The sequence below is a fragment of the Erigeron canadensis genome, chromosome 5 (genome assembly GCF_010389155.1).
Source record: "Erigeron canadensis isolate Cc75 chromosome 5, C_canadensis_v1, whole genome shotgun sequence".
In the NCBI taxonomy this organism is placed as follows: Eukaryota; Viridiplantae; Streptophyta; class Magnoliopsida; order Asterales; family Asteraceae; genus Erigeron; species Erigeron canadensis.
The window spans coordinates 2,192,031-2,336,209 of NC_057765.1; the positions used below are offsets into that span (position 1 = coordinate 2,192,031).

The following is a 144,179-nucleotide window of genomic DNA, read 5'->3' on the forward strand; positions in this document are numbered from 1 at the left end:
TCGATTTGAATCCGGGGATGGCAAACCCGGACTCACCCTCTCTCCTAAATCACCACTGTAGCACTGTCGCCCGTGTCACATCATGTCAGTCAACCTGCGAGACCGGGTTCGAGATTTCATTTTTGAAACCGGTATTTGAAATACCGGATTCGGGTGACTTTTTTGAACTCGGTATTTCAAATACCGGTTTACCTTGTTTCACAAAAAAAATTTTGCCAAAACTTATTTGACAAAACACCCATCAAATACGTCCGTTTCGAAAAAAATTTCGGTAGAAGAGAGCTAATTGTCCCAAAACTATTAGCGAGATGGTACATCATCAAGCCTCCCAGCCTAGCGTTGCATCGTAAGTAATGGAGCGTTAGGCTTTGGAGCACTATTTGATTCTAAAAATTACTAAAGGAGTAACATGTTTACTTACCCAAAGGCTCCAAAGAGGAGCCCAATGAAGGGTTTGTTTTACCGCAAGCTTTAGGAAGGTGGTACACTATCAAGCTTCCCAGCCTAGTGCTCCATTGTGAGCAATGGAGCATTAGGTTATACATTATACCAATCCGCAAGATGATATGGCAGTAGACAAAGTATATCATATGGCCGGAACGGGCTTGGCCCGTATCCAGAGCTAGGCTGGTGTTACCACTATTGTGGTAGTCTTTTTTTTATTTTATTTTATTTGTTTCGTTAAGCGTAAGGCGTGAGTACTTTTGTTTAGCACCAATATACGTAGCACTTAAATGTTAGTTTTTAGTCCCTTAGCATGAACATGTGGGGATCTTCACTTAGCACCAATGTGCATAGTTTTTAAAGATTAGCTTTTAGTCCCTTAGCCGGAGCATGTGGGGACTTGAGCTTAGTAAAAATGTGAATCCTTTTTAAATGTTAGCTTTTTGTCCCTTGGCCGGAATGTATCAGGACGTTAGCTTGACACCAAATGTTTGTATATAGATCAAGAGTATGCTTTTAGAGGGAGCTTTTGTCCCACCGCTGCTAAAAATCTCATAGGTTATAATATCTTCTCAACTATGGCCTCTAATGTGGGGATACACCGGTTAGTGATTTGATATTCAATAGGCAAGGTAGCTTGTGGAGAAAACCATAAGTGTAAGGGTGTATCTTACAAATTTCTACGAGACACTCCATAATTTCGATAGATATATGACATCATAAGACTTAGAAGCATGTTTTTAGGATATGGTAGTGTGAGTCTGAGATAGTAGGAATGTCCGAAGAAGAAGATGGTTGGCATAATAACTGGCTGGAAATTCGGGAATATTCAAGATGGTTGGCATAATAATGTAGCGATGATGATTAGTTGTTAATTATTTATTTGTATTTGTGTATCGAATAATTTTTTTATGTGTTTCATGTGTTTTTTTAATTTTTTAATTTGTATGTTTTGGATAATATTTTAATGGTTAGTATTTTATTTTACTATTTATAGAAATTTTATTATTTTTTAAATAATATGGAAATCATAAAAAATTAAAACAAAAATAAAATCAATCATTGGAAGTGTCACATGGCACAAGTCGCCCCCTAATTAAAAACCCACCAATTTTCACCTTTTTGAGGGGCAACTCTTTTTACCCTCATGTCACATGGCACAAGTCGCCCTCTCCTCCCCTTCTTCCCACTTCTCTTAGTCTAAGTAAAACCCAATACCGTTTTACGTTTTGAGTTCCGATACCATATATAACAGTTTATGGGGGAGGTTGTACGGACCAACCACTTTCCCATATGATCTAGTAAAAGTAATATTGTTATGCTTTTGAACAAAATGATATGATACAATGAGTTCCAAACAATCAATCACTAAAATATTTCTACAATCTAGCTCCCATAATGGGAAAAGAAAATTACAATTTGATTGTACAACCAAAAGTGCAAAATAAAGAAAAGTAGGACGAAAGAATGGCGTGCAATAGACAAACTATTTCTACAGAAGCCTTTTTTCATGTAGCAGCCTCTTTAACAAAAGCAACTTCACTCGAGGCTGGTGCTACAAGCAGGTGTTTATTTTCCTCCACATGACCAAATTCCATAAATTCTTGAGTATCCGAGCTTGACACAGAGGCACTGCCATCTTCTGAAAATCAATCAAAACAATAAGGGAAAAGGTATATGCACTCAAAGTGAGTCATGGTAAGAGAGAAACCAACACTTCTATGGTCGATGGAAGCTATTTGTCAGCCTTCAGATCGACATATGTTAGAAGAATTTCAGAGCAAAAAACTAAACCAATGTTAACTCTTCTGAGAAGTACTAAATACTTATTAGGACATGTTAGGTTAGACACAAATATACCCATAATAATGAATTTAAATAAGAGTGTGGAAAAGAACAAGCACGGAAAAAACGAACATACCACAATTGTGATACTCTGGGAGCTGTTTAACGGTAGTTACTTGAAGGCTTTCAGGGAGTAGACAACTGCAAACAGCACCTGGAAGAAGAAAAAAGCAGAAAAGCAGATGGTCACAAGGCTTTCAGGACAGTACTAAATACGTAATTAGCACCTCATAAGGCAGAAGTACAAGTTGAATAAAAACAAGCTAGGTGGCATTTGGCCAATGGCAGATTGAATAACAGGTCAAAACAGGTCAAGCGGATTGGGTTGATCTGGAACACTTTTTGTACAACTCATATTTTCAATATCAATCATTAGTGTGATAAATATGACTACAGAACTTGTATTGAATCAACAATAATCCGAATACTCAGAACGTTTAATGCAATAAATATACGTCTGGGGCGTCTTTCGACCCTCTGATTGATATGCCCCATTTCCTTTATAACTTTAATTTTGTTTTACCCGTTTGACCCATTAGAAATCAAACAAAACAGGGTTTTTGAGACATGGGTCTCGGTAACCACCTCTTAAAAAGTATAAAGAATAATTTACATAAAATGAATAGAAATTGTACACACCTAGTCTGGCGAGTCGATTAACCCACCCTGGAATCTTTTTGCCCGTTAATCTTTGGGAAATATCATCTGTAAAATGGTTACAGTTCTTGGAAATGAGGTGATAGGTGTCCCCGTGATACTCTGAAGCAACCGTCTCAATAAATTCTCTAAACTCAGTGGGTGATTGGCTTACATGCCCTAATGGGATGGAACATCTGTACACAAATCCAGGGCAACTCTTGGGTTCAACTTCAAACACGCCACTAATTGGAAAGTCATGTGCTCCAAACCCATATTCCATACCATACACTGTCCCAAAATCAGCCGGTTACACTTTTTAATAACTAAATAGCAAGAAGCCAAGAATATTCAAAAATTTAGGTTCATTTTCTGTAGTATAAACTATAAAGCCATAAACAGTAATTCTTTTTTAGGAGCACATTTCATGGTGGTTGCATAGAGAACGATGCTTTTCCTTCTACGCATGTATTCTGAAGTTCAAAGACAGTCATGAGGATTAGAACTTACTCTGAGGTGGCAAAATGAGGGTAAAAACTGGCTTTTAGTGCAGGTCAAAACAGTTTGGGTCAGGACAACCTGGAAACTTTTATAAAATTGTTAAATCTATTAATGTGCAGTGCATGATTAATATAATATAATGTGTTACAGCTATATCTAACCGTAAACTGATATTGGAAACTTCGATGCAGAATATGCCTCGAAAGACTTTCAACAATCTAACCAGATCGACCAAGACCCGTTTCCTTCTTAGTAAGATACTTTAGCTTCATACTTGATTTTTAGAGATTAGAGATAGAACATGACCCACAACCACCCATATATAGGCAAATGGGACAAAAGTTGACATTCTAACCTTACTGGTTACTCATACATGGTGGTTCTAGCTTTCTAAGCCTCAAATAATGCTTATATATTGGATTGGAGCTAGGTGCACCTAACACGAATGGTCTTCCTAACTTGTAAGTTGTCAGCAAAAAGGGATACTAGGAATGACCCTACTACATAGTTTTTAGTTTTGCTTTTGGGGTCGCTTAGTATGCCATGGTTGGGGATATGTTGGTGATGTTGGATCATACTGCACCGATGCTCTATAAAAGTAATATCTACCCTAAAAGTCTTAACTTGTAAAGAGAAGAAGATACAAGTATATGGTAAATTGGTAATAATTATCTCCTACAAGTATGGTAGAACGCAAAATGGAACAAGATATATAAATCCAAAAAAAATTCACATAAATAAGCACTAATCATTAGTTTTCAAAGTAACCCAACTCTTAGGACATAAACCAACTAATTCATCGGGGTAAGCTTTACCCAAAAAAATAAATATAGGACATAAAGCAACTCTAGGACTTTGTTGAAAACATGTAGCATCCACAATCTTTAGCAGTGATAAGTGATTACCAATGAACGGATGAACCTCGTCAAGAAGATAACCTTATACAACTTTAGGACCCATATTGACCCAAATAAATGATATTAAACACCTAAGAAATACGAATACAATCAGATCAAATATCGCTTATACTAAGATCCCAAACAATCTTCAATCTCCTACAAACCCTAGAAAACATGCAATGATGATCATCAATGAACCTCGTCAAGAACACATCTTCTAGAACTCAAAAAAGCTTCAAACCATTTGATCTAACGAGAAGCCATTAGAGGTTTAAATTATTCTACGAAACCCATGTCACCAAGTTTCAAACAAAGAAACCTGGATCGGTGAACTGACTGAACTCCTATGTGAGGGAGGGATCATTGTACTCCTTGCTGTCGTAGGTTAATTCCTTTTGTAAACCTTTTTATGATCACCAATACACCAAACAAAAAACTGAAAAAGAATTCTTCTAACACTCTGAAACCACTGTTCAGAAATCTCATAAAACATCTATTCAAAATATGAACACCTGTTTAAGATCCAAACTGTTCTGCAAATTATAACCCATACAAAACCAAAGCAAGCTCAAGAGTCAAGTCAATATACTTGTAGGATTTCAAACATAAAATACTCCACGAAACATTAAATCACAATCACCAAATTCAACATCAGGAACACGTCGGTTAGAGCTTAATAACTCGGATTAACCTTTAAAACATTAGGAAGTAGATTAGAACTAAACTCGAACTTATTCTACAAGATATATGTCCTCGAAACGTTTTAGAATTTGAAGAAATACCATGAAACATCTAACTCATAATCACCAACATACATTACAAAAATACATCTTCTACAGCTCAATGAATTCCTATTTAAAAGCCCCATAAAAAACATTCAACTTCATAGAAAAAACCCATTAAAATTTTCAATCTTGAAAGCACATTATACCAAATGTATAGCACTATAGCATATAAAAGCCAAATCATTACACTTACACAAATAGGAATTTTTAACACCCAATGAAAAATTCAATTATGATCTGGCAAAAAGGTCTGGATAAACGGAGAAACCCTGACCGTGTGGTCTTTGAACCCATCTGACCTTTCCCTAAGGACCCCCAGACAGGCAGACAATGCCCAGCTACCATTAGCTAACACCACTCTATGGGAACAGATCCAAAACTAGGACCATTTCTAGCACATCCTCCATAGTGAACCCACAAAACAGTTACACCGACCGAAAATACCACTAAGGCTGAATCCCCATGATAGTCATGATAAATCACCAAGAAACTTAACAAACAACACTAATATACTATACTCTAAACATCATGAAACCCAATTCAAAAACCTCACAGAACATCAAACTATGCAAAACCCATATCTTTAATATCATAATAAATACAATTAAGAAAAAATCAAACTTGAAATATGTAAAACTATAAGAAATATATATATATAATATATAGATCAGAGGTGAGGTTGTTACTAACCTTGAATACCAGAATGAAATATACCAAAGCCCAACCAAATACTATATGAATTAACAGGAGTAAGATCATATACATTTAACATAACTTGTGTATCCATATTATTATTATTATTGCAACAACTATTCCTTTCTGGGCTTGTTGTATCTGATGATGTACTCTCTATTCCCATGTTCTAGAAAAATATATATATATATACCAAAATTGTATCTTTTTGTATCTAAAAACTTAAAGTTCGGATCTTTTTCAAAAGTAATAGTACCCTTTTATAAAAGATTTGAGATTTTGATATTCTGGGATCAAAATCTTTTTCTTGGCAAAAAGGGTGAATTGATTACTGAGAGTGTTTGAATGAGATGTAAGAAAAAGGGCAAAATGGGAAAAGGGCTTTTAATATTTTTAACTTTTGTATCAGAAAGTTTTGATTTTTAGATCATGGAATCAATTATAGGGAAGGAATAAAAATAACAATAACTATGTGTTTGTGAGGGACCTATGACATGAGTACACGATAGAATGATCTTGATCATTTCAATATTGTTATTTATTATTTAATTAATAAAATAAAGGATTGACTATTATGTTCCTAACTATAGTTATGCCCCGGGCGTTGCCCCGGGATGTAATAACCAGTGTTTTCTAAGTTGGTGATACATATACAATGACACGTATATTACAAAAGCATAGCCCATATCTAAAAAAACAAAATGTCGAAACAAATATTGCATATTAACGATTAGATGGACGGACTTGTGAATTGTTAAAAAACATAACATCATGCACGTTACTGAATAAACGTTTTGTTTTATGAATCGTACTTAATTTCTTTCTTTATGGTATGTAAAGGGTATTATCGTGCATAATAATTTTTTTTTTAATTAATAAACTGAGTAAACAAAGTAATAAAGCCTCAACTCATGAGTTATGTCAAGGTCTTTAAAAAACACGTGTAAGTTGTTGGTACTGAGTAATGGCCACATTTTAAATCATAATAATTAAAAGTTCAAATAAACCAAAACCAGCTCCACCCAAATACTGTGGGTTATTTTTTCATGTACACCAAAATATATGTATATCCAAAGTATTTTCTATCTAAAAAATTGGCAGGATTCAGAACTTATATTTGAAGCAAAATTTGAAAGTTAATAATTTTTATTTAATATGGGGAAACACGTGTTGGTTTTAAACGGTGGATCACACTTTGACACCACACATCTAACACCTATCACCTACCTGATCAAATGAGTAACAATTTACAAAATCTCATTTTATATTCTCAGTGCACTGTACTCTCATTTTATAGTTTATTTGTTTGGAAACCTCTCCTTCTCTCCTCACAAACAATTATATCATCCATACTTTTGCAACAATATCATTATATCATTATGTCAATCTTTTTTTTGCTATCTAGTCCAAAAAAAGAAGAAGGTGGTATACCGTTTTGGATTTTTTTGACGGTAAACCAGATTGGCGATGTTTATTCTGTTATTGTTTTTTATTAGCGATGCATCCAATTGTGGGGATATTATTTTTACCGGCACCGCCGTCATTTTGCAGCCGCCACCGTCATCGGTCTAAAAAAAAGTAGTGTGAAAAAGCATCACGGATTGATAATGCGTTTTTAGTTGATGCCGACAACCTTTGTTCCTCATGCAGAGGTTGTTCCGGTGGATGTCGCAGGTGTTCGCCGGAGATGGTAATGAAAACGGTATATATGTTAAAAGTATGTATAATGTTGTTGTACTTTATGCATATTTCTTTGTACATTACCGAGTTTCTACAGTGGCGGTTTGAGTTGAACAGAAGCGAGTTGCTACAGTAGCACTATCATGATGTTGACGATTGTTCAAGCGGAAATTAAAAAAGGTACATGCTTGTTGTTCTTGAGGATGTCAACAGCAGTGTTATTTGAGGAGGTGGCTGATGAAGAATTGGGGTGTAGGGGATGAAAGAAAAAGAAGATAATAGAGTTGAAGAGAGCGAGTAGAGATCAAAGAAGGGAGAAAAGTCGGTTGGAAGATAAAGGGACAAAAATGTCATTTCAACCTACCCAACTAAGCCAGTTAGAAGCCAAATGAGCCAGTGGAGCCATTACTGTAGTAGTTCACTTTAGGATCGTTATATATATAATGATCTAGTCGCCTGATGACACCATGATACTCCATCATCTTTATGACCTTTGATTTTAATTTGGGAAGTGATATTTACAACATAATTTATCCATGGAAAATTATTTATCCTCTTAACAAATTAGCTTAAAAATTTTCCTAATAGCTTCAGATGGTGACATGTGGATACCAGTAATTCTCTTTCATAATCTCACCCTTTTTTCCACATGTCCTCGTCTAAAAGTTAGGAAGATTTTTAGGCTAATATATTAAAAGGATTAATCATTTCCCTTTATCCATCTACAACAAATGTATAAATTATAATGCACAGACTACAACTGAATGATGCGAATATTGTTGTAGATATCTAATTTTTGTTGTAGCAATATCATTTCCCTTTTAATTTAAAGGTTAAGATCGTTTAACTTTATTGGTAAAGTTGTCAATATTACCTTGTTGCAGATAGATGTATATTTATTTAGGGAAAAGGGAATATAAGGTTGTCTGGCACCTAAGCTTAGGTGTGGAAACCCTCACATACTAATATTTTATTATTTCTTCTTTAATGAATAAATGCATGGGCCCCATGATTTTTATGGATTAAAAAAACAATCTGTCCACACCTAAGCTTAGATACCCGACAACCTTATATTCTCATCCCCCATTTATTTATGGTAGTTTTAGAATTTGGTGTAGATTTGATGTAATATTGTAGATCCATTTCAAATAAGATCTTAGGTTTGATCCGGTTTAACATCAAACTGATTCTTTTTCTGTATAAAAAAAATAATGTATAAGACATGCAAATCTTTTTATTGACACTTTTTTTTCCAAAAGAAAAGGGTGATCGTCCCATTTGATCAAAAATCTTCTCTTTTGGTTTGATATCTACATATTTTTTAAGGGAAGTGATATATTTACAACAAATTTTATTTATCTACAATAATGAATGTTTTACACAGTTATACACTATGCAGTAAAATATGTATTTTTGTTGTAAATGGCTAAAATATGTTGAAGATATATCATTTCCCATATTTTAACTACCACTTTTTTTTAACAATAAATTCTAAATTACTACTAATTATTTACATCAAATAAATATCATTGTTAACTTTGAATCTTGATCTTCTCCCCAAAAGGTCAAAGTCTCTACCACGGTACCACCCCACCTAAGGGTGATAGCAACCGTGTCTCCCACCACTCACTTCCAACCAATCACGTTGTGCCACCTCAAATCCACCACTCACCACTCACTCATTTTTTGTTGGCAATGTCACCCCTCACTATAACTTTATTTTTATTTAAAATATATTAAGACACTTTAATATATAATGTACTAAAATAAAGCGAGTCGCCACCCTCAAAATTTGAGCCGTTGGATATCTGGAGTTATGTTCCACGCAATTGTCAAAATGAGTGTTCCCACCACTCAAAACCGGTCACGAGTGAGTGGTTACGTATCGGCAGCGTGCAAGTGAGTCGTCCCACCACTCACTACCAGCGTGCAAATGAGTCGTCCCACCACTCACTACCGTAACCACTCCTGAATATGGCTAACTATCACTTTTATATGAAACATTAAGACCAAATGGGCGATGAGATCACCCCATTTACCCAATTTAGTCGCTTAAATTGTTCATTCACACAACTAAAATTTATTAAGATTTTGATATATTAATTAGTTGTTTGAAAATTTACATTATACCTTTCTAACTTATTGTTGAAAAACTTAAAAGATACCATCTTATATGGTTTATTTTCATCTACATTTTGATATAAATTTTTCGCAATCCAAGACCAAACCATTTTTCGCAATCCAAGACCAAAAATGTTTGTTATATTTCAGTCTCCCATTGCGTACGCAATATTTTGAGAATCCACCAGAGTCAAATTTATACTTTTTCTTTTGTTGATTATATAGACTAATAGTTGGGAGATTTAAATGCACAGAATCAACATTAGCAATGTTAGCAATTGGTACATGTAGCACATTTACAAAATTTACCCCGTTTCATTATGAATGGTATTATGACCAGGATTGCAATAAGCATAATATGCAAGGTATTTTACATGAGAAAATTGAGTATGAGGTTGCATCCAACTTGGATGAAAAACCTCTCACATACCAATATTTTAATATTTTGAATAAATGTTTGGTCATGATTTTTATGGTTTAAAAAAAGGTATGTAAAAGATTTTTCACCCAACTTAAATACCTAACAGCCTCATATTCTCATCCTCATTTTACATATTATGTGGGTCTATGTACGGGTATGTTAAGAATTCAGCATTATTGGGAAATCCACTGAAGTTGTTTATATCTGAAATCATTCAAAAACAACTACTCGTAGTTGTGAAGCAATGAAGGAGGTTCCTTCAGTAGTATGGAAAACTTGGAGATCAAATTGTGAAGTTTAGGAATGACGAGTATTTGAAGCACACAGCTATGTTAGTTATGAGGCAAAAGGGATGATTTGTGTAAAATCCTGGATGTATACATACTTCTGCACACAGCTTGTCAGCACAACAATGTTAAAGGATTTTTCTCCACTCAACCTATATGTTGACATTGTCACTAACCATCATGCCCGATGTTTTAGGCTAAACGACCAACAAACTGACAAAGTACTTGTACCGTTAATATTCATCTTACTTTAAAGTATACTAATCGCTCTAATACATACAGTTTGGTTCTGCAGCAAAGGGCGGGTTTGTAACGTATTACCCAAGGGTTTTTTTTTGTTTACCCAAGCTTCTGCACATCAAATACTATGCTAAATTTCTTAGTGGCAAATGCTACATTGCAATCTGAACCAGTAAGACGTCCACGGACCTTAAGAGATCTGGGTAATAACAATCAACGACATCCACTTAAGGGGGGTTATGGCTACTATTTCACCCTTGGGTATCCAGGAAAGCACTCATTCTATCGACTACTATTGTCAACATATCATTGACAAAAACAGCATGTTTGGAGTCGAAACCAAGAGGAGGAGACAAGGTCGATTGCCGATCTAAGTTAATTATACTCGTGCGTATCTACTTCCAATACCTGCAGATGCATTCCCTAAACAGTACTGACAAGTCCTATAAACACATGCAGAGGCTCAACTCGAAAAAGTAAATACATACATAAAAACTTGCATAGAAGCTCAATTGAAAGCTCAAAGCAAAGCATTTCTTGAGAGTTAGCATATGTATACATATATGTAAGAAGCTATTCAGTTAAAGTTCTATTTCAAAAAATAAGCTTTTGCGCACACTAAGTCACTATAACTAGATTTGATGAGCCAATTGTTGACCTAAAACTAGATTAAAATGTAACAAACATACAAAGTGTACGTAACAAGAAAACTAGATTTAACAATTAGAAACAAAGTACATACTAAATGTAGCAGAAATGCCGCAATTCTAGAGGTCTCGGGTTCAAATCCAGTCATCCTCCTTTACTTGAAAAAAAGGAAAAAAAAAACTAACTACTAACAACTAACAAAATCGCGACAAAGTCACAAAGCGAAACCTTTCAAGTATTCAGGATCGCGTTTCGAACGATCCTGAAACTTTTTAAACCACCGATCCAAAATATCCATTGGAACAACCAGCTTAGAACCATCAACACCACAAAAAGACTGCATAAAATTAAACAAATTCTCTCCAACTTTCATCGCCATCCGTTGGATCTTTTTCTCCGCCGACACATCTAGCGACGGAAGCGCCGCTAAATCCTCAACAGAAACCCCGATTTTCGCCGAAAGCGGCGGGGCGTCAGGTGACGTGAGCAGACCGCCGCCGCCGCCGTCAACGGCGGCGGCGTCAGGCCATTGAAGTGATAAGACGGCGGACGGTCGAGTTAGGGTTACGGCGCCGACAAAAACGAATGGCGAGCCAGGTGATTGGATGTATACAGCTAAGGCTTTATCTGGTGGAAGTGTGAAATTATTTAAAAGGAATATACAAACTTCTCCGATTGAATCGTATGCTTCACCTGCAATAATTATTTATTATATATATATAGTTTATATATCTATACATATATATATCTAATCAACAAAAAAAAAAAAAAAATCGTAAGCGTACCAACAAAGGTGTTCATGTCGAGAAGCCAGTGGAAAGTATCGATTTGAGTGAATGTAGAGATATCGATCGGAAAGCTCCGATTTGGGAATACAACACCGAACATTTTATTTTTTTTCTTGATTTGTTTTGTTTTTTTATGAAAGTAATGGATCAATGAAATAGAATATACTATTTGTTAAATATGGAGTATTTATTTATAGAAGTTTATAAGGTGTTTTTGGGTTTGACTTCAAAGTAAGTTTGTGTATGTTGGAGAAAAATCTAGAACACTCCTGGTTTCAAACAAAGATTCTAATTCATATTTATAGAAGTTTTGTTAATAAAGGTTTTTAAGATTGTACGATGATAAGGAGAACGGTCCAGTCAACAAATTGCATCGGTTTTTTCCATCGATTAGCAAATAATGGCAAGGAGCATCGACAAGACAAATCGGCTCCATTAGGCCGATCAACACGAACATTGAGTGAGAATACTTATTTAGAATTGTGTGTAATTATATTATATATATTAAAATACTAAAGTGTGAACATTGATAAGTTGGCTCCAAATCAGCATTACACCACTTATTTTGGCCAAGTTTAGCAAATTTTGACATTGTCAGTTGACAAGTTATGAGTGAATTAGACGAATGCTAGCGCGATACAGCGTGATGGTGATAACGACAAAAGTGTGGCGGCAGCGGCAGTGGTGGTGGGGATGTGCGACGGTAACGGTGGTGGTGGCGTGGTTGCGAAAGTAAATTAATTGATGTAAGTGAGGTTAATATGGTTCTTTAAGGGTAGAAGGATCTATCTTGTAATTTATTTCATTAAGGTTATTATAGGTAAATAGATGAAGATGTTTATTTTGGTGAATAAAGAAGATGAGTAATATGGACATTTCAAAATCTTAATTATTTAAAGGGGAGAGGTAGTTTTTGCTTTATAGAATAGTATAGATATTTTTTGTTAAAATTTAACAAATCGACACTACACCTTTGCCCTTATTAAAATACTAACATGTATATCTATCATTAACAAACCCACTCAGTATTTGTAAGTTACATTCCTTTTAACATTATCTTAATCATTAATATGTATTCAATTAATAAATTGATTGATACATGAGAAAGCTCGAGACAGAATTTAATCGGGAGAATGTTTTTAGAAATGGAGACGACATTTTTCTTATAATAAATTTCTTCTGAAATTAGAGTTGGAATATGAAAAGTTATTATGTCACTGAAACCAAATTTGTCATTTAAAAAAAAAACTAACAAAAACATCTATAATTAATTTTGATCTAACATTTATTAGTAACATCCATAAAAAAATTGGTCCAAAGGATGTACATTGTTCATCATCACAACTTCACAAGAACCCGAAAAAATGTAACTAGTACGTTTTAGCTGTTTTAGTTATATTTATAAATGAAATAAAAAGTTGTGATGGGTACATGTGCTTCTGACTTTTGGAGATGAACTTGAAGAACTTATAATCTTACTTGTCATTGTTGCGAGAATTGTGGATTGTAAAAATCAACGTACGTAGTGTAGTTGATGTTAATCTAAAGGTTGTATGAGCGAAGAATCTAAAGGTTGTATGAGCGAAGAATTTGCGAGAAAATATGAGGATTTGTAAGTAAAGAATTAGAGATGGTGTCCTGATCGAAAAGCATTGAGATGGCAAATGACTTGAAACTGCAACAAAATTTCACCTTTTTAAAATGGTAAGTAACCAATTTGCTTGATATGATTGTAAAAACTTGTAATTTCATTTAGTTGCACAAGTCTATATAAGAACAAAAATTAAAAAACAAAAAAAGTGAAACTTGTCTAATGTTTAAGTCATCTGCACAGCAATCGACAGGCAAAATAAGGATTATGTATATGCAAGTTATATAACCACACTTCAAATATATATAAAGTTGGTATATGTATAGCTTCACCATGGCTTTCTTGAGTCTTGATCATGTCTAATGACAAACTTCTTAAATACAAAAACTCCTGGTTTAGATGCGACTAACACATGGCATATAAAGTCTTGGCTGTTGAAGGCAATAAAAACATTCAAAAAACACCATAAGTACATTCTAGTTCGTCCACATTCGATAACTATTCAATGAAGACGTATGTCAATCTACCTAAAGGAATTCATTCATACATCTATCTGGTCATTCTAGAGACATCGCATGAAAATTCAAATAATCCAACTTGCCCAAACAAGACCAACCATTACTTGTTCACAACTGAATGATGTCCAGAAATATCATAACAAGGCAACTTGGTCTCAAAAAAATGTTCAGGAGAAAGCTTTTTGTGATAAATGCAGCAACCCAAAACTAAAACTTAAAGGAACAAAAAAGACACTTGGGGAAACTCAAATGCTCATTTTCGTAACTTTTTCCTCTCGTAATATTTTTGCTATAAATACACCATACAAGAGACCTTACAAAGTAAGACAAGTAGAGCTTTGTAAATGAAGGGTACGAAAAAAAATTCATTAATTTAGATAGATATGAAAAGCCCAGACTATAAGTTACGAGTACAAATAAATTACGTTGCTCCAGATGCTTTCCTTCTTTCCTTATCAGTCTGCAACAACTCCTGCACACTCCTTCAAATAGACCGACGGTAGGACATAATTTAAATTCACCTGAAACACATTTACAAAAGGTCCATCAGTTATAACTTCCAGAAACACGTCAATTTTTTTATTTTGAACAAGGAAACCCATCAACTGTATCGGTAGCAACTTCAAGCCGCTTGATTAAATGTGGGCTAACATAGAGTCGACGCTTGAAGTCTTATGACATAACTAAAAAGCATACAGGCTGGGTAAAGTTTTATAGTGTATGACAAACAGGTCCAAAGTCTGTCATTGTGCCATCAAATGCTTAAAACCTCCCCTCGCTTTACTGTTTTGATTACTTTAACGAAATAGTTTTTATAGTATCGTTCAATACGTCATTTATATATACAGAAAAAAAAAAAAGGAACTGACAAGTCGATCAAACTTAAACAGCCCAGTTGACCCATTTTAGAAGAATACTAGTTATGACCCAAACCTGTTGAGACCAGTTACCCAGCCGCCAATGTTGCCGCCTCTAGTCAATTGGTTAATATAGTATTTCTTACAATGGCTTTGTTTGTGTTTCAAGATTCATCACTGTCAGGACTGGGACGTCTTCGACTGAATGGGAGCAGATTAGATGCGTCAGAACCCATATCACCATCAGAAGACTCATTGTCAACACCTCTAGACACCTCGCTATAATTCTCACCCCACAACCGTGTCCTTATTTCCCTCCCAACAGTCATATGGGGTCGGTCTCGAGAAGTTTCAGACCAACTCCTGCTTCTTGACCTAGTCCCAGGTCGAAAAACCCTAATGAGGAAAAAAAATGTCAACAAACCACCTTCATCAAGCGAAAAATTACTGGTATTGTCTTCATCCCGTTCTTCTCCCATAGACGATTGAAGGGTACTTAACAAATCTCCAAGATCCCTTTGTCTTTCCATCCTCCTCCAATCCCGTTGCCTCTCGGGATCTGCTTCTGATGGTCTCACGAGCGGGTGAACCAATCTTGCGTGTTTCCTTAAATCAGTATATGTCCCAAAGAAATCACACGTTTCACTAGCACAGCTCCGTGTTTTTGTGTTCATAAATACACGGGCAGCATCCACAACCACCCAGCCATTCACCTCCCCACGGCATAAAGGACATAACAACTTTGCCTTCAACTTATCTTCATTTAATGTTGTCAAACTTGCTTCTGGAATCAAAGCAGGCAACAACACACCAGCTTCATTCAAAGGGATTGATGGTTGACCGTCAGTCGAAGTGGCTGACTGTTGGCCCTCATCAGTCAATGCGGCTGATGGCTGACCTTCAGAAAATGATTTACGAAATTGGTCAAAACAATTTGAGTGACGGTAGCTTGTGTCACACATATAAGGACGGCAACCCTTATTGTGAGAAGAACATAGAAGAAGAATTGCATTGTGAGGATGTTCCATACACACTGGACACCTAGCATCTTCCCATTCTTTTTGATTTTCTTCACTCTCTAATGGGTTTTTAATTGATGATCGTTTCGGGTGACTGGAGCTGCATCGATATGGAGAAGCCCGGGATTTACCGGCAGACAATGAACGTTCTCGTCTATCTTTTGGCATTGTTATCTCTAGATATTTTAACAGAAACACTTATTAATAATAATCAAAATCAGATAATCAATTCATTAAAAACTAAGTGCCTGTCACCTATGTATATTAGAAGAAAAAAAAACAACAAAAACAAGAGAATCTCTTAGAGGTAGCAAGTTCAACCATTTTGACTTATAATAAACCATCAAAATTAACAAATTATGATATTATAGCCCTTTTAAGTTTTAAGTTTATAACAAGAAGACAAGTATAATGATTACCAAAACTAATCACTCTTCCATGTAAATTTAAGCGTGAGACACTTTATAAAAATAAAAAGTGAGTAACTATTTATTTTAGATTGGGGCAATCACCAATGAGACCCCTTGATAGTTTAGTAGCAGCATGGTTATAGACTATCGTTGAATGGAGGGATATCAGGTCAATTGACTTTTTGGGGCTTGTTTGTGTTCTATGTGCATAATGATCATGAGATTTTGTTTGTGTTCTATGTGTAGACATAACAACAATTATTATAGCAATTTTAGGAAGGAAAAGGGTGCAGATTTGTCCATGTCAGTTGCTATTCCAGGTCTTAACTTACTTTTCTTATGTCTAATGTACTACTGAAATTCACAAAATGCTATTTAACACCAAATACTTAATTGATAACTCCCAAGACATAGTATTCAACAACGCGTACAAATTCTTAAAAGTCAAGCAACCTCATAGATATGCAAAACAAAGGCCATACATTCATACTCATATGAGGCCATCGCCAATGCTACTATTGTTGATTTATTCAATCAATTCATTTCCCAAAAACAACCGTGAGACAACAGATAAAAATGAAAAAAAAAAAATTTGTTTTTTAACATAAAATCAACTTCCAGTATGCGACAAGATCTTCATTAAAAGCCCTAACTGGTCCAGAAGTATAAGCTCAAGTACCAGTTCGTTAAACAAATAGTAAGTAACAAAACCCCAGAAGAACAAACTAAATTAGCAAATTTACTCCATAACAAAACAATTAGTATGATGTCATTCTAATCTCAAATAGTACAACCCCAAAGCTAAGTATTTACATCAGATTGGAAACTCCCATATGGATCTTGACTAGTGTAAAACCCCTCAAATTATTTGGAGTAAAATAACAAATGACTTCCCATCACAGGGTAACCTATAGTTGGAGTCGAATTCTTTGTGCCACAACATTGCAAACGACACCTACATTCATACTCCATAAACAAAATATGGTCTGTACTCGCCTCTTATGTGCATGAGTATGAATTATGAAATTCTGTTTGGGTTTTGTGCCGACCTAATAATTAGTTTCCACCATGACCACAATCAAGTTGGAAGCTATTATGTCGGTGCAATACTTGGAAATTGTATACGTATGGTAGTTTCCATATCTTACCTGATTCCACCTTTCTTGTACATGCTGTGCTACTAAAAAGTCACTAGGAACATGATACCATGAACATGTATAACAGCAAACTGATGAACTATGCAACTTACCATGGTGTATTATTGTTATAAATCCTAGCATGGCTGTCAGAATCATGATGATGAATACAACTAATGCTTGAGATCAGACAATTAGTTCATTGCCAACAGCATTAAGTTATGTAGTATTTTTTTTACAAAGATGAAGTGTGAGCCTGAGATCGTCCAGGTGTCTATGTTGGGGTCCAACGCAAGCAAGTCAGCGATAATCGGCTTAGAAAGCATACTACATCTATATACTCTCAAACTAACTGCAATCTCGTATCAATATCAATATCAGTAACTTTTATCTAGTTTGGTAGTGGATTATGCAAATCGAATAATTTACGCAACCACGTAATTCAATGCACTGTTTATGTTTTCATTCAAGTTTGCATATATTTCTTATATTTCGGGTACGTCTAAACTTCAAATCCCCAAAAAAACAGCTCCTATAAACTCCCAAATCACAATAATACAAAACATCAATCACACTGATATTCTAAAATTCTTCAAATGCCACTATACTTAAATTCTTCAATCAATTCAATTTCACAACCACCAAAAAATTTATAAAAAAAATTATTTAAGCCAATGATGGCCAGCCTAGCTGGTCAAAGGCACTCCCAGTTTTACCCAAAGTCTTGAGTTCGATCCTCAAGATGGCAAGCCTTGGAGTTTTTCCCTCTGAATACTTGTAACGCCCCATGGTTACTCGTTTCCTAGGCTACGTACAAGGCTTCACCTTTATACGGCGAGGTTTCCCTGATTTCGTATCCCGGCTAAATGTTCAAAAAAAAAAAAAATATTCAAAAAAAAATTAAAAAGCAAAAAAATTTAGTTTATTTACAATATAAATCCAATTCAAATTCAACAAAAATATCATAAAAAACCTTTTTTTAGTCCAAATTCTTAACCTAAAACACTACAAACCCTAAAAAATTTCATATTAAAACATAAAAACACATACCCATAAAAAGTCTAAACATAAATAAAAAATGAAAATAATCAAACATCATAAACAACTTCAAAACCCCACAAATTTAACAGATCTGGGTACTAATCAAACATCAAATATCACAAATATATAAATATATATTATATATATAATATAAGTATATATAATTCAAATTAATTTACCTGAGGTTTTTGATGGCTTTTGGGTGAAGATGAGCTGATCTTCGATGAACCCAGAAAGAAGGTTGTAGCGATTGTGACAGCTAAACTGGAGTCGCTGCAGGATGAAATTCCATTTTTTTTTTTATATACGGAATTTATATTTATATTTATACAGTTTTTTTCGTTTATATATATGGACAGGAGGGATGGATGTGCTGACGTGGCGAATTACTGTTCGGTGGTGGAGCCATTTATTTGTATTTTTAAATCGAAGTTTTCGTTTTTAAGTCGGCGTTGTATCGTTTGCGATGATATAAGGGCGCCCATGATATAATGTAGAAATTTTCGTTTCTTTGGATGGATACAAGAGTGTGCGTTTACGAAATTATAGGTGTTTTTTAGAAAATCTTTTGAGGAATATGAAAAATAAAACATGTTTAAATATAAGTTTTATATAATTTATAATATTCATTTGAATTTAAAAACTTGGTTTTTAATAGTTTATATTTTCACAATATGCATCTAAGTATGTTTTTCAGAAAAAAAAATTCTTTAGATAAGAATCATGTGAATTATTTTAAAACAAGTATCTTGGTTTTTCACTTGGGGTTAATATGAACAAATGTAACCATTGGCAACCTAAGATTGATGTTTTCAACAAACGACTCTCCTTGTGAAAATGCAGATCACTATCGATTGGTGGGAGACTAACTCTAATTCAATCTGTTCTTTCTAGTTTCCCCTTATATTACTTTTCTTTATTCCGGGCACCAGAAAAAATCATTGATCAACTTGAGCGAATTTGGAGGCGGTTCTTTTGGGGTGAACACGATGAACGCAAAAAAACAAGCTGGATTGCATTGCGAGAAGTGTTGAAACCGAAGGAGAAAGGTGGGTTAGGAATTGGTTCCCTTAAAGCCGCGAATATGGCCATGCTTGCTAAATGGCGGTCACATTTTAGGCTTGAACCGAATCGAATCTGGCGAACTGTGGTGGCATCAATACACGGGGACCAAGTTTCCTCGTTGGTAATTCCTATAAAATCCAAAATTGGGGGCTATGGGAAAATGTTTATAAATTGAAGTTTGATTTCACTAAGAATGGGGTTGAAATTCATTTGGCAACTTGATGAATCTTCAAGTAGCACTACCATATCAAAACTTTGGTGGAATAATTGGGTACCAAAGAAAGTAAATATCATGAATTGGAGGGTCGGGCTTGATCGTATTCCAACTTTTCTTCAACTTAGCAAACGTGGTGTTGTTCCAACGTCAACACTTTGCATTTTCTGTCAACAAGCTGATGAAGCGATCATTTGTTCACGGGCTACCCTATAGCTATGGAAGTATGGTGTAAAGTGGGCGTGTGGTGTAAGTTAAGCCCAGTTTTTGCGTTTCAGGTTAGTGACTTACATGGCTTTCATACTTATTTAACCGGAAATAAATCGAGGAAGAAAATTATCAATGCCATCTTCCAAATCACTATTTGGTGCATATAGAGGAAACGAAATGAGGTGGTACATGAGCACAAGACTTTTTCTTCAGTTGTCATTTTTGAAGAAGTTAGATCTATTTCATTTTTATGGATATCCAAAAGGGCGACAAAGGTGGTGACAGATTGGCATAAATGGTGTAATTTTTCATTTTTGATGTAAACTATTGTAATTGTATTCCAACTTTGTACTCAATATTACTAGCATCTTGCTAGAGTTTGAAATGAAATCCCATTTTGCTGTTCAAAAAAAAAAAATTATCAATAAACTAAAATAGAATGTTTGCTTTTATTGTTCGACATGTAGCACAATATAAAAAGCGACACGTGTATTTTTAGTAATATATTAATTACAAAGCCTATATAAATAAAGAATTCAATAAATCTCTAAATTTACAAATTCCACATTCTAATCTAGCAATAAACTAAAACAGAATTGACATACTCTTGAAACGACACGTGATGTAATCCTTGATCGACACATGTCATTTTAATTAATTTATTTTATAAATTAGCTTTTTTAATTGTATATAGATTCAATTTTCCTATTAGACTTAGAATTAAACTCTAATCTTGGCTTATAAATACAAAACACATTATAACCTTATTTGATTGATCGTTTTCTCATTAAATACAATTTTTTTTTCTTTCTCAATTTTTCAACTCCTATCACTTATATTATTTGTCGTCACTCACTATGCTTATAAGTTCCGATTTTAATATGATTGTAAAACTTAAGGTGAATCCAACATTCCAACTAAGCATATATTATATTTATCATTATTGTTTATTACTTGTATAATTTAGTTTCGATTATTGGTTTACTTTAACCATAATTTATTTCATACTCACGAATCATGTATGTGGGCATATTCAAATTTATTTATAATACAATCTATATAGCTAGCGTACATCGTACGGGTATTAGGACTAGTACATCATTTATAATTTATAATATAACTAAAAGAGGGGGTTGGGATGCACTTGACACCCATAATCCCACTCCTTTAGCTTAATCATTTATCTTTATTAATCCTTTAATTTTTTAATATTAATCTAAATTAATTTACACTTTTTGTTAGTCCATCACCAATTTACACTTTAATCGCAATCTAAAAAAATTAATTTACACTTTTTGTTTTTCTATCACCAATTTACACTTTAACCCCAATCTAAAAAAATTAATTTACACTTTTTGTTTTTCTATCACCAATTTACAATTAAACCCAATTTAAAAATAATTAACTTACACTTTTTGATTTTCCATCACCAATTTACACTATAACCAAATTTAAAAATAATTAATTATACTTTTTGGTTTTCCATCACTAATTTACACTTAAAAATAATTAATTTACACTTTTTGGTTTACTCATCACCAATTTACAATTTCACCCAAACTTAAAAATAATTAATTTACACTTTTCGGTTTTATTGGTAATCTATAATATAACTCACGTACGGCAACAAAAAAAGAAGCTACGATCAACTACAAAATGGTTTTTCTTTTTATATACTTTTGAAACGACCCAAACACAAAATGACAAATTTTTTAAAAATAAATAGGCATGACCTTTTCGTAAAATTCACAACCAATGCTTTTATTAGGCATCAAAACCTGTTAAAACACTTTTTAAAAAAAAATCAATACAAAACTAGTCGGATGCTTTTGAAACTAGAAGTAATTAACAACGTCACCATATTTTAACCAAATGATTAACAAACCAAAATTTAACAACTAGACCAAAGATTGACACACTTTAACAAATTGAATCAAGAGCTTGGCTTGGGAATTCTAATACCCAAATGTTATCACGTATTCAAACTACCTTTCTCGCACAAAAACTTCTCCCAAAGCATAGATAAACTTCCAAATACTTCAAGCTAGTTACTTTCTCTTCTGTTTTTACGTTAAGTCACATGCACCTATAAAAAAAGGTAAACAACTAAAACGGGTTAGCCACAAAGCTTAGTGAATAAATATGCATACATTCATAATCTAGCTGTCTTACTTAACTATTAGTATAAAAAAGACTATGACATAATCTCTCATGTCATCTCTTTATACTAACTTCATCTCATCGTACTTTTATATGCGCATATAATCTTAACTTTCTGATAGAGGCTCACCCTCTATTAGTCTCATTATTTAAACTTTCTAATAGAGGTCACCCCCTATTAGTTTCATGTAAGTTTTCTAATAGAGGTTCACCCCCTATTAGTCTCATTAATTAAGCTTTCTAATAATAGAGGTTCACCCCCTATTAGTCTTGTCATCCTTATACTTTCTACTTTTTAATAGGGGCTTACACCCTACTAGTCTCATTGTCATATTTAGGGTCATAGAGAATGATCCTAAATAAATCGGTTCTCCTTATCATCATAACGAATAGGTAACTTTTTTATTTACATTTTTATAAAAATATTTAAATAAGGTTATCTTTTCTTTCCATCAAATTTTTTTAAAATTAAATATTATCTACTATCCTTGAAAATCTATCATGTTTATAAAATATATACCATTTAATTATTATTATTATTATAATTATTATTATTATTATTATTATTATTATTACCTCCAAAAAAGTTACTCTTATCGTAGGAGACTTGCTTGTTATTTTTTTTATTTATATTTTGTAAGTGTTCATGAATTTAGTTTATCTCTCTATATAACTAAGAGGAGATAAATTTTTTATTAGTTGACAATTATGAGAGAATGTATTTTTCATTATGTGTCATACTTACATTAATTTCTTAATTTAAAATATTCCTTTAAAAATTATTCTTTATCTTAATCATCATTAACTAATAATAAAAAATAAATAAAAAGTAAAAAAAGAAAAATATAAATGACCGGCTTGTGGATATGTAGTATGATTTTAATAATTTAATTTATATCTAACATATATATCTCTTAATCACTTAATGAGTTATCATTTTTTTTATTTAAATTGATATATTTATGTTGTCATGTATATGATATTAATCATCAATTTTAATCATAATCCTAATTATTAGTAATTTTTCTATTTTCTATATAAGTACAAAGATGTTTATATACATTTTACTATGTTTTTTTTTTTAATTAATTCAACAATAAATTTTTTTTTTTACAATGAGATTGTTTATTATATTATATTTACTTTTTGAAAGTATTTATTATATTATATTTAATGAGTATACATTATACATCTTTTTAAATGATTTATAAATATTTATACTTATTAGCCATGCTTTAATATATTTGACGTATATCATATATTTATAAAATATCTCACAGATTTTAATATTATCATAAATTATGAATATTAATGTAACTATCTGTTATTGTATTTTTTATTTATGTAGTAAGTCAGTCCCGCACAACGTGTAGGTTTAATCTAGTTCTTTAATATAATGTTCTAGACATCATATAATATATATTTATTATTATTAAAATAAATTATAAGTATAAACAACTATGAATCGACGCAACACAAACGGGTATTAATACTAGTATTGGGTATATACAAGTTATAAGGTTATGTGTCATGTGAATTGTATATTTTATCTTTAAGTTTCATACATTGTATCTCAAAAATAAATAAACAAACCCTAGTCTTTTTGTTTCCATTATCAACATGGATGGTTTATCCAATATTGTTTCCTTCATACTTTTAAAAGTGTTTTAAATTCCCTAACAATTATTTTCTTTAAAACGTAATTTGTTATAAAAAAAGAAATAAAACTTGTCTCACTTAAAAAATAAGAAAACTAATTAAAAACCAACGTGATACTCATTTACGAGTTATCTTGTTTTACATTTAAAAGAGTTAATATTTTCACAAAATTGTTTGTTGCTATGCCGGACAATCATAAATGTGGTTAATTCATTGTTCTAACTTAGATATCTTCAAGACTTCAACTATTCACATGTAACTCGGTCTTTAAATTGTCATCTTAAATTTCAAACTAAACATTTTATCTCCAATCATTCATAGAAATTTTAACCATTTACACTAAAAGTATATATTATATATTGTGCAGTATGTATTGTCGTGGGTTACTAAATATTGTTACTAAATATTGTGCAGGTTATGGTATGACTTTTGCGGGACTTTGATCGACATCTTTCCCATAGTGCCTTACCTAAGGTGGTATGTGTTGGTTTGGTCGGGAGAGGTAGGCCCAACATAGGTGACTCGAGGTCACAAAAGGCTCTATCCTTACAGGAGAAGACGTAGGTCGACGGAGGTTGAAGGACAGAATTCCGAATGATACGAAGGAGTTTTTCGGGTGGAGGAGGCGGACGAGGAGTGTAAGGCATATGGGAATAAGCTTTTGTAGACTTTTTACTTAGACTTTAGTTCTTAGTAACCTCCGTAGTGGTTTTGGCCTGAGTAGAGGGAGGTCAAAATCGAGGGGGGAGGTTACTCTTGGCTGCCCCAAAATGATTTGCCTGCTGGAGGACATGACCGATGATAGTTTATCAGAGGACTAGGACTAGTTTAGGGGTTTGGGAGCTTGGGAGAGGACTTAGGATTAGTCTAGCTAGGCGGCTAAGTTAGTGTGTTTCATAGGTTGCGTCCCACCCGTTATTTTCCTTGGATTCATCGGGCACTAGGAATTCTTAGTTAATTCCTTATATGTAGGTAAATTTGGACTTTATTCTAAAACACTTTTAATTTTGTCTACGTTCTGTATGGTTGTTATTATATGTGTTTGTTTGAACCTGGGCTTTTGGTTATCTAGTTCGCTTGTTGCTTCTTTTCCTTTTTCTCTTGTTGTTGGGTGTACTCAACAGACAGTTTCTAGAGGACTAGGTGTATAGGTTACTTTTGTCGATTTGTGAGCGTTTTGTGAGTAGACTAGGATTAGTTGGGCTTGGCTGCCTAAAGTTCTTTGCTTCGTAGATTGTTTAGAAATAGTCTAATCCCCTTAGTTTTTTAGTCAATTCATATGTATAGGTTTGGTTTGATTACGTTACTCTTGTTTAAGCTCCTTGCTGAAGACTTTGTGTATTATGTTCCTATATTTTATGCGGTTATTTGTGTACTATGGTTGCTAGAGTTTATGTACCGTGCAAATGTTTTATTAGGCCGTGAGCGGATCCAGCTGACAGGTATATTGTCTTATCATATTCTCGACAGACAGGTATAATCTCTTTACCCTATTACGGCTTTTACATCTTTTTGGCCGGAAGTCCTTATGGAAACAGTCTCTCTACCTTTAGGTAGAGGTAAGACTGTCTACAGCTCACTTCCTCGTACCTCAGGGATTAGGTACAATTGTTCTTGTTGTTGTCACATTTCTCCATGTTTGAGAATTTTGGTCCTGTCTGAATTTTTTAATCACTCCTTGTGGTCGACCGGTCGTCATTTGCAGCACACCTATACACAGACTTTCAAACCTTTCTCCTGGAGACTTTTCTCATATAAAACCACCTAAAAATGGTTAGAAAAACAAACCCAACTTCGCTTTCTTTCATTTATTTACTCTTTTTTCTTCAACAAATTTCGTAGTAAAAAAAGAACCCATTTGAAATCTTTACTTTTTACAAAAACCCTTTTCAAAATTTTTGATTTTTATAAAAACCCATTTGAATAGTTTGATATTTACACCTACCCATTATCATGTCAATAAACCTGAAATCACCAGTTTTTGCAGGCAATCCAATAACATCAAAAACCCCAAAATCAACAGACCTATTTTCACCAACACAAGCCTTTGAAGCCTTAAAGAATCTATCTTTAGGCCAAAATTTAATTTCTTTAACTTTCAAGATCTTACCTTTTAGAAAAGGGAAGCCTTTAGCTGGATCAAGTGGTGATTTGGTGAAGAAATGGCATCTGGGTTGGTTAAATTTTGATGATTTGAAAGATGTTTTGGATGGTTCAGAGGTTAGTCTGAGTGAAGATTTGTTTGTTTATTTGGGTCATGAAAATGAGAGTGTTGTGTATTGGGGAATTGATGTGAGTTTAGGGGGAGAAAGTTTGGTTGAGAAATTTGGTGTAAGGCAGCTTTGTTTTGTGCAATTGACTACTTTGATGGTGGCTACTGACTGGGCTGATGATAATGCTATGGGCCAACTTGCTATTGCTGGCCATGTAAGTTTTGTTTTTTATTGAGAAATCTCACTTCTATTATATGATCATTTGCAAATTTTGTTCCAATGATTTTATACTGCTTCTTTACCGGATAAACGTTTTTTGAGCTGACGGAATGTTATAAAAACAGTGCGCGTAGCTAGGCCATATTGGTGTTTCTTGTAGATATTGGAACACAATATAAAAGTGTGTTGCATACACTAGTATTTTACTAAGTTTTGGGTACGGGTGCATAGATTGAAACAAAACTTAGTACTACAGTCGACTCGGTTTGTGTATAGTTAGTGAATTGAAGTTATACATATTTGACAATATATGCATTGTGAATTTGTCATATTTCGCCATAAATTGCCATGTAAAAGTTTCACTATACACGGTTAAACTATGATCAGGCCGTAATTATCTACATCCACGACTATTCCACGTTTGGCTAATTAATAACATTAGCACTAGTATTAAAATTTAAAGATGATATATAACATAGAACTTTTATTCCATATTTCATATCGTAAGAACATTTATTTACATGTAAGTAATACAACATTATGTATCAAATTAATTTGTACGTAGGTAGATTGCCCAAATACACACAGATCAAACAAAATCAAATATGATATGTATGTTTAGCCCTCAATCATAGACATTGTTTTGTTAGTTACGTACTTCAAACTTTTTATGCCTCGACTGAATGAAATCAGCGGCTTCAGCATCTATATTCTCTTCGTCTAGTGGGAACCCATAATTGTGCCTGCGGTCATAATAGTTGGTTACACTAGTGTTTCCTTGTGGTTGTTTACGGATATTCCTGAACTCGTCGTGACCAACTGATAGAGGAGAAAATATATTTGAGAGAAAAGAGAGAAATATTATCAAATAAAATATATTTGAGAGAAAAGAGAGAAGTATTATCAAATCAAGTCTGCCCATTTCTCCTTATGATTACGTATATATACATACCATGAAACCTAACCTATTATTACACATTACTACCCTTGATTTAACTAAAATGCCACTTATTACACCAAACACATTATAACATGTACCAAATGCCTCCCCTTCAAAGATTTTTGTCCTCAAAAATGCAGAGAAGCTTGAAACCATTGTCAGCCCAATTAGGTGGAAGAGGTCTGGACGCCATAAAGCAAACTCATTACAGTCCTTTAGCCTGATTTCTCCAACGAAAATTTTCAACAAATACATGTCAACGTCTGTTGGGTAAGTGGTTGCACCCAGAACATCAAGATTCTTGTCCCAAAAGGTCAAACCTTCATGAGTATACTTATTTGCTAGTAAAGAAGAAGCTCGGGTAAATTCAAGATCTGCCAACTCAAACCTCATTATCTTTTGACCCATCCAAAATTGTGGCAGTTGTGATTCTTGCGTAACACATAGGCATGGATGTAAACAACTCCCCTGCCATCATCTGCTCCCCCATGGACTGAACTGAATATCACAGTATTGCCAATGAGTAAGCCGTCCCAATGGTTCCCCAACAGACTATGCAATAGACAAAGCTGACCATCTCCACTTTCTCGAGTTGAATACTTTCCATTCATGCTGATTGACATCACACAAGCTAGCTTCCTAAATCTGTTCCCCATTACTCTCTCTATAACACGATTTTTGACCCCCACAATGGACCTTTCATGTGTTGTATTAATATCACACTTTCTGGATGCTTCCTTTTCTAGACTATCATTTTTTTTAAGTATCCATTGTAAGAGATGAGGTGTACAACAAGGACTCCATAGCTTCAGCTGCCATGTGGGTGTCCAAACTAACACCGAACAAGTTCTGATGGCTTTGTAGACTATTGTTGTCAATGGGTTTTTTTATCAGTAACAAGCTCTAAAGACACGATGCTAAAATTGTACATAATTGTCTTCATAGTGAGTTTATCAGTTATAGCATATGTATGAGTATAATAATCACATGTCTCCATGGCTGGTGTGAATACATGAGACTTGTCACCAGCGGTACCAATTGTGATCTGCCATATGTAACTGAGCCCCTTCACAATTTCCTCCCATTTAATAGATTTTGTGTGTTTCAAATCCTCTTTCTGCATTTTCTGTATGCTGTCCCCCAATACTTTCTTGACTAGAACATTGGCAGTATGTGATCCTTCCACATCTGCACCTTGCATCCCTTGTATTTCACCAAATGGAGCTGTTATGTATAAGTATTCTCGAACGATCGACATTCCGAGTAATAACACCTCCTTTAGGTTGATCTTCCATGTCACCTTTACAAATGTGTAAATTCCCCCAATGGTCTAAGCTGGTTATTAAGAAAGCCGTTCCAATGAATAAACCTCTCCAATGGACTAAGATGAAAGTCGTCTCGTCTTCAAGGACAAAAGAAACCTCAACAAATCTAAAACAAAGTGTGATGAGTCTATTTAACTCACCCTTTTCAACAATAGCACACATGTTAAATTTGTTTTCTTGATTTCTAGCCACAAAACTGCATTTTCCATCATTCACTACCATAATTGTTAATACCGGCTTTGTCGAGCTAATCTCAATCTTAAGTGTCTTCACAAAAGAAATTCATGCCATTTTTCAACAATGTGATAGTTCTTACATTAGTAGCACTATGTAACCATCCCGGTTTCCAGCCAAAAAATTCCATAACCATTTCCCTACGTTATACTCCTTCCTTGAAAAATTTTTGCCCCCAAAAATCACATACACAAAACTTAATATCCCCAAAAGATCCAATTTCTATAATCTCACCACAACTAATTATGACAAGCAAATCTTGACTTTCAACTCCAATTTCATTCTTAAAATGCCTAGAAACAAAACCACTACTAGCATTCATTTCAACAGGCACATTGTAATTCACCATACTAGTAATATCTTCTTTATAATCATTAATCTCTTGAATCACAACTTTCTGCTCAGATTTCACACTTGGAAGTCTTACAAATATAGATATCACTAAATTGAGCCTCAATTTCATCCCTAATTGGCTCAGGCATTTCATCAAACACCTTATATGCACTATCTATATTTTCGGAAATATCTAGTGAATCTTTGACATCATCCTTCTGTTCACTTTTTTCTAAATCTTTATCATCAATTACTTTATCTATAATTGTTTCTTGAATCATCCCATTCCTAAAAAACTCATTATCCTTCATCAACTCATCAAGAGTAATTGTAGTATTAAACTCCAAATCTTTTTTGTAAAATCAAGATGTAGGATCAAATGGTGAAAAAGAACCTTGTAAATCATTAGCATCTACTTTCAAAGCAAGAGAAATCACATCTTCAACCTTATTGCAACTATATTGATGCCAATTCTCAAAGATATCCCCAATTTTTTGTTCGAAACCCCAAATAAAGAGATAGATACCATAGAACTCACTAAATTCCTTAGAAATCTGAACTTGTTTGAACCACTTTTGAAATGTGTTACAGTAAACAGAAACGGTACCTCTTTGTCTCATCGACATTATTACTATAGTCATCGTTCTTGAATCTGCCGTTGTTCTTGAATTGTGTGCTGCTGCTACTGTAGAATTCTGTTTTATGCCCTAATCGTCACTCAATTCCACACCAACAATCACTGATGATCGGAAAGTGTTGATTTTTTTATGATAGTTCACCGGAAACAAAAGTTTACCGGAGATGGTCATCGGAAATACAAATTCGCGAATAAGAAAAACGAATCAACATCCAGTTGCTATTGATTTTAGGGAGAGAGTGAATCAATAAGCTGCCGGAATCTTGATCGGAATCCTAATCGGAGTCGGAATCGCCGGAGGATCGGTGGCTCTAGATACCAAATGATAGAGGAGAAAATATATATGAGAGAAAAGAGAGAAATATTATCAAATCAAGTCTGCCCATTTCTCCTTATGATTACGTATATATACATACCATGAAACCTAACCTATTATTAAACATTAATACCCTTGATTTAACTAAAATGCCACTTATTACACCAAACACATTATAACATGTATCACCAACAGAGTAGATATCATGATAAGGCGGCACGTTTAGTACACTACAAGAAAACTCACAATTAGAGGCACGTTTAGTGACATACCTTTTTTTGTCGCTAATTTGTGAGTATGAAAGCACATTGCATATATTGGGCTGCATTGTATAAAAGTTAAGTAAGGTGCATTTCTATAGCTTTCACCCATATATATATGCGCGCGCGCGCACACACACACACAAACACAAGTTATAATTTCCTTGTTGATTAGATGGTCATATACTCATATACATATATATATTCAAGCTCATTACAAAATCCCGTGTCAGTTAGATTATATTAATATGCACATACATATATACATACAAACTTAGATACATGACGACACTTTTTGAGTTATGATATCTGTTTCCGCTAAACATAAGTTGAAGTAATGGCAGCGATTTTGAATGAAATATAAATCTTGTATATGCCATTAAAGCTACAGTGAGTGATTATGGACAGTTTTATAAGCTGGTCTTTAGATGTCCTAACTTGAACTTGAAATAATTAGTTAGGTGTTTAGAAAACACGAAATATGGTTTTGACTTTTGATTTTCTGATAAGTTAGGCAACAAGTAGAGTAAGAAAATTGATTATCAAGTTACATAGTTATCTTGCTACTATCTCTGTCCAAAACTGGTGTTTAGATTTGTGTTTCTTTAATATGATTACCGGTATTAATGATCTGGAGACATATTTATACTAAACTTATAGGCACGATATGGCATTTACTTGTGTTTTGGCCGTGAAATCCTAATAATCACTTTAGTGGAGTTGATTTTTTGGAATAGTTTGGTTATCTAATGAATTGATAGATAAGGTAATGATTTGGTACCAACTTTGCTTCTTTGCATTTTTGCAAGACTAATGGTTTATGAAGTATTTGATATGGTTATAAAGATTCCTAGTTATGTGTATTCAAATAAACAATCCTTTTGGTTTTGGGGTCTTTTTTTGTATGTAAAATAAAACTCACAAGATCTAGTAAGAGCTTTAACAACATTGTTAGATATAGGTAATCGTTGAACCACAATAATACCGTTCTGCACCTAAATATATATGTTACGACTAATTTCTTTGTATTTCATGTAACATATGAAATTTGATCTTACTATGTTTTGGGGATGTGATTAGGCAAGATCATTACTAGAATGGCATTCTACATCAAGGTTTTGTGGATCTTGTGGTGAAAAGTTAATTCCAATTGAAGCTGGCAGAAGAAAGCAATGTATAAGTGAATCTTGCAAAAAGAGGATCTACCCACGAGTTGATCCGGTATCGTAAATCATCATTACTCCCTATTGGCTTTCGGGTGTGTTTTGGCCTAGGTCTTTTACATGATTGAGTATCTAAAGTGACCATTTTATGTACAACAGGTTGTGATTATGTTGGTTATAGATAAAGAAAACGACCGTGCACTTCTTAGCAAGCAGTCAAAATTTGTGCCTAGAATGTGGAGTTGCCTTTCTGGTTTTCTGGAGGTACGCGTTCTATACTAACTCATTATTAGTATTATATCTAAAAAACTTAAGTTTGTACTTCTCAAGAACATCTTGAAAGACTATTTTGATAGAATTCGTAAATTTTATTTCTTTCCCTTTCTCTTTTTCTTATTTTGTTGAGTTGATGGAATGTCTTTTCGTTTTTAAGTAGTTAATAAAATTGTTTGATTTATGGACACCCTTAACCATTCCAAATGAGCCTGAAATTAAGAGGAGACATCTGAATGTTGTTTACCAAATTATACAAAGTGTGTTGAAATGGAGCTAAATGAATTTTCTGAATACAAGTATTTCTGGAATTTAACCTTGTGAGCGTCTTATTGTGAACACATACAACCTTAATTCTCTTTACCTTCCTTAGCCTGGAGAAAGCTTGGAAGAGGCGGTAAGGAGAGAAACATGGGAGGAGACCGGCATTGAAGTTGGTGAAGTAGTTTATCATAGTTCTCAACCATGGCCAGGTTAGGCTGAGTATTTTTATAGTTTATCTCATAGTTAAAATTGCCATTTGAAAGGACCGTACTTCATACTCATTTCTATTTTAGGCTATGACATTTGAGATGACCACAAACAAGGGACTAGTCTTTATTTCTATTTGAGTTTCTGTTCTGAAAGTATAGTTTCTTATCTGTCGTTTATGAGAACAAAATAATAATAACGGGTAGTGGTTTAAATAGATACTGAAAGAAAATGTCGCATCCTATTTGTGCCTAAAAGGCTATTACCCAACTGTTATACTTTGATAAATTATCATGCTTTTTGGGTTTGTTTGCAGTTGGACCTAGTAGCATGCCATGCCAACTAATGATAGGGTTCCTGGCATATGCCTCGTCGCTTGAAATAAATGTGGACAAGAAAGAATTAGAAGGTAATCTTTTAATGTCGAATCACTTTTATTTTCATGCATATCAAGACTCTTAATAGTTGTTAAACTTTTGCAAGTTCTATGGTATATCTTTTGTAGTGGTGAAAGCTTGAAACATATATTTGAATGTACTAATTTTAATATCTGGAAAGCTGAATAGATTTAAGTGTAATGATGATAGTGGATAAATAGGTACGTAGATTTACTGAAATAGTGAAATGATGACAAGGGCTAGTATTTAAAACAACATTGAACTGTTCCGACCCCAGAAATGTTGCAGTTTCCATAGAAATTCCTGAAACGAACTGCTCTTGCTTTCATATTCTTATAATTTGGTCTCAAATGTTCTCATTCTTGTAACTACAATGCTGTTCTGGATTTTTACAAAGAATTTGCAGCAAAGGTGACAAGATGAGCATGTTGACTAACTGTTCTATTTGGCTTTGGGTCAAACTGACATGTTGCAATGGGTCGGGTCGAGTTGGTCTGAAATGATCTTTTTGTTTAAGTCCTTTAATATTCATTTGACTAATAGTTATTTATATATTCATTTTATTTATAATAAAAGTGACCATCAAAAATTTTCAACCTGTTCGATTCATTTGACAAGTTTTCTTTTTAGAATGCTTGGTCAGTGGATTAAATTTTAGATTGTTTGTTGGTCAGGATAGTTGTATTCAGGATAGCAGGCTTGAATGTTCTGTTTGTATGATGCTTGTTCATGGCCAAGTGCTTGAGTTTATTGTACATATTTTGAATATTCAATACAATTCACATTTTTAATTAAAAAAAACATCTACCAAAATTCCAAATCAGCCCCAACATAGGTTACATGATTATTTTGTGAAATGTGAATGATCTTTTGTAATTTTAATTTTCACAGATGCCGAATGGCACAGTAGAGAAGACGTGAAGAAGGCTTTGACTTTCACTGAATATGAAAAAGCACAGAAAACAGCTGCATGGAAAGTTGACCAGATCTGCAAAGGGGTTGAAAAAGGCCAAAATGTGGCTGCAGATTTTAGTGTGGAAAGTGGGGAGCTTGTACCTCTGTTTGTTCCTGGACCTTTTGCAATTGCTCATCATCTTATATCATCATGGGCTCACCAGGTCGGTTTTCATTTCATCTACTTAGTGATCAACATTTAAAGAATGATTAGAGGTGACAAATTCGTAGGTTGGGACATAGGGTAATTGTAACATTCTGGACTTTTATCTAACGGTTGACTTGAATCGTTAAGTCAACACTATGTGTCCGTTAAGTCTCTAGGAGATTTAATGGTTATGTATGATTAATGTGCTTTATGTGTAAGATTTTAAGACCTTAATTATAGATGTTCTAATGAGTTTAAAGGTATATTTTAATGCCTTTAGAGGTGCTTAAAGTGTTTAATGTGTTGTAAGGATTCCCTATAGGTGTTTTGAGCTAAATATGAGTCGTTTGGAAGCTTAGGGACTAGTTTTGACATAGGGTTAAACTCAAAAACGGGTTAAGGGTCTTGTAACCTATCATTAGACTCATAATACATAGATTATACTCTTCCTTTGAAGCCCTAGTCGTCCCCTTGGTTCCATAGCATTCTATTATTCAATTTCATCGTCGTTTGGGTGATTCGAGAGTGTTTTGATCAAGTTTAGCATCCCCTTTTGCTATCTCCAGGTAATTGATGATTAAACACATTGATTTCATGCCTAATAAGTCCTTTCAACCCATTGATTTCTGGTTTTAGGGTTTGGGTTGGATTCAATTACGTTTATAATCGATTTAGGTTTTTTTCTAGTGTTAAATCGGTTGTATGATGTTGGTAAATGATTCATGGATCAATTGTTGTTTTAAATGAGTCATTATGGTCTTATTTTAAGTGTATTTGATGTTCATAAAACCTGGAGATGTGTTAAAATCGTTTGGGAGTCGTTAAAAGTTGAAATCTCAAATCTGGGTAGTCTGGTCCGCGATATTGCCGATATCCACCAAGGTACCATCGTGACCACTGTATGGTCTTTTTTTTGGGAACACGATACCTTCGATATACACCATGATATTCACCACGATATCGCACATCAGAGTGTTTCAAAGTGCGTTTAAGTGTCTAGTTGACTTATATTTCAATCATTATTGTACCATAGGTTGTCGGGAACACTTCTCAAGCACGGTATACTCGTTTGTGATTGTTGAGTACTCCATTGAGGTAAGATACACTACTTTGACACGCTGAGGGTTCAACAAAAACATGGTTTTCATATAATAACTTCCCAAATGTTATCTTGATTGCTTATGGGTATTCGGGGTTACATGGGAGGTGATATGGGCTATGTAAATGACTATTGAGGCCTGAAATGCAGTCCCTATGATATGAAATGTAATGATATGTTATGAAATGTTATGCAATGATGTGGGACGTAACGATATGCTATGAAAGGTGATTATATGTTGATAATATGTGAAATGTACATGAATGTATGGCTTGTTCATCTAGCTCACTAGACTGATTAAGTTGCCATGACACGTGCACGTTTAAGGGCCCAAACGTTAAGATGTATATGTGTGAATGTTTAGGTAATATGAACACCTAAACAATATGAGATGTGAAATCGAGCTCGTAATTTAGATGAAAGTGTTAAGCTTAACCAGTACTTGGCCTTGCCCGACGGTTGCGTAGATGTGGTTGCTCGGGTGGCTCCTTGCAACATGGTCATAGATGTGAAGAGTAATATGGGAGGTCTGACCCACCCCATTTGTCTTGAACATACGGATTACTCCGGGATTGGCTTGCCATTCCTTAACGACATTGATGTACAACCGTAAGTTTGTCCATCTAGTCGGGTGTGACTTATGTCACCCTTACAAAGCTGTATATGTTATATCATATGAGATGTGAGACTTATGTCACAAATTCAAAGATGTTAGATGTTATATGTGAAGATGCAAATGATGACTAGGCGCATTTAGGATGCCCCATCCTATATGTAGATGTTTAATGCGATGATATGTTATGTGAGATGTAATGTATGATGTGATTTGTGCCTTATCGATTCAAATGGCTTTTCTATAAAGTTTTAAATGGACAAATGCTTTAAAAACTATGTGTTATCTTACTTAGCTAATTCGTTAGCTAACACTTGTTTCTTGAGAATGTGTTGCTCCCTCAGGTTTAGCAACCTTGAGCTAGATGATGATTAAAGTGCGAGGCATGGGTAGATTGCATTTGAGAATGACTATAGTTTACCCATAATGGCTGCTTATTTTAGACATTTGTTTTATGTTAAGATGTTTATGTCTTGAATTGATATTGTGATCGGTTGTTTAATGTTGGGCAACCGATGAGTTTCCAATTGAACTTATTTTGATGATATGGCCAGTAACACCAAATAATAAATGAACCAAACAGATTCTTTTGGTTTGGTCTTTTAGCGCGTTTGGTTCACAGAATGTTTTGGGAAGGAATGGAATCTTTCAAAGGAATTGGAATTTGAAAGAATGGAATTTGACGGAATGCTTTTGATTTTTTGAAAATTCAAGTGATGGAAGGAATGAAATTCCTTCCTCCATCCCCAAGGAATGGAGATTCCATAACATGATGGAATGTTTACATTCCTATGGAATGAGATTCCCTCTTCTTTGTGCAACCAAACGCACAAGGGAATGGAATTCAATTCCAATTCCATCAAATTCTATCAGATTCCGTGAACCAAACGCGAAAGTTTACTTCCGCTTTCTTTGACGCCGTTAGGCGAAAATTTTTGGAAATCCGTATTTTTAAACGACGGGTGTTACAGTAATTGATCAAAACAGGCTAGGTTAGCCACTTGGACCACAAACTTGTGCTCTTTTTTTTTTCTTCTCTCTATTTATGTTTTCTATAAGTAATAAATAAGTCGGACTTTTATTGATTATAAAATAACATGTATGAGACATTTTTACTGTAATAACAAAGTGATATTGGTCACTTCAATCCATTTGACCTATTAATCCCGTTTCCTTTCTATGTGAACCTCTTTACCTAATGCATTTGACTTGTTTCATATAGAAGACCCGAATGAATTTTTGAATCAAAATCGTCACCTGTAAGGGAGATAAGCAGTTTATTTTTTCCTTCTCACAGGTTTGACTTGATTCTTCAGACTACTTCATGGTGACTTGGACAGTTGGACCCATAATCTGCTGGAACTCACGCTGGTCTCAATGATTTTCAAATCTTAAGTTGACATTATACTCAATGTAGATGGTTTGTAACAGGATTATCACACTATATATATACACGTATAAACTTCAAGTTAAAAAATGTATATGAACATTTTGCATATATGGTATGTGTTGTGCTTTTGGTTCACATTATATAATAAATTTCTCGTTTTAAAAATTGCTAATGGCGATTGTATCCTTATCAAAATATCTGTTTTACCTCTGTTAGAACCTAGAAGTCAAGACAGCTGCTTTTCCATGGACAGGTATGTTATACTAACAGTCTTGTAAGTGTGCAACCTTTAGTTATATGCTGGACCGTTTATGAACAAGTGTTACCTAGATAAAAAGGTGTTGGGATATGAATAGTTTTGTTTAAACCCTTGGGAATATATGAACTAGTAGTTGACTAGTTGTCCTAGCGGGTCTTGTGAGTATGTAAGACGGTAAGTTTTCATGTATATTGTAACAAGAAGCTAGACTTATAATAAGGTTATTTTCTAGTTCATGCTATCCAATATCGGTCATGGCTATTATCTATCTATACTACTATATAAAAATTATAACCCCATGTTAAAAGTTTACAAAAATAAGACATACGAATTGACCAAAATACCCTTAATAATTAAATCACCTTTGAGAAAGAACATATAGATAGATTTTTGGTATGATTGATTGCTTTTTCATCAACCTTTAATATTAAATTACTCCATTAGTTCATTTTATTATAAAATATCTCTACTCCCTAATAAAACAAATCCCCCTTTTATTAAATATTTCTGTCTTTGAAATACCTTATTTGCCTTAGACTTTTTTGTTTTTTTTTGTTTTTACGTAACTACCCAAAATCCCTAATAAAGCAGACCGTCTTCCTCACTACTGTCGCCGCATTGCGCGGGTACCATGCTCGTCTCTACTAACCCCTTTAAATCAAATACCATTACCTACACCAATAGATGCTGCAACCACCGTCATCGCCGGCTTGCCGCTGCATTGCGCGAGTACCATGCTCGTTATGTTTACAATAATCTACTTCTACTATATCTAAATAAAGGAGAGTTTCACGTTGCTTTTGCTACAACTAATATCATATATACAAATACAAATTATATTATATTATTATATATAACAATTAAAGAAGAGTCAGCTATAGTAATCTTTTTATTTTTTTAGTTTTGGCAACTAAACTTTTGTTTTTCTAACATTTGCCACTAATTTGCCACCGATCTATATATTAAGTTTTTGAGTTTTTAGGTTTTTGCGATTAAACTTTGGGTTTCACCTTTTACCCTTTGAATCTTTAGACTAAGGACATGCTTGGTTTATTCTAAGTAATGATAATGGGAATACTATGAAAATTATCAAGGAATGGAATGGTTATTATCATTATCTTTAATGGTGCTTGTTCATATATATATATGGTAGGGAACAAGTTTTAAAATCAAAAAAACGAATCAATCCAACTGAAAAAGTCAATTTTCTCATTATCTAAGAATTCAAAATTCAAACTTTGATCATTTTTTTTTTCTATATTACAAGATGCTCAAACATATTGGTCCCCTTAGCAATATATCAGTAAACTGTTCTAGCAGTGAACTCATTTTGTCTCCAAACTAATATACTAAAACTTAATTTGCCGATGCCACTATTAATAAATCCATACATACAGTGTTGTGAAACTCGGCTAATAAAGCCGAGTCGGATCGTCGGCCGACTAACGATACGAGTTTGCCATACTCGATCTGAAATCAGTCAGGGTTCCAGACTCGGGTCAACTTGGTCAAGACTCAGCTGTATCGGATCGGGTTAGCAAAAGTCAGACTTTTTTTCTTTCTTTTTTATAAAGCTTTTATAAATTATGTTATTGTTTCTAGACAATTCTGTTAAATTTGAAAAATCATGTTATGTTTGAGTTTGAAGTTTTACATATATTTTTAATTTTTTCTTACATATAATTTCAAAAAGTATTATTTTATACATAAAAACTCACTATTCACTGATCCGACTTTAAAAAAATCCTGTCTCCCCCCCCCCCCCCTCACGCGCGTGCAAATCCTATCCCGATTCCTGAGTTTCACAACCTTGCATACTCATCTATATTACATAATAAAGAAAATAGAGTCCCTGTTGAAAGTTACACAAGGAAAAATATCTAAAATACCCTTCCCACAAATATTGCAACCATTAATACAAACTCATGTTGCAGCCATTCACACACAAACCCTTATTGCAGCTACCAATCGTTTTATCCATTCTTTCTTTTGCACGTGTTTCCTGTCAATTGTATCCGCTGCAACGTACGGGTACCATACTAGTATGCTTAAAAGGTAAAACAAGATAGCTTGTGGCCCCACTTACACAATATGCCTTCAATTTGTCAGGGGACAAATCGATCAAGCATTTTGATTGGCATATGGAAGCCACGACGATGAGGTATTTATATCACATTATGCTTGTTTTAGTATTTTGGTAAGCATATTGATGCCATAGTAGTTTTCACATTATGTAGTTTCCTTCTCATCGCCTTCAATTGCTCATTGTTTACTTGTGTGTTTGGATGGATTATTAAAGCATTTCATTTTTATTTGATAATTCTTTTTGTAAAGTTTGAAAAAAAAAGGTAATGGAGGGAACCCTAGCCCCGGTACCACAATTGGATACCCATCGACTCACAGTCATATGATGTCAGTACAATACCTTCATCCTAATCCCCACATGATCCGGGCACCCCGAATAATCGAACCCGTGTTAAGAGTTAAAGGTACAAACATGCCATCATTTACGTAAAAGTCAAACACACTAACCATCTATTGTTAAGAGTTGAAATCAAAGGTCACCCACACTCTCTAGCGGTCTAGCCTTTGTTCAGGGGATTGAAAGCCATGGTAAATGCAATATCTGCGATGACGAATTGCAGTATTACATGATTTTAATATGCTTGGAGTGCGATCAGTTTGCGATTCATTATGATTGTGTTGGTTCGTTAGTTGATTAAATAATGGATCTTGTTCATTGGCGTATAAAAGTATTCATGACAATTATTTAGATGATTATTAAAGTGCTACCGAAGATATTGCAAGGTTAAACATAAGTATGTAATTTTTAAATTTGTAAGACATAATTTTATTTATTTTTTTCATCTAAAATCTGTTTTGTTACGCACTCTTATTATATATTGTTTGATTTTTTATATTAATTTGATAAATTTTGCATACTTGTATTGTATCAATATTAATATCTTTTATCGATTAGTTTCATACTAGATTTTAAACCCGTGTCCAATACTAGAAACGAGACTTACGATATTATTAATTATTTGATTATTTGTTTTTCATTAATTAAATAAAATCATGTAAAAAACTTATTAACATCAGCGTGAGTCAATTTGATGAAATCGAGCGACGTGATTGGTTAATAAGTCATTAGTTTGACTGTCTTTTAATATATATTAAAATAAAATTAAAATAGTACAATTACTATTAAAATCTTAATATATTTACTTTAAATTTAACTCATTTTTAATTTTATATATATATATGTATGTATGATAGAATATTTAGTATTGGATATATATTAGTTATTATTTTATTGGATATACATTAGCTATTATTATTACTGTATTTATTTATTATATTAAATTATCAGGTAAAAAGTGTAAATTTGTGATGAAAAACAAAAAAGTATAAATTAGAGTCAAAACCAAAACAAAAGTCGACATTAAAAAATCGAGAGATGTGATTGGTAGATAAATTATTAGAGCAACTGTGTTTGGTATAATAAAAGATAATTATGTTTATGCTAATGAATTAGCAATGTATTGTATTGACTTTGAATTGGCAGTTATTATTACTATACCATTAATAGAAATAATAGTGATGGTAATGAAGAGCGCCACCGCCACGTGACACTGTTTCATTAGACTATCTATACTCCACGTTATTATTCGGATTTGTCATATTGAATCTCGTTTTTAGTGTTTCTATTTTTCGTTTTTCTTGGTTTCTTGTCTAACATTTTTTGCTTTTATGTTCTCTTCAATTGATTCATCTTATATCCCGCATCACTATTTGGATGTTGCTATATTAGATCCCGTTTGGGGTTTCACTTTTTGTTTTTTCTTGGTTTTTTTATATTAGCCCACCTATTATCTGTGTTCTTATTCGGATTTTGGCATTTCGAATCCCGTTTTGGTTTTTTATTTTTCGTTTCTCTTGGTTTCTGCCTAAGTTTTTTTGCTTTTATGTTCCCTTCTATTGATTCATCATATATCCTACATCACTATTTAGATTTTGTTATATTGGATCCCATTTGGGGTTTTCACCTTTTTTTTTTGTTTTTTTTATATTAGTCCACCTATACTCCGTGTTATTACTCGGATTTTATCATATCAAATCTCTGTTTTAGTTTTTTATTTTCGTTTCTCTTGGTTTGCTGCCTAAGTTTTTTTGCTTTTATGTTCTTTTCTATTAATTCATCATATATCCTACATCACTATTTGGATTTTGCTATATTGGACCCCGTTTGGGGTTTTCACCTTTTGTTTTTTCTTATTTTTTTTATATTAGCCCACCTATACTCCTGTTATTACTTGGATTTTGCCATATCAAATTCTGTTTTAGTTTTTTTTTTCTTTCCATTTTTCTTGGTTTCTTGCCCAAGTTTTTTTTGCTATTATGTTACCTTCAATTGATTCATCTTATATCCCGCATCACTATTTGGATTTTGCTATATTGCATCCCGTTTGGGGTTTTATTTTTTGTTTTTTTCTTGGTTTTTTCTATATATTTTTTTAATCTTCTATTGTTCTTTCGTTTCTATATATGTATTCGATATTACACACTTTTTGATGTGATTTTCTTAGATTAATTCGCAAAAACATTTTCTTTTTCCTTCATATTATTTCTTGATTTTCTCACACTTTTTTTTCTTTTGGGTTTTTAACTATATTTAATATAAATAGACTACCATAATGAACCCGAATCAACACAATAATTGAAGCTCCACAAAACAGGATCCAAACCTCTCTAGTTGAAATGTATTGCTCCTTCCAATAGGTGTGGTCTAAGTTTGATGTAAACCTCTTATTTATACTACCCAAACCATCCCTTTTAAAACAAAAGGCTGAAAATACCAAAATATTTATGATGTTTATTAAACATCTTATAATAAGAAGATTTACAATATTTATGAAACTGTTAAAATAATCACATTAACCCATTTTACATCAACTACTTTTATATTAATAACATAAAACATTTATTTATTCAATTTTTCAAATTAAATATTCTACATGCGTTCAAACATAGTGACAAAAAAAAAAAAGTTCGTAACCCCAAATTAAAATGCCCCATTCCTTTACGCTACAAAAATACAAATGGTGCAAACATGAAATTTAATTAATTAAAACCTAAATCAATTTCACTTTCAAATAAACGCCACATTTTCCATTCAAAATATATACATACATTATACATACATACATTTTTCTCTCTGTTTGTGAAATCTAAAAAAAAAAAGTGAAAAGAAAGGAAAAGAAATGGAAGAAGAAGAAGAATTACTGAAGCGATTTACTGACTGTGTTTATTTCTTAGCTTCTCCCCTCACTTGCAAGAAGGTGATTTTCTTTAATATATATTTACAGATTATTTTAATTCATTTTTTAATTAATTAAAATGTAAAAGATAAATATATGAATTTTGGTATATTTTAAGTATATGTTTGTTATACAGATGTTGTGCCTAGGGTTATATATATATGTGTGTGTGTGTGTATATATATACATATAATGAATTTTATTTGTTTTTTTTTTGTATATATATATATATATATACGTACAATGTATATACGTATAATGAATGTTATTTGTTGTATTTTTTTCTTTTATGTGTATTTTTGGGATATATGCTTTGTATCTATATGTATCTTGTTTTTAACGATACTGTTACTCGATTTACGTCGGTCATGTCGGCCGTGGGACATATCGGGAAGGGGCACGATAATGAGTGGCTATCGATTTTATTTGTACAAGTGTTAAGTCGTGGCAGAAGAGAGTGTGCGAAGTAGCATAATCTGATTGGTAGTGTTGAATGTTGAAATGCTGACGGTATATAAATATTGTTTATATGATTGTACTCGCGAATAGAGTCGTAATGTAGGTGTTTATGGAATGTATGTTGTGTAAGAAAGGGAATCGAGGGTTTTTGGTGCCATGGGTATCAAGAAGAATGAAAAAAAGGGGGGGGGGGGGCTCACGACGCTAAGGGAGGGTCGCATGCGTTAGACCGGAAGGGTGAGGGGAGTGGGGTCGTGCTTTGTAATGGGTTTATGAGTGAAGATAGTGTCATAAGTGGGATCCAAAGTTGACGTGATGAGTGTGTGGCCATTCCATGAGATTTAGTACGTTTGAGTGAGGAGTGTGTGATGCTGTCATGGCAGTGCAGAGGTTGTCCGTACGTTTACTTCAACAGAAAAGGATGTGGTGGCATAACGTGATTGATAGTGTTGATAATTAAAATGTGGGGGTGTAGATGCTATACATAATAGTATAGATAGATAGCTAGAAGTGCAGGAGAGTATTTATATAATCTGCTTGTTGCCATTGATTTTCATCTAACTTTCAGTATTGATGTGTTTTTCTTTTTGAAATGATTTATAGTATTTTCTTATTTTATTCTAGTTCATCACCTGCAAGAAGGTTGTATCACTATTTTTTTTTCCGGATTCTGTATTAGTTTATTTTTTGCGTTTTAAGTTCCACTTTGATGCTGTATGTTATTGGCGTTTCTTTATTACCTAACCGTATTAAGTAATTGACGAACTTGAGTTCTATATATATGTTCTGATACAGTAGTAATTGTTGCATTATGTTATTCATCTTTGTATACATTCAATTAGATGGTATGCTATGAAGATCTGATTGGTTTCTTCTCTGCCTTGTGTAATTTTTCAATTTTTATTTGTATCCTTTCTTTTTGGCTTTTTTTGATTTAGCATCTGATGAATTCTTTTGTGGAACCTTATTGTATACTGTGTTTCGTTTTTAGGGAATTCTATGTGAATACCGGCACAGCGAGATCGCACGGCTGAACCCTAGAGATTGCTGGTTTTGGTTGGGAGGGTGCTGTTTTCATCCTGAATGTGCTTTTAGACATCCTGTAAGTTCATGCTGCTTTTGATCCTACCGTATCTAGCTTCTTTTATGATGCCGTATCATGAAGTTTAATTAATTACAAGAAAAAAAATACTTCAGTTACAGTGCAGTTTGGAGGAACTGGTGTGTTGATAGCCTATGCAAATTTGATTCTTGCACCACTTAGTATGTGCATCTATGTGATATATACTGTACACAAGTAGAAGTTTCCTGTTATGAGAAGATAATGACAAGAAAATGGGTCTTTAGTGAATTATGGAAGGTTTTCAAAGTCTATTTGCTCTCATGTACTGTTAGGCTAAGTCAACTATTTGTTATATGAATGTCTTCTTCACTGTGGTTATTATTAGTTTTTTTGCATGCAAACACTAACATGTAAGAGTAGAGCTGCTTGCAAACTAAATTGACTGAGGAATGGCACAAGGCCACATCCTTGATGCTTTAGAAGGAACAAGCAATACAGTTAGGTAGCTATTGCCTAAGATGAGTAGCCTTCCACTGTACAAAGAGTATCGTTTCGTTCGAGTTTTGATTTTTCATCGAAATTTGTAAAGGATTACGTTCTGACTCAATCTATAATTACTGCGGGAGAATCCCCAATACATGGGTTTGTCAATTAATGAATTGGATTGAGAGGTTGTAGTAAAACACTAAGCTCATTAAAATGGATGCTGTTAGTTGGAGAAATGGCAACACCGATCAATCACTTGACAAGTGGTTAGGTACTTCTTTCACTGCATACACTCTTAACCTTCCATGTATTTGGATGGTTTATTGGTATTTCTTTCTACCTCTTGTACTCTTACTTTCTCTTGTTTTGTACTATCTGTAATCTGTCCAGTGATAAGAAAATTACCATAATCTAGATTGTAGTTTGATTATTTGCACACTGTGTTTTAGACTATATGCTTGTGATCAATCCCTCGACTTTTACTATTGTAGTATCAAAATGTGCAGATTCTAGTAGTTCATATATATGTTGTAGTTACTAAGTTCCTGTTGTTGATGCATAAAACAAAATGTGCAGATAGTAATTAAGAATAATGGCTTGTCCAACTAGTCATTATTGATTGTTGATGAGTTCACGAAATACCAACAGAAGTAAGCTTTTCCGTTTCTTTGTGATCAACGTAAATTAAGACTGCATTCTCCAATACAGTTTAAAATGGTGATTCACCATATAAAGAGGGTATTCTAAATAGGATTCTGATTATTTAACAAGATTCATGTTGCATTTTCATGGATCATTTTGACTGTAAGATTCGAGTACCGAGCCATACCATTTTAAAAATTGTACAGTGGATATTACAGTAGATAAGGTTTATAGGCCTCAGCTGAGTAACATGCAAAGAAGAATAGTTCTAATAAATTATTACTAGTATATATGACAGACTGACACAGTGTCACTCCTCAAAGTCGATAAATCTATGTGTTTTGTACCTAACTTGCTAAATATGAAATCTATCTAGCCTGGTCTATGCTACCACTGAAGTAGGTATGATTTATTGATAAATTATATTGTTAGTGGTAAAGAGCCTTGGAGTGGGCGATAGATGGAGCCACATGGCCAAAGTAATATATAAAGAGCTGAAGCTCTAATACTAATCTTCTTAACCAAACAGATATTTAGGTTTGGACTTTGGAGTTGCTTGTTTTCATATGCATATGGAGGCGGTTGTCGGTCTAACAGTTGGCTAGTGCCAGCTTGCAGTATCATATGATATATATATTTATCTTATCAATGGTCCGCTTCTACTCAAAGCCTCTTCCAAGATATTGCCTCATGTTGGTTTATACATCTATTGATAACTAGTAGAAGTTCTCTGTTTCCTTGCTTACACTTACTGAAATTATTTTCTACGACTTTTGTAGCCACTAGAAGGACTCAAAGAAGCCTATCATGAATCTTTTAAATCCAATAAGGGTCTTGCTTTACCTGTGGAAAAGACAAAAGTTCCTTGTTACTTTTATTCAAAGGGGTTTTGTAGTAAAGGCGAACAATGCTCATTTCTGCATGGACTTCCTGATGGTTTGAAACTGGCTAAAGCTTGGTCCACAGTAAACAATGCAGATCCCCCTGATCAGAAGCTATCTGCCAGAAGTAACATAGGATCAACACCTGTAGAGAATCATCCCAATCTATCTGAAACTGCACAAGTTGCACAAACTCAACAGTTAAGTTCTGGTGCACAAGTTGCACAAACTCAACAATTAAGTTCTGGATCAGCTGAGATAATTGGATCTTTAGAAGAAAATGTTGTTAGCTCAGACTCATTGGTTCCTCCGGAAGACATTGTCCTTAGTGAGTCTGATTTTTGTAATAGTCAGGACTCAGATCAGCAAGCAGATGCTTATGTAGAAGAGGAAGGGTGGTTGGAAGCTTCACCAGGTTTTGATGTTCTTGTTGAGGGTAAACCAGAAAGGTTAGTTTATGAAGAAGATCAGGGTGGCTATTTTTCTGTCCATTATGACGAACGCAAAGAGCTCGACGCTCTTTATGCAGACCCTATTGAGTATAATTCACCTATAGAAAAGAGAGATGACCCACTTAAAGAAGAGAGGTATGATCCACTTGAAGTAAAGAAGTTTGATCAACCCAAAGAGAAGAGGTATGATCCACTTAAAGAAAAGAGGTATGCTGTATTTGATCGTTTGAAGGAAAAAATTTCTGGGCAATCAAGGGGGCACATCTTTTATCGACTTTCTTTCCAGAAAAGAAATGCACACATGGAACCAATTTTTAATAACCGAAGAAGAGGTTCTGATCTTCGCGATCATCTGAAGAGACACGAGGTTGTTGACTTTAAGAGGTATGGCTTTGATCAGAAAATTAGGAGATACCCTCAAAGGCATTTGTCGCGCTGTGAGATTGACTTTGACCAGAGAATTAGGAGATATTCTCACAGGCATGTATTTCGTGGTGAGAATAACTTTGACCATAGAGGTAGATTATGGAAGACTGTTCCTGTGAATGCATACTGGCAACCTTTCAAGAAGCCCAGATTCCTCTATTCAGAAGTAGCAAGGTCAAGAAAGCCAGCTCTGCAACCAAGGAGATCTAGGGAGGAATCTGCTATTTTTACAGGGCCCAAGACCCTTGACCAAATCAAAGAAGAAAAGATGAAAGCAGTGCACAAAAGAGATTTAGGGTCATCTACCCGAACTGGATCAGATGGCTTTCAGGGTCCTAGACCTCTGAGTGAGATTCTCAAGGACAAAAGGAAGCTCGGTTAGCAGATTAACTAGAAAATATGTTTGTTGAAGTTTCATTTGAGAATACCGTTGCTGAAGTAAAATTTTACCATATGCGCAATTAATCAGACTAAGTGTGGATGAGCTCGTCTTGCTGTACAGTGCTGGTCATTAGTTTTTAAATCTTAGGTTCTAGTTGTTGTGATGAGAAAACCAAGGTCTCCTAGAAGTTTCATTTTTTTTGTTGTTAAAACACCATTTTGCTCCTGCAAAAGGTTTTACATACTCTGATCTAGGCTGTTGGCTTTTTGTGTCGAGGCTTTCACCCTCATGGTGAATTGATGTGACTTGCGAGTTGAGTTCTATATGTTAGCATTACATCCAGTTTACCCCTTCCAAATTTGGTTTTATGGATTAAATCACAGTCCCTAAAAATGTTGTCATGTTGATTGGAAAATTTGAAATTGATGTTTAGTTGAATCTATTACGTGTAATGTGTATATCATCTTTATGATCATAGCTGATTCATAGCTTAATCTAGAATTTCACACCAAAAACGCAAGGAAATTCAAGAAATGAAGCTGTATTGATCATATGATAGATTAACTGAGAGAATTACGGATAATTGAATTCGCCAAGCCAAGTTATCCAGATATCATCAAGTGCAAACATTTCCCATTCATGTATGACAAATGCACCCTTACTTATACCAAATTCATGAGGCAGTAAATGAGGTCAGCACCACTAATTTTTGGTTAACCAGAAACTGTTTTGGTTCAGTTTTGTATATATAATTGTGTTCTATATGATTTCATGAAAGTTTGTTAGTATGATAGATTGATAGAAATGGTAATTTGTTTAAATATTGTGATTTAGTAGGTCGTGTGCTTAAATTATACACTATGGGAGATGCTTAACTAAGTTGACCTGTTTCTTAATTAAGCTAAATGCTCTGATTTTACCGTTGGACCTGTTTCTTGATTCCCCCCCTCCCTTCTGTGGTGCATCATCTGTTTTATCTAAATCAAAATGATAATTGCATATCGAAATGAAAACGCTTAAAGAACATCTAGGCTTTCATACTTGACTCGTACTTTGTCTTCATTTCTTCCTGGTCTGGTGTGTTTCATTGCACCTAGTAACAAATTTATCTCTCTCTATATTCTCCAACATAAATTAGATATCTGTATGTTCCTATGTTTGATGTGGACCATTAGCTGTACTCTGGTCCAACATAGGGATTTGTTGGATGCCTAACTTGGTCAAATCTTTAATATGTTGAATTCTTGGTCTTGGTCTTTTATTTGACTTGATCATTCCTAACTTGGAAATCTTCAATACTGACTTGTATTTTAACTTAATTAACTAATATTTTAGAGTATTAACTGCTAAAACTTAAGAAAGTAGGATTAGGACAATAATGTAATTTGATACCCCTAATAGATGTCATCTTATGACTGTATTCTCTTTACACCTTATTTGTCACCTTCTATTCCCTCTATTATATATAACCAAAGTCATCCCAAACCACCACCAGAGAGATAGATACAGCCACCCAGGTTTGACTTCGTTCGAGCACATTGATCATAAATAGTTAACTACATATATGGCTGGATTACCAAGGTCAGATATCTCGTTTAGACGATCAGGTTCATCAGGACTTGTTTGGGAAGATAAGTTGTTATCAGGGGAGCTTAAGCCAAGAAATGAAGTAGGAAGAGAAAAAAACGAGCCACAAAGATCAGCCCCCAAACCATATCGAACCACAGATGTTGCGCCTGCTATTGACCCTCCATCACCTAAGGTATCCGGCTGTTGTGCCATATTTGGCAAAGCCACCACCACTCAGAAGCCGAAAAGAAGAGGCCACGGCAAGTCATGATTACCCAAAAATTTTATTAATTGCATTCTTTCGGGTCAAGTTTCTGTTCTTTTGATCCTTGTGAAAGAGTCTTTGGGTGGTTACACCAGTTGTAGGCAATTAGTTTGGCTGAAAGTTGACAACACAACTTTTTTTCACCTTCATTTTGTGTGACAAAGATTGTGTAACTAGTTTCACCCAAACTAATAGCTTTGTTGACTACACAACATCGATACATACATATATGTTGTATTTTTTTTATGTTAGTTATCTATATAAATATATGATTTAGGGGAAGTTTTGTGTTCATGAGAGTTGTTTCTGTTTTGTAGGATTAGAATTTCTTTGTTATAGTTGTGTATATTACCATTTGTGGATGTCAAAACATTTCATGTTTCATTGATGTACTAAAGAGGGGATTTTCCCTGTTCATGTTACATGGTCTAACCGAGATATCTCTATGACCGATTTTGACCCTAGTTAACCCCAAGATGTTTACCTAAATTTTTTTAAAACTTGAGACCTCTCTAGAGAAAGATTTTAGAAAGAGAACATCAAACCACAAGGCGACTTTGATGGTAGGTAATGCATTTCATATATTGTATTAGTAATACTAATGTATCTTTTTATTTTTATTTCTTCTTTAGTTTTTGGTAGTCTTTTTCATGTGGGGTTTACTTAGGTATGTTTTCATGACAATTTGACATGTCATTGTTTCATAAACTATTGTCAAAAAAGATGGTTTGTTTTATATGGGTTAATAATTCAGTTACTTATCGTTTTGGCAACAACCATGTCATTTTTTATTCGTTAAAGGCGTTCATCCATGGTACTAAGTTTATAGCCTATTATTGTGCATTAAAGATGTACAACATACTAGAATTAAATCATTTCAGTGCGACTATTTTGATTGCAAAATATTTCTATACATATTGAACAGGAAAATGAAAATCCAACGGGGGTGGATTATTTCGATTGTTGTAATGTTAAAACAAACATACTGTATCATTTCTGGCCAAAGCAATTAATGGATTATTGATTGTTAAATTGAAAATGGTTATGGTTTTCTATGCGATCACTAGGTAATGACCAGTTTTAGAAAGATCTCAATTCATTTTGCAGAAACGAATACATATATTAAAGTTAATCATTTTCCGATTAATTTTACCTTGTTTGCCATTTCCAAATGTAAAAAGTGATTAAAGTTGCCGTTCCAAAAAAAAAAAGAAAAAAAAAGTGATTAAAGTTAAATTGGGCCGAAAAGTCGAAGTGTCGAACGTGTTTCATGAAAACATTTAAGCGGTGCCTTATTTGTGTTGAAGCCCATTTTGTATAGTTAATATTGGGCTTGGGCCGTCGGCATACACATCCACCGAAATATCATTTTACTTGGAACTTGGAAGTATGAAACTAAAACAATAACTAAATTCCTAAATCTCAAAATGGTAAATCTCAAAATGGTAAACCCTACAACTTCAAACCCTAAACCCTAAAGCGTACCGTGTACCCGCTCTAGGGTTTAGGGTTTGAAGGTCGATAGGCTAACCCTCGGGCTTCAAACCCTAAACCTTAGAGTGGGAACCCTCATTCGTTTTAGGTTTTTAGGGTTTAACATTTAAGGTTTAGATTTTTCATGGTTTTTTAGAAAGTAGCTTCCCCCTTGGATTAGAAATTAAGGTTTAGGGTTTAGCATTTAGGGTTTTACAATGCGTCCTCATCTTTTTTGAACTTTATAAGTAACTTACCCATGTGTAGGTTGTACTTACCCATGGGCAGGTTGTACTTACGTATGGACAGGTTATACAACTCACTACTTCTAGGTCTTTCCTACACATGTGTAGGTTGTACTTACACATGTGTAGGTTGTACTTACACATGTGTAGGATGAACGTGATGAAAAAAAAAACGAAATTTAAAAAGTCGTCAAAAGTATATCGAATCGCATCTCTAATGAAAGAGGACGAAATTTCAAGACTACCCATGCTTTTTTTTCCATCTAACGATGTATGGTTTGTGAGATAAAAGTTTTTTAATGATTTAGATATTTTTTGATTTAATAAGAGGAGAGAGAAAGAGAGTGTTGGACAACTTTTTTAATAATGACAAACATGCCCTTCCTAATCTTGATGAATGAAGGGATGAGATTGGTTCTCGCGTTCTTTTTTTTAATGGTTCTCAAAATAACTCACCCCTATATATATATATATATATAATATAGGGTCGTGAAGCGTATATATGTTAGTTAAATTCATGACATTGTGACACAAACAGACGGTAGGCATATTTAATAGTGAGAGATATTAAGTGTTTTAATTAATCAAAGGTATTTATCAGGTGTGATGAACACCATACGGTTATATTCTAAAGCCTCTGGTATGTGGTTGCAGGTTGAGATGATCGATCAAAGAGTAATGATCGTTTGTTAGAAGAAAATTTAGTTGAAGCAGCTGATCATCATTCCCCTCCAATAGATATCGCTTATATATCGTATAGAAAGAGGATTCTTAATGGTGACTTATGTCACTTCTCATCAGTTTTTGTCGGTGCAGAAATTGTAAAAATGATTTCAAACTGAGATATAACCATACCAACAATATATACCCCATCACTTCCCATCCTTTTTTTTTTTATAATTATTTATTTATTATTATTATTATTATTTTTTTATCATTATCGATCTAAACCATATATTTATCAAATAAAAAATATACTACCTATTTTTGCCATTTTGTATAAGAATATATACTACCTATTTTTGCCATTTGGGAACGATTGTCGTATGTGTTCATATGTTTATTGAGGAATCAAGTCTGGTGTGTATATATGATATAGTATTAACAATCTTGTATTTTAGATGCCTAAAATCATATAAGTCACCAACACGCAATTTTTTCCTCCATTTTAACATCAAGTAATTGACATGTGTTCAAAGGATAAACATCGCAATTATGTAACTAAATTAATATATGTATAACTTGGGACACTAAAAAGCATATACACAATGCATGTTTGGAATGTATAGAATTTGAGTCAACCTCAAATAACATATTGACAAATTAATTACAAGCGCTACAAAACAAAATGTATTAATTGCAATTAATATCATAAGATAAAGGAATGATCCAAGAAATCCAACAATTCCCATCATACATCTCTTTCCAAAAACATCACAACCCCACTCTTTATATAGTGGGGACGATCAAACTAACAATAACCAAAACTTATCTATCCTTTTGGGGTGGGGATGTGGTAGATAAGTAAACTAGCCATGATTTTGAGGAGGGTGGTGCCAAAATTCACTAAACATAATGGACCATGGTCTAATATAAGCTTGGTGAGATCCGGGCCGGTGCAGGCCATGGTTTGGTTTGGGGTGGAGGCAAGATGAAGGGGTGCTTAATTCATCTATACTACTCTATCTTATTGAAAAGTTAGAAAAATGAGAAATGTGAGACGACTATCTTACATTTAACGAATTAATATACATCATTAATTTCTTATTTTTTTAAAATATATCTCCACTACCCCTATATCACTTACTGTTATATTAATTACTACCACGATTTGCTGCCTCCACCACTTGTCGCACCATCACCATTGGTCGCTACCACTACCACATCACTGCCGCATTACACGAGGACCCTTCTATCTTCTAAAATACTTGACACGGTCACCACCATCATTAGTCCTTGTCATCATCACTTGTGGCGACACCACCTGACCGTCGTCGCGAGCACACCGCTGCATTACACGAGTACCGTGTTATAAACAATAATAACCATGCAAAAGAGGGTGGGGTAAGGTAAAGTAACAACTGTACTTAATTTCGTTTTCTTCGAAGGATGAGAAGTGAGAAGTGAGATGTAAACAATCATACATAATTTCATCTTTCTACTCTTATATATTTTCCCAAACAATTAAAATGACATTCTCTATTAATCCTCCAACTAAAATAAATCCAACACACAAACAGTCAACGATGACGATTTATAAATATTTAAAAACGTAATTAATAAGTAATATTAGACCATTTGAGTAGCTATCATCTATTATATACTATACAAGGACCATGGTTTAGTTTACTAGTTAGAGGAGAGGAGGGTGGGGTGATGATCACTAGCCATCCATAGCTTGAAAAGGGTTGATGCCATCTAGTACTAGGATGGGGTGGGTCAGTGGGTGTGTGACTAAACATGGACTTATTTGGAGGGCGGCTAGGTGGTACCAAAGTGTACGTACCTAATCTACTATGGACCATGGTCTATCAATAGCTAGCTTAGGGTGGATGATGTGCATTTGGTATGGCGGTGCATGTAGCAAACCATGGTTTGATTTAGAGGCAGGTTGGTGCGGAAGTCCAAGATATATAAAGTATGGACCATGGTCTAACAAAAGCTTTTGTCACATGTACTATGGAATAGCCAAAAGATAGGAAAAATTAATATATGTGACACAACCAAGGACACATAGTCTAAAAGCCATTGTGTGATGTACAAAGCGTACGTGTAAGTTACACTTATCATACTGATTATCTAGTTTTTTCTTTTGGGGAAAAAAAATACATAAATTGTTATGGATCAAATTCAGTAGTTTAGTTTTGGAAATTCATATGAAACTAAATGTCTGAATCACGAGCCCATTGAAGTCTTTTGAGAAATTAGAGCAAAATCTTTTTTTTTTTTTTTTTAACAGCAATGTTTGAATAGACATGTTTACATTTACTTACCAATCAAATGCGAAGGCTTATCTCAGACCAGGATAATCGATTGCATGTTTTAACCGGGATGTTATATACAACGTTGAGTAGGTATAAAAAAAATAAATTACCAAAGGCCCTATACATCTTAAGGCTATATCTAATACTAAGGATGCCCTTATAGGTATCATTTAACTGTCATATCATATTCTTACAAATTTTTTGGAATCCTTATAATTTCTTGAAATCCTAAAATTTTACCTCCAACCATACAAACATCCTTACATACACCAAAAAGTCACATACACCAAATAATATTTATTTTTGGACAAGTTAAGGTCATCCCCTTAAATAATGACATACACCAAAAGATATCCATGAACAATTAAGGACACCTAAGGGCATTTCATTGGATATAGTCTAAAATGACATTAGGTCTTTATAGGGATTTGAACTACCGCCTCCGGTATAAAGCTTGGTCACTCAACGAGCTATAATGATGTAATTGTCTTAAGAAGCGTTTGAGATCATGTCTTTAAAATGAAATTTTCATTTAAAACTTATAAAATGCATGTTCTTACCTGCTTTTTAAAACTCCGTTTCTTATTATGCAAGCGCAAATAATCACAATTTTAGGCAAAAACTTATTTTGATTATCTGTATTTTGTTACCTCAGTAATCAAATACTTTTTTTCAAAATGCAATTCAGAACAGCCGTTGCACCTATAGTGCAAAATTAAACTATACATTTGTCTTCTGTTTGTAATACTTATGAAAAAGTCCTACTAAAATTGCACAAACCTACACCTTCCAGTTTTGTTGGGTGTTTAGAACTCTAAATCAATTCAATACATTGCTTTCTACATTCAACGAATATATAATAACCATACTATTGATTCGTGTATTTAGATGATTTATGCATAGTCATCCACTCAATGATGATAAGTAATGACAATTTTTTTTTGTTGTACTCATTCTCTTTCTTTAAATTCTAGTAATGAGTAGTTATGACTTTATCAATGATATTACGTAATGAGTCAAGATGATATTTCTGATTCTAATATATATATATATATGTTAATAAAAAATATGAATGCTTTTGAGGGATTTAGAGAAATTATGACAAAAATGAAATCTATCCAAAATTTATAACTTAAAAGAGAGTGTGGGGGTCCTTAATGTTGATTGCCATCAACCAACAACACTGAATGGGAACAAACATCCATGGACAAAAATAACAATCACAATAATTTAGACCAGTTTTTGTTTCATAAATTTTATAGCAAACAATGTTTAATAAATAGACAAATATGTCGATCATATGTTTACTACTTTACTAGGATTACAAGCAATGCGCGCTGAATCAAATGTTTAACATCTTTTTTTTTTTGGAAATACAAATTATGGGTTTGATTTTTATTTATAAGCTCGGATGTCATTTCTTGCCTTATATAGAAAATAATCTCTCTATTTTAAATAAGAATAATAGCAGTGGTTAAAGTTATAATTTCTTTTAAAAAAACCTCGTATAGCGATAAATGAATTTATAAGGTACGTATATTGAATATCTTGCTAAATTTAAATGATGTACTTAAAATAAGGTGAAAAATGTTAAGTACTTTAATTGAAAATTTTGTATATATAGAAAGAAAAATGTTAAACATAACCCTAAGGGCTGCATTAACGTGCATAAAAAATTTATACATTTTTATATCAAAAGCTCACCCCTGAATTTTATCGTAAGTGTAAAATTATTTAATTCACTTTAACTACAGGCCTAAGAGTTACGTTTATTATACTATAGAGTATATAACTATATAAAACATACATAGTTATAGACGGTTAAAAGTTGTTGCAGATTTATTATTTCTCATAGAAAAGACATATACAAAGATACTGATGTATATTATTTGGAACAGCCCAAAAGATAGTTTCTATTTTTATAAAAAAAAACACAGTTTCTATGATTATAAAATGTATTTAAAAATTAAATACTTTATTCTCCTTTAATAAAACTTTGTAATATATATTTTCTTTTTAAAAGGTGTGGATCATTTGCTCGCAACAGGGGATCTAGCTTTACGTTGTTTTAAAGCCCACTCACCCTCAATACCTAGTAGGAGGGGAAACCCCCAAGTAAACCACCCGAAGGCACAACATTTAATTGGAGTAAAACTCTGACCCTTCTGCAGGACTCAAACTTACTTCACTGGAGGACTTTATCTGTGAAAATCCTTTAAACGTATTTCTCATATCTCGAAACCTTCAACATGTAAAGCTGGTGTTCAATTACTGAGCTATAATGTAAAACTTTGTAATATATATTTAAATCTGTGAATGGACACTTCCATTATTTAATTTACTCGATCATTATAAAATATACATTTAAAAACATCCTTCTCTCAACCATCAATAATAATCTCCATTTTTTGGTCCCAAGAGAAAACACCTTCCAATCTGCATTGTGTTCACAAAAAATGACAACTCATAAAAGAGGTGTTATGTATGTATACAAACTTGACACCGGAAACCACCCATCAACACCACTTCCTACCACCACCACAAAAAAGAAATCCATTTCCCGGACATTAGGAGCACTACTAAAGAGATCCAAAACATACAAAGAAAGCAACGACCTTCATCACATATACGAAGAAAAAGAAGATACTAAAGAAATAGTTCAAATTTCATCAAGAAAATCTCTTCCTACAATCGATGGTGGTACGAGGTTTGTTATTTATGTCGAAAAGAAAAAAAAAAGGTTAATTAGATATTAATTTGTGCTAGTTGGTAACATTTGTCTCAATAACATTATAATGATACGTAATATGGGTTTTGTTAATGAAAGTCGATACTTTCATTAAAATTAATTTTGATAAATTTTAACGTTATTACCATTTTACTATATATTCCTCATGTATATTTCACTATAATTAAGCATTTGGTGATCATTTGTTTAAAACTAATTTAATTACATATATTTTTTTGAATTTTGTCAAAAGTAGGAAATTGGGTTATGAGTTTAAAGAAGGGAGGAAAACGGTATCGGGAAACGAAGAAAGGAGGAAACCGGTGTTATCGGGAGTTGAGGTGATGGGAGGGCGGAGATCGGCGGAGAATAGGGCGGAGATGGTAATGATAAATATAGGGGAGGTGGCTTCATTGCTTCAAGTGAGGGTGTTGGTGACGGATATGCCGGCATTCATGCAAGTTCATGCATTCCGATGTGCTAGACAAACTTTTGATAGTTTGGAGAAGTTTAGCCCCAAACAAATTGCTTTAAACTTGAAAAAGGTATCTATTCTTATGTTATTATTCATTTTCTACTTTTAAAGTATATATTTGCACAAGTCGTCACTCGTCATAACAATATAATTATGATTTATAAAAGTTGAATCAAATGATTTGTAAACAATGAATTAAAAGTTGTATCTCATTTATTGATTGTGCTCTATAAGATATTTCTTCTTGTAAAAAATTGAGGGTAATACTATCACACATCTAAATTAGGTGAAATATGTTCTTATATCCAATTTTTTTAATATAGTTTATCTATAAAAATAAAAGTCACATATTGATATAAACAAATATCATTACAAATAAAATTATAATTATCCACAATTTATTCACTCTTAAAAATTATGTTGAGTAAAAAATATGTAAAAATTTATCCACATACATTAAAAAATATGTGAAAATTTATGATTATGATATTTTAAAAATTCACATTTATTATGGAGTTTGGTGTAAGCAGAGATCGGATGATTAACACATAGTAAAACGTTGTATGTATAAATAGTCATTGGGAAAATGACAGATAAAGCATGCACCTATCTTAGGTAGAGCAGAAGGGATTATGTGAAATTCATGGGAGGTTATATAAAATTCAAGGGAGGGGGGCTATGTATATTTATCAAATTCAAAGGTTTAATTTGTAACTTTTTTTAAAGTGACAGTATCTAGCTTAGGTAAAGTCTACAGTACAGATCATTTTCCCATATTCATTACCTATAAAATAAATTTCGATTATCATGTAGAACTTTTTAGCAATCATAATCCATATTTTTAAAGACAGTGAATATCAAGTTTATTTATATTTTATGACAAACAGACAATAAGTTATGTCATTAAATTATTTTTTTTTACAAATAATTAAAGGTTTAAAGGTTATAAGTTGGAAAAATATTCTATTTATCAATTTAAATAAGAATGATTTGAAGATATAGCTATATATGTATAGGTGTTAGGTAAAATAAAACAACTATTAAAGTAAAACAACTAAAACAATAGGTTTTCCTTAAGTGATAATCACCGTGCATTATGAAAATCATCGTACATCAATTGCTTTGTGAATCTCCGTGCATCAATTTAACCATGATCTAAGGGTTAAGATCTTCTCTTATTTGTTTTACTTTAATAATTGTTTTATAATACCTAACCCTTGTATGTATATGTATATGTATTTTTATTCAACGGTATAATTTAAAAAATATGTAAAAATGTACGATCTCCTTTTATGTTTTATAGATTTATGTGTAACGGGTTTTAAGTTCAAGTCATGGTGACTTAGTGGCCCTTCAAAGTGTCCGAAGTAGTAGTTGCATGTGCATCAGATTTGTTTAGGGATTAGGATTCCATTTTATATAATTGTGGTACCTTACAACTTGTAACTATAGGGATAATTAGTGTTATATCCTAAATAATTCTGTAGGTATCCATTATGAGTTAAGGTCTCTTTGATTTTAAACTATTAAACGATTGAATTGATAAAATAATTAATTGATAAACAATGTTTATTTTTATCTTTATTTTTACTCTCTTATAAAGGAAATCGTTTTTTTTTTTTATATATTTTATTTTAGGTAATTCTACCTTTGAATTAGCATAATTACTTTTGACTTTGTATGTTTTGCCCTTAATTAATTATAATTTACACTCTAAAAATCTTTATTTTGACAATTAACACTTTAAGCCCTATTTTCTAAAAATTTTCACTATCACAATTAAATCATCCTATACCACTTGACACCGCCACCACTACTAATAGTACCATTACCAACACCACTAGACCGTCTCGATCCACCGCCGCGCTCTATGCATTAAATCAATACACTTGATATATTAAGTCAAAAAAATATCATATCCCAAACATTTTTTATTACTTAATTAATGAATTACGTATTTTCATTTATTCCCTTAAGTTTTAAACAAGTAGGACTTAAATATAGAGAAATTCTACTTATAGAAAGATAATTGCAACTACATTTGATCGAAAGTGAACGTATACTTTATATTGAATAAAACAAAATCTTGACTCCTAAATCAAGATATTATGGAAATGATATAGTGAAAATGCAGTAAAGTATTATAACTGACAGTTGAAAAGGTATTATTAGATTGAGATATATTTGTATATGTAATATTGTAGTGTGTATTAATCAAAAACTTTAAAAGCTATAGATGGTTTCTTATTTGTATAGACTATTTTTTATTAATCTGTAGAAGTATACTGAATACTACGTATATTTTAAAAATATTTCTCACATGATATGCACTATTATTTAATTTCATCAAATGAAGTTGATCTGGATATTAATTGCTAGGTGTATAACAAAGAATTATTGGTTAGGCTACCAATCTAATCATGTGCCGTATGATTGAAAACTAGCTTTTTGAAGTTTGACCAATCCAGGTGGTCTAAATTAGATTTCCAAATTAACAGCTATTAAAGTTATACAAGTAAAGATATAAGAATATAATAATGATATAAAACAGACAAGTACTATACATACCTTATAAAATAATGTACTCCTTCCGTCCCAATTTAAATGTCACGTTGACAAACTTTGACCATAAATAACTTTGTTTGTACTATATAGTAGCTGATGAAGCTTATATGAACGAAAAGTACATTAAAAACTCAATCCATTCATATATCTTATATCAAGTGTTACATGACACAAACAAAGTTATTTACGGTCAAAGTTAGTCAACGTGACATTTAAATTGGGAAGGAGGGAGTAGTTTATATAAAGGGATGAGAATATAAGGCTGTTAGGTACCTAAGTTTAGATGTCGGACACTCACATATTAATTTTTTAGACCATAAAAATCATGGGGGCTCAGACATTTATTCATTAAACAATAAATAATAAAATATTAGTATGTGAGGGGTTCCACACCTAAGCTTAGGTGTCGGACAACCTTATATTCCCTTTTCCCTATATAAAGTATGGTTTTCCATATCAAATCGTACCAAACCAGTACCGGATTAAGCCGAAGAACCAAATTAGGTTATCTCCAATGCTAAGGATGTCCTTAGGCGTCTTTGAGCTGCCACATCATATCCTTGGAAATACTTATATATCCTTACAAATCCTTCAAATCTTATAATTTTATCTTCAATCATACAAACATCCTTGCATATCATTTTACCTCTACTAAAAACAAAAATATATTAGGTAAGGATAAGTAAGGGCATGCCCTTAGGTAAGGGCATCCATAAAAAAATCATTAGTTTTAGACAAGCTTCAACGACAAAGGATATCCAAGGCACCCCATTGGAGACAGTCTTATAACAACAACATTACTCCTTGATTTCATTGATTTGTGTGATGTGGAAAATGTAAATTGTCAACAAATAGATCGATAATTGTATATTATCTAAAAACAGTCCTTAGTCACGATCATACATAACATAGAAATTACATTTAGAAAGGATGGACAATTAGCTAGACCAACGTAACTATCATTATAAAATGATTGTATAAAAACGAGTGAGTTCTAATAAGTGTTTACTTGCTAAATCGAATCCATGTCCAAGGCCCTATTGATATTCTTATATATCTTGAAACAAAAACCATATATATTCTACAACTTGTTATTCTGATGTGTACTGATAAATACATGATTATTGGTCCATTGGTCTTACCTTTAATGATGAGATCGAATTTTATAATTGTAAACATAATAATTATGTAGTCTCAACTAAATTGATGAAGTATAAATTTTGTTGTTAATAAATTATGTATATCGTTCTCTTTGGCAGGATTTTGATAAGGTGTATGGGCCGGCCTGGCATTGCATTGTGGGCTCAAGTTTTGGGTCATTTGTGACCCATGCAACCGGTTGTTTTCTTTATTTCTCCATGGAAAAGTTATATATTTTAGTGTTCAAGACAAAAGTTCAAAAAAATGTGAATCATTCACACTGATTTTAAGAAATGGATGAAAGTAAGACCTGGATATGAAATATAAATACAACACCAGCAACTGTAGGTTTTCTTATTATTACTTTTTTATATATTTTTTTGTAATTTGTCTAGATTTGTTGATAGCTTTTATTCTTTTACGATTTGTAAATAGAAATTGTTATGTCGTTTTGCATGGGTTTCGTGAGCAACAAAGATAGAAAGGGGTCTATAACTCGAGAATCCTTTTTTTTTTTCTCAAGTATTGACTTGATTAAAAAATTACAATGCGATGGATTTGTATATAAGAGGGCTGCCAACGACTTAGTCACTTTCAAAGCAACGAGCTCTTCAATTGTGACGTCGTTGGCACACCTTCTTCACTTGGCTTCGTCGTCTTCGGTGAGAGACACGATGGAGGCGGGGTACTATGGTGGATGTGGAATTAAAGCCAATCTCAGTAAAGTAAACTTTTATCACGCATGACGCAAATGATATGAAATATGTATATATCCCACACGCATGCTAGAATGAATATATGTGATTGTGTTCTTAAAAGTGTTTTTACTTTGAACTATGATTTTCTTTTGTTGTTGTGAAACACTATGAAAAATTAAGATAATCATTACTAATAATCTTTATCTATTTATAACCAGTGCCAACTTAACCTTTTTTGTGGCTCTAAGCGGGATCAAATATTGGGGGCCTTTTGTTACCGTTTCTAGTAAAAGTTATATTCATTTATACTGTTCGGAATTAACAGAAAGTAAATTAAAAAAACTTATAAAAGTGTTCCCATATGTAAAAGTTCATCCATTAAATCATACATGAAAAGCAGGAAGGCTAAAATTAAAATAAATTTCACATTTTAAGGCATAATATTATTCCTATGATAATTATTCCCTCGTATATTTTTAGTAAAGAAAAAATATCCGAGTTATTTTATGTGCTTGTGTGTTGGACAAATAGATTACAGCGAGCAACTAATACAAAATTGAGACTCCTTTATCTATTTTTTAAGCCCAAAACTTAGTTTGTGTAAAAAGAATTCCAACCCAATAGAAGAAGTTTTGGGGGCCTTGACTTACGGGGGCGCAATGGCCTAGACCAACATACCTATAGAGCCGGCTCTGTTTATAACTAAGTTGAGATATTTTAGATCCTATGTGACTATCTTTTATGCTTAACTTATATTTTAGTTTGTGTTACTTTATAGTACTTTAAGAATTTGTTTTTATAATATATGGACGATTTTCTTTTAATGCTTATATTAACACTTCATTTGTCACGTCAATCATTTCTACATGATATTCATATATGGACATTTGTTTTTATCAATTTAAAATAACAAATCAAAAAATCAAAAACAAAGTTAGAATTCTTGACCTCTAGTTTCTAATACTATGAAACAAAATTAGAGTCATAACATGTGCCGTTAAGTGAGTCGACTCATTTTCACCCTTTTGACTCGACTCGTGAACTATGACAGTATGAGTGTCTCCGTTTTGCGTTTTGTTTCTTTCTTTTCATATGTAACAAACGCACGCATCCTTGTATAATTGGACTTTGAGTAAAAGAAGTTTATCATTATGTCAAAGGTGACATAATGGTATGGAAGTTAATAATTCGGACGAGTTATGTCAACTTGTCAAGTTATTGAGTAAAATAAAGTGAATCAACCAAATGACCAATAAACAAATGAACTTATGCAATTCACACTGTAATATAGAACATACGTATGAAAATGCGAATTGGGTTGCGTTGATTGTGCCATTAATCTATCTTAGATACGGGGAAAGTCAACAATGATAGAAGGTCAAAGCCAAACTTATGAGAAAATAAGCTGAAAGTATACAATGTCACTTGTTAAAATCTATTTTAATAGTTTTAGCAATGTTAGGGTGAAGTGAGTAGACCAAATTCCCAAACCTCCAACTATCCAAACCATTTTTCATGTCATTTATTACTTCTTAATCCTCCTAAATTTATTTTTAAATAATTAAATTAAATATTACTTTCATTTATTAAAATTTTAATATAATAATCATAATATTGTTAAATAACAATATATATATAATATAAGTAAAGATGATAATAATATAAAAATATATTACATGTAGGTACCTTCTGTATAAACATGTTTAAATTGAAAAATGTGAACTAACACAGATAAAAAGAGAAATTTATGGTGCAGCTTCTTCCAATCTTCCTTCTCGCTACTCTTTGTTCTTCTCCAACAAGAACTTTTCTTTTTATTTTATTTTATTTAAGTTTTGGTCTTGTCTAAATAATTGTGTCAGGCTGTCAGCTATCATTTTTTCACAGCCCACGTCCACCCCACACGCTCCAACGTCTCTTTTTTGTCTAGCCAGTCGTTGGTTCAAAGCCAGCCCAAGTTGCCCAACCCCAACCCGTTGGGATGGCGACGGTGTTCCTCAATAGGTTGAACCAGCCAACCCGTTACCACTCATCTCCCTTTTAAAATGCTTAATTAAAGACTGTTTTAATAATAAATATCCAAAAATTATGCTAACACGAAACTGGTTAAAATCAAATACTATTGTTGTAATTCATTCAGTTTCAGTTTACGATAGAATTGTGTTGTGCAATTGTCTAGACTCTAGAGCCGTCAAGTAACAAAGGCCCCGAAATATTTAAGCAATATTCACTTTGGACTTAAAAACCGAGAATAAGACAGATGCATTAGCCGTTACATGCCATGATGCTTACACTTTTTTCAATCTTTCAAACTGTTTTTACATTACAAGTCTAACAGCTTCCATATGTGATTATGACAGAAATTTCAAAGAGTCTCTCTATTCTTTAAACACTCGATTATTATTCCACATCTGATATAGTTTTACCTTTAAGTGTTGAACTTTCAATCAATTTTCTCTTTTCTCTTTTAAGTTTCGAACTTTCAATCAATTTTATTTTTTTTTATCTAAATGAATATAAGCTCATAATCTACTTAAATTAAAATTTGGATAACAGCTTGGGCTTAGAAAACAAAAAATACCAAAATACCTTTCTAAATAATGAGTATATTTTTATCTTTCGAAACAAATATTTTTTATCTTTATATCCTATAACTTTATATTCATACATTTCATTACTTACCTGTTATCAGATAGGTCAATACGTTTAATATAAAAATTTCAACTATAACAAAACAATAAAAAAAAGGTGAAAAGAGACATTTTTATACTATAACTCTTTATATAACAAAAGGTTTGATCATCATTCTATACAAAAGTTAGAGGGCATTTAGGTAGAAAATGAAAGCAATCTTTATTTAAGTAAAGGTTTTGTTTACATCTATCCATACACCGTCAAAATATTGAGACTTAAAATCCGTAAAAAACATTTTCTTTCTTTCTCTTTTTTACATATTAAAACACTTCAAAATAGTGTTGTTTGTAATGAAAAAACCACATTGAAATTCATGAATAATGAGTGTTGTTATCCAATAAAAAACATTCTTCCGAGTTAAACTAAAAAATAATCTAATTAAAAATAGGGTTTAAACTAGATTAAAAAAAAGCAACAAATCTGGTGTGTGCCAAACTGCAAAATCTTTCTATATGTTTCCACCAGCCCTTGTTACACAGATCCCCTCCAACTCCAAAACCCCTTTTCCTAATTTCATCCCATCAACATTTTTCAGCTTAACCATTTTTAGTTATATATAAATATATAAAAATATTTTTATCAATTATTTTTAATATTTTTCCTAAAACCCATCTGGGTTTTGATCAGCAAGACATCCCAGATGATGGGTTTTATTCAAAATTCAATCTTTATTGTTTTTAATATTTGAATATATGATGTGGGTTTGTTGAGAATTTGGATGTTTAGACTTTTAGTTGTGGGTTTTGTTAAATTTATGATTTTTTAAAGTGGGATTTTAAAGTTGGAGTAGTTAGGTTAAAATCTTGGATTAATTCTTTATATTTTCTTCAAAGATTTTAAGTTTTTTATTAGACTAGTTATTGCTGTTGATACTGCTCCATTGGCTTTAACATTTTATATCTGAGAATATAAAATCTTAGTCAAGATTTCTTATAAAGCTTTTTTGGAGTAGTGAAGTTTATATAAATTTAGTATATCTATATATAAAAAAAGAAAAGAGAAAAATGTCTGGTGGAACACCAACTGCTGGTGGGCTAATGAGGCAGAGGCATAGTCAAGGGTATGCTTCAAGTGGTGATGATCTTGAAGACGATGCTTGTTCTAGAATTCGGTCTCAATCGCCTGTTTTTCCGACAACGAGAACATGGGTTGAGGTTTTGGAGAATGTACTTTGGATTGCTTCTGCAGTTTTGATAATATATTTGGGAGATTGGCATTCTAACTTGATATATATCTTGTTTCATGATGGTAGGATTAGAAGGTACGGTTTCGTTTGAATTGCTGTTCTAGATTGTGTTTTTATGTGAAAATATAATGCTTTATGATAATGATGTTGTTGATACATTTTATATGTAGCAATATCATATCTGTGTGTAAAATAATTTGTAGCCTACTTTAGGTCATTAGAATTGCCCTGTTGATGCATCAGACTATTAAAACAAACGGATATTGTTCCTTTTTGAAAGTGAGTCAGGAATAGTAAATTGATAACTATTTAAATAGGGATCATGAGTTATGATTTAGTGCGATTGATTGACTATTGAAGTAGGGTTGGATTGAAGATTGTTGGAAAAGATGTTAACCTCTCGAAATCACACCAAACCTTGCTACATTTGTGTTTTCATTTAATTTTAATAAGCAGCAGGCTGGATCCTATCATGATTCATAATGACACATGAGAACGTCGAGTATCTCAGAGGGTTTGCATTTTGACATGTTTTGAGCTAATTCAGAACAATTTGGTTAACTTGAACAAGTATACCTGTAATGTTTGATGGTCTGACAAATAGATAGAAAATAGTTTATATAGTGCTTCCCTGGAAAGAGTTCTTTTGGACAAAGCATACCTTTGTTGGAAACCATGGATCCGTTCATGTTAATAGTAAGGATATTTTATGGAATGATGTAGCTTTTGTTTTCGTTTCTCTAGTATTTGCATCTAAAAAGTATTATTTGGGATGGCTTTAGCATCCTTATCATGAGTGATACCATTTGCTTTCAAAACCTTATTGAGAACCAGTCAACCAGGCATGTCTGCATTTTTCAGTGTAGTAAGTCCGAGGTATAGAATGTGTTTCTTTAAGCTTTATTTGACATAGTGTTCTTTGTTTTGTGCAGAACACCGTTGTATCTTGGGTTATTTGGCGTGAGCTTAAATGTTGCTTATTTTGTGTATATAAGTATGTTAGTATGGGGTGTCAGAAAGTCAAGTGAGAGGTGGGAAATATCAAGTACAGATGCCCTCCCGTGTGTTACCATGTTGGGGCTCGTCTCTTTTTGTTTGTAAGACAAACTTCTATAATTCTCTTTCCTTGTTTAACAGGGTGTTATTGGATATGCTTTTTAAACTGATTATTACGGTGTTCATGGAAATATTGTCATTATTGTGATTTTCTGTTTAGTTAGGTTTAAACAATAAAATTTGGATTATTAAGTAAGGGGTTGGAGTTAGATACTGATTATTAAGATGATGTAGAGTTACCCAACTATCCCTAACTTTTGGCACACGGGTTTCTACCTATATAAGGACAATGTTTTAATTTGGTTAGTCATATATGAACTTTTGCTTGAAAACTTATTTGTCAACTATATGTAAACGTACCTAGCTACCTCGTAACGTTAAGCACATGAATATCTGACCCTCATTATTCAAGTGACAGTAAATAAGTAAAGGAGTTGCTGTCTGCAAACTTCGATTCGACGATTCATAATAATCGCTTTGAAACTAGTGAGAAAATTGAAATTATAATATTATATACTGATCATCTACTTTAAAACATAGAGTTACTGTTAAAGAGTGTTATGGAGATACTATAATTTATATAACTATCCCAAACTGTAAAAGTGTTAATTGCTAATTCCTTCTTCATGCTGCATTAATAACTCAAAAAAAGCACATCTGAATCCCCTAGATTTGCAATTTTCTTCACTTAGTAATTTATTTACATTTGCGTTCATCATATGTTACTTATTCCTTTGCAGGTTCTGTTTTGCATTGTGGCCAATTTGGAGTTTCTTGACCCTCCCTCTAGTGGTAATTGAACGTGATCACTCATTTTATTAGAGGTGGCAAGTTTAACTCATTTACTTATGAATGGGTCATTTCGGGTTATATATTATCCCTGAGAAACTAACAAGTCAAAACCATCAAAAAAGAAAGATCTTAAAACAAAGGGTTAAATAGGCCAGTAGGGCCAAATTTTGCACAAAGTTTTGCTCAAAGTGTATATTACTGCATAGAACCTAAAAATTACATTATTGCTGAGTATTAACTATCGAATTTATATAAGTTTTTAATCATAAATATCACACCCATTATTTATAGAAAATTTGAGTTTTCTGGACAGTTTCGTGTCAACCTGACGCTTTCCAAAAATCACCTTTTTTGACTAGTTATGTGACCCGTTTGGCATTCCTGTTTTGTCCCTCTTATTGAGTTATATCTAAAGTATATCTTTACTGCAAAATGTCTTTTGATGGGGACTTTGTTATCTCTGTTGTTTGCAGTTCACATTGTTCATGGCTTGTATGGTAATATTGCCATACATGGTTCTCGGGACGTTTAAGCAGCAACCATCAGATATGTTCCGTATTGACTGATATCCTTGTTCATATTCGCATTGATTGAAGCATTTACACCCCAGATTGGAGGTTTGTCTCTCTGGCAATCATGCTCGCAATTTATAAACGATACTAACAACAGAACTGGCAGATATTTCTTGTATGAATCGGCCTCTTTCGTTTCCTTGTTTTTTATTTCACTGTCTTAATGAACACATCAGTTTGTGAAATTAGAAGAATCTCAGGTCAGATTATATTAGAACAGATAGAAAGGAAACAGTTTTTATAGTGATTGATTGATAGTTCGAATGAGTTAGTCAATTACTGTCTTGTGTTGTGTGTGTGTTTTTCTCTCTCTCTCTCTCTCTCTCTCTCTCTTTTTTTTTTTTTTCTTTTTTCTTTTTTTTTTAATTTGGTTTATGTCACTTTCTTTTATGGTGATATATGATTTATATACATTGTCTTTGTTCTTTATCTGAAAGCTTATGTAGATATGTACTTATGTATATTCTCTCTGTTTTAGGTGAAATGATGTATAGCTTTAGGTATGACCATATAAGTATGAGGGTGTTTGGATATATCATGTATGTTCGTTTAATGATATTAGTTATTGTGGCTTCAAATATCAGCTAAAGTTTGAGTTTTTTTACACTTACCCATAATAGTAACTTTTCATGTAGTTTTCACCTCTTGATCTTGTTATTATGGTCTGAAAAAACAAAAAAGTAAGATTTAGAATCGGTTTCGTCAAACACCTGTAAAGGAACACTAACTTATAGGCTCAATAGTGGATAAGTTATAGTTATTACTCAAAAGAGTATAAGTTGCACCTGCTGATATCATGGTCAAGAGTTTCCATCTTTCCAGGTTTGTACCAATTTCAGAGCCTTTAACGGCACTAGGTTTGAACTTGGCCCGTTGAGCTAAGATAAGTTTGTATATCTTTTAAGTAGAAAAATTCTTATAAAATTACAATAGTATGTCTTTCATAATAGCTATTTGCTAATAGAAAATTTCTTATAAAATTAGAATAGTGTTATTGCCTTTCTGCTTGCCAAACTGTCAAGCCGGGACTGTAGTTGGTGGCAGCTTGATGCAGTAGTGTCATCTGATGTAGGCTTTCAAAGAACAGTGAAACCACAGTTTGTGGGTGTTTTTTGGTGTTGGTAATTGGTATGGCCTGGGTGTCAATATAGGAAGTTTTATTTTGTATGAATAAATATTTAGTTATGAAATGAAATCATTGCTTTTTCTTCCCTTGTTTTTCACATTAATCTTATTTCAGTTATTATTTCAAACGCATTTTATTGATTTAGTTTTTCCAGTTATATATGATAATATGAAAAATACATTATGGACAAAGAATGAAGAACTACAAAAACCACAACCAATGTTGAGTTTGCAGTTTTACCATTACTGAAGTTATCTAACCAACGTCAACTTTTATCCTTGAACTTCATTTCACACATATAGCTAGACACTATACAATTATCTACAAACTCGCCCAATACGCGCACGGCGCACTTGCAAATAATATCAAAGCTAATATTGAGAATATATCAAACCTCATTTCTCAACAGTTTCTTTGTTTTAGTGTGGTACTATGGTGAAGCCACTGTTATTAGATCTTAATTGGTTTAATATGTGCATATATATGGTGATAATATACTATATATTAACCTATTTGTAGGTGTTTTATTTGGATATAGGATGGGGGCAGTATAATGTCATACATACTATATATCTATACCTATCTCTATACACGTAGTTGTTGGGTGGATAGAAAACATAGACACACACATGATCTTCGTGAGCCAACAACATTGAGATGAGCTACCTGCAACAAGCCAACAACATTGAGATGAACTACCTGCAACAAGCCAACAACATTGAGACACACCTTTGTCATGACACACACAGACACATATGCATACATATGAATATATGTGTATATATATACTGTAAATGGAAAACACTCTCCATCCAAACCTTTCACTTTCGTATACCTTAGTTCCATCATATATATCAGTCATATATATTAGTTGTAATATACTATATTGAAAACTAAAATTTATGTGAAAACTGACCAAAAGATCTCAATTTAACACAACGTGTTTTAATTGTGTTTTCTAAAAACACAATGTGTTTTCTAAAAACTAGAAAACTACCACCATCCGCTCATTTTATATTGCACACACACATATTACCTATATCTTAACATTATGTTTTGTGGGTTAATTTGTTACGAAAACGGAGGTTGCTGAACCTGTCAGGGCAACAACAACCTCTTTTAGGGGTTCTGCTTCAGCAGCTCCAACTGCGGCAACGTCTGCAGAAATGAAGGCTTTGACTCCGGTCATTGCCATGGTTTCCTCCGTGTGCGAGGAACCCTGTTAGGCCGGCGACAACTCCTCCGGCAATAATAATAATAATCCTTTTATTTATTTTTTTTAATATGTATTGAAAACTGAAATAACTATGATGATCACCGTTTTTCTCAGCGGCCTACGGCCTACTCTAGGCCGCTGAGAAGAACGGTGATCATCATAGTTATTTCAGTTTTTAATACATATAAAAAAAATAAAATAAAAGGATTATTATTATTAAGGATTAATTAAGGATTAATTAAGTTGGGCTATATATATAAAGAGGGAAGAACGGCCATTCATGGGAAGCATAAATAATTAACATGGCACAATCTACTCTCATCCTTTCTACTATGATGATCACCGTTCTTCTCAGCGGCCCATTCCCTTCATCTTCATCCACGGTAAGATACACCACCGCCATGTTGATGCTGAAGGCCAACAACCGGACCTCTTTCAGGGGTTCTGCTTCAACAGCTCCAACTGCGGCAACGTCTGCAAAAGTGAAGGCTTTGACTCTTGTCATTGCCATGGTTTCCGTCGGCTTTGCTACTGTGAGGAACCATACGTGTTAATTAGATGACGACGACTCCTCCAGGCAGGCTAGCTTGAAGTAGTATACGAGTATATCATTTGAAGTACTGTATGTATTATACTAGCAAGCAAGGGTCGTTGTGTTAATTGGACAAGATATTCAATGATATAGTAGACACAATACATACAATACATTGGACTAAACATGTCCATTAATTTAGTGGATATCTGTTCCACCTCTATATATATTAGCTAGCTAATGGTCTGTTTAATTGTATATATAGATGATGTTATGTTATAATCATTTAATTTTTATTTTTTTTCAGTTATTTGTTTCAAACATTTGTTTTAAATTTTTGGTTTCCAGTTATATATGAATACATTTTAGACAAAAAATGAAGAACTACAAAAACCACAACCATTTAATGTTGCCTTTGCAGTTTTACCATTACTGAATGGGAGGTGATCCCTACACATCAATTATTGTTCATACATAACATTTATATTGAACTAGACTATTTTAACCTTATTTTTAATTTTAATATTTTACCCTCTCATTTTACCTTTAAGATTATGTCTTTCAAAATAAAACCCTATAGGTTATTTTCCACCCCACATGTTTCTCATTCCCGACAAATCTATTTGCAGGATCGGTTAATATTACAGAGAGTTAGAGACACATGTAATCTTTGTGATTCAATGACCTTTATTTTTATATTTTACCTATTTTGTGTAGTATAATATTTACTTATTTCCACACATGATGAATAATATGTTATGTTCCACGGTGAATAAATAAATTGTTTACCTACTTTATTGGTTATTAGCCAAGTTTTGTTTTTTTTTTCTTTTCGAACTTAAATAGACGAGAATTTGTTTTAGATTATTTAATTACTTTGGTTTTTTTGGGATAAGTTTGAGATTGAGTTTTCAAATTGTAATATGTTCGGTGTAATTTGGAATAAGTTTTTAGCTCTTCCCGACTTATAGCATCAATGAGATGGACAACATTATGTCAAGAATATGGGTTGGTGGTTTCTGAATATTGTATTGTACGTAGCTATATATATCTGTTTTATAAAAATAGGCAAGTAAAAAACTAAAAATTATGGATGGGAGAATTGAATAGACAATTAGATCACCTCTCTTATTTTATTGTAGCTATATAGGCGAGCCAGTCTTGTTAGTTGTTACGGTAAGGTGGTTTCAAGCTTTATAAGTGGGTTTTGGTGTTAAAGTAGAATGAGGGGAAAACAAAAGGGTCAAACATAAAAATTAAACATAAGGGTAAAACAGTCTTATTCAACATAAATGTTGCGCATGGACAATAATTGTTGTGGAGAGATCATCTCCCTTACTGAATTGTAAACTATCTATTATCAAACGTTGACCTTTTATCTTGTTGACTTTGAATCCTAAACAACATAATTGTCTTTTAGAATTTTTAATTGTTTCAAAATGCTAATTAAAATAGAGAATTACTCTTTTCTTATTAAAAGTGGTCGAAGTGAAATAGTGAATGATGATTCACTGACCACCACGTCATGTACCATCGGATTTCGCCATGTCACACCGCATACTAGCGTTAGGATCGATTTTGACATCCGTTTGAGTTTTAATCGTTTGAGTTTTATTTCCCGGGTTTATTCTTGGTTTTCTTCGCACATTTTTCTCTTTTGATTTCTGCAATAGGAGAACAAACGTACGCAATAGGATTCCTCAGCTTCAGAACATAAGGGACAAAGTGTAGATGGGATTATTGGCGAAGCCTTGATTTTTTTCTTGGAGTCGCTAAACAGTTTTCATGATACTAATAAGTGTAAAGTTAAACTACAAAAGTCAATTACTCTAGTTTGGGGTTGCCAATTACCTTAAAACTGATTAAATACTTAGAAATAATACTAAAAATATAAAGTTTTATAGAAATTGTGGGGTTGTCATAGCCACCCGTGGCTAACACATAGCTCCTCCACTGGATGAGATATCAATCATATCCCATCTCTCTTTTTCAATAGATTAACACGGGTGGGAAGACGATCCAAAAGAACTCTCAATACGTGAATATTGATCTTCTTAGGGGGTGTTTGGTAGGAAGGAATCATAGAGAATGAAAATAATAAGAAAGAGAATGAGTATTTGGAAAGAGAATGAATTCTGTTGTTTGGTACCCACAGAGAATGAATATATATATATAAAAAATAAAATTTTAAATAATAATACATTTATTACATATAACATCTTTAAAAAAAAAAAATTTTTTTTTCCATTCTCACCCATTCTAATTGATTCCCTCTTCTTCTTTCTCATTCTCTTTCTTCGTCGTAAACAAACAAGGGAAGTCTTTCCCATTCCCTTTCTCCTCTTTCCATTCCATCATACCAAACACCCCTTAGGAACCAAGGGGTTCCCTCTTGTAACTCCTGACAGTGACGCAACAATGCCATGCCGTATTTCACTGAGAAACAAAGATCCTTTGAAACTCCATCTGGTCAGCGAATCCACAAGGTAGTTTCTTCGGCTCCCTCTCGAATACTTCTTTTGTAGAGTACTAAAGCCTTATTTATTCCAAGGCTCCCATTTTCGTTTTTTGCAACCAGAATTTTATCTTTGGATTTGATTTATACCAGAATAATCACACTTTCATTGATTAATTTCAATGATACAAGTCATGTTGAAATGCTCGGCAAGAAGCCACTGTCAACTACGAAAAATTGCTAAAAAAATAGCTAAAACTTGCTAAAATAAACTGAAAATCCCACTAGTCTACGAGCGTTGCAAAAGCTGGATAATTAACAGGAACTTTCATGAGAAAGGCTACTTTCGCGAATAAGGGCTTTTGCGACGTATCAGAGCGTTGCAATAAACATGCCTTCATTATAAATTAATTTGGAATTACAGTTTACTGAATCTATGACTTATAAGACATGGACTAACCAAACTGGGGAGGGGGGGGGGGGGGGGGGGGGGGGTTGTGGATGAAATATAGAAGCAATTACTCGAACTCAAATACCCAAGACCAAAAGGACACTGATGTGTAAATAAAATACTGACTGACTGTTTTCTACCCAACTAGTTCAAACAAAACCGCATTTCAAATGTTACTACATATTAATCTTAAATAGCTAATACCAATCAAGTATGTGGAAAAACTGGATTTGTATAACTGAATTCATTTTCATACAACGAAGCAAAATATCTGAACCAAACTAGATATCATCATTACAACAATACGGAAAAACGCTAATCACTTTGTGACCTTGAAACCCTGCAGCAATCATATATACGAGTAAGATACTATCCACACACCACATATGCGAATAAAGTAGACTTGCATAATTGACTTCATTTGATAAACAATGGAACGAAAAATCTGAACGAAACTCGATTTTGTCGTTACAAAAATATGGAATAACGTTAATCACCCACAATAGCACTTCCATTAAAGCCAATTATTTGAATGAGGTGGAATTTTGGGACCATTTACTTACAAATAGGTTATAATTTTGAGCTAGGTTAAGGGGATGAAATATATAAACTTAAATAAGAGGAAACTAAAATTAAAATAGATTCAAACACGTTAAAAACACCCCAAGCGCAAATTTAAATTCTAACATCTCCCTAACCCCTTTATCCAGAAACTGTTTCGGCTCAACTCAATTTGACTCTGAAATAAACTACTAGAATTGAATTAATACCTAACCTACCCACTCTGCCACCTCTATACAAAATCTAGATTAGAGGTAAGATACAAAACGATGGAAGGATGCATACCTTAACCTTCTTCAGTAAATCCTTTGCCTTCTGATCATTTTTGAAGTGATCACGTACAGGCTGCAAGACAGACAAGTCATGTTCAGACTAATAAATACATGCTCTATACGCAATTGATATTTTCGTTAGAACAGGTTTTGTGACTTCGAGTACAAAAGCCCAGATGTATACTAACAGGGAAAAAAATAATGCCCACAAAGTTTAGTATCCTTGCAAGATATTTCATGCACACAGATCTTATAAAACAAAATGAAAATATATACCTGCAAAATCCTATTCAAGGCTTTAGATAGAGCAGGTTTTAGATCACCAGGATGCAACTCCCCTTTCTCATAATCAACAATTAGTTCTTCGTAGGTGGTAAATACCCTGATTTTTAAAAAAAAATATATAACACAAAAACGAGTATCAGCAGGCTTGCCATAAGTCAAGAAGGCAAGAACCCTTAGCCATCAATCAAATTGCAAGTTAATGTTTCAAAAACTCACTTGTCACCTCCGTTTTTCTCTTGCCTTTCAACCTTAAACTCATTAAACCATGGAAATACAATGTACTTGAGGTACTCAAGACATGGATTCCCTTCAACAACACTCGGTGGGCAGTATGCTTTCTTTATTTTTAAATTAACTTCAACCTGAGGCATTCATCAGCACAAACAGTTAATACTATATGATTGAACAAGTCACAAGCACAATCTTTTACTGTGTGATTAACCATAACTTTATACTTTTCCAGTAAAAAGGTAATACAAACGTGGGACGAAGCCTTACTTCTTGAGGGTAAAGGTGGCAAATTGGAAATTTCAACCCACTTGCATAATGAATGGGTCGAACTTGGGTGGCGTTAACGAGAAAAAGATGGATTCAAATAAATGTAAATATAGCTTTTAATATCATATATAACACACTAATCAATTGTAAAAACCAACAAGATGAATAAAAAGGTAAATGTAGGTTGACCTAACCCATTTTAGGATATTACCCAACCCAGCCATATCGCCAAACAAAATCGTACCTCCTCATCCTCCATAAATATTGCCGAAGAAGAATCAGACTTTGACATCTTCTCCTGTCCTTGCAATAGTCCAGGGAGCATGTCTGCAAAGCAAGAGCAGAGTTTAAAAATCACAATAATACAAAAAGAATAACTAGTCAAATATATAGAATCTTACGATGAGACAAAATGATAGGTTTGTTTTTCCGTTTAATGTCATCGCAGTACTCCCTTGCAAGAACGTTAACTTTCCGCTGATCCATCCCTAGCTGACAAATATCAGCCTAATCCAACAAAAATATATGGTATATAATCAATGACTCATCAAATCTACAAAAGTTCATGTATCGTTGAGAAAAAGATATAATAATAACCTTAAGAAAAAATATATCTGCACATTGCATGCATGGGTAAAATATCTGGGCAGCAGTCAAGTCATCTTGCTCATTCCGGCCCATAATTTGACAGCACCTAAAACATCCATAACGCAATTTTATGAATCTTCATGATGATACCATAACATGTTAAACAAAATAATCCCCGTACCTTGTTATCCTAGGAAGCTTGTTTCTTCGGGCAATATCCATAACAAGAGGCCAGTACTCATGTGCTCTTGAATTAATTTCCTCGGAAGACCAAAGAAACTCAACATTCTCTAAGTTCATCCCTGCGGCTTTCCAGATCTCAATCAAGTATTCTCCAACAGTTTTTATTTTTTTCAAATCACCACCCATTTTGTTGTTTAATTGAGCAAACCAATCTGCTATCCAAATTTTGACTTTGCAGCCAGCAGAAGTCATTTTATTAACATTGATGGTCTTCATAACTCCCTGTTCGATAATTAACACAAATCACAACACATAAGCAACTTTTTTTTGAACGGCATTCTAATCTACATCTATTCCTAAATTACACGCATGTCTGAGATGAAACCTAGGACTCTCGAAAAATCCCCAATCAATCCACCCCCACAAATGTGAAAAGTGAGACTCGAACCCAGGTGGATCCTCCCAAGATCAAAGACCTTACCAATGGGCCACCAACCCCAATGGCTAAAACACATAAGCAACTTACTAACACCTTGTAATAAATCAACTAATTACGTCAACTTATCTAGCAAGAAACAAGCACAAGTCCCTTCCTTTTTTTCCAAAACTACTTAAAAAAGAAGACAATGAACCACCTACAACTATGGCGAAAACACGTATAATTACATAATCTAAGTGCATTGTAGAAATACGAAAGCAAAAAAAAACCTGAGCAATATGCATTCGGCCAGAAGGTTCGAATCCATCGTAACAGATGGGCTGAGGCTTCTTAGCAAGAAGGTTCATGAGTTCTTCTTCTTGAATGCATTCTTCCCCAATACTCCTCACTATCTGAAACTTTTCTTCTACACTCATCATCCTGAAACAATTCAATCTCAATTTCTATATATACACTATCATATTTAACCATACATAAAGTAAAGTAATTTAAGCACCCAATGCCGTCTTCCACGGGTTTTGGGTCCCAGTATCTCGACGGTGTATGGGAAGGTAAAGTAACCATACATACATATATACAATAGTACAAATATACATAATTATAAATCCATCAAAAAAAAAGAAAGGGTTGTTTGGGTTTTTGATTATATGCTTATTTGCCTGATACAGAAAGAATAATAGTTTTGAAATTCCAAAAAATAGCTTACTGTGTAGTAGTCGTAGTGGTAGCAGAATTGGATGATGATGATGATGAATCTTCAGTGATGGTAAGTGATTCAAGTTCTTCTTCCAGTGACATCTTCAGCGGCAGGTCCGTGACGCATACACAGTCACACAGCCAAGATTTAGGTTAGTGATTTTTGAATTATAATAATGCTAGTTGAATGTTTCTGTCTTCTATCTATGTTTATGTCGAGGTCTTGTTTCACGATACAGCGGCCAGCGGCGGGTGTGGTTGACTGTGTGAGGGTTATGTTCAATAAATAAAGATAATAATAGATAAATATAGGTTAATTATTTTTTTTTAAAAATGATTATAGGTTAACCGGATAAAAATCAAATTTTGTTTTGAAAGTAAGGATCAATTAGGAACCGGTTACGTATCGTTAGGTTAATCGGTTTTTGTGCACCTCTGAGTGATTGGAATTTGTTAGGCCCATTTTCATTGAGTTATGATTTAAGCCCATTTAAAGTGAGCAATGTCATTCATGAGATCCATTTTGATTGGAAAGTTTTCTTGAAAATTTAACAATTTTTATATGTTCGAAAAGGATTTCAAATATGATAAATTATTTGTATTTTTCTAACTTTGGAGATACAAATCATCATATCTTTTTTTTACATCAATTAATTTTACATTCACCGCTATGTTGATGCCGCCATTGTTATCGTTGCCACACCACCAACCCACCATCGTCCCGTCTTATCGCAGAGACATATGTTTAGTTTATTGGTTCCATAGCTAAAAAGGGATATTGAATTGGTAGATATGAGATGTTGACTTTGGTAGGAAGTAGTAATGGACAAAAACAATATTTTACATATATAAAGTTTAAGTAATATAATAAATTTCGGACACTTTTTTATAAGTATAAATATGATCCCGTTTTGATTTTACAGAATAAAGATTCTAATATGATGTTAGAGCCAAGAAAAGTTACAATCGATTTTACAACATTGAAGGTTCAAAGCACAATGTCTAAAAATAACTACAACTTTTCTTACTTGCATTAATCTCATTGAGAGACAAGATTTTGATGTCACAAGTTTTATATTTAAAAAAGAGATATTGGACTCTTTATTCCTTTTACTCTACTTTCAAACATTTTATAATACATCTTTTTTACCTCTAAATCTCTAATAGTTCTTGCCTTAAGGTTTGGGTTTCTTTTTTCATTTATGGTAAATTTCTTACTTCAAATTTAGACAAAAAATATACTTTCTATAACAAGTCACAAACATACACGTACTAAATATATGAACTCCATGCATGGTTTCTTAAACCCGTAACCCCTCAAATTCACATCATTTTTTTTTGTGTGTGGTTAAAAGGCTTCACATATTCTAAATTCCAAATTCAATAATTCCAACAATGTCATCTACACTGTCATCCGAGCCTGAAGAACCATACATAAAGTAAAGTAATTTAAGAACTCAATGTTGTCTTCTACGGATTTTGGGTCTCTATACGTCGACAGTGTATTTGGAGTAAAGTAACCATACATACATATATACAGATATACATAATAATAAATCCATATAGAGCAAATCCTTTGTATTTCACTCCATCAAAAAAGGGTACGTTGTTTGGGTTTTTGACTATATGCTTATTTGCTTGATACAGAAAGAATAATAGCTTTGAAATTCCAAAAAATAACAATAATTGATACATTTTAGTAAGATGTATATAATATATATATATATATATATATATATATTATTTGGATATATTAACTTACTGTGTAGTAGTCATAGTGGTAGTAGAATTCGATGATGATGATGATTCTTCAGTGATGGTAAGTGATTCAAGTTCTTCGACGATGATGATTCTCTGACCTAAATCTTGGATGTGTGACTGTGTATGTGTGATGTGTCACAGGCCTGCCGCTGAAGATGTCAAAGGAAGAAGAACTTGAATCACTTACCATCACTAAAGAATCATCATCATCGAATTATGCCACCATTACGACTACTACCACACAGTAAGTTAATATATCCGAAGATTATAATATATATACATATATTAACTTACTGTGTAGTAGTAGTCATAATGGTAGCAGAATTCGATGATGATGATTCTTCAGTGTTAGCCGTAGTGGTTAGTCCAATTATGCCCTCATGGCCTCATCGCGTTAAGTTATATCATTTGACTAACTCGTAGAAATAACATTGTCTCGCCACTTCAAAAAAATACATAAAACGAGAAATCGTGGTATCTAAAAGCTTCATCTCACAAATACCATGTCCATAACATCAAGAATAATTGAACTAATAAAAGATTTAATAATATTTCAAGGTTTGATACATGGTAGTCAATCAATCCCATTGTCCTTAGCACCATTTTGTATCTAGCCTTCTTATCGTCCCTACATGAATAAAGAGTAACAGAAAATTAGAAGAGGGCACAAAAGTTTAAAAAAAATAGAAGAATCTGAAACCTACTTTTCATTAGGATAGACAACACCAAATTGGAGGGGAAACTCATCAAAAGTTTGCCTCGTCGGATACCAACACAAACGATCTTGTTTGTGTCCATACCTTTGTTTAATAAAGAGGAAAAGGACACTTAATAAAACAAGAAAGCATGAATCATATTAATACTAAAACCACGGCGTAATTGTTGGATGATGTTTAGGTTCTCAAAAATAGCAGGCTTGAGAACGTTGTTCCGCTTCACAAATTTAATGTAGTATCTCACACTTAATAGTCACATGAACTTTGTTTTGGCTAAAAGGTTGGTATTGCCTGTAAATCAACATAAAAACACGTATAGTTTGATTCCACTAATGTCTCTCACTTGAGCTTCATATAACTTAGATTCTTCCTAGCATCCTTTGTCCAAGTCCTTTCTATTTGTTACGATGTTACTTTTTCAGCTTTTTAAAGTGTAGATATCTTAGTTTTTGGATATTTAATTGGTACATGTTTTATTTTATATAAAGTTTGAGCTACAATTTACCCCCTTACCATTATCATAAACTATCGATTGTATTTGATTGTGGATCAAATAAGGTTACTTAGATTTTTGTTACTTAATTTTTTGTTTTGTTTGGCCTTTGTCTTTCTTTAGGTTTACCAATGAACCTGAAGAAGCAGGTCTAAACAGAGTTGGGAGGTTATTTTGACGTTTATTTTTTATCCAAATGAGCTTGGCCTGTTAGAGGACATAACCTATGAGAGGTTTTCTTATTGAACTAGGATTAGTGTAGAGGAATAGGGTAGATAATTAATTACCTCTTTGGGGTTGTCTGCCAGGCGGCCAATGCTGCTTCGTGACTTAGGTTGATTAGCACCTGTATATTTTGGGCTCATCAGACCTTTGGGATTCTACGTGTATATATATATATATATATATATATATATATATAACCTTTCTTTTTTTTTCTTCTATAACTTGTTGGGAGGGGATAAGAGGAGTTTTTGCACATATTACTCTAAACTGTTGCTCACGTTTCACTTGCTTGGTCTTATGCTTGTGGTTAGGTTTAGTATTTTTTTATGTTGCTGTTTAACATGTCAATTGGGCTCTTACATGTTATGTTTTGTCGGATATGCTCCAAAGATGTTATGCTAGCTATATGTTTTGTCATTATGGTTACTTACCTCTTATTTTACCCATGTGACACGCGAGTGACACATATGGTTACTTACCTCTTATTTTATTACATGTTTAGTCTGACAAGACTGTCTATATCTTACTTTCCTCATACCCCTTTTATATAAGGATTAAGTACTATTGTAGTTGTACAGACAACTCATTTCGTTATTACAATGGCAGGTATGCAATCTTGTGTGGTCAAAGAATGTCAATAAACTTGTGAGCAACAATGGATAGTTCCAAAATCAGATTATTGTTCTGAGACACCGTACCATGTCAAAGTTAACATTTACTAAAATGGAATAATGTATGATTAAAGGTGGTAAATTTGGTGGGTAGGGTAACACGACGAAACAAATATTTTCTGTATAGGGATGAAAAGGGTGATGTGGATCACTCATTATAACAAAAATGTTATTTGTTCATATTTATTTCTTATATTTTTAAAAAAAATGTGAAAAAGTATGTTAATTTGTTAACACTTAAAATTGTATAAAACAAATTCACACTTAAAAGTGTAAAAACATTTTAAAAAGTCATATTTTTTTACAGCTATTAGTGTTTAAACAAAATATTCACCCTCAAAAGTGTGAAAAAATGTCACACATTTTCACACTTAATAGTGTGCGAACTAATTTGCCACACTCATTTTCCTCGCATTTCTTCTTATGTGAGGAAATTTGGTTTCACAAATTACTTTCACACTTTTAAGTGTGAACAATTATAAACTTTTACACACTTGAAAATGTGAATTTTTTGTTTCTAAATATAAGGATTATTACCTATAAATATAACTAAATATGACAAAATATTTATGCTAAACAGATAGATACCACGGTGTCTCACCGTAGTTTAATAAAATTATAAAAAGATGAGAGAACATCATATTTACCCTTACTAAACTTTAAAATCACATATTTACCCACCTAAATTCTTTAATATCATATATACCCACTCTAAACTTTATACTCTCACATTTATCCACTTAAATAACTTAATATCATATATATCAATTTTAAACCTTATAACTCCTAATAACTATAAATTAAATAACTTATGAACTATTACGTCCATTTTGTTTTAGAAGTCTTTTTTTCTTTTACAAAGTTATCAACTCTTATTAACTGATCCATAATCAATTGACTGTAAAAAAGATGATTGTGGAAACCAACTTTGCATATTCATAATAATTATATAAGTTGTTAGTACGAGTCATTCTTTAAATAAGTAGTTTGTTTATCATGAATTTTCTTTTTTTTCCTAATATATCAATCATATATTTGTATCATTAAAAACAAATTTACTAGATTGATATACACACCCTTCAGACATAATCGATACTCGAAAATTATATCAATGTCTTTTATAGTTACATTTGGTTTATAAAAAATGAGCTATCGTAGAATTTTTAATGGGCGGTAACAAAAAGTTATCACTATCATGTGATGAACCATAACTATATTTATTACTTTACTACTTAAGTTGCTTTATGATAGTTTTAAGGTGTAAAATAAATGGGTATATAAGATGTTAAGTTGTTTAAGTGGGTAGATGTGAGAATTTTAAGGTGTAGATATAGATATTAAGAAACTTAATTAAATAGGTAAATATATTATTTTTGTGTTTAGCAAGGAGAAATATTCTCTCTAAAAAGATTGATACCAAGCTCAAGAATCTTTAAAATTGAAGCCTATAATTATTCGGGATTTGCAAAACTTGAAGAGGAAATCGGTCTGTGTAATTATCCTATAATTAACCCGCCTATAACTTCACGTGTAATATTATCCTAATTTGATTCAAACACTTATGTTGGATATTTTAGTATAATTGGGTTAACTTGTTTGATCAATATCGTCATAATAATACATCATATAGGATGGTGCGGAGTGCACGCCTATTTGAATTTATTATGACCTTAGGGGCGAAGCCCCTAAGGTACGGGAGTCTGGGGGCAGCGCCCCTGGGAGCGGGGTTCAAGGGGCAGAGCCCCTGGCTGGGGTCGAATTGTTATGGTGAAAACTCTTCCGAAAATTTTATTTTTGGAATTCGAGGGACTAATTTTGCCAAATTCGAAATATAATAATTAACTGCCTAATGGAAGTTTTTGGGCCTAATTATATCCCGTTTTTAGAATTGATCATCACTTCTTTTCTTTCTCTCTTTTTCTCAGGTTCTGTTCTCTCAAACACAGATACACAAAACATTCTTAATCTTTGATTGTATTCGATTGAATAGTTTGGGTGAACCGCCAAATTGATTCAATCTGAAAGCGATTACGACTATATTCAGTTATTTTGTTTGTTATCTCGAAATTTCCCAACAACTTCTGCTTTACCTATTATTTTATTTTATATTGCAGCGCAAATAATATAGATATGCATGCATCAACTATGTATTTCGATCATAATAACTATAACCTCATCAGTTGGATCAACTACAACTTTACTTTATACATCTATAATATATCTTTTTCCGGCCAGCGGCATAAAAAAATCAATGAAACCAGAAACGATCCAACCAGAACCTGATGATAACAACCATGTTACCGATTTCAACGATTATAATTATAAGTTGTGGCTTAGAATGTATGTTATAAGAGTACATCAGGTAAGGAACAAAACAACTCATTCTTACCTTGAGTGGATTACCTTAGCTTTACATATATGTATATGTATATATATACACGGGGATAGGAATATAAGGGTGTTAGATACTTAAGATTAGGTGTGGTAAACTCACATATTTTTTTTTTAATCCATATAATTCATGGGGCCTCAAACATTTATTCGTTAATCAAAAAATATTAAAAAATTTGTATGTGAGGAGTTCTACACTTAAGCTTAGATGTCGGACAGTCTTATATTCACTTTTTCCTAAACAATGATAATTAGTTATACACTATTTTATTTTTATGGACTTTTAATGCATCAAAATGTAGTTTTTAAGTGTTCCCACCGTATTTTTATTTTAAGGTTAATTGATTGCCTATATATATATATATATATATATGGTGAAGGGATCAAGTGAGAACCACTAAAAAAATCATTTTTAAGGACTTTGCCCTTAGAGTTAAGGGTTACGCCCGTGTCGTATCAAACCGCCACCATCACTTGGATCGCCGCCCATCAAATCCATGTCATTCTCATATGCGTCCGGTGACAACCATTTTAGAACGAATGAGGGTAACGCCCGTACCGTATCAATACGTTTTCTTAACTCGTAACCCAAATGATTTTTTACACAAAAATAGTAATAATAATAATTTTTTTTTATTGGAATGAGTTTTTGTTAAAAAAAAAATAAAATAAAAAAAAAGTTTCAAAAAATGAAAAATTAAAATTAAAAAAATAAAAAACCACAAAAATAGGAGAAAAAAAGAAGAAAACTAGTAGTTCTTACGGTTCTCTCCATATTTGTAGTTCTCACGTTCTCGATTTTTTTAAAGTTTTGCCAATATATTAAGCTTATATCAACAGAAAAAAATGATATCTATACCTACATATAAAAAGAATAGCCCCCTTTATTTATGAAAATGTTGAAATTACTCTATGCAATATTATAATAATACCCCTTACTATTTTTCTAAATCACCCTCTTCATTATTCGCTAATTTAATTATCCCCACTAATATACCTAAAATATCCTTAATAAAAAATTACACCGTCACTCTTTCAACTCTTAAAATGACTCCACTAACCACTATATTAATTATAATTACATCGATAGCCTACACTACTCGTTGTCCCCGCCATCAGTCGCACCATTCGTCACCACCGCATTGCCGTCGCCGCATTTGCGCGGACACCATGTCAGTGTGTATATTTATATATATTCACCCATCCAATGTTGCTTATGCGATGTTAATTAATTAATTTGTTACAAATTCTTCTTGGTTTTTAACTATTTATAACTTAGCTAACTACTCGTAATTTTTAAGGGCCAGGTTACGAAACTATATAAGCTGTAGTATGAACGGGCCGGATTCTCTTTTTATGTGCTTATTTATTTGTCATTGAGCCACTGAGGTCAAGAGTTCGACCTGTACTCATTGATGAAGATGGTAATAGGCCAGGTGTGTTAGACTAATGTGACTAAACCTTTTTTTTAATTGTTGTCTTTTATAGGATTTTAGCAGATCTAACCTTCCATTATTGGAAAAAGTAGTGATGGATACAATTTCAGATGATTTGGACTTGCCATATCGGCTGATAGAGAAAACAGTGATTGGACTGACTAACAGAAGGACTTGTTTCGACAAATACATTGTTGATAAACTACTATGACATGGTGATAAGAAGACGACTGCTCAATCCAATACATCTTACACTCGTTGGGTTAAGCAAGTGAATGCAGCTGCACAAGAATTCGACCAAATATAAATCTTGTATATGAAGCATGAGAAAATGATGAAGAAAAACGGGGGGTCGTTGTCGTCAAGATTTTCAATCTATTTCTCAGCCCGTAGGCTCGTGAACAACATGAAGAAGACGGCCCCTAGTCTCTTTGCTCTTGCACAAGAGGAGGGTTGTGATGTCGCACAGTATTTGGTCGACCATGTATATGGACCAAACAACACCCATATATGGAAGCAGCCCATATCACTATATATATTAAGCTGCATTGATCGTATTATTACGTGAGAATATAATGTGCAAAAACATATTCAATTTTTTCTTTTAAATTTTAGTACTGCAACACTTTTTATGAATGGTTATGAGATTTTTTTTAATTTTTGATGCTTTCATTGCTTGAATGTTTTGGTTGAATTTGTTCTTAAATACGTATATATCGTAACTCGTAAGCTTTTAAATAATACAGTACAAATTATATTAAATTAAACTATATACATATAATAACAACAATACAAAAATATATATAGGTCAAAATGATGGCATGATGCCATCTTCTTCTATCCGTGACAGTAACAAGTTAAGAAATTCAGGGGGTAAATTTGACACCTTAAACATATACGAGTATAAAAGGGATCTTCTTTCTCACCTACTAGATCGATTGTAAGAAGCCTTCGGAGGTAATTTTTACACACGGAATTTTTATTTGCGTACAGAAATTTGGAATGATTTGACCATTATACCCTATTTCCGTAATTTAATCCTTATTTGTACAGATTTAGTTCTCCCATTCCCCATGCATCAAGACCATATAATTTATTACGAGTAACATTGTTTCTCTCATAATTTTTGCGAGGATTAGTCCTATGCATCTAGAGTGATCAAAATACCAAAAACGTCCCGGCCCTTTAGAGCGAACGTTTTAAGAAAATTTTGCATTATCTGAAAACGAGTGTCAACAGTACACAAGGAAATGCCAGATAGTATGCTAACAATTTTAATCGTCATTCAACCTTAACCTTTGATATGTATCACACAACTACAATCATATTATTTTTATCACAGAGTGCATGATTACGTAAAAAGTTTACAGTTATATTCAAGTTCGTGTAGAGTGTAGACCTCTGATTTCTTCGAATAGAGAAAAATGTTCAGCATGAATATGAATATTTAGAGCCTGTGTTGCCAGAAGTGTTTGTACAGTGGTGTGTATCTATGTGGCTGGAAAGAGGATTTTACATGGTATTAGGTCGACAATGGTATGACTTGGCCAGAGTGAAGCACTCGTTCTTTCGCCTCTTGTATTCATTGTATCTTAAGAAGAAATAATCAAGATAATCGAAATCAATTGGTGACACTTTTGCCTGCCATGTGATAAAACAAACCATCAAGACAAGTGCATGACCCGTGGGCAACATCCGGGATAGTGCAATAACAGATCATTATTATACAACAAGATAAACTTTTGTCAACCATAATTCCGTTCAGCTCATGAAAACAGTCTCATTATAGAAACAACAAAAAAAAAAAGCTTTAGTTCACAACAGTCACAAACAAAGGTAGCATATATGCATGTCAGATAAGGCAAAATGAGTTTAGGTCAAAACAAGTACACAACATATATGTCCAGTTAGCCTGATAATGTTTTCTGAATAACCACCTCAACTTCTCAAGTAGATGATTAGGAGGTTGTATGCCTTACAAGTAAACTTCAGCCAACGTTTAACTATTTTTATTTTTAACTTTTTTTTTACCCTTTTGACTCGTAATAAATGAATGTGTTCAAATTGTGATAGGAACCAGGTCCTGCTCCACATCAGATTAGGACCCTACTCTTTGACCCATAAACAAATCAGCCTTAATTTAGTGAGTGGGGAAGTTAACCCGAGAAATCAGGAAGTGGGACTAAACTGTTCCCAACTTTTCTTGCTTTGGATATATGTGTTTTCCTACATTTTGGACCTTATCTTGTTACCTAATTATCTGGGTTTTATCATTGAATTCAGAGGTCTGCCTATCTTGAATCGGGTCAACTATCTTGTTTCTCGCATATTAGTTAATAGAATTTCTGGGTTCTTTCAGATTTCCACCTCTACTCACAACTGAATGAACCTTGGCTCACTAGGGTCAGAGTGATCCTTTACTAATCAAGCTAGAATAAAGAGAATGGGTACCTGGATCACAGCCCATAAAGCCCAAAACAAGTGTGAGGCCAACATGTAGCAGCTAGTTTCAACATAGAGGGCTTCAAGATCGCTATCCGATACCTGCATTTTAATTTGATCAACAACAATTCAAAAACTATGTAAAAGCTTGTCTATACGTAATTGGAGGTCAAAGAATCTCGTAATCAATCACTAAACAAAACTTTGACAGTGAATGTCAAATTTAAATGTGTAAAAGACATGTTATCACATAATACAACTGTCTAACTAATGCTTAAAACGTACTAACTGCCAATTTTAGCACCTATTACATTTGTATGTACCTCATTTGGTTCGTCAGGATTTAAATAATGCCTGAAGAAATGATACTGTTCATTCTTGGATGGGAACCTGCATAATGACCATTGGAAAGTTATTAAAAAAATCGTAATATTTGGTCTGGGAGGCACTGCTATAATGAAAGTCCATGTCAAGAATTACAACTGGTACTCTGTATTCTCGAAATTCATTTATATCAAGAAATTACAATGTTAGGTCATTTACTCTCGAACTAGTTGATACAGTTTAGGATTCCTTTCTGATGGGTCAAACGGAAACTAGAAAAATAGCTAAATGGGAAAGGATCAAATTCACCAAATAGGTTGAAAGTTGCCTAAAATGGTTTTTAATTGCATAGAACCTAATAAATCACCTTATTCGAAAATCTAGATGATTTCATATCATACTTAATACAAAGTACTAATAAAAAGAGCACAGAAGTGTTTTAGTCCAAACCTGAACCATTACCCAGCCCTCAGTTCTACCAGTATGTGCATTATCAAATCTTCTCAAGATAAACAGAACTACATTAATCTTCAAGGAAAACTAATTTCCTTGACCATCACACGTCACATGTTTATTGTTTTTATATATGGAAATGGAAGTTTAGAGGATCAAAAGAAGGAAGGGCATACAAGGTGTAATCACAATCATAGCCAGCATACTCGTTGAAGTGATTTCCGATGTCAAACCCTCTATAGCTATATGATCCATATTCAAAATCTATGAAGTAAAGTTTCTCTGTTCCAATAGCACATACAAGTTGCACATTATAAGTTTAAAAAGGTAAAAAAAAATTACAGATAAAAAGAAACCAAGAGTAACGAATTAATTTAAATTTTCCATACACAGCATGTTGAGCATAAGCATAAGCAATAGGTGGAAAATGGGTGGGTAAGATAAAAGGTCAAAATTGGTGCCACTAAATAGAATATTTGGAATATTAATCCACCTAAACTATGACCTAAAAATTCTCCTAAATGACATCGGGGGTGTGACTTCATTCATTTAAAACAGGGGACACCACATCTCCTCTACCTAACAAAGATTCTTAATTACTCATCTACGATAATTAACAAATTCCGTTACTAAGAGTATGTTATATTATTGTCTAATATCACTGAAAATTGATCTACAAGAGTAAAAAAAAACCGACTGGTATCGTTAAAAGCTAACATGCTGACGTAAACTAGATTGAGGTGCCGAAGTGGTCAGTTTATATGCAAACTTATTATTCAAGAAAAAAAGAATCTTCTACACAAAGTGTTTTGGTTCATACTGACCTGCAACCAACCTACCCGACCCACCCACTGTGGCACCTCTAGTAGTCTAGTAGAAATGATTACAAGTATCTCTTATGCGGACAGAGATGAAAGATACCTTTATCCTCATTTAACATGATGTTCCCTGAAAGCAAGTCATTATGAGCGAACACAACAGGAGCACCAAGACGACCTGTCAATTCCTGTCTCATAATCACGAAACATTTCTACACTAATAAACTCTGGTTCTTTGATTACTTATAGAAAATACAAAATAATCTCAAGCTAAAGACTACGATATATAAATTTAGGCACCGGGGAACCCATGCCCAATGAACTAAAATTTAACATATCAACATTTACGAGTTATCTTGTGCTATTAATAAAGTTACAAAAGAAACTACCTGGAGCTTAGTAATTTCGTCACATACTTCTTTAAATGAAATTTGTCCATATATCTTCTGCTTCTCAGGATCATCAAACGTAAGACCAGATGCTGTAATAAAAGGAAGAACTTAATCTCTCTGCATTTCATAGATAGTTTTAATCCACAGAAAGACTGCTAACAGGAAGCGGGATGTAAAAACTTACCCCTTTCAAAAAATTTCCAGATGTCATCCCACAGCTGTGGTTCTTTAGATCCTGGAACCTCTACCTGATGGAAACTTTTCAGCTGTTTTGCAATTTCAGCAGCTAACTTAGGCTTACTCATGTCTGCATAAAATTTATAGAGTTACAACTTATATAAATACCAGTATAGGTCAATAGGAACATTCAGAAGTCTTATGGAAATAGACTGTAATATATCGGTGACCTTTTGATATCTCCAGATTACATTGAATTGTTTATGGGAATTTTTAAACTTTATACTTTGAATAAGTTCGGTGTGCATCTATTAGAGTGATATAAAGATTATATTTCATAACAAAATTTAATACATACAGAACACTGTTCAGTCCTTCGTATGCTATAAAACTTAGACATTGCTTTCAGGTAAATTCCTTTGGTTGCTTACCTGACGGAATTAGAGTACGGGCATCTATAAAGGATTGCACCATTCCATTTTTGAAAACTCCTAGCAATTTGGGACCAAACCCTGCAGCCGAGAGGTGATGAATGGCCTATGCATAAAGATAAATGAATTACAAAGTGGAGAGTGTATATGTAACAGATTCCAGATGACAACCTCAAAACTAGGGACCCTAAATGGTAGGTATGTAAAGAATAAACTCAAAGAAAATAATCTGCAGCCAACAAGATAGATTTCCTAATTTCAAATCTTTCAAAGGATCATGTATAATAACATGGAACTGTTACCTGAAATTTGCATTTCTAGAGCTTAAAGTGTATCACCAATCATACAGGCAATTTTATAGTCGTGACACTTCAAAGAGTTCAGTGTATATATATAGCATTGAAAAGTGAAAGCAATTGAAATGGACAATGTGGTCTCTTGATCAAAAAAGTGCAGTGTAAATATATAGCATTAAAAAGTGAAGGCTATTGAAATGGACAATGTAGTCTCTTGATCAAAATTTAGATACTAACCTGCAGTTCCCTTTCACGATTGATAACATAATCAGTATTTGGACCATAGAGTCTAACTGTGACATGTTCCGTCTTTCCATTTTCTTCCTTTACAGATACCTTCAGTACTACAGCAACAAATATATATTACTCATTGATTACACTAGTCCCACACCCTTAATCCGAGCTCAGAATGGAATGAGCCATTGATTCAAGAATACAATAAACCAAAATACTTATGATACTTACATAGATTTGTAATGCCACCAGACACTTTCTCAGCAAAAAAGTGTGATTCATCCAAATTTGTCCATTTCTTGAACAGGTCCTTGAGAAGCTTTCTGTCAAAGTTAAACTTAATCACACACACTACAGAGAAAATGGAAATACTTGACTTTAAACTGGCATTCTATATCTCAAAAGTTTGATGGGAAATTAGCATATCGGATGGTAAATACCACACACTTAATATAAAATAACGTATACCTGCACTTTTGCTTTGAAGACTAGCGGGTCACTTCTAAGTATTAATCTATTATCTGGATATGGATATTGATTCTTAATGTTTAACGAAAGTTAACAGAAATAGATCAAACCAGTATTAGACATAAAGACATGGTATTCGTATCAGAGTTCACTTCATTCCCTATTACTCAACATCAAAAGAGCTGAATATAAACTTCTTTTTGCTAATTCATTCTACATTAAAAGAAAGAAAACGAAAAAATTGGAGAAAACATTCATAAATCTTGTTCTGTTTAATGATTCAGTTGACCCGGGGACAATTACAAGACTTGTCACACTTGTATTTGCTTGAATTTTTAACTTAATAGAAAAATCAACCAATGAGTTGTGTTTAATCAGTTGAGCTGACATAGGGATTTCATTAACCAGACATCTCTACGAAGTACGAATCATAAAATTAAATTCCATAAACAGCAAATTTCGACCATACACGGCCTGGGTAGTGGGAATCACAAGCTTTCGTCATTAGAACTGTCCAAAAAGGTCTCTAGAGTTAACGTGCATAAAAATTGTACCTTTCCATATCAGAAGTTCACCTTTTTTTATGGTAAAAGTACTACTATTTTAAACACTTTAACTACCGCTTAGCAAGACCCTTTATTTATTGATTGATTGAATGATTTTTAGCAGTGGTTTCGAAATTTACAAAACCAATTCTAACGGTAATTGGTCTAAAAGGTCTTAAATCCACGATCACTGACCACCTTGATCGCTAAACAGATCGGTCAGTCACTGATGAGTTAGCCCTTGGATAACATTTTCGAAATGGAAAACTCCTTTCATTAACTCATAACTACACTTTCAAAAACTCCTTTTTTTTATATACTTTTCTAAAACTTTTTCATTTCAAATATGGTAAAACTTGACACTAAACACGTTTTCAAAATTTTCAATGACGAACTCTTTTATCTTCACTCCCTTATAAAAAAAATGACCTATTTTTATTTTAGGTAATTCTACCTTTGAATTACCGGAATTACCCTTGACTTTCTATGTTTTGCCCTTAATGAATTATCATTTACACTCTAAACCTTTATTTTAATAATTAACATTTTAAGCCCTTATTTTCTATATTTTGCACTATCACAATTAAATCAACATACACCACCTGACACCGCCAAAAGTAACTCCCAATGCCGTCTTTCACGGGTTTTGGGTCCCAATACTGTTTTCGACGGTGTATGGGGGAGGTTGATATGTAGACAACCTTACCCCTACCAAAGGTAGAGAGGCTGCCTCCAGGTTCTATCATAGGTAGAAAAGGACCTCCAGCCTTGCTGGGCATGAGGATCGAACCCATGACCTCTGTTTCTAGAGGTATGAGCTCCAACCACTGATCCAACCCAGTTGGTTTTTAGAGGATCGAACCCATGACCTCTGTTTATGACACCGCCACCACCACCAATAGTACCATCACCGATACCACCATACCGCTTCCCCACCACCGCCGCCACATTGAGCGGGTATTTTCCTTAAAGAAAAATGGAAAAAGATTTCTGTAACTAAATGCAACGTACAACAAACTTTTTCCTAATTAGTTTCCCACTTTCATTTACCAACAAAAATTAAAATACTTTTTTTTCTAATCCTATTTGAACACGTTTACTTATACGAACATAAATAAAAATTCCTAGAAAAGACTAGATTCTCAAAATAACAAACCAGAAATAAGTAAATAAATAAATGGTTGCTTACACGAGGTGAGGTTTGATATCAGGAATGGGAAGAGAATGGTCGACAGTTAGTGACGAACGGAAAACAACAGCTTGTTCATTCTCATTACTGCTACTATTATTATTATCAGCGATTTCAATGGCGTTCCATATGTTTACTGCACCCATCTGTGTGTGTGTGTGTGTGTTTTTTTACACCGTAGAAATGGTGCAAATTAGGGAGTAATTAATAATGAATAATTTCGAAATGAAAGATTGTTTTAGTGTGTGTGTGTGTACGTCGACGGGCGATGCAGGTCTGTAGTATATATTCAGACACGGACTATTCTTCATAGAAATGTTATAAAAATAAAATAAAATTAAATAATCCACATAGTGTGTGTTTCTTTAATTCAATTATTAGTGTTTTAGAATGTAAACAACTTTTTATAAATTGTCACGACATAAAAATATAAGGTTGTTAGATATCTAAGCTTAGATGTCAGACACTTGCATATTAATTTTTTAAACCATAAAAATCATGGGGCCCAAACATTTATTCATTAAACAATCTATACTATCTTATAAAGCATTTTACCCTTTTTGAAAATCTCAATTCTGATTTGAAATACCTAAAATACTCATCTTTTTTATTCACTAATTTAAATATCCTTAGCTAATATACTTATAATACCATTAAATATCAACTACTCATTTTCTTCTTTCTCCTCAAACCTCAACCACTCATTTTTTCTCTATTCTTCATATATCATTTTATTCATCTAATTCATTCAAAATCTTTTATCTCAAAAACCGTATATCGATAAATTATAAAAATTGTATGGGTGTTCTTAAAACTTTATGCTCTTTCATTAGAGATGTCATTCGATATAATTTCGACAAATTTTTAAATGCGAGAACGGAGTCTGTGCGGATAAAACATTTGGCACTCCCTATGACCTATCACCCCTATCATCTCACCGCCGCAATGCGCGGGCACTTTCCCTCGTATATAATAAAATATTAGTATGTGAGGGGTTTCACATCTAAGCTTAGGTGTCGGACAACCTTATATTCCTTTTTCCCAATTGTCATAGTATATATGGAACTTCAATATATGTGGCAATCAAATACATTGTCACTTGTAAGTTTTTGATCAGGTGAATACATATAATGCACATGATTTGAAAATTCATTGCATACAATGCATAGGATCAAAGTGCGAGACACACTATGACGATCCGTGTAAATTTGTTTACATTTTAAAGTACTAATCCTTTTAATTAATAGTGTTTTCTTAATTATTTATTAGCTTTTTCTATAAAAATGTGGAACATGCTAATAACCGGAGCTATACGATATATTGTCTTAATATGGTTCGTTTTAGAAACTTTTACCACTCTAAAAGGAAAACTCAATCATGCTCACCTTATACATTTCGATAAAAAAAAAAAAAAATAATAAAAAAAAATGTTTATCACTCATAGATCTTAATATTGTCTTTATTTTGTTTTTTGTAGTTTTTTTTTTAATTTGTTTTATTTTTCTTTTATAAAATTTCTTCAAAACTTGTTACAATTTAATGAAATTAGTCATAATGCACTTATAATCCACTCATAAATAATACCAAATAGGTATTTCATAACAAAATATAAGTTTTAAAGTTCACGAATAACCAAAAATAGCAATAAAGTATCATAAAAACAATTTTAAAAAAATTTGCGAGGAATTTTTTTTTTTTTTTAAATTCCGGAAATACCGCAATGGTAATACCATGGAATATACCAGGAATACCAGAAATACAAGTCAGTATTTACTGCGACACGAAGCTTAAAACAATGTTTTAAATACCGGCCGATATGTTTGGTATTCCTGGATATTTCTGGTACTACCGTTGCGGTATTTCCGAAATTTTTAAAAAAGAAAACTTTATTTTTTTAAAAAATTATTTTTATGATGCTTTATTGCTATTTTTGGTTATTCGTAAACTTTAAAACTTATATTTTGTTATGAAATAACTATTTTGTATTATTTTTGAGTGGATTATAGGTGCATTTTGACTATTTTCAGTAAATTTTAACAAGTTTTGAAGAATTTTTATAAAAGAAGAATAAAACAAATTAAAAAATATATATAAAAAAAGTTAATAACTTAACATTAGGTACCATTTAAGTAATTAAAAAACATATAGGTATGAAACCAGCAATATCGTGCAAACGTTAGGTACCGTTTCAGTAATTAGAAAACGCGATATTACATATTTACCCCTCACGTGCAAGTCACGTGGCGGAGGTTTTAACGGTCACCTGACGACGTTGGCCTCCGGTATGGTCCGAGTGGGGATTTGCATACGTTAAAAACCATTTCAGTAATTAACTCAACTAATAATCAATCCCCGTTAAATCGGTAAATTGCAAAGGGGAGCCAAAATGTTCATCTTCAATATTTTATTACCCGATATAATTACAACAAATATTTTATGAAGTATGCTTTCTTGATGTCGCAAAATGTGTTAATTCTAATCATAGTAAACAAATATTTTAGTGACAGATTGTGGTGCTTCCTATGAATTTCGATGATTGTCTCTTAAATTAACAATTAATATCATAGTCGTGTACGTATAGCAATTTAAGTTGACTACGTTATTAGTTGGGATTCACGACACGCCTAACAACAAGAACAAGATTCTTAGTGAAAAAGACGGTTTGACAGTGTTTTTGGTTAGTGGTTATGTTTTAAATAAACTAGCACGGTGCCTGCGCGATGCGGCGGCGGCCGTAACTGCTATGGTGTGATGGTTGGGCGACTTTTGGTGGTGGAGCGGCGTTGAGTTGTGTATATAATTGATGTAAAGGTTAATGGACATATTTTAAGTGATAAAAGGATTGATAGTGTAATTTAATCATTAATGTTAAAAGGATTGTATATGTGAAAACATTTTAAGGAGTGTTAAGTGAAAATACTACATATTTTCAATATTACCAAAAATAAAGAAGGTTATACTTTTTATAATATAGTATAGATACGACATACAGCAATGGCATTTACAAAGATATTACGTTTTAGATGAGACGATTTTATAACCTGTCTCAAAATTAGATAACATTTACTTATACTTTTGTTTTTTATGATTAAATGGATAAAAATGAAAATCAAGTTAAAAGTAGCATTTTTCTATAGATAAAGAATGATAAAAAAGAAAAAGACATGTGCAAATGGAGAGATAGAGAGGGCCGATTTATATATCTATATTTATCCATTTATTTATTTGAAATGGAGTTGGTTATTATAAAACAAGTATTAAAGTAAAACAAATAAGACAAGATCTTGACCCTTAAATCATGGTTAAATTGATGCGCGAAGATTCACGAAGCAATTGATGCACGAAGATTCACGAAACAATTGATGCACGGTGATTTTCATGATGCACGGTAATTTCAGTGAAGAGAAACATATTGTTTTATTTGTTTTAATTTAATACTTGTTTTATTTTATCTAAAACCTATTTGAAATTATTGTAAGTTCCATTATTGTTTTTGATCTTTATTTTTTATTTTTAAGAGGCACTTTGATTTTTATTTATTTTTATTTCTTATTCAATATAGATTCTTGCATTTTAGACCGAACATCCAACTTTGAATTATAACCACGCTTTTTTGATCATATCACACACCACCAACTTATTTTAAAGATAGCATGGTTCCAATGCCATTTTTTAAGATGGTCAAAAAAATATGGCGTTGGGTAACACCACCAGGTCAACGGTCAACCCCACCAGGGTATTAGCGGCGACGTCGCCGCTAATAGTGGGACCCCCGACACATACCGACCAGCTTGCAGACTAACGTGACCGTCGACGTGGCAGTGCCACGTCATCACCATTTGCGGCGACGTCGCCGCTAATGTTGATGACGTGGCACTGCCACGTCGACGGTCACGTAAGCTGGTCGGTATGTGTACATCGGGAATTTAAGTATCGGGAATGGTTTTTTGTATTTGTTTCAGTAAAATGAACACTTGTTTCAATAATATAAACACTTGTTTCAATAATATAAACACTTGTTTCAATAAGATCAACAGATAGTGCATAGGAATTATCGTTGCAACAATTTGAGACTATATATATATGGAATGTCTAATTATCTATCGTATACTTATACTTGACAACCAATATTCATGTAATAATAAGTCATGGTTTTCATACTGAATCTTTGTCTATTTCGGAAAAAAATTTGGATACATAGGAATCATCATTTTCATTACATATTTGTAGTTGTTGTTATTGTGTATCTTTTCCTTTTCAATCTTATTGTTTATATATATATATATGTATTATGAATATAGATATAGATATTATACGTATGTGTAAATATATATATATATACATATATAGGAATCATCGTTTTCATTACATATTTGTAGTTGCTGGTTTTGTGTATCTTTTCCTTTTCAAGCTTATTGTTTATATATATATATATATGTATTATGAATATAGATATTGATATTTTATGTATGTGTAAATATATATACATATATATATATATTATGGACATCATTAATAGTTAATGAGGTTGATGTTGATTTGAATTGTTTCAGATGGATAGTTTAGAGGATATTTGGGCAGACCCAGAAAACGTACGTATTGAAGTGCCGGATAATGTGTTTGAGCAACCTGTTGCAGACGGTGAATATGAATGCGAACCTGGGGACTTTGAAACTGATGAGGTGTTCGGTTCCTTTGAAGAATTAACGGAGTGGGCTCAAAGAATAGCAATGGATTTGGGTTATGTTCTAGTTATACGGCGGACGAACAAAAACTCAAAAGAGGTGGTCAATAAAGTGACCCTTATATGTCACCACGGTGGAGCGCGCGATGCAAGGTTAATTGGTCCACCTAAACGGTCAAGTAAGATAGGTTGTCCTTTCACTTTAATAGGCCGCTCTGGGCGTGATGGTGGTTGGAGGTTAAGTGTCCAGGATTGGAGACACAATCATGATCCAACTACTAATCTGCAAGGGAATGCATACGCCAGACGGATGACGGATGAAGAAAAGGAATTTGTGGGAACCCAATCGGATCGCGGTTTGTACCCACATCAGATCCTGGTAAACCTCAAACTTGAATTTCCAGGAAACTTGACTCGCAAAGGAGACATTACGAACTTCCTAAAAGCGAGAAGAAGGTCGGGGCAAGCAGGGCGCACTCCAATGCAGGTACAAACATTAAATTTTATTGTACTACGTAGTTGGAATTGACTTATTTACTCTATCTTGGTCATTAATCGCAGGTTATGTTTTCATTGTTGCAAGAGAAAAGGTACTTTTACCAGTTCACCACAAATAACAAAAATGAACGCTTGGAGAACCTATTTTTCATTCATCCAACATCAATGACCCTATGGCGCGCATTTCCCTGGGTTATTGAAATCGACTCCACTTACAAAACTAACATCTACAACATGCCGCTAGTTGAGATCGTCGGCGTGACTTCAACGGGGAAGACCTTCAGTTTAGCGTATGCGTTTATCGTAAACGAGCGGGAGGCAAATTATCAATGGGTTTTACGATGTCTTCGGTCCACCCTTGATGATAGCTTTGCCGTTCGTGTCGTTCTTACTGACAGGGAGCTGGCCCTGATGAGAGCTTTGAAGGTTGTTATGCCGGATTCGAAACATCTACTGTGTAGGTACCATATATGGCAAAACATAATCAAGCACTGCGAACCGGCATTGCGTATGAAGAAAGATGTTAACATTGACAGGCTTAACGTTTGGTGGAAAAAAGTATATCAGTCTCGGACTTCTGCCAGCCTTTGGGACCCACCCCTGCTAGTGAACCAAGTCTTCTTGAATTTTGCTTTTTATCCCTGTAGATCTTCAGGGCATCCTGACGTATCATCCTGGTCACGGCCTCTCGTAACGGGTGATTTTCTGGGTGACCTAGATAGGGTTCTAAGTAGAACCGTCTCTGCAATAGTACCAAGTAAAAGTTAGCATCTACCATATTTTTAAATAAAGTATTTAAAAAGTAAAAAAAATTAGTTTTATACCATAAGCCAGTCAGTAAGTCCATCCTTGATGGGCTGGGGCACCTGATCCCACGACTCGTAATTATGTGGGACGGTAGCGACATAGGTCCCCAAATAGCTCTTGTACCACTTGGCGTGGTCCCCGATTGCCTGCCACCTACTGAGATCGTTATTTAACATAAGCGAGATTCGGCGTCCCGAATTCTGAAACTCGCGCTCCAGATCGTTGTTAGCAGCAGCAGCTCTCCCTGTGCTAATACCTGCAAAACAAAATAAAATAACAAATATATATACATATGTACCATATATTTATATGCAACGTACATTAATATATACTTACCACCCGTACGCCTACAACCCCATTCGGGATTCCACCCCCAGTTTGGAGGGTCGTTGCCACCATCTCCGCCGTGAAGTGCAGCCATTTTAACCTACATCAGCCGTCTCAATTTATAAAATAACATAAACAAACATAAAAGTCATAAAAAAGGTGCGACCTAAATTAACATATTTTCGACACAAAATTGTTTTCCAAAATTATATACCTAAAATGACCACTTTTTTGCAACTTTTTTTCAAACATTCGTTTATAACATTAATACTAACCTAATAACAACTATATTAACAATTACAATTATACTAAAAAGTGTTTTTCTAACTAAGAATCATACTTTGAACTATAATAAACAATAATTATAACTACAAATGTTTTCCTAAAAATTAATGAATTTCTAAAAATCATATCATTCCTAACTATAATAACATAAGTAATCTTTCCTAACTATAAAACTATAACATTTCTATAACTAATACTTTCTAACATATAATTACTAACACTTGTTCCTAACATTTTTTATATAACATTAAACTATAACATTTATATAACTAATATTTTCTAACACATATTTTTTCTAACTTTTTTTTTCAACATATATTTTCTAACAAAAATATATAACAATTCTATAACTAATAATTTCTATAAGAAATAAATATTTGATAACATTATTATATATTCAAATAAAAACAAGTATTTAAAAGGTAAATGAGTGTTATCTCGTCTGAAAAATAGTTTACCGGAAAAATATGTATAGCAAAAAACGGACTGTCTGGCTGGCCGGAAAAAATAATAGTCACCGGAAAACTATAAAAATTGTTTTCCCATACGTCAGTGGTGGAAAATACGTTCCCCGCAAAACTGGTAGAAAGAATAAATTTTCGCCGGAAAAATGTCGCCGCTAAAAATACGCCTGAAAAACGACTCCGGGAAGCCGGAAAAGGTAGATAGTGTAAAAAGGAATGTTGATAACAATGATGAGGGGATAGATGGCCGGATTTGTGAGTTATAAGAATGGAGTAAAAAGGATTTTCCTGCAGAAAGAATGGAGGAGGACGAAATTTCTTAAGGAGGAGGAGAAGTATTCCGGAGAAGAGGAGGAGAAGAGGAACGAATGGATTGCATTGTTTATATCGAAAATCTGCCAGTGGGGGACCCACTATTAGCGGCGACGTCGCCGCTAATAGTGGGGACCACCACCACGTGATACGGTCAAACGTTACAGACGCAAGTGACCCTGGGACCCACTATTAGCGGCGACGTCGCCGCTAATAGTGGGTGGTCGGGTTACACTTTTTTCCCTGGTCGGGTTACGCGCTTCGAAAAATATTTTGGTCGATTGACAAATATAGATTCTAGTCACATCAAATGATATAAAAAAAGAACACGTGGTTCAGTGGTTGTTCAAATAAAAATACTCCGTACTACTCTTTTGAGTAGTTAAATTAAGGTTTGATTAAGCTTTAAATTGTAGATTAAACAGTATTTTAATTTTTACAGAGAAAAGCAAATCTATCTGTCAAGCAAAATTAAATTCAATGTTAGAAATATTTAGTAATGATAAGGAATTCGTTAATGGGAATTCGTTAATAGAAATATTTAGTAATCGATAAAATTAAATTAATGGGAATTCGTTAATGTTAGCTTGCGGCTTTATGGATAAATGTTGAATGTCTAAAAAGAAAACTTATTAACAATATATCACATTATAATAAAAATCAAAACATAGTTTATAACAGTAAACATATATAACCAATGTTTTTAGTTATATACACTTGATCTTTCTTGTTGTATCATAACTTTGTATTAAGCTTTTGAGTAAATTACACTTTTCGTCCATGAAGTTGACACATTTTTCACTTTTTGTCCATTAAGTGAAAAAATTACAATTTTGACCTTAAAGTTGGCAGATTTTTTCAATCATCGTCTCTCGCCAAACTTCTTTAAGTTTCAGCCGTTAAGTTGGACACGTGCAAAACACGTGAGGGACTGAAACTGCAAAGAATGACAAGTTCAGGGAGGAAAACTGAAATTTACTTTTCTGTTATCATCATCTTCATCTTCTCCGGCTAACTTTCGTCGGAAAATTCGCTGGAAAACTTAAATAGCCGATATCTCACTCGTTTCTTCGAATTAGACCATGAAACCAACACCAAAACTTCTCAAAATTAATTTCCGCACGAATTATAACAATCGATAAAACTAGATCAATACCCGGTCGGTGACCGGGTAAACAATTAATATATGTATTACACATTGAAAACATAAAAAGATCTTAATTAGTTTATTTTAAAAGGTTGAGATTAAAAGACAAAATTATTTTTTCTCTTGAATATGGTAGCCATATATATATATATAATTTCTCATAGGGTGGCTATCAAATGAGAACCAAATTAAAATGAGAACACTTAAAAACTACATTTTGATGCATTAAAAGTCCATAAAACTGACATAGTGCATAAATAATTATCATTATTTAAGTGTTTAACAACATATTGATCCGTTAAAATAAAAAAATCACGTTTTTTGTTGGATGCATCATTTTGAGAATATGCATCCAAGATAGATGTACAAAACAAAAAACGTGATTTTTTCCGATTTTGACGGATCAATGTGTTGTTAAACACTTAAAAAAATGATAGCTAGTAATGCACTATGTTAGTTTTATGGACTTTTAATGCATCAAAATGATGTTTTTAACTGTTCTCACCGTTTTAACTATACTGCATGCGATCAGGTACACTGCCTGTGAGTATGTTGTAGTCAGTCTTTCGGTAAATCGTGTTTATAAATTTAAAGCTAGATTTCGCACATCATATCTGTATTTTTTTTTTTTGGAATGAAGTTACATGCTAAACTTGGTCTTTTATCATTATATTAGCTCAAATAATCTGACTTTATTGGTAAACTAGGTTAGTCCCGTGCGTTGCACGTTTATTTATTTCTTGTTGATTCTTCATAAATTATGCCGTAAGAATTTAGATGAATGAATATATATCATAAAATAAATGTTGTAATAGATTCAAGCAGAGAATATATCTGTACTAATTGCATATTGTCACTAAGAATTCAATACTCGAACTCTTACACGTGTACTCAGGGGCGTATGTATAGTGTTGGCAAACGGGGGGGGGGGGGGGTAATGCCCCCTATGGAGTCCAAATAAATTAGATTTGTCAATGTTAAATTTTTAGTGAAAGCCCAAATGCTAGTAGAATGCCCCCAACTCAATTTTGTAATGCCCTCATCCCACTCCTTCAATTATAATAATCTACACAATTAAAAGTTGATTGTACATGGTGTGAAAATATAACAGAAACACGGAACATTAGTATTAGTATCATCAATATTTCAACAAATATAACAAAGGCAATCAAATCATTTTCTCCTTCTTTGCTCCATTATGTTGTAGCTCCTCACTTGTCCATTATACAAACTCAATTTTAAATATGATCAACGGAATTCCTAACAGAACTTACAATTTTCTAAACCTTAATATTCAAGTTACTTTGTTAAAAGTATGACCCTAAGTACTTGCAAAGTTGCAATAACCCTAAGTACTTGCAAAGTTGCAATAAGTTATATGACTAAATGTCTAAATTGTTGATTTTTTTTTATCATTAGTAGCAATTTATGTAATGTAGAAAAAAAATAATAAATAAATAAAAAGATCCCCTGTTTTATTTTAAAGGATGTATCGGATTGTTTGTTTCTAAATTCTTAATTTTTTTTCTTTAACCAAAAAACTGTTTGTTTGTAGTATATAAATGATTTTAGTTAGTTTTTTTTTTGTTTAATGTTAGTTTCTATGCTTTTTTTGTTGCACCATTGTTGTTTGTCGTAGTTTTTTTTCTAGTAAATTGCCTATTTGGAAGTTTTTATTTATTTCAGTAAATTGATTGTTTTGCTGCTATATTATAGGTGTTTATTGTTTTTTTTTCCGAAATTTTGTCTGTTTCGAGGCAGTTCTGATGTTATTTAGAAGCTATTCGTTGTATTTTTTTTCCGCTCATGTTTAATGGCTTTAATAAGGATTGTCAATCATCTAGTAAATTTTTTTTGCCCCCACTTAAACAAATTCCTGGATCCGCCTCCGCGTGTACTCCTATCCTGGATTCTACGTACTACTTCAATGCATTGAAACAAAATAAGAAAATGCAAGTTAAACTACATGTGTTAAAATATGCAATAAAAACACAAAAGTCAAACTCTGAACTTGTCCATTCATCTGTTCAATCAAATAAAATACAAAAGTTTTTTTTTTTTTCTCACTGACCAAGTTATTCGCAAAATCAAATAATTATTTTTTCATTTAACTTGCTTTGTTTGTTCTTTTTTCATTCCAATGGTTAGGAACCAAAATAACCAATAGATTTTATTTAATAATAAATCAACTGAAACAAAATGTGAATATAAATTAAGTGAAAAAAAATGTCTTCAAACATCAAAGACTGCCTTAAATCATGATATATTTATATTTGTTAGTATACCTTTCATAGTATAAAAATGAAGAAATTTTTAGCTTCTAAGTTCGGTTTCATTATTTGCTTGAGTGAAGATATATATTCATAAATTCAACCAATCGAAAGAAGCAAGTATGCGGTGTTACCTACATTGAAGAATAAGTATTGTGGGTCGAAAGAAATTAAACAATCATCATTGTAGACCAAATAGTATAAGTGTTTTACTTATTCACGAATCACGATCCACGCGGGTTCGACTTTTGTATGCAACATTTTTTTAATATGAATAACGTGACAATTACTTAGATAAATTGACAACTTAGTTATGAGATGACATATATATTAGGTCCATGTGGCAGCGTGTCGAGATTTTAGAGCAAAACGATATGAAGATGACACGTAGGAAAAAGATGATGTGGCGAACAAAGAACCATGCCACGTATGCACTTTGAGATAGAGAATTATAGAGATATAGAGATGGTAACTGTAAAAAAAAAAAAAAAACACTTAATTTACCTGGATGACCCAAATTAGAAAAAACAACCCGATCCGATTTGACTAGTCAAAACTCAAAAGCTTTAGTTAGATTAAAATGATATGCGGTTCGGATAGAAATCAGCCTCGTTTCAGGGCGGACCCTTTCACTCATTCCTATACAAAATAAAAAAATCACCATTATAAAAAAAAATAAATTAAAATCACTTTGTTTGTTTGTTTGTTTGTAGGTTTAGGGTTTACACTTTCATTCATAACAATACAAACAGAAAAGAAGAAAAAAGAAAAAAATGGAAGAGATAACAGAGGCGGTTCAAAACTTAAATATCGTGGATTCTCAAAAGAGAAATCGCATTCAAGTTTCCAACACTAAAAAACCCCTTTTCTTCTACGTCAATCTCGCCAAGGTATTTATATATATATATATTGTATTTATATTGTATTTATATATATATATATATTTATTTGTTTGAATATAATTAATTAAATTGCAGAGGTATATGCAACAGCATAATGATGTGGAACTTTCTGCTTTAGGAATGGGTAATTTTCTCTTAATATTTACTTTCATTATTTATTTAAGAATTTTTATTCATTTATATGCTTTTAATTAATTATTAAAATTGTATGTATGTGAAATAAATATATTTATTTATGTATCTGTGGGTGCTTATTTTGAAAGTGTATATTTGTTGTAAAAGAGTGTGTTTGTTATTGCTAATTTGCTGTAAAAATAAGCAGTCCCAAACATATATAAGATATATCGAAAGTACGAGTTAAGATATTAGTATTTGTTTATTGGATGTCAACATTTCAAGTGTTCGGAAATGGTCGTGGGTAGGCCTGTGTACATCCGAGTCAAAGACTTGCCCTTTGTGGGTATCCTTAATATGGAAAACTTCCTCCGTTTTACCCATTTGTATATGACATTTGAGCGGCGGTTTCAAATCTTCGGACATTATTCTAAACTTCTAATACATTAAATTAATCGGAACCCCCAAGTTTGGCTATCTCTCGTCCCACGTAATTGTAACCATCTGCCTCTACCTAATGCTAGTTATAGTACAATGATCGTTCCAAAAAAAAATAAAAAGTTAAATTAGAGTCTTAGGGATAACTTTATGTCAATGTAATTGTAGTAACTACATTGCTTAATTGAAGGTGAAAGAAAGCAAAATTAAATTATGAAATATGAATCGGGATAACTTACTTGTAGGCCATATTATATTGCAGTGTTGTATTTTTGTCGTAAAAGCAATGGTGGTAAAATATGCGAGTTTCCACAAAGATGAGTATTGTTTCCTATTTGAAAATTCCTTGGCACCGATGAAGTCATGCTGACATACGACTTTTTGAGTTTTGTAATCTATACATATGTATACTTGAACAATGTGTATAATGTTGATAAGTTATTTTGGTTATTCTTGCAGCTATTGCCACTGTTGTCACAATTGCAGAGATTCTTAAGAACAGTGGATATGCCGTTGAGAAGAGTAAGGATTTAATTGACTGTCATTCATGAAGCGTCTGTTCCTTTGATGTTGCATGATTGACGTATATGCATTCTATATATTAATGATGTTTTTTGAAAATAATGCAGAGATTATGACATCTACTGTTGACATGAAAGATGAAAATAGAGGAAGGCCTATCCAAAAAGCCAAGGTAAATTAGTATATACTTATATTGTTTCTATCCTTTTAGACATGTTAAACAATAACACGTGGTAGAAACTTGACGTGCTCTTTTTGTTGCTTTTTTTATGATCGATACATATATGATGGTGAAGCTTTATTTGAAGTTTTTTTAAACGTTTTTGTTGGTATAGCGATAACTTGTTTTGGATTAATATTACTTGGTTTTCTGTTTGAAAACTATTTTATATGCAAAAAAGGAGAAAGATTAATCTGCTTTGTAAAGGTGATTCTGGATGAATGTAGGGATGTTGGTACCAATTTAGCAACTTAGCTATCTAACATGACATATTATTGTCTAAAGTTGTTTGTTTCTGCAAGAAAGTTTGTTTTGTTTTAACATAAACTTAAGTTTGATGGTTTGAATAGTTAATCACTAATCACTCTAAAATACAACCACCTCCAATGAAGGATCTGCTTGAAGACCTCTAGAAGGAAGTAATAACTATTGTTTATCAATATTTACACATACCCAAATGAACAAGATGAATATTTTCCATCCCCTAATGTGGGAACATCAGATTTCCATCTAATGTAAAATTTTGATTGATATCTTCTTATTTGGGACGGAGGGAGGGATTCTAGCATGATAGAAAAAAGCCTGCCAGTTAGATGAACCTCATCAGGATTGTTGTCGGAATTATCATATGCAAATGTCCTTTCTCCCTGTAGTTAGATGCAGTTATAGAAGGTACCTGTTAAGCACATACTCTCTATATAAGGTACTTGTTAAGCACATACTCTTAATAGGTGGCAACTTTGACCGTTTCTTCATGAATGGGTTGTTGTTTTTATCTCAAATGGGTCTAATAATCTTTATTTTTTAGCCAACTGTGAAACAACTCAGAACGTTGAGATGTTTTTATGCGTACATGCTATTTATTTATAATTTTAAAAGCTATAGATTTAGATTATCAGCGGGAGGCCGTATGTATTAATCATTGTACCTAGGTCGAACTTTAATGAGATTAGGTACAAAAACTCTTTTGCATGTTAACTTGACAAGTACTGAATTGACCTTTTTCAACTTGATACCCTGCCTGCCATCTTGTCACCTCTATCGCTCCATGCTCAGTTATTGAATAATATACTCAATTGTTATGGATGTGACGTATATGTTAAAGCATGTTGCTTAAAGTCACAGCATCAAATTGTGTTTTTTTTTAGATTGAGATTCTACTTGGAAAGACGGACAAATTTGATGAACTGATGGCTGCTGCTGAGGAGGAAAGGGAGCTTGCAATAGCTGAAGAGCAAAGCTAAGAGGGTACTTTTGAAATGTTTTGCAGGTTTCTTAAACAGTTGTTTTATTCGTTTTCATCTGTTGTTTGTTGCCTGAAGAATCTGGCAGTCTTAAGAGCAAATGCTTAGTTAGAGACATTCTTAGCATAGTTATGCATGCGACAAGTATTTCTTTTTTATTTCAAGATCTTGCTGTTCTGTGCTCATAATTGGTCATTGCTGCATGTGCTTTGAACCTGCCATTGCCTCAGTGGTGTGTTCTTTTGTCTGAATCATATTGATGGGGGCGTCCTCGGAACACCAATTATGATATCCGTCTAACCATGTCTCCTGTGGTAATAATTGCTAATCAATTTACTAGAAAGTTCATTTGGGTTACTTTCATCTCCAATGAGTTGAATAGGTCACATCTACCTGAAGGTGAAGCGGAAATAGATTGAAAGCTTCTCCAAGTCTTATCCAAGCAAATTAGGTTCTGCTACTTTTTTTTTTTGAACAGCAAACTAGATTAGATGCTAATTTTGATTATGGATGACCAATTTCTTGTTTTTGTTAATAATATAAGATGGATTATAGGTAGTTGTCAATCTGGGCTTTTGAATGGTTATCCAGCTCTCGTCATAAAGTTTAGAGACCACTAGACAAGCGGCAAAATTAACTACCCTTTATAACTTAAGTATAACATAGTTGTTTGGGATAATGGTGATTAAGTTTTCTTTCATTTAAATCAATAACCAAGTAGAATGTCATTAACTACCAGATATTCTGTATAGTTTGATAGTTTAAAAACAAAATCATGATCTGAAAAACTTGATACTTTCTTGTCGATGTATAAGCCCACGAGTCACCGTTTTTACCATATCTTTGTCACTTTTTTTTTTGCTTTCAAATGCGCGTATATTAATAAATGGGTGGTCGGGGTGAATGATAACTTAGCTAAAAGCAAGGTTGTGAAAATCGGGAGCGGATCGGCGATGGGGGAGATATGAGTTTTTAAAAATCGGAATCGGATCGGTGTATAGTGGTTTTTTATGCATAAAATAATAGTTTTTGAAATTATATGCAAGAAAAAATTAAAAATAGATATAAAATTTCAAACTTAAACATAACATGATTTCAACTTAAACATAATTGGCTAGAAACAATAACATAATTAATAAAAGCTTTAAAAAAGAAAAAAGAAAAAAAAATTTGATCTTGGTTGACCTGATCCGATACAGCCGAGTCTTGACCAAGTTGACCCGAGTCTGAAACCCTGACCGATTTTCAGACCAAATATGGCAAACTCGTATTAGGATTACGTGCACACACACACAATAACCAGAAAATAACAAAGAAGGACACGAGAGATTGACCGTAGTATCTCACACTAAACTGTGTGAACTAATCCACCGGGGGGGGGAAGGTTTTCCTTTTGATTTTCCACACAAATACATGTACAAAAGATATATATATATATATATATATATATATATATATATATATATATATATATATATATATATAGGAAAGATAATTTGAGACCAACTAAAAAAAAATCAAAAAAGGACCATTGATTTTCGTAACTTACACACCACCATCATCATCTACTACGATATACAAGACTTTTTTGTAAAAACACTAAGACTTTCCAGCGACGGGCCCACAGAAAAATCATGTAAACATGATTTTTTTGTGGGCCCGTCGCTGAAAAGTCTTAGTGTTTTTACAAAAAAGTCTTGTATATCGTAGTAGATGATGATGGTGTACAAAAATCAATGGTCCTAGTTGGTCCTAAAATAAGAGGTGGTCTCAAAATATCTCACCCCTATATATATATATATATATATATATATAGGGTGAGGATCCTGGAAGAAGGGGTGTTAAGGAGAGAAGGGAGAAAAGATCATATTGACCAATCAGAACGCGACATGTGTCTAAATTAAAAAAAAAGCGCGGTGGCAATTTTGTAAATAATTTAAAGTTTTGTGAAGCTTGGTTAGCTTCAACTCTCAGTAGGTTGGGTCAGCTTGGGTTGGGTCAGCCTCAGTTGGATCAGCTTAGTTTGGGTTAGCTTGATCAGGTTGGGTCAGCTTATTGGGTCAGCTTGGGGTCTGGTGAGGTTAGGTCAGCTTGGGTTAGCTTGGGGTTGGGTCTGGGTCAGTTTGGGTTAGCTTGGGGTCAGGTCAGGTTAGGTCAGGTCAGCTTGGGGTTGGGTCAGTTTGGGGTCTGGGTCAGGGTTAGGTCAACTTGACACACAATCTACACAAATGTAGATTATGGGTTTTGGGTCAGCTTGGGTTCTGGGTTGGGTCAGCTTGGGTTCTGGGTTGGGTCAGCTTGGGTCAGGTTGGTTTAGCTTGGGGTCTGGTCAGGTTGGGTCAGCTTGGGGTTGGGTTAGCTTGACACAATTTACACATAATCTACACAAATGTAGATTAATCTACACAAATGTAGATTATGGGTTTTGGGTCAGCTTAGGTTCTGGGTTGGGTCAGGTTGGGTCAGCTTGGGGTCTGGTCAGGTTGGGTTAAGTTTGGCACAATTTACACATAATTTACACAAATGTAGATTATGGGTTTTGGGTCAGCTTGGGTCACATTGGGTCAGCTTTGGGTCTGTGTCAGGTTGCATCAGCTTGGGTTCTGGGTCAGGTTGGATCAGCTTGGGGTCTGGTCAGGTTGGGTCAGTTTAGGGTTGGGTTAGCTTGACACAATTTACACATAATCTACACAAATGTAGATTATGGGTTTTGGGTCAGCTTGGGTCACGTTGGGTCAGCTTCGGGTCTGTGTCAGGTTGAATCAGCTTGGGTTCAGGGTCAGGTTGGGTCAAGTTGGGGTTGGGTTGGTTCAGCTTGGGGTTGGGTCAGCTTGGGGTTGACCAAGCTGACCAACCAAGCTGACCTAGAACCTGGGCTGACCACCCAAGCTGACCTAGAACCCGGGCTGACCAAAAGTTTGATTTATTTACAAAAATGCCACCGTGCAATTTTTTTTAAAAACGATGTGTCACACTCTGATTGGTTAATATAACCTTCTCTCCCTTCTCTCCTTAACACACCTTCTTATTTGATCTCTCTCCTATATATATATATATATATATTAAAAGAGTAGTTATCCTAGGATTTTTAAGTCACCCATCTTAATTTAACCTCTCTTTAGACAATGCCACATAAGATTTATCCTACACGTCATCTTCATAAATTTTTTGACAATATTTAATTTATTTATTATGTATATAAATATAAAAAAATATTATTTAAAACTACCGGATATCGTGCGAGTAAACAGTAGGATTCCTAGCCTTTTAAAATCCTCTTCAACTCCAAAGTATCTTAAAACATTGCCAAACTCAATGCATGTTATTTAATGTTTTTGTTGACCAGTTTTGTTGCTAACCATAATATGAAATACAAGGGCCAACGAATGATATGGTTGTATAAATTAACACAAAATACTTCTACTAATTATCAATATCCACATCTAGCTAGATTATTTTTCTTATGTATATTCCATTAACGATATTTTAGTTAGCCGCACATCGTGCGGGTAAAAGACCTAGTATATATATATATATATATATATATATATATATATATATAGGGGAGGCTTAAAATAAGAACCCTTAAATTTATAGGAACCATGAGAACCATTTGCAACCATTAGATCTAACTAATCAAGGGAGTATAATGATTAAGGAAATGCTAAATACAGCCCTAAGGGCTGTATTTAACGTGCATAAAACAACTTGTACCTTTCATATTAAAAGCCCACCCCCTGATTTTCATGGTAAATGTACAAATAATTTATGCACCTTAAACACAGCCTTAAGGGATGTATTTAGCAAACCCCTAATGATTAAGGGAAATATTAAATACAACCCTAAAGACTATATTTAACGTGCATAAAACAACTTGTACCTTCCATGGCAATGCTGTAATTTATCAAAAACTAATAAATGGGGGAACAAAATAAAACGGGTGCAAGGTTATGAGTGTCAAATCACAAAAGATTTTTAATAAATCAAAAATTCATATGAAATTATATCAGATCATTACGTGTAAAATGCCTTCAAACTAGCTGATTTCAAATTCAACCCATTCTCCTACAAACTCGTGAGTCGTGACGACAAAAATAAAAGTGATAAAACCAGATTAAAAAGGAAAAAAATCACAAAGACCCATTGTCAATCTATTTGCATTTGATTACATGAACGCAAGTGTCATACTTGAACAAGAACTTTATTTTAATTTTTTCCGCGTTATTCATATATGAATTTGTTCGTCTCATATTAATCACCTTGGTTTGCTCTATGATTTTTGAGGTAAAAGTTGAATATATGTTTCCGTCATATATATATATAGGCTACAATTAGGGTTTAACTAAACTAGCTTTCCAAGTTTAGGGACCTAACAAAAGAGGCCAGCTGCCAAGACTAAGCAAACAAGGCCTCCTGCCTTTAGAATCTGTTGTAGCTTTATGTGGGCCATAGACAACAATAACCCAACAACTCGTATCACCAGTTAGCCGATACACGATCCGATTCGGCTGTATCTGGGTGTTTCGGTCGAGTTTCACAACACTGGCTAAAAGTTGTGTGGCCATGGTGGGATGAAGAAAATGATGCTCATTGATGTGACTTCCGTGATCTGGCTGGTTTACAATTAACATCCGCTTTGCTCCAAAGAATCATGTATAAAAGAATCGGTTGTGTATACTAAAGTCTCCTGAAGGCCACACAATATCTTCTTGTCGGCCAGCCTTAAATCACAGTCAGTAATTGCAAGAAAAAGCTAACATTCAATTCAAGGGGCTTTTGCATCAGTAACATCCAATTGAAGGAATCACATAGATTCTCCATTTAATGTCCGAAGTCAATTAGTCAAGTAAAAAACATGATAACAATGTCAAAATTGGCCCGGCTATCATGAAATTCATCTGTATGCAGTTACATGATCATGACATAGCTGACCTTACGAACAACATTGATTATGAATGGTTACCCCTAACATGTAAGTTGTAACCATCATCACATAAGGTTTAATAAACCAAGTTAACAGACCATCAAGGTTTAGATGGCCTAGTAGTTAGATGTCTTGTTTCCTCGGAAGAAGTATTATTAGGTACTAAACCTCCTAGGTAAACATGTTGAAGATAGCTAGGAAAATGGTCAGAAAAGTTCATGAGGATACCCTGTTTAGGGCATGTAAATAGAGTCTAATAGACTGATCATTTCCTAGTAGCCCAAACAGTAAAAACCTCTTTTGTTTACCCATTTAATGAACTAAGTTAATTACTTGAACTTAGTGAATTTCATTTTGATTATGTTGTATTGGTACGGCTGGAAAATATTATGAACACTAAACTTTACGCATTAGGGAGTGATATTCATACAACAAAACTTAGTCATCTACAACAAAAATACAAGGTTTATTGCGAAGTGAATTGTATCATGCAATAATTGTTCTAGATGGTTAAAATTTGTTGTCGCTATATCACTCCCCTTACGCATTACTTCTTTTACAAAATCTACATTGCAATTGCTTTGAGTTCTCCCATTGTTATTTGAGTTTTCAATTATGTGTATAACTAATGGGGCGTCTTTAAGGAGTCTTAACATCTTATAAATCCAGTTCAAAACTGATTATCCCTTTGAAAAAGAACCACACCGAACATAACCATAAAATGTTGTACGTCATCACGATGGGCAATTTTTGACACTAAAACAACCAGGTTTATCTATGTTTAAATCCCTAGTTATTGGGACGATCAAACTATAATACTTCAAAGATTCAGTGGACTCTCCCAATTCTGGCAAATCATCAAAAATATGTGATAACTACTTTCACTAAAAAACCTCATTCAAAACATTGTTGAAACCAAAACTTGTATCTCTTCAAAATAATCTAAGTTGTCGAGAATCATGCCCTGAAAATCTCATCTAACACAGCCAAAAAAGGCTTCAATATTCTTTATTCTCAATTCAAAAACCTAACATTTCAAAGATATAACAAGACAAAAAAGAGACCTTTCTTATGACTCGGCATCTTCTTTCTCGACCAATATCTTCTTGCACGCTTCATAACACATGAACGAAATTCCAGCAGCCGGCACAATTTTTATACAACTTGGCCCTAAACCTCTATACAACCCTTGAACACCTTCTTTTTCAAGAATGCTTAGCAATGCATGCAACATGTTATCATACACTCTACCATTAATTGCACCTGCCTGCATATGTTTTCGAGCTACTTCAAGTGGGAAAGTTGCACTGCTCGAGATAGCACCGGCTGCTGACCCGATTAGCAAAGTTGCAATGTTGCCTATATCTTCTTTTTTCAAGACTTTCTTGTATGCTTTACGTAATGTGTCATATGCAAAATAGTTGGTGGCAGCATATGGGATAACACCAATTAGGGATGGGGTTAGACCCCGGTAAAGTTCTGCAGGTCCTTCTTCTTTTATGATCCTGACAAATGCATCTACAAGATTCTTGTACACGCCCCTCTAACAATACAAGGTGAACATGAGCAACATTAGAGGTGCAAATTTCAAACATTTTACAGAAAAAGAGGTGTTTTATGAAAACGGCTCCCAAAAATAGAGTAAATAAACTAGTCAAAAAGTTGCATAAAGCAAGTTAAACTGCTTACCGTAATCATTTTATCTAACAAAATTCTGTAACTATTTTTATACAGGATTTTTTCTAAATCAAATTAAATACATTAGTTATTCAAGAACTTCACCGCTAAAAAATTGTTGGCCCCAACCGTCTGACACACCCATTTTGCTCTTCTATTGTCTAACAAATGAGTTAATAACCAAACAATAAACCAATGTATTGCTGGTAGCTTGATTCTGTATTCGTTTACAAAACAGGTTTAGAATCTAATCATAGATTAACAATTTATTGTCGAATCTTTTGTAGGCCACTTTGAAATGGATATTATGACAAATTGGTCAACTGAATATTCTTTGTCAAGTTAACAAATTGCTAAATGAACACTTATAAAGTCTATTCATTAATACTTCACGAGTACTCAAAGTGAGAGAGTATTTTGATTTTTAAAGACAACCTATTAGTTTACAAACTTCTAAACTTTCATAGAAATTCACAACCAGGAATTATCTATTTCCCTTTTGGTGATGTTTCAAGCCGTAACTACCTCAGTACCTCTATGCCACAGGTAAATGATAATCACAAGTTCATAACTTGATTAAAAAAAAACAATGCTTTTCATCAGACGAGAGTTGTAACAATCCAAAATAACTTATATATGAAGAAGACAAAGGACTTTGGAGGTCAAATCATAATCATCTCTTTTCAAACTTAAGGCAACAGGATCATTAATAAATAATCTACCGAAAAGCACTAATAAAAACAAAAGTTGCCAAAACTAATTGCATATTCCAAGCGGACTAGAAATACACGAGTGTTCGTACCTGAACAGTGAGTCGGGTTTTGAGTAACTCAAGAGGGTACATGCATATGGTAGAGCTAATTCCAGCAACCGCACCGGCAACGAATGACTCGGGTACACGTAATTTTACTTGTTCTCCAGGCTTAGGAGCCAAACTTTTCTTTACCGTCTCATAAGCAAATAACTACAGAAACACAATGTGTCAAATCTTCCATATATTTCAGATAAGTATAAATGGCAAAACGGGCAGGTCAGGTGATACAGGTTGTCAATGTGATATTGTGATCAGTATTACAGACATTATAATATTTCAAGAATAGTCTGATACTTTGACGGGAAATTCTATTGTTCTACAGGGAAACTTTTGACCTGTTTCCTTTTAAGCTAGAAATAAAGTGCATTGGATAAAAAACTTGGTGATCTTTAAAAATAAGTTATTGCTATTGTGAACCAACACAATGTCATATTATTAACTTTCTGGCTCACCAAGTCCAACTTTCATTTAATACATAGTGAATGTAATCACTAATCCCAAGTTCCCAACCTTAGTATGTTTGGTTCGAGGACTATGCGTAATAAGACAAAAATGATAGTTTCTATTATTTGTTTTAAAGAGTCAGGTTTGACAAAACCCGTGAAACATGGGTTCCTTCCAAGTATGATGGCATTTACTTCTCATTATTTTTGCCAGCCTAAAAGACTAAATGCAATTTTTAACCAATTACCACCTTATATCTTTCCGATTCATGATAATATATGCCATATAGGTTGATCATGTTTAGAAAAAGTACCTATAGATCCTAAGACTCCCTTTATTTCCAAGCTGTAGAGAACTAAAATCTATTAACATTTTCCCCAAATTGCATCTTCCATATAATAATCAACTTTTCTTTCGTATTCTAGGAAACTCAATAAGCCCTCAAAAAAACACATATTAGCAATTAACTATTTATGTTTTGGCTTATATACCATTCAAACAACTTTTAGGCCCCATCTGAAAGGGACCCAAACTTATTGTTTCAATCACAATATAAAAGAAACCGAATATTATTAAATGCTGTAGTATAGTAGAGTAGCAACTCAATATTAACTTAGGTGGTGTTTAGATGTGTATTTAAATAGACTATCATGACTGGTGTTTGGATGTGCATTTAAACTGACTATGATGACTTGACATTTTTAAATGTTTTAGTAAAAGTCATCATCATTATGGTAGTCTAATCTAATTATCATGATGATTATAAAGTTCATGGGAATCTAAGTTACAAAGATATTATTGAGATAATTGTAAAATTACAAATCTATCCCTAACTCTGATTATCAAAAAACTATAATCACTTCCATAACGCACATCCAAATACACCTAAAAATCGGCTATAGAACCTTCAAAATGGCAACTTAATGATAAGAAGCTGATAAAATATAGCAAGTAACCCAATGCAGGTCGTGTCTGTTCACATAACTTAATGTAAATAATTAGATGCTTAACATGTATAAACATTCAGTTCTTAGAAAAATCTCGAACTTATACACCAAAAGGGTTTTCACATACCTCGATTGCCTTACTAGGCGCAACCCGAAGGACATTAACCAGATTACCCCTAAAAAGCCCTGTCCAACCTTCAGTTTTCATAATATCTTGAAAAACTTCTGTTGAAGAATGCCCACAACTCCCAACCATCAAATGAGTCCTTATCGTCTCCAATGGTGCAACCGATGTCCTCGAAACCGCCCCCGCTATCGCCCCACTAATTAACCGCCTCAACGACGGATTCCCGATCTTTATTTTCAACTTCAACCCACCTTTTTTCTTCTTCTTTAACCCTCCAACCAATTCCTCCTCCACCTCAACTTCTGGTACTCCAACAACCCGAAAGGTGGATTCAGGGGTCGAAACAAACTTCGATGAATATGGAAGTTTCACACCACTGGACTCATTAGTGTTTTTTGAATTATGGGTAACCCCACCAAAACCACCTTTACCCATCTGACCTACACTTGCAAAGAAGCTTCCAGTTTGTGATAAATTATCATCTCTGGGACACCAAAGAAACCCAATTCCAGAATTTAGATATAAAGTGTCTCCATTATTCTCGAGTAATCTTCTTGTATCCATTATAATAACCAGCAAGCTTACAACTTTACAAAGAAACCAGATTCAAAATTCCCTTGTTTCTACACAAATTAATGGAAACAATCAAATAAACATGAATTTAATCCAAGAAAAACAATAAGAGCAAACGGGTTTTACTCTAAAACCACCAAGCTTACAACTTTACAAGAAACCCAATTCAAAATTTCTTTTTTTGACCTCTAGAGTGGTGGTCCATTGGCAAAGACCCGTGTCTCGCAATGTAGAGGTTGCAAGTTCTATCCTTGGCATAAACCCCCTAATGGCCACGGTGGTTCATCGCTATGACTACAGACTCACAAAGGGAGTCACCTAGAGATTAGTCTGCTCGCAAAGCAAGTGGGATCATCCAAACTCATAAGAGGCCAACAACCCCCCCCCCCCCCCCCCCCCTTTTTTTTTTTTAATCAAAACTGCATTCACAAATAATAACTTTTCTACCGAACAGTGGTTACTAGTATTTAGATTATGACAATGTAATGCTCGAATAATCTTTTTAATACGCAATCCGAAACACCCTCTTCAACCTATTTTTTTTTATATAGAAAAAATGGGTTGTACACTAAAACCACCAAGCTTACAACTTTACAAAAAACCCAATTCAAAAATCCCTTTCTGTCAACACAAGTGATTGAAATAGTCAATTATACATGAAACTACACCAAAAAAATTATTACGAAAAAAGGGCATTACTCTAATATCACCAAGTTTACAACTTCACAAGTATTCCAATCCAAAAATTCCTTTCTTAAACATAAATAAAAAGTAAATAATCAAATATCCATACTTTTAATTAACAAAATAAAAATTAGGCCAAATGGATATTACACTACAACCAATGTACTAATAACTTGGATTGAAAGCATGCAGAAATATATAAAAAATTCAAAAGTGAAAAGTACTAAGCTTGGTGATAAAAACTAAGATAAATATAAGACCTTTCATTCTTTCAATGATAGTTTTTAACATATAAATGTATAAAATAAAAATAAAAAGATAGAATTTTTTTTACCAGTTTGGTTCTTTGATGACAAGAAAACTGATCAACTGTCTTGCTTCTTTCACTCACTGATTCTATGTGTGTGTATGTTTTTTCTCTCTCTAGAATCTTTGGTAGAGAGAGAAAGCGATGGGGGGGTTTGGTTTTGGTTTGGTTGGAGAGAATATGAAAGAATTACAGTGTTTTTTTATTAAGAAGAAATGACCTAATTTTTAGTGAATACATAAAGACACTCCATTAAATTTTTTTTTTAATATTGTTACTATTATAATCCCCTTTTTATGGATCTAAACAATCAAAAGGCCTCTTGATTGCCATGTAGTTATGTGAAGGAGTTAAAAATGATCATTTTTTTTTTCCAAAATTCAGTCGGTATACGACATTAGATAAATTTCACCGTATAATAGTGAAGCATTGCACGTACCCTAGACAATAACATGTTGACCATGATTTGTTACAAGTATTCGGAGGAAAAATCACAAGACTTGTCATTCCTAAGGATCGAACTCAAAACCTTGGGTAAAACCTGTGATACCTCTGACCAGTTGGACTAGTTATCATTGGCTAAAAAATGATCATCTAATATCCTTTTGTATCTGTCTATATACATACTAGCACGGTACCCGCATAATACGGCAGTGATTGTGGTTGGAACGATGTGGTGGTGGGGACGACTGTTGATGGTGGAGGCGGCGGCGTGGTGTAGATAATTAATGTAAAAGGTTAATGGAGATATTTTGGATAGATGACTGATATTGTAATTTAATCATTAATGGTATTTTAGATAATTATTCTATAACTTTTAAAAAAAGAGTTGTTTTATTTATTAAATAGTATAAATGTATAGATTACATGTATAGGGAAATTAGGATTAAGAATTAATGGTATTTTGGGTATAAAAAGTGTTGAATTTCTTAAAATAAAAGAAGTCAATATGTTTTATAAGGAGTTTATAGATATTATAAGAAAGTTGATATAAATATAAAAAGATTAATCCTCCATTTTCCATATATAAATGTAGGGAAAAACCAATATGCAGTTAAAAATATGGATCTTCCATGCTTTCCCCTCACAAACTCTCCCATGAAAATCATATGTATAAATACAAAATCATCCTCTCACAAACTCCTGAAACTAGGCTGTTACTAAAAATATAGTTGTTAACTCCATAAATGTATATATTAAACTTAACTTAATTGTACAATTTTTTATCGTTTGAAGTAAAATGTTTCACACATGTAATATGCAATCTTAAATATTATGCTTTTCATTTTTCTAAAACATATTGATTCTTTTATCGTCAAATATGTTAATTAACTTTAAGGCTATTTATCCATATTTAAAACTTAAAAGTCTTTTTGGCGCCACATAAAATGGATAGACAAAAAATTGATGATCAATTTTGGCCACTTTTAGATAGTGACGCATAGAAACTTTTTGTTGAGTACCACAAAAATGTTTCATTATCTACAATTCTAGTGTGCGATAAATACGTAATTTTAATACTAGTTGATAAACTTTTTTCCATAACATTTTTAAATTTTAGTGCTTCAGTTAAAAGAAATAAATCGAGGCCCTTTTATAATATAATGAAAACTAAAATAATAATCTATATTTTGGTGAGAAAACTTTATAACAAATGCTAGGTAGTTGCTAAAGGTTCTCTTATGGTAATAGATACAAGTGCACAGCACCAAATCTGTTGGATGAGTGTGTGTTTTACCCCTTAATGAAGATTTGAGATGAGTATTAATAAGAACTAGGACAAGCTTGTCCCCATCTGATAGTGACTTCTTATACGAACCTTTTGTTGGAGTGTGATCATTTTATTATAAAACGCATGTCCGGGAATAATTTAAGCCTACGGGGTCACACGAAATGACACGGTAACTCGATAATATTAATTGATATATTAAAGTAATATATTGACTAGTTTGATCACGAAATGATTAATTAAACATAATTAAAGGGTTAACTATATTTAATTGATTAAAGAGGAGGATTAAAATGTGAAAATCAAAAAATGGACTTGGACCTAAAGTCCATGATGGGGGACGGCTCATTAGAGGCTTGTTTAAGCCTTTATGTTGCTTATTTTCCAAGATATGTTAACCCTAATTAAGCCCTATAAGTAGAGGCTTAATTCTTGGTTTTTCATATAAGCAAATTCTCTCCTTTTTCTTCCTTTCTTTGAAGTGGCCGAAAATCCTTCTCTTTGAGGGATTTCGACTTTGAAGTTTAAGGTTCAAGCAAAAGGTTTGTTTGGTTTGTAATCGAGTACTAGCATACGTTGTTCGGGGTGTCTAGTATGTGATCGTAGAAGGATTTTGCTTTAAACCCTAAGCAATAATAATATCATTATTATTATTATCTTATTGGAGCTTTGCATAAGGTACACGACTCAATTCTATTCTTTGTTAATTATTTGATTGCATATTTGATTCGATTTCTTCCGTTGCGCTTACTCGTGATTATATGGTTATTTATATATTCATATTCTAACAGTGGCATCACGAGCCACATATGTGATCTATTAATTACAAAGATCAAAACTTGAAGGGGGGTTTAAGGGTTGGTTGATTTTAATTAATTGTTAAATAATTAAAAGGTTGTTTTTCTTATTTTTAATTAATTAAATCGGATCTTGATTAAATAAAAAATTAAGGTTTTTGTTTAATTATAATTTCAACCTCATTCAATGGAGATTGAAACTCTCAAGCAAGTTTTGAATTGTGAATTGACATGATTAATGTGATGAATTGCATGATTATGTGTATCTTGATTATTTAAAGTTGTTAAATAATAGTAAAATCACAAGAAATTCATGCAAAATTTATTGTGATTTTACTGGATATATAGAGATATATTTGCAAAGCATGATGATCCAATAATTAGGGTTGATTATTAGATAATTATGTGACAATGTGAATTTTTCGTGTAAATTTCCTGGTTTGTGACAGTTTACTAAAAAATTCATATCTTAATCGGTAATGAGTTAGAAGCCCAAATTCGGACTGTAGATTGTCGACTCATAGGGATACAACTTTGTAGTTCTGGTCGAAAGCTGAATCTGACCAGAAACAAGCTCAAACTAGTCGTGAAGCTACTGGAAATTTCCAGTCAGCATGTTTTTATGAGTTTATGTGCTAGTTGTTAGTTATTTTGTTTAAAGGCTTACGCAATTAAGGTAACTTGATGCATGTGGTCCTCTTCTTCGGAAGGGGGAGCCGGGTTTAAACATATGTATGAACCATAGTGACCATGTTTAGGTGGCCTACCTTAACTTGTTACTTGATTAAGTAGTTCGGTAATTAGTAAGTTTATTAATTTTTGTATTGTTTATAAGTTGTATAAAGGTGATGCAAAAATTGGTTTTTGAAATAAACTTGACTAAGAACTATCGAAATAGAGATTTCATTAATAAAATTGAAGTCTTGCAACCTTGAGATACACCGGCTCACCCATTTGAACAAACTCTAAGAGAGGTATAAGTCGGAGTGCGCTAGCCTTCTAAAAGGGCGGGTTTTTAATTGCGTTCATCGCAAACCTTTGCCCTTGCGCTTCTTTGTGCGTTCAAATGGAGCTACCGAGCTCTCTTGTGTTGTAAGACTATACATATGATTTTATTAAATATTATGTTTTGAAGATTATGCATGAGTCTTCAAACATAAACTTTTAATTCAAATCAAATGCATTACCCATTTAAAGTTAAGTCAATGCCACCCACTTTGCTAAGAACACTTGCCAGTGCTTTTTGCTCTACGTGAGACGTAGGTGAATTGTATCTCTTCAAGGTGGATTACCACTCGTTGTGAGACAGCGGTGGACTATCTACATGTTCTTAATTGGGTGACTTAAAACGAGTTAAGAGGTGAGACCTTAACCCGTGGCATAAGATGGGACAAAACATGTTTACAAAACACTTAATACCCCTTTACAGTGTTGTTGTAAGTCCCATAATTCTAGGAGTTGCATGAATGCAATTATCGATTCTCGATTACCTTTTGAATACCGTCGTTTCTAGCAGATCAATTGATGAAATGATTGTATGTCAAGTTGGATCCTAGCCTTAGTGAAAGTAATTTGTTAGATGAATTTAACAAGGGTAAAATTACATTTCTTAAGGATAATTATCGGAATACTGATAATTGAACTTTTGTCTGTTTTGTAGATGGCAACAAACAATACCACTCACAACATACATCAATCGGCATTTAGGTCGATGTTGGAAAGGGAAAAGCTTTCTGGGCCAAATTTCAATGATTGGTATCGTCAGCTCAGGATCGTTTTGAGAGCTGAGAGGAAATACCAAGTCCTTGAAGAGCCAAGACCCGTTGCTCCTACTGCCAATGCTTCTAATGAAGCATTAGCGGATTATGCTGCTGCATATGATAGACATAATGAGGTCGCTTGTCTGATGTTGGGAAGCATGAATGCTGACCTACAAAAGCAATTTGAGCATTCATTTCCATGTGATATGCTTACTGAACTCAAGTCTATGTTCGAGAAGCAAGCTGGCGTGGAGTTATTCGATCTTATCGATGTACTTCATGACTTGCGACATGAACAAGGAACACCGGTGAGCGCTCATATCCTTAAGATGAAAGGATATTTTGAGCAGTTGGATAGGTTGACTTATGCTTATGCAAAGCCAGTACAAATTGGTATGATTCTCAAGTCCTTGTCTAAGGATTTTGAAGAGTTTGGACGCAATTATACTATGCATAGCATGGATAAAACCGTTATGGAACTTCTTGCCATGGCTAATGAGTTTGAAAAGAAGTTGCCAAAGAAAACTGCTACTCCCAATGTTCTCATGATCAAGGGGGAAAAGGTCCAAAAAGGCAAACAACCGAAGGGAAAGGGCAAGGCTGAAGGTAAAGGAAAGCAAATTGTTGCTGCTCCTAAACCTAAGAAGACCCCTCCGGCGAAGAAGGAACATCCCGCTAAGAACCTACCTTGTTACCATTGTAATGAAGTGGGTCATTAGAAGCGGAATTGTCCCAAGTATCTTGTTGAGTTGAAGAAGAAGCAGCTCGGTACGTCTGGGACTTCAGGTATATTCTTCACCATTGAATTATATTCATTTTCTAAGCGGAATTCATGGGTTTACGACACTTGGTGTGGTACTCATATCTCTAATTCATTATAGGGGCTTAGAAGGGGAAAGAAACTGAAAACGGGATCTTTGCAACTGTTCGTGGGAAATGGCCTACCAGCAGTTGTAGAAAAAATTGGAGATTATCATTTGTTTTACCTAGTGGTTTAATAATTGTTTTGAACGATTGTCATTATGCACCTTCTATTACTAGAGGTGTTATTTCAGTTTCTTTGTTGAAAAACAATGGATTCGTTAATGTCTTTAATGATATTGGTATTTCAGTTTCTCGAAATAATGTTCATTATTTTGATGCTATTGCTTGTGATGGTATTTATGAAATTGATATGCGTGGTTGTGATTCAAAGGATAATTCAATGTATACTGTTAGCAAACGAGTCAAGCCCAATTCGGACTCGACTTATCTTTGGCATTGTCGACTTGCTCATGTTGGCAAGAAACACATTGAAAGACTTCAAAGGGATGGTGTCTTTCAAACAAATGATGAATCATTTGAAAAATACGTATCTTGTGTTTCTGGTAAAATGACAAGGAAACCTTTTCAAAATAAACCAGAAAGGGCTAAAGAGCTACTTGGACTAATACATTCGGATGTATGTGGCCCATTTAGACATGTGTCAAGGAGAGGTGCTAGCTATTTCGTCACTTTTACGGATGATTTCAGTCGTTATGGTTATGTTTACTTGATTAAGCATAAACATGAAGTCTTTGAAACATTCAAGGAATTTAAAAGTGAAATGGAGAATCAACTCGGTAAAACCATCAAGATCCTTCGTTCGGATCGAGGTGGTGAATACTTAAGTCAAGAGTTTAAAGATTATCTTAAAGCTTGTGGAATAGTTCAACAGTTTACTCCTCCATATACTCCTCAACACAATGGTGTTTCGGAGAGGAGGAATCGAACCTTGTTGGAAATGGTTCAATCAATGATGAATCATACGACTCTTCCTTTTTCGTTTTGGGATTATGCCCTTGAGACTGTTGTTCGCATTCTCAATATGGTTCCAACTAAGAAAGTTGATAAGACACCGCATGAATTGTGGCATGGAAGTGTTCCTAATTTGTCTTACTTAAAGGTCTGGGGATGTGAGGCACTCGTGAAACGAGATACGCCTGACAAGCTTGTACCTAGATCTGTCAAGTGCATCTTTGTAGGATACCCAAAGGAAACGATGTTACTACTTCTACTTTCCTACGGAAAACACTGTCAAGGTTCATCGATATGATGAGTTCTTTGAGGAGAAACTCATATCTCAAGAAGACAGTGGGAGGATTGTTGAACTTGATGAACATCATGAAGATGTGTCAACTTCTAAAGATACTAGCAATCTTCAACTGGGGGGGGGGGGAATGTTCAAAGAGATGAATCTCAAGATGAACTTCAAGTTGAAGATGAAGCGATTCCAGTTCGTAGGTCCTCAAGGACAATACGTGCTCGTGATAGATTAAATCTTATGATTGAGTCTGAAGAACACATAGTAGGAGATTTGAATGAACCTCCTAATTTCAATGCTGCATTATCAGATCTGGAATCTGACAAATGGCTTGAAGCTGCGAATGTGGAAATAAAATCCATGAAAGACAATCAAGTCTGGAGCTTGGTTGATCTTCCACCAAATGGTAGAACCGTTGGGTGCAAGTGGATCTTCAAGAAGAAGACCGACATGGATGGAAATATACACACCTATAAAGCTCGTCTTGTGGCGAAAGGTTATACTTAACTCTTTGGAGTTGATTATGAGGAAACCTTTTCTCCAGTTGCGGACATTAGAGCTATTAGGATCATCTTAGCCATATCAGCGTACTATGACTTTGAGATATGGCAAATGGATGTCAAAACCGCTTTCTTGAATGGTTTTCTAGACGATGAAGTCTATATGGTACAACCAGAAGGTTTTGTCGATCCTAAATATCCCAACAAAATATGCAAACTTCAAAGGTCCATTTATGGACTAAAACAAGCATCAAGGAGTTGGAATAAAAGGTTTGATGAAGAGATCAAAAAGTTTGATTTTGTTCAAAATCCTGATGAGCCATATGTATATCGCAAAGCTAGTGGGAGTAATGTTACTTTCCTTGTCTTGTATGTCGATGACATATTGATAATAGGAAATCACATTCCAATGTTGAAAGATGTTAAATCTTATCTTGGAAAGTGTTTTGCTATGAAAGACTTGGGTGAAGCAGCATTCATACTTGGAATCAAAATCTATAGAGATAGAAGTAAACGGTTGATTAGATTAAGTCAAAGTGCGTATATAGATAAGATCTTGAAGAGATTCAAGATGGAAAATTCTAAGCGCGGAACTTGCCTATGCAAGAAGGACTTAATTTATCCAACAAGAATGGTGCTTCTACACCTGAAGAGGTGGAGCGTATGAAGAGAGTCCCTTATGCTTCGGCGATGGGATCTATCATGTATGCGGTTAGATGCACTAGACCTGATGTTGCGTTCGCGCAAAATATAGTAAGCCGATATTAGCAAAATCTCGGAGAGGATCATTGGACTGCTGTGAAAAACATTCTTAAGTACATGCGTGCTACTAAAGAATTGTTTTTGGTGTATGGAGGAAATCCAGATCAAGAGCTTAAAGTCACTGGATACTGTGATGCTGGATTTCAGACTGATAAGGATGATACCAAGTCTCAGTCAGGGTATGTCTTCATTTTTAATGGAGAAGCAGTAGGTTGGAAGAGCAAGAAGCAATCTACTGTTGCTATGTTTGCTACAGAGTCTGAGTATATAGCTGCTTCAGATGCAGCAATGGAAGCTGTCTGGATCAGAAAGTTTATTTCTGGGCTTGATGTGATGCCATCAAATAATACACCTATGGATCTGTACTATGACAATTCTGGAGCAATTGTCATTGCCAATGAACCTGGGGTTCAAAAAGGTGCCAGACATTACCAAAGGAGATATCACTATGTTCGAGAGCAAATCGAATCACGTGAAATCAATTTACTCAAAGTTCGCACAGATTATAACTTGGCGGATCCTTTTACAAAGGCATTGTCAAAGGGAAAGCTCAACAAGCATGCAGAAGGCTTAGGTCTTAGATATTGCTAAGTTATATCATGCAAATCTGTGATTGGTATTTGAATAGTGGGATGTTAAACAATTGTTATTTTCAATAAATGAATTTTTATACTCGGTATAAGTGGTTTCATTTTTATAATAATTGTGTCCTATATTTGCATGTTTAAATCCATGAATATTAGTTGAATATTCTAAATGTCTATTGTCGATTAATTATATGGGAATATAATTAAAGTAAGACAATTGTGAGAGGTTGGTGAAAATATTTAAGGGAATATTTTGAAGATGGTGGATCATACCAAACTCACATGATATTCAAAAGGTGAATATTGGACTTACCCCACAGAACGAATTATCATTTTATGGATCGGCATGATTAAATGAAGTTCGTGAAATGGTTACTTTATTTATCCTTTGACTTGAGATACAAGTGATTTATGCATGTGTGGATTGCATTTCTTGATATAGTTCCTAACTGTCCTGAACAAGGCAGTAATAAAAAGGCTATTTCAGAAATGTTGAGAAACGACATGGCCAGACACTTGTAGTCAATACATGATTTGTTCCTTCAATTTGCAACTGAAGTATGATACCATTTGGCGCCCTCATTAATTAATTGAAGATGTTTGTATGGCCACACCCAAATGAACTCAAGAAGTTGTCTTGACTAATTTGGTAATCTTAATTAATTGTAGAAATGAGAAATATAATCGTTAAATTATGAAATGACATTGATCCATATTCATAATTAACAAGGGTATCTGAACAAAGGGATATTAAAGACTAAATCATTTCAACTTGGCGATTTAAGAATCTATTCTTAAATATTTCCGGGAGCATTGGAGTGTTGCTAGACGCCAACCAATGTTATTGCCTTTATAATAACATGCTCAAGTGGGAGCTGTTGGAGTGTGATCATTTTATTATAAAACGCATGTCCGGGAATAATTTAAGCCTACGGGGTCACACGAAATGACACGGTAACTCGATAATATTAATTGATATATTAAAGTAATATATTGATTAGTTTGATCACGAAATGATTAATTAAACATAATTAAAGGGTTAATTATATTTAATTGATTAAAGAGGAGGATTAAAATGTGAAAATCGAAAAATGGACTTGGACCTAAAGTCCATGATGGGGGACGACTCATTAGAGGCTTGTTTAAGCCTTTATGTTGCTTATTTTCCAAGATATGTTAACCCTAATTAAGCCCTATAAATAGAGGCTTAATTCTTGGTTTTTCATATACTTTTTCACATAAGCAAATTCTCTCCTTTTTCTTCCTTTCTTTGAAGTGGCCGAAAATCCTTCTCTTTGAGGGATTTCGACTTTGAAGTTTAAGGTTCAAGCAAAAGGTTTGTTTGGTTTGTAATCGAGTACTAACATACGTTGTTCGGGGTGTCTAGTATGTGATCGTAGAAGGATTTTGCTTTAAACCCTAAGCAATAATAATATCATTATTATTATTATCTTATTGGAGCTTTGCATAAGGTACACGACTCAATTCTATTCTTTGTTAATTATTTGATTGCATATTTGATTCGATTTCTTCCGTTGCGCTTACTCGTGATTATATGGTTATTTATATGTTCATATTCTAACACCTCTTAGGTGAGGTACGTCATCTAATATTTGAGTTGACATTTAGTGTTGTTCTGATAGTTTTATTTAAATGCATGTCATCCAAATATTATGTTTTCTTATCAATTTATAAATGTTAAATTTGGTTGAACAATAATAAACTTATCACACACATAACAATTTGATGATTTTGGTATTTTTACAATTTTAAATTTTTTAAGAATATGTAAATGTAACTATAAATATTACTTAATTGTGAATAATTTGGTGAAAGGCTTTTTATAGGAGTGTGACTTGTAAAAAATGTATATGTTGGTTAAAATGTAGTATCATTCATTGCGAGTTGGTTATTTGTCGGCACTGGTTTAAATTACGATGTGTTTGGAAGCCCGCGGCCAAACGAGTATAACACAAAGAATCGACAAGGAATTCCATTAGTCACCGGCCGTTTTGTTTCTTTGAAACAACTCGATGAATTTAGTGGATCTTTTTAGGAGGCCTCAATGACATTACCTTTCAAAGTAAAAAAAAATATCTATTACGTACTTTTATTTTCCATTTGATCTAATTTGTACCCTTTCCCAATTATCCCTCTGAAGGAGTCGGGAGATGAGTATACTATACGTCTATACCCTTAACGACGGTTGGCGAACGAAGACCCTTTTTTGTTCTCGCCCAAACTTTTTGTGCAACCCAATTATATTTTTTTCAAAAAACTTAAAAAACACCCATCTTGACAGTGATACATGTCGTATATGTAAAATCTTAGATGCGAAAATTCTTCCATTAAATATTACATTTTACCAAATAATATGTAAATGTTACTATAAAAGTATAGGTATTATAGATATACATTTATCTTTGTAAATTGCCTCCAAACAAGAGTTTTTAACTTAATAGTCACATGAATTCTATCTAATATTGTTTTCTACAGGTTAAAGGTTGTGTTTTGATTGTTTCCAGATTATATTAAAGTAGAAGATAAAAACTCAGACCTTGCATTCATAAACGAAAATGCTAGCTTTAGTTTTTGCACAAGAATTCGGTATTTGACATCAGAAACACCTTATCATATAATGATGAATTCTTACAAGTACTTTAGACTACGAAATGTAATTGTATATTTGTACATAAAATCACAAAATTATTATTTCAAAAAATTGAACAAAGCTTATGAAAAATCCAAAAATGCATCTAACCATTAAGCTGGATTTTTATAAAAACCAAGATGTTTCTTTTTTCTTTTTAAAAAAAAAACTCGAAGATGTTAGGATGAAGATTTTTTAAAGTTATAAATAACTTTGGAGGTAAAGTTGAAAGGATCTCGACCTTTGGATTGAAATCAAAGATTAAGATTTAAAAATCATATTTAAATCTTAACCTTTAATTTTAATTCAAGAGTTGAGATTAACAACTTTACCACTAAAAGTTGTAAATAACTTTTAAGAATCTCAGTCCAAAATGTTAACTAATTACAAAGTACAAACCTTTCCACCAATGTTTACCAAGATTAAAGTCAATAAAAAAATCTACCTAACACTTTTCCCCCAAATTTGTGGTCCTAAAATCTATTTTCAACAACACCCCACTTTGATTCAAAGACTAATTTCCATCGATCTTAAGTCATTTATCAATTTCCAGATTTCCAGGTAATCCCACTTATCTACTTATCAATTTACTCTTTAATTTTAATCATTTTGTATTTTTTCCCCCCTTTTTTATAATAAAAATTGAATCTTTATTAGATGGATGGCAATAAAGATGAAGCTTTAAGATGTTTAGAAATTGGGAAAAAAGCATTAGGGTTAGGCGATCGAATTCGTGCACTTAAATTTATTAAAAAAGCTCAAAGATTAGACCCATCACTTAATGTTAATGATTTGTTATCAAATCTTGATGATAATAATGAAACACCCACTTCGCCAGAGACCGGAAATGGTGTCGGTGATGGTCCCGGGGTTCGTCGTAGGGGTCCGGGAAATGGGTCTGTGTCGGGTTTGGGATCGGGTTCAGGGTTGGGTTCGTGTACTCAAGAACAGATAATAATAGTGAGGGATATTAGAAGGAAAAAAGATTTTTATGATATATTAGGATTGGAGAAGAGTTGTAGTGTTGAAGATGTTAGAAAAGCGTATAGGAAGTTGTCGTTGAAGGTTCATCCTGATAAGAATAAGGCGCCCGGGTCAGAAGAGGCGTTTAAGAAAGTGTCGAAAGCGTTTCAGTGTTTGAGTGTTGAGGAGAGTCGGAAACAGTATGATGTTGTTGGATCGGATGAGCCTAGTTTTCAAAGGCAGACGACTAGGCATCATCATCGGGCTAGTCATCAAGGGTTTGGTAATGGGTTTTATTATGGAGGGGATGTTGATGCGGAGGAGATTTTTAGGAACTTTTTCTTTGGAGGGATGAATAGTGGGGCGACGACGCAGTTTAGTGGGTTTGGTTTTGGGAATGGGATGGGGACAAGGACAAGAACACGGACGACTCATACTGCTCATAATGTTTCCGATGGGTTTAACGTGAAGGCTTTGCTGCAGCTGTTACCGGTGCTTTTGATTATTTTGTTCAGCATTTGGCCATCCAATGAGCCAGTTTATTCACTTTCGAGGACTTATAGTTATGATTACCGTTTGCTTACTCAAAAAGGGGTTCCTTTTTATGTAAAATCACGTAACTTTGAGCAAAGTTACCCGTCTAACAGTCCAGAAAGAATGCAGCTTGAAGGAAGGATTGAGCACGAGTATTTGTCAATTCTTTCTCACAATTGTCGGTTAGAGACACAACGGCTTCACTTTGGGTATCAGCGTCAAACACCTAATTGTGATATGTTGAAGAAGTTTGATGCTAACTTGGTTTCTTAATTAAAGGTCCGGTTGCTCTTTCTTATTTAATTGTTACTTGATAAATTTGTCAGATTGATATTATATATAGTCTTTGAGAATAAGCTTGTAGTACATATCCTGCGTCTACTTTCAATACGTGTACTTGTACATTTATAAAAGATGGCAAATTATGCAAATCCTTTTTGTAACTTTAGTGTTAAATTATCGGTGTCATGATTGCTTCCACGAGACCGGTTATCAGTTTTACCATATCAGTTTCAGTGTTTGGAAAAATACATTCTGTTTGTGGGTATTTTGATTGTTTAGATGTCAAAAGGCCGTGTCTTGATGTTCAGTTTGCCAACCCTTTGGCTGCGTCAATAATACATTAATACTGATCATCTAAGGGTTATATAAAATTACGTGTCTGTCACTTTCTTATAGCCTCTATTTTGAGATAAACAGATTATGCCCTTTCCCTATTCAGGTTACCCAGGGAAGACAAGTTGTATGTTCAGATATATGCAGCCTAAACGGGCTATTCCTCTGTTTTGAGAGACTTTCGAGACAATAACTTATTTTTTGTAACAAAATATTGTCTTTTCTGGGTAAAAGGGATTTACCCTGGCTAACTTAACAACATATTGTCCCTTTAGGTCATTTTGACTATTCTTTAATTTTTAGCAAAAAGTAAATACTAGTATTATTTGTGGTCATTCTATGTATTAGTTTCATAAGCATCTCTTATCAGTATCGGCCAAACACGATTTCCAATCATGCCTCTTTCTCTATCTCTAAATATTGGGGAAAAAGAGTATCTTTATAGCATATTCTTTCTCTTAAAAGTTGCATTTCCAACAATTACTCTAAAAATCATAGTCTATATATTTACTTAAAATATTACTACTTATCCTTTTTATAATAAACAAATAGATTATAATCAACAAGTAGTTTTTGTAGATGAATAGTGGTCCTTTATATATAGAAGAAAGTTGGCTTCCACTAAATTTTTTTTAAGACATAGAGGCCCCATTGGAGTGAGCCATTTGGGTGAGTTTTTGGTCCTCTATCTCTATATTTAGTGATAGAGGAGCTTTTAGAGGAAACCGTTGGAGATGACCTTACAACTTCATACTGCAGAAGCAAATCCGTTCACTACTCTGTGCGATTGAATTTTATATATGTTCTTATGATTATAATGTCACACAATCAACTCTTAGATGTACTTCAACACACTCTTAACTTGCAAGAAAACATTAGTTGCGGACTTGCAGCTGATTTTTGCCTGATTTCTTTGGGGGTTATAGTGTTATACTAGTGACTCTAGTGTGCGATTTTTAATATGATACGATGCTGGCAGCATGCAGGAGGTGTATCTATTTGTTTCAATATATAGTCTCTGGTATCTTGATTCTGCAGCTTAACTTTACTTTAAGTTTAGGTTTTCTTAGAAAAGTCTTATGCCCAAGCTCATGTGAAGCATTACCAACCTGTCATTGGGTGAATGTAAAAAACACATGCCCAAATCCTTTTAGGGAGCCGGATCTTTGTTTTTATTAGAACAGCACATTGTACTAGCTTGTGGACCCCTAGAGTTTGCTGCTTTATATGGAAACACTAGTTTAGAATCTAATTTTATATTTGTGCAGATTATTTTCCTCAATCTGAAAATTTGTTGAAGGTCTGAGGATATGCTAGAGGGAATTTCCTCTTCAAATATGGATCATGTAAGTTTGGCTGCATTTGGTAGCTGGTGTTTGGAGTAAAGTCGTTAAGCAACTCCAGACGAGTTTATAGCCAAAATTTGTATCGTCTTTTGAGGTTTAAAGATACGAGTTATATGTATACTCAGTCATTTTTAGCTACTGTGGGCAGAGCATTTAACACTTGTGTAATAAATTGTCGTATACTATTGTAAATTTCCTGATAATAGGCTTTGTTAACAATAGTCTTTTGTTTGCAATTTTGCTTTTCCGATCCGGTAAGTTTCTTGAGCTGGGTGTCGTGTTAACAGGCTTCTCGGAAGTTTTTGACACAAGCTTATTATGCATTTGTGTGCTCTTTGTACACACAAACACACAGATTTGCATCGATGCACTTTGCCCGAGGTGTTTTCGGGATGGGCATTGTTGTTATTGTTGATGGTGTCTACTCTATCTATAAATGTGGGGCTGTTCAATTCTTTGCACTTGAACATGATCAAGGACCCAAACTGAGGTCAACCCGTTATGACCAGTTAACCTGTTAGTTATGGAGCTGTTTAGGTGGATTATGCATAGTAAGGACTGAAATCTTGTTCTTGAAGGCTCAGTGCCTCAGTCTCAACAAAAAGCATTTTTTTAAATACCCAATTACTCTTTGTGATGCTTAGTTGTAGGCTTGTTTTAAAGTGTACAGGTTATGGTCACTTCCTCTATAAAAGGTTTGATAATCTCAAAGGTATAGGAGGTTTCATGCGAAACTCTCATTATACCATATCGAAATCATATGAGGTGGAAGCTCTACATACGGGTTTGACACTGAGCCTTTTGGTTTAGATTATTTCTTTGAAGGGGAGTGGCTTAAAAGAATTAAAACATTACGTGGTGGTCATGTTGCATTGGCGCTCCTAAACCGCAAAATGTGACTTGACACAATGAGGCACCATCTAAATATGTTGAACGGGCGAAAGTCATGGTGGGGGTGTTCGAAAACATAGAAAGATTGGGCTGGCTGAAACATGTTATTTTTCATCGATGGCAAAAATGAGTCTGCCACCACCACGAGTTGAAGATAGTTTGTGAAGATGACTTAAATGATTAGACGTTTGGACGGATATATAAAAGGTGATAGCATGCTTCAAGACGGTGGATATGACTGTTTTCGAGCAAAACATAAACGTTAGAAATTAAAATTTGTGGATCAAAATGATGTTGGATGCTGAAAAATATTAGACCATTCGTATATCTCGTATAAAGTCAGATTAAAATGATATGAATAAGCCGTTCTAAAAATAAATAAATAAATATATGAATAAATAGCTTGTTTAAGATATATATTTGTCATTTCGGTCGACACAGGACTGTTGGTGCGAAGAATCAATATGAGATTTTACGGATTCTATCAAAATCAACGGAAATGATAGATGAAACGTGCCAAAATGACCAAAAACATAAGGACCTTTGATGCAATTATGTCTAATTAAGATTATATATATAGAGAAAAAAAAATTTCAAACGTACTCCCTAAGTAATTTACGAGTATTGTTTTTATTAAAAAAAAGTACAGAACTAAGATTTTGGGGGGCCCATAATCCTAAAAAGGCCAGAGAAATATGTTTTGTATATATCATCAACGGAGGGAAGGGAGAGAGGAATCCAGAACTTAACAAACAGTGTATGTAATTTTGTATATATCATCAACAGAAAGGGAGGAAGAAAGAAAAAAACAATGGCGTTTTACTTATCACTTGCGAAATCATCGGTACAATGCATGTCGCTGGCCAGGTACAATTTCATTCATTCATCAATTATTTATATGTATGCTTTGTACTCTATCTGTTTGAATCAATCATTCTATTGTGTTTAAACAATTGCTAACTTGATTTTTTTCGAGTTGATAAATCCGAAATATATATATATTTTTTCTATAATTATTTTTAATAGGTTGACCACAAACTCATTTGACTTGACAACCTGCGAAACCACCCATTTGACTTACTGTTATCAACCCATCAACCCGCCAACCGGAAACTCGACCCACCAACCTGATTTTTTTCAGGTTCGGGTTGACAGGTTGTGGCCTGAAAGTTTTAATGGGTTCAATTAGGGTAAGAGATTTTCGACCCGTCAACCTGAACTCGTACCCATTGACAACACTCTATGTATATAGTTGTTACTTTACTTCACTAATTATAACAATCTATGTTTTTGAGTTTTCTTGTATGGGTTAATTTCTTACTATCATGACATGAAGGACTTATATACTTTATTTATGCACAGGCCTTGGAAATTCACAGGACTACGCTGCATAACACCCAGCCATCCCAAAAGTTACTCTAGTTCATCAATATTGGCACCAACAGCTACCTCATCATCTACTCTCCTTGGTCCACCGCAGATCTACCTTTTCCGACCCAAAACTGATCATGACATCGTCCCACCACCGCCTTCTCCCAGCCACCCATTCGTTGATGCAATGGTCTCAAGCTTTAACTCCACTACCATCCCAAATGCACCACCCATGATGGGTTACACTGAAAACAATTCTCCTACCTATCTCTCAACCGGCAACCCTTGTCTCGATTTTTTCTTCCATGTAGTCCCTGACACGCCACCAGAATCTATAACCCGACGCCTGCAACTGTCATGGGACCACGACCCGTTGAAAACTTTGAAACTAATTTGCAACCTTCGTGGGGTTCGTGGTACTGGAAAATCAGATAGAGAAGGGTACTATGTGTGCGCATTGTGGCTTCATGAAAACCATCCCAAGACTCTTGCCTGCAATGTGCCTTATTTGGCAAAATTTGGATACTTTAAAGACTTGCCAGAGATACTTTACCGACTTCTAGAAGGAGTTGATGTTCGGGTAAAGGAAAAAGCGGAGCATAAGAAACGAAAACCTTGGAAGAGATATGGCCGTTGGATTACGGCACGAACCAAAAGGAGTGATGATGATTCATCAGATGCAGAGAAAAATGCCTCAAGAGAAAAAAGGATTATGGAAGAGATGAAGAGGGTGGAGATGGTGAAATTAAATGCAAGCAAGCTTAGAAAAGAGAAGAGGGTTATGATGGCTACGAAAGCTGTTGAACGGTATAACAGTGACCCGGATTACAAGTTGTTACACGAGAGTGTTTCAGATCTTTTCTCTGAGCATATGCGATCTGATATGAAGAACTTGGCACTAGGGAGGTTGAGAAAAATAAGTCTAGCTGCCAAGTGGTGTCCGTCGATTAATTCATCTTTCGACAAATCAACTTTGATATGCGAAAGCATCGCAAAAAAAGTGTTCCCACGTGAAGAGTACCCTGAATATGAGGGTGTAGAAGAAGAACATTATGCTTATCGTGTTCGTGACCGGCTAAGGAAGCAAGTTTTGGTGCCTCTTCGAAAAGCTTTGGAGCTACCAGAGTGTTTCATTTCAAAGAATGAATGGGACTTGGTCCGGTATAACAGAGTAGCTTCACTAGCAATGCAACTCTACAAGGAGAGGTTTCTAGAACACGATGAATGGAGGTTTAAAGAGTTCCTTGATGATGTGAGGTCGGGTAAGGCCAAGATCGCGTCCGGTGCATTGCTACCACACCATATCATATCATCTGTGAAACATGGCGATGATGATCAGGTGGCAGAGCTTCAATGGAAAAGAATGGTGGATGATATGGCAAAGAAAGGAAAGTTGAACAACTGCTTGGCAATATGTGATGTTTCAGGTAGCATGGAAGGGACTCCTATGGAGGTTTCTGTGGCTCTCGGACTTCTTGTTTCTGAACTAAGCGAGGAGCCGTGGAAAGGGAAACTTATTACGTTTAGTGAAAATCCAGAATTGCATATGGTGGAAGGAGATGATCTGAGCTCAAAGATTAAATTCGTGGAAAACATGCAATGGGATATGAACACTGATTTCCAAAAGGTGTTTGATCTGATTCTTGAAGTGGCAACGAATGCAAGGTTAACAGAAAACGAGATGATCAAGAGGGTGTTTGTATTTAGTGACATGGAATTTGACGAAGCTTCACAGAATCCATGGGAGACGGATTATCAAGCGATTCAGAGGAAGTTTACTGAGAAAGGATATGGAGGAGCGGTGCCAGAGATAGTGTTTTGGAATCTTAGAGATTCACAGAGTACTCCAGTGCCAGGGAAGCAGAAAGGGGTGGCACTTGTTAGCGGGTTTTCAAAGAATATATTGAAGCTGTTCATAAAAGATGGAGGGGATATAAACCCTGAGGATGTGATGGAGAAAGCCATTTCTGGGAAGGAGTATGAGAAACTGGTAGTGGTTGATTAACCTCAATGAATCGCATATATAAAAGAGTCGTAGCATTTACACACAGTTGATTATTGTCATATGATATTTTTATTTACCTTGAGAAATACAGTGGCTGCCTTAAGCACTAATGCACCAGGTGGCATGTCATGTAGCCAAGAGCCCGAGGTACAAACGCCGACCTTTAACATGTTGCAAAGGTCGGAGGTTCCACCTCCGGCTTTACTAGTTTTACAGATATTATGTTTGACTGTCCGTTTTTGCAAATGTTTAAGGAAAAAAACTTTATTTATTCGAAAAATTCTATGAAAGCACTGCAAGCGTAGACAGTAGAATTAGAAGCATCAAAACTGATTGTAGTAAAATCTTGTTCCCGAATACATTGGTTCCTGTCTTCCTGGCGATTAAACAAACATGTCATCTTACAACATAGCTACCGAAATTTAATTGCAGATACGTCTCCCTCTTCTGCCAGAGGAGGGTGGGAGATGACGTAAGAAAAGCTGACATATCGGTAGCTTACCTATGCCACATCAGAATATACACATAGTTGATAAGTCATGTGTGTGTTCTTATATATTTCCGTATATATTGTGTATGAATGTCTGTATATGGTTAGTTTCAGTTTTTGCAGGCTTTTTTTCCAGATGGGTATAGCTTCATACACATAATATATTTATGTGTATGAAGCTATATGAAAGCTTCTTAAATTCTTCCTAATTAAGGTAAGTTAAATGGTTATATGACTAGTAGAACCAAATGTTACTGAAAAGTATATTATGTCTATGAAGCTTAATTTAAAACGGGTATAGCTTTCCTGTAGCTTCCTGGAGTCGTGTTTAGTTCTCTTTTTGGTGCCGAGGTCGATCATTGAACCTTATCTTGTTTATGGCGGACAAGTAAAGTATTTGAATACATTGTTAATAAGTTCTTAAGGGGTACTTTTATATTAGAAGATTACAAGATCATGAGATTAAGCTCATTGAATATCTTGCTATTCTTCTACTCATACAGTAATATTGTTTACTTTTGGTGTCTTATTACTAATAGTCACCTTGTGGCTTGCTCTGCTGTTTTTATTTATTGTTTGGTTTGGCAGGGAACCTAGGGTCATATAGCTATATTGGTAAGTCAGGCACTTGAGTTTCTTTTTCGAAGGCCAAAGGCCAATACGTGCATAGCGGTTCATTAATGCTAGCTATTTGCACATAGCAGTTGAATTTGAGTTGTTAATATTTATTCACCACCTAGTTGCTGATCTAAAATTCAGGTGTAACATTTGGTTCTATTAGTTGTCTATCAAGTATAGTAGAATCTTTATAAAATAATACTCAATAAATTAATAACCTCAAAAAATTAATAATTTGTTTGGTCCCAACTTAGGACCAGTATAAAATTGAACCTCAATCAATAAAATAATAAGATAATAACTTTTTTGAAATCCTAGTGTAAATATATCGGTCCTGGCGAAACTATAAATTAATAATTCTTAAATTAGTCTATAAATTTTAAAATTATCTAGTAACAAATGAGTATATAGTCATTCGTTATCTGTGGAAAACGGCATTGGGAGTTACTTTACTTTCTAGTCATTTGTTTTCTTTTTATAACTATAAATCTATAAAAAAATTTTTTTTTTCATATCATCTTATTACACTTAAAAGTTGAGACATTATCTTTTCGTATTGCACCCAAAAATTATGAATTGTTGTTGCCACTTACAACGTTTTTTCCAGGTGACAGGGTTCAAAGCTACCAAATCATTCCTAAGCTCGTTATACATGAATCTCTTTAAATTTATAGTTTATTAATTTATCGATATAATAATATCTCGCTAAATTGATAAAATACTCCGGTCCCGACACTATTAATTTATAGATGTTATATTGTAGCTTGATCCAATCCAACTTTAATTCCCTGAGGAAGTTATATAACATATTTGTGCTTTTGGCGTTAGAGTTGATAAGTTAAGACATTGGGTGTCATTATTTATTTTTTTGGTTATGAGGATTTGAATGTAGAAGTAAGATTTTGTAAATGAAGCTAGTACAACTAATAGATATATTCTTGGTTTTTCTCACAGGTCTTTGATTCGACTCTCATGAGTGACAAGTCTGTGGGTTTTTCTCCTGAATCACCTGTAACGGCTTATGGTCTACATTTCATAGTCTAGAGTACGTGTAGGGCTTCACCATTATATGGTGAGGTGTTCCCTGATATCGAATACTCACTAACTCTTAAAAAAGAAAGAAGTAAAATTCTATCTGCTAAAATAAAAAGTGGATATAGTTCGAGAACCCCTTTTTGGGCTTTTGACCACACTTCAATATCCAATTAAAGAGTGTTATACAAATTTTGGCTGCTAAAAAGGGGCCACATCTTTTCATTCTCACAACTGAAATAAATAAATAAGTTTTTTTTAACAAACTAAATTTACCAACAATTGATTATTTAATGAAATTACTTGTATGAATATTAGAATAAAAATATAAAAAAATAAAAAGAAAAAAGGTAAAGGACAATGTCTCGGATTTCATATTAGATACCCATCATGACCTCCCCGTTAGATTTTTTAATGCTGGTAAAATTATTTCACTTAATAACCTCATTTGAGCATCCATAAGAATCTAACCCACGTCTCTTAACTTCATATTAACGGTTCTTAACGAGTCAATTCGTATCTTAACAAAAAAATTTTAAGATATTAACTAGTCTTAACACATGAATTCATGTCTTAATAGGTTTTTTTAACGACTCTTAACAATTTAGATCATAAGACACATATTTTTATCAAGTCTTATCCTTTAACTCGTAAAGAAACCTTTTAACAAAACGAATTCTTATTACATTAGTTTTTTAATATACGCGCATAACAAGAAAATAGTAAATGTGAAAACAAAACCTGGTAAAAGGTTTTACGTCAAAATTGTATGTTTTAGGTATAAAATCAATCGTTCTTGAGCTTTAGCTCAATGGTTGAAAGATCATCCCTTTTGTAAGAGGTCTTGTGTACAAGCTTTGGAAAAGACATGGGGATTAAGTCCCTTTACGAGGACTTGATTTGGGTATACTCAGATTCAAGTCTGAAAGGGCAGAGTTTATCTCTATTAATTGTCGTGCTTTCGAACGAATTAGTAGGGGTTTTTTTCCCATCGGGTATTTGAAATAGACATTTTTATTTCGCGTGAGCTCTTTAGCGTAGACCCGGTTAAGACAATATATGCTAGACCTCTAGTTGTCGAATCGCGACACGAAGTTTTCAATGAAATTCACGTGAAAAGAATTTTTTTTTTTATAAAATTACTCGAACCACCAATCAACGAAGAGGGTTTAAATGTAACACCCCAACAAGGCGGAATAATGAGATATCACAAGAAAAGCACAGCATGACATGGAAATTAAGTAGAGACAATCTAAAATGCATTAAAAAGGATTGGGAATCCATATAATTCAATCAACTACAAATCCAAGATCATGCAAAACAATGCATAAGGAGCACGACCATCAACCGTTTACAAAAGAGAATACAAAAGATGGCATATGATCCTAAGCATAACCCATTAGCGGGAACAATGGATTCGTGGATCCTTGATAAAGTCCAATTCCAATCCTAGCATACAAACAATCAATCATCATCCAATATGTCTTCCATTAACCTGTTCACCTGAAAAGTGTACTAAAACGTGTCTACATAAAGTTGGTGAGTTCGTAGGTTTAAACATTAAAATCATAGTGTCGGGATAACCACTGTTAACGATACACGACGAGTAGAATACCAATTCACGTTCCAAGGGAAACCCTAAAAGGTTTCACGTTATTACAATTCAACACATAACACAAATCAACACATATCGGCACGACTTACATATATTTCAAAGGCGTGTTCATTTCGGCATGACTTACATATATTTTAAATGCATGATCAACGACATGACTTACATATATTTCAAATGCATGATCAACGACATGTCTTACGTATATTTCAATGGCATGATCATAACAAACAATCATGATTACGTTTACGGGGAACAAAGCATTTACGTTCACAAATCATCGTTTAATATCAAATCATTTCAGATAATTCGCTAAAACGTTTACAAGAAACAAGTACACTTTCCACCCCAAATATAAGAGAAACGGGGCTACGAAACTCACCTTGGCCTTGAAAGTTGGTAGAAGGTGATTAAGCGGGTAGGAGGGGACCACAACGGTCAAAAACCTATTATAACAACATTTCATCATCACATTATAGCTTACGTTACAATATACGTCACCCTAGGCCATTCCAAGACACCCCAAGGTCAGACGATGAATACACGATTGGAAAAAAGAGGGACTCGGGAAGAATGGTGTTAGATTCTCATAAGAAGGATGATACTAAGAGAAACTAGACTCTCACATGATTCTAACGGTAGGTCATACGCCTAAAACGGACTTACGGTTCAAAAGTTATAAGCGTTTGAAGTTGGCAAAAGAAATCGTTTGGGCAGCAAGTTCTCACTGCGCCGCAGTCAAGACCAGGGAGTCCCACTGCGCCGCAGTGAGACCAAAAACTCCAAAAATGATCAGGGGGAAGCTACTGCACCGCAGTGGTGGCTATCCCACTCCTCTGCGTCGCAGTGGCCAATATCTGAAGCCAAACAGCAGCAGAACAGCAACAAGAACGAACCCAAACCCAATTTTTGACATCCAAATCGACTTGTGGTGTTTCAAGACTTGTTTTTAGGCTCAAACAAACATCATTAAGTATAACTAAACATGTTTCATCAATCAAATCCAAACCCATAACACAATTACATGTCCAAATCGTTCTTGACCCAAATCAACCCTAATGAAACCCTAATTTGACCCAATTCAAGTTTTAACCCGATTTCGACCAAGGGTTTCTTAGACATGACTAGTAATGAAGTTTTAAACATAAAAGGGGAGATTTAAGATGAGTTTAACTTACCAAAATGGTTCAAGACTTCAAATTTCGGTTTTAGAGAAAAACCTTGGATTTATGTAGGATTATTATTATTATTATTATTATTATTATTATTATTATTATTATTATTATTATTATTAGGGTTACTTAATTTAGTTAGATTGGATGATAAAACACAAATTTTTGGTGTATTAATGGTGGATTTATGATGATTTGTGGTGGTGGTTGAATGAGAGAGTTGAAGAGTAATGAGATGAAGGAAAAGAGAGTAAGGAGAAATGAATGTGGTGGGTGTATGTGTGAAGGATGGGGGCTGGCCTAGGGAGTCCATTATTGGGCTCCCTCTCCGCTAATTCCGACAAATAGCTAAACGTTAACCATTTAAACGCTAAAACGAGACCGTTAACACAATTAGACTTCACGTTACGTTACTATACAACAAAACGTTCGGTAATCCATATAAGTCAACAAATTCGTTCATTCTTGATTACATTAAATTATAAGTCAACTAAGTCAAAAATCACAAATGTTACATTAAAAGTGTTGACTCCACGTGTTTGGTGTGTCACTTGTAATATTTAGAACGAATTGCATTTTTGGTCCCTGTGTTATCACACCTTTTGCAAGTTTAATACAAAAATGTGCAAAGTGGTGAAACGTATCCCTGTGGTATCACACCCGTTGCAATCTTGGTCCAAAGTTAACTTTCCGTCTATTTTCTCCGTTTGTGCGGCCATGTGCCACACATGTGATGGGCAAAACTGACTTTTCATACAAAAAATGGACTATTTTTGCAAATCCATTTTTATCCTTTGCAAATCATAAACTGTTTTGAAAAAAAAAAAACTCAAAAATTTGGTGGATATATATCACGTGATAATTTATATTATAAACACTAATCATTCTATTCTAAACATCAAAATAAACTCCAAAGTTCACTGCAACCACCGCAAACCGATATACACCGCATCCGTAAACACAACTGTTTCGATCTGAACCACCGCAACAAACGCCATTAGAACCATCATGACAATATCTGTTCAAACATCACCGTCGCAACCACTGCCATTGGAACAAACCTGTGCAACAACAGGTATCGGAAGCGCCATAACCACCGCCATCGTTTCTTCAAGGTCGGGTTTGTTTCAATCAAAATCGGATCAAACTCGTAATCATTAAAACTAAATCGGCAGTTAATCAAACCAGATCCAAGAATTTAAGATGCAATTCGTCATATTCGTCTCTGTTGGTGTGATTGTGTTGTCACTGTGGTGTTTGTTTGTAATTATATGTATGTATATACATATATATATATATACATATTGTTTTCTGGGTTATGTCTATATACACACATTTAAACTCACCAAAGATAGTTTAACAACATCCAAGACAGGGGGTTTCAATTGCAACTCCGATAGTGATCATGATAGTCTATTAGTCTGATGATGATGATGATGATGATGATGATGATGATGATGAGAGGGAAACAAGAAATAAGAAAGAAAATATTAAGACAAGAATGGAGCTTTGTTGGGTCACTGTGTCTGCTGCTTCTTGATTGATTTGTATTAGTGTATGTGTCTTTAATTTAATATACTATAGATAGATATAATATAGGCATAGAAGGGAAAGTAAAAAGAAAGGGATTATGACCTGGGGATTTAGTGAACTTTGACAAAATGTCTATGCTATGCATTGATCTAATCGGGTGTCTATGTTATGTATTGATCTTACCAAACCGTCCTAATGATGCACTTAACCGGCTAAACTTTCGGTTGCCGGTCACAAATAAGATTTTCTTTTAATTTTTTTATTACGTGTCCGTTTGACTTCATATGTGGACATTTGACCCAGCTATTATATATATACATATACATATATCGATACACATACAAATAAAAATACAAACCCTAAAACACATCGGGATCCTTTTTCTCTTAAAAAAATCCCCAAACACAAACCCTAAAAATTCCATCCCCAAATCGCGATCGAAATGCAAAATTAGTCTGATATTCTTCCTAATCGAAGTTGTATTAAGGTATTTCCTTTACGAATCTCCTTACAAATCTTGATATATATGTAATATATATGTAATATCTGTAACAGCTAGGGTCTTTAATAAATAAAAAATAGTTTAATTCTATAATTTTTTAACACTATAATAAAACCCTAATTTTTGGATAGATTGTTTATTCTTTTTGTATTGGTTGATTATTTTGCAGAAAATGCTTACTTTCCATAAGTTTAATGTCCACTATGATGGGGCCTTCATGTTTGATCCATTTCAATACGAAGAAGGCAAGATTATTCAAATAATGACCCCAGAAATAACCTATGAAGAACTTACACACTACATAGAGACTGAAACAGGGTGTCCTGTGACTGGTCTTTATTTTGCTATGCCTGCTTCTGGGATTGAAAATCTAATGAAGATAGAGAATGAAGCTGACACTGTAGCATTCTTCTGTATCATAATTTCTTATGGTATTCTTGATGTATATGTTGACCATTTCAGCCTTGACTTAAAAGATTATGTTCATCAGCCACTACCTAATGATGATGATAAAGAGGATGGTGAATTTGATGATGAAGGGGACTCTGATGATGAAGCATATGAAGCAGAAATTGAGTCAGATGCTGAAAGTGTTGCATCATTGGACCATCTGAGTGAAGGAGAAGATGAATTAAGAGAGGTAAGAAAAGGTAACCCAATTGCAAAGATTCCCTCACAGAAACAACTACCAGACCTTGGTACTAGAAGAAAACCTGGTGGTTTGAAGTCACAAGTGTTCAATGAACATGATGAATACATGAAGGATCTGGTTACATTCCTTACTGCTAAGGAGAACAATGAGGATCCATTAAAACCACCTGAGCCAGAAGTACCAAAGTTCAAGGTTTATGACCCTGCAACTCATTGGAGGTACAAAAGACCACAGGTATGTGTACTTAATCTTCTGTATATGTTCAAAGTTTGATTCTTTTCATTATATAATGAGAGTTTATAATTTGTAGGTTGGGGAATTGTATGAGTCACATCAACAGTTAAGAGAATGTTTGTCATATTATGCTTTGGCAAATGGTTATTCTATATGGTTTGAAAGATCTTGTAAAAACAGTTTGATTGCTAAATGTGGTACTAGGCCTGATAGAAAGTTGAAAGATCCAACTTTAGGTAAACAAAGAAAACAAAACAGATTTCCTGTAAAGCCTCAAAAGTGTACATTTAGATGCTTTGCTAGGTGGATGAAAAAAGAGAAATCTTTTCAGGTTCAAACTTTGATTGATACTCATACATGTGCAAGAAACTTTAGGTATGGATCTTTAGTTGATTATAAGTGGTTAGGAAAGCATTTTGCAGAGAGAATAAGGTCACAACCTGATATCAAACTGTGTACAATTCAAGATTTGGTCATGAAAAAGTACAAGTGTGAAGTTTCACACCAGCAGGTTAAAAGGGCTAAGATTTGGGCTTTAACAGAATTTGAGAAAACCCTTGAAGAACACTATGCACTTCTTAGACCATATGCAGCAGCTTT

General features: G+C 33.6%; 15 protein-coding genes across 21 annotated transcripts; 8 read left to right on the forward strand and 7 right to left on the reverse strand.

Annotated features, from left to right (window-relative positions):
* Positions 1–1,743: 1,743 nt before the first annotated feature.
* On the reverse strand, positions 1,744–6,261 carry LOC122599916 (deSI-like protein At4g17486). 2 transcript variants are annotated; one of them, XM_043772527.1, is made up of 4 exons: positions 5,801–6,261; positions 2,929–3,216; positions 2,366–2,443; positions 1,744–2,083 (listed from the first exon to the last, which is right to left on the reverse strand). In XM_043772527.1, exons 1-4 carry the CDS (start codon positions 5,967–5,969, stop codon positions 1,953–1,955), a joined length of 666 nt encoding a protein of 221 aa, XP_043628462.1. In that variant the 5' UTR covers positions 5,970–6,261; the 3' UTR covers positions 1,744–1,952. The 2 variants fall into 2 exon arrangements, with proteins under 2 accessions (XP_043628462.1, XP_043628463.1); XM_043772528.1 differs by having other exon boundaries at positions 1,744–2,086; positions 5,801–6,155.
* Positions 6,262–11,114: 4,853 nt separating this feature from the next.
* LOC122600810 (protein Hikeshi) lies at positions 11,115–12,144 on the reverse strand. The gene is made up of 2 exons (XM_043773578.1): positions 11,986–12,144; positions 11,115–11,893 (listed from the first exon to the last, which is right to left on the reverse strand). The coding sequence occupies exons 1-2, from the start codon at positions 12,086–12,088 to the stop codon at positions 11,415–11,417; spliced, it is 582 nt and encodes a 193-aa protein (XP_043629513.1). The 5' UTR covers positions 12,089–12,144; the 3' UTR covers positions 11,115–11,414.
* Positions 12,145–14,332: 2,188 nt separating this feature from the next.
* On the reverse strand, positions 14,333–18,863 carry LOC122600032. The gene is made up of 3 exons (XM_043772673.1): positions 18,740–18,863; positions 15,101–16,149; positions 14,333–14,618 (listed from the first exon to the last, which is right to left on the reverse strand). Exon 2 carries the CDS (start codon positions 16,139–16,141, stop codon positions 15,119–15,121), a length of 1,023 nt encoding a protein of 340 aa, XP_043628608.1. The 5' UTR covers positions 16,142–16,149; positions 18,740–18,863; the 3' UTR covers positions 14,333–14,618; positions 15,101–15,118.
* A 6,774-nt stretch (positions 18,864–25,637) lies between these two features.
* On the forward strand, positions 25,638–37,019 carry LOC122600471 (nudix hydrolase 19, chloroplastic). Of its 2 annotated transcripts, XM_043773187.1 has the most exons (8): positions 25,640–26,295; positions 31,426–31,566; positions 31,668–31,772; positions 32,155–32,254; positions 32,569–32,661; positions 33,542–33,768; positions 34,786–34,847; positions 36,762–37,019. In XM_043773187.1, exons 1-7 carry the CDS (start codon positions 25,822–25,824, stop codon positions 34,825–34,827), a joined length of 1,182 nt encoding a protein of 393 aa, XP_043629122.1. In that variant the 5' UTR covers positions 25,640–25,821; the 3' UTR covers positions 34,828–34,847; positions 36,762–37,019. The 2 variants fall into 2 exon arrangements, with proteins under 2 accessions (XP_043629123.1, XP_043629122.1); XM_043773188.1 differs by lacking the exon at positions 34,786–34,847 and having other exon boundaries at positions 25,638–26,295.
* A 5,212-nt stretch (positions 37,020–42,231) lies between these two features.
* On the forward strand, positions 42,232–47,618 carry LOC122599899 (zinc finger CCCH domain-containing protein 17-like). The gene is made up of 3 exons (XM_043772506.1): positions 42,232–42,455; positions 43,885–43,995; positions 45,864–47,618. The coding sequence occupies exons 1-3, from the start codon at positions 42,378–42,380 to the stop codon at positions 47,223–47,225; spliced, it is 1,551 nt and encodes a 516-aa protein (XP_043628441.1). The 5' UTR covers positions 42,232–42,377; the 3' UTR covers positions 47,226–47,618.
* Positions 47,619–48,736: 1,118 nt separating this feature from the next.
* Positions 48,737–49,332, forward strand: LOC122599900 (MAPK kinase substrate protein At1g80180). The gene has a single exon (XM_043772507.1). It carries the CDS (start codon positions 48,790–48,792, stop codon positions 49,063–49,065), a length of 276 nt encoding a protein of 91 aa, XP_043628442.1. The 5' UTR covers positions 48,737–48,789; the 3' UTR covers positions 49,066–49,332.
* Positions 49,333–56,115: 6,783 nt separating this feature from the next.
* Positions 56,116–61,487, forward strand: LOC122600033. 2 transcript variants are annotated; one of them, XM_043772674.1, is made up of 3 exons: positions 56,116–56,468; positions 56,743–57,034; positions 60,789–61,487. In XM_043772674.1, exons 1-3 carry the CDS (start codon positions 56,218–56,220, stop codon positions 60,951–60,953), a joined length of 708 nt encoding a protein of 235 aa, XP_043628609.1. In that variant the 5' UTR covers positions 56,116–56,217; the 3' UTR covers positions 60,954–61,487. The 2 variants fall into 2 exon arrangements, with proteins under 2 accessions (XP_043628609.1, XP_043628610.1); XM_043772675.1 differs by having other exon boundaries at positions 56,746–57,034.
* A 3,007-nt stretch (positions 61,488–64,494) lies between these two features.
* On the forward strand, positions 64,495–67,943 carry LOC122600702 (transmembrane protein 128). 2 transcript variants are annotated; one of them, XM_043773457.1, is made up of 4 exons: positions 64,495–65,322; positions 66,180–66,344; positions 67,044–67,127; positions 67,569–67,654. In XM_043773457.1, the coding sequence occupies exons 1-3, from the start codon at positions 65,066–65,068 to the stop codon at positions 67,123–67,125; spliced, it is 504 nt and encodes a 167-aa protein (XP_043629392.1). In that variant the 5' UTR covers positions 64,495–65,065; the 3' UTR covers positions 67,126–67,127; positions 67,569–67,654. The 2 variants fall into 2 exon arrangements, with proteins under 2 accessions (XP_043629392.1, XP_043629391.1); XM_043773456.1 differs by having other exon boundaries at positions 64,577–65,322; positions 67,044–67,095; positions 67,569–67,943.
* Positions 67,944–73,595: 5,652 nt separating this feature from the next.
* Positions 73,596–77,239, reverse strand: LOC122600006 (tyrosine--tRNA ligase 1, cytoplasmic-like). The gene is made up of 10 exons (XM_043772635.1): positions 76,980–77,239; positions 76,543–76,693; positions 75,833–76,116; positions 75,661–75,757; positions 75,465–75,570; positions 75,308–75,390; positions 74,782–74,927; positions 74,557–74,662; positions 74,294–74,353; positions 73,596–73,787 (listed from the first exon to the last, which is right to left on the reverse strand). The coding sequence occupies exons 1-10, from the start codon at positions 77,069–77,071 to the stop codon at positions 73,767–73,769; spliced, it is 1,146 nt and encodes a 381-aa protein (XP_043628570.1). The 5' UTR covers positions 77,072–77,239; the 3' UTR covers positions 73,596–73,766.
* An 8,683-nt stretch (positions 77,240–85,922) lies between these two features.
* LOC122600327 (probable ethanolamine kinase) lies at positions 85,923–92,747 on the reverse strand. The gene is made up of 11 exons (XM_043773035.1): positions 92,432–92,747; positions 90,461–90,552; positions 90,233–90,339; positions 89,700–89,805; positions 89,276–89,398; positions 89,089–89,180; positions 88,803–88,887; positions 88,058–88,163; positions 87,428–87,494; positions 87,114–87,206; positions 85,923–86,303 (listed from the first exon to the last, which is right to left on the reverse strand). Exons 1-11 carry the CDS (start codon positions 92,575–92,577, stop codon positions 86,175–86,177), a joined length of 1,146 nt encoding a protein of 381 aa, XP_043628970.1. The 5' UTR covers positions 92,578–92,747; the 3' UTR covers positions 85,923–86,174.
* A 5,404-nt stretch (positions 92,748–98,151) lies between these two features.
* LOC122599500 lies at positions 98,152–99,497 on the reverse strand. Its single transcript, XM_043772027.1, has 4 exons — positions 99,491–99,497; positions 98,757–98,847; positions 98,438–98,676; positions 98,152–98,355 (listed from the first exon to the last, which is right to left on the reverse strand). Exons 2-4 carry the CDS (start codon positions 98,839–98,841, stop codon positions 98,152–98,154), a joined length of 528 nt encoding a protein of 175 aa, XP_043627962.1. The 5' UTR covers positions 98,842–98,847; positions 99,491–99,497.
* Positions 99,498–103,897: 4,400 nt separating this feature from the next.
* On the forward strand, positions 103,898–106,850 carry LOC122600000 (uncharacterized protein At2g34160-like). 2 transcript variants are annotated; one of them, XM_043772629.1, is made up of 5 exons: positions 103,898–104,115; positions 104,218–104,251; positions 105,139–105,201; positions 105,309–105,373; positions 106,570–106,850. In XM_043772629.1, the coding sequence occupies exons 1-5, from the start codon at positions 103,999–104,001 to the stop codon at positions 106,663–106,665; spliced, it is 375 nt and encodes a 124-aa protein (XP_043628564.1). In that variant the 5' UTR covers positions 103,898–103,998; the 3' UTR covers positions 106,666–106,850. The 2 variants fall into 2 exon arrangements, with proteins under 2 accessions (XP_043628564.1, XP_043628563.1); XM_043772628.1 differs by having other exon boundaries at positions 103,901–104,115; positions 104,203–104,251.
* A 5,648-nt stretch (positions 106,851–112,498) lies between these two features.
* LOC122599929 (adenine nucleotide transporter BT1, chloroplastic/mitochondrial-like) lies at positions 112,499–117,356 on the reverse strand. 2 transcript variants are annotated; one of them, XM_043772548.1, is made up of 4 exons: positions 117,190–117,356; positions 115,599–116,185; positions 114,069–114,230; positions 112,499–113,132 (listed from the first exon to the last, which is right to left on the reverse strand). In XM_043772548.1, exons 2-4 carry the CDS (start codon positions 116,160–116,162, stop codon positions 112,659–112,661), a joined length of 1,200 nt encoding a protein of 399 aa, XP_043628483.1. In that variant the 5' UTR covers positions 116,163–116,185; positions 117,190–117,356; the 3' UTR covers positions 112,499–112,658. The 2 variants fall into 2 exon arrangements, with proteins under 2 accessions (XP_043628483.1, XP_043628482.1); XM_043772547.1 differs by having other exon boundaries at positions 115,599–116,221.
* An 11,104-nt stretch (positions 117,357–128,460) lies between these two features.
* Positions 128,461–131,703, forward strand: LOC122599654 (chaperone protein dnaJ 49-like). Its single transcript, XM_043772200.1, has 3 exons — positions 128,461–128,570; positions 128,667–129,785; positions 131,390–131,703. The coding sequence occupies exon 2, from the start codon at positions 128,667–128,669 to the stop codon at positions 129,777–129,779; it is 1,113 nt and encodes a 370-aa protein (XP_043628135.1). The 5' UTR covers positions 128,461–128,570; the 3' UTR covers positions 129,780–129,785; positions 131,390–131,703.
* Positions 131,704–133,169: 1,466 nt separating this feature from the next.
* Positions 133,170–135,847, forward strand: LOC122599502. Its single transcript, XM_043772029.1, has 2 exons — positions 133,170–133,225; positions 133,721–135,847. Exons 1-2 carry the CDS (start codon positions 133,170–133,172, stop codon positions 135,732–135,734), a joined length of 2,070 nt encoding a protein of 689 aa, XP_043627964.1. The 3' UTR covers positions 135,735–135,847.
* Positions 135,848–144,179: the final 8,332 nt, after the last annotated feature.

Bases quoted from the DNA above. Each gene is read 5' to 3' on its own strand.
- LOC122599916 (XM_043772528.1), bottom strand. From the start codon at position 5,969: ATGGGAATAGAGAGTACATCATCAGATACAACAAGCCCAGAAAGGAAT. The intron at 3,217-5,800 runs GTTAGTAACAAC...ATTTTGGGACAG, and splicing joins ATTTCATTCTGGTATTCAAG to TGTATGGTATGGAATATGGG. The intron at 2,087-2,365 runs GTATGTTCGTTT...ATTGATTTTCAG, and splicing joins CCCAGAGTATCACAATTGTG to AAGATGGCAGTGCCTCTGTG.
- LOC122600810 (XM_043773578.1), bottom strand. From the start codon at position 12,088: ATGTTCGGTGTTGTATTCCCAAATCGGAGCTTTCCGATCGATATCTCT. The intron at 11,894-11,985 runs GTACGCTTACGA...TAATTATTGCAG, and splicing joins CGACATGAACACCTTTGTTG to GTGAAGCATACGATTCAATC.
- LOC122600032 (XM_043772673.1), bottom strand. From the start codon at position 16,141: ATGCCAAAAGATAGACGAGAACGTTCATTGTCTGCCGGTAAATCCCGG.
- LOC122600471 (XM_043773187.1), top strand. From the start codon at position 25,822: ATGTCAATAAACCTGAAATCACCAGTTTTTGCAGGCAATCCAATAACA. The intron at 26,296-31,425 runs GTAAGTTTTGTT...GGATGTGATTAG, and splicing joins AACTTGCTATTGCTGGCCAT to GCAAGATCATTACTAGAATG. The intron at 31,773-32,154 runs GTACGCGTTCTA...TACCTTCCTTAG, and splicing joins GCCTTTCTGGTTTTCTGGAG to CCTGGAGAAAGCTTGGAAGA.
- LOC122599899 (XM_043772506.1), top strand. From the start codon at position 42,378: ATGGAAGAAGAAGAAGAATTACTGAAGCGATTTACTGACTGTGTTTAT. The intron at 42,456-43,884 runs GTGATTTTCTTT...TTTCGTTTTTAG, and splicing joins CTCCCCTCACTTGCAAGAAG to GGAATTCTATGTGAATACCG. The intron at 43,996-45,863 runs GTAAGTTCATGC...CGACTTTTGTAG, and splicing joins AATGTGCTTTTAGACATCCT to CCACTAGAAGGACTCAAAGA.
- LOC122599900 (XM_043772507.1), top strand. From the start codon at position 48,790: ATGGCTGGATTACCAAGGTCAGATATCTCGTTTAGACGATCAGGTTCA.
- LOC122600033 (XM_043772674.1), top strand. From the start codon at position 56,218: ATGACAACTCATAAAAGAGGTGTTATGTATGTATACAAACTTGACACC. The intron at 56,469-56,742 runs GTTTGTTATTTA...TTTTGTCAAAAG, and splicing joins ACAATCGATGGTGGTACGAG to TAGGAAATTGGGTTATGAGT. The intron at 57,035-60,788 runs GTATCTATTCTT...TCTCTTTGGCAG, and splicing joins TTGCTTTAAACTTGAAAAAG to GATTTTGATAAGGTGTATGG.
- LOC122600702 (XM_043773456.1), top strand. From the start codon at position 65,066: ATGTCTGGTGGAACACCAACTGCTGGTGGGCTAATGAGGCAGAGGCAT. The intron at 65,323-66,179 runs GTACGGTTTCGT...TGTTTTGTGCAG, and splicing joins CATGATGGTAGGATTAGAAG to AACACCGTTGTATCTTGGGT. The intron at 67,096-67,568 runs GTAATTGAACGT...TGTTGTTTGCAG, and splicing joins TCTTGACCCTCCCTCTAGTG to TTCACATTGTTCATGGCTTG.
- LOC122600006 (XM_043772635.1), bottom strand. From the start codon at position 77,071: ATGTCACTGGAAGAAGAACTTGAATCACTTACCATCACTGAAGATTCA. The intron at 76,117-76,542 runs GTTTTTTTTTGC...ATTATCGAACAG, and splicing joins GCCGAATGCATATTGCTCAG to GGAGTTATGAAGACCATCAA. The intron at 74,354-74,556 runs GTATATATTTTC...TCTGTCTTGCAG, and splicing joins CCTTGAATAGGATTTTGCAG to CCTGTACGTGATCACTTCAA.
- LOC122600327 (XM_043773035.1), bottom strand. From the start codon at position 92,577: ATGGGTGCAGTAAACATATGGAACGCCATTGAAATCGCTGATAATAAT. The intron at 89,181-89,275 runs GTAAGTTTTTAC...CTTTTATTACAG, and splicing joins CTGGAAATTTTTTGAAAGGG to CATCTGGTCTTACGTTTGAT. The intron at 88,888-89,088 runs GTAGTTTCTTTT...ATTATGAGACAG, and splicing joins ACGAAATTACTAAGCTCCAG to GAATTGACAGGTCGTCTTGG.
- LOC122599500 (XM_043772027.1), bottom strand. From the start codon at position 98,841: ATGGCTGCACTTCACGGCGGAGATGGTGGCAACGACCCTCCAAACTGG. The intron at 98,677-98,756 runs GTAAGTATATAT...TTTGTTTTGCAG, and splicing joins GGGTTGTAGGCGTACGGGTG to GTATTAGCACAGGGAGAGCT. The intron at 98,356-98,437 runs GTATAAAACTAA...GTACTATTGCAG, and splicing joins GACTTACTGACTGGCTTATG to AGACGGTTCTACTTAGAACC.
- LOC122600000 (XM_043772628.1), top strand. From the start codon at position 103,999: ATGGAAGAGATAACAGAGGCGGTTCAAAACTTAAATATCGTGGATTCT. The intron at 104,252-105,138 runs GTAATTTTCTCT...TTATTCTTGCAG, and splicing joins ACTTTCTGCTTTAGGAATGG to CTATTGCCACTGTTGTCACA. The intron at 105,374-106,569 runs GTAAATTAGTAT...GTTTTTTTTTAG, and splicing joins GGCCTATCCAAAAAGCCAAG to ATTGAGATTCTACTTGGAAA.
- LOC122599929 (XM_043772548.1), bottom strand. From the start codon at position 116,162: ATGGATACAAGAAGATTACTCGAGAATAATGGAGACACTTTATATCTA. The intron at 114,231-115,598 runs GTATGTGAAAAC...GTGTTTCTGTAG, and splicing joins CGCCTAGTAAGGCAATCGAG to TTATTTGCTTATGAGACGGT. The intron at 113,133-114,068 runs GTACGAACACTC...TTGTATTGTTAG, and splicing joins AAACCCGACTCACTGTTCAG to AGGGGCGTGTACAAGAATCT.
- LOC122599654 (XM_043772200.1), top strand. From the start codon at position 128,667: ATGGATGGCAATAAAGATGAAGCTTTAAGATGTTTAGAAATTGGGAAA.
- LOC122599502 (XM_043772029.1), top strand. From the start codon at position 133,170: ATGGCGTTTTACTTATCACTTGCGAAATCATCGGTACAATGCATGTCG. The intron at 133,226-133,720 runs GTACAATTTCAT...ATTTATGCACAG, and splicing joins CAATGCATGTCGCTGGCCAG to GCCTTGGAAATTCACAGGAC.